Source organism: Lepisma saccharinum, chromosome 9, assembly GCF_977018435.1.
Source record: "Lepisma saccharinum chromosome 9, izLepSacc3.1, whole genome shotgun sequence".
Taxonomy (NCBI): domain Eukaryota; kingdom Metazoa; phylum Arthropoda; class Insecta; order Zygentoma; family Lepismatidae; genus Lepisma; species Lepisma saccharinum.
Genome location: NC_139237.1, coordinates 76,731,150 through 76,875,328, shown reverse-complemented (window position 1 = coordinate 76,875,328; position 144,179 = coordinate 76,731,150). Strand labels below are relative to the sequence as shown.

The window sequence follows — 144,179 nt, the reverse complement described above, 5'->3', positions numbered from 1 at the left end:
TAGTAAGCGAGTTTATTTAATAGTGTACGACATCACTTGAGAAATCTTCGCCGCAATTCTGATGCAAATGGCATACGTTGATGCGCTGAAACTACCTAAGTGAACATTACATATATATTTTTCTTCCTTCGTCTTACCAATGAAACAAATGAAGTGTTGCAATGAATGTAGTGACGTGAAGCAATTGTAGTTTACCTTTACTAGTGCTTATAACCTTTTAAAAGTGACAGTATGCTGCAATCTTGCAGTTTCTGGGACTAGATACATCACAACCAGTGAAGTTATTCTCCATATTACCGTATATACCGCCCGTAAACCAACTTTGCTCACATATCTTTATACATTTAGCTTTACCAGGATTGCTACTATTTTTTAATTATGAAATTCTCTGACATTTTCCAGTCCAAAAATGAAAATTTTCCAGACATGTTTACCCGACCCTGTGGCCGAGTGGTTAGCACATCGCGCTGCGACGCCAAGGGTCCCGGGTTCGAATCCCGGTCGGGCTTGGTTGTTTGTGAATCTCCATTCATCAATTTCATCATTTCATCACTCATCCCCATCTTCGCAAATTAGCCAAGACGCACAAAACGCGAAGTAAAATAAACTAAATCAAATCAAATCAAAAATCCAGACATGTTTATCATCGTGATTTTTGCTCTTGAACCTTGTGTTTTAAATTAAATATATAATCCATTAATTATTACGAATATTTACTTTCACAACTTCTTTTTAGCAAATTTCAATCTACACAGGCAAGCACACGTGAAAATTCGAAGAGTAAAATGTAAAATTACAATCAGTGGCGTGCCCAGGATTTTCGAAAGAGAGGGGTTATGTATACTTTTCCTTGGTAGTCGGCCCTCATTTTGTCATATTTTTCTACCTTTGACGTTCTTTTTTTTTAGGAATACTGGGCCAAAGGGGGGGGGGGTTATAACCCCCATCAACCCCCTCTTGGGCACGCCACTGATTACAATCTGCATCAAATGTATTGGGTGCTACAATCACGTGCATCTAGCTTTCAGGCTGCAGTAACAGAGGTACATTATTTCACCATAACAGATCTCCACAATATAAAAGCAACAGAAAAAGTTCATAAACCATATAGAATTTTTCATTTTCTGGCAGATTTATAGTGTCGTAGAAAACGCTGCTTTTTTGCTTACATTTATAAGTACACGGCATCTGGAGAAATTTTTGTTGCATAAATTCTATAGGAAATGCCAAGACTAAGATCTATAAAATAATAGAAGCTAACCTCATCTTCACAACCTTTGCGATAGTTATGATCATATTGTCAATATACTTTAGTTATCAATCAGATATATGGACTGCAAGTTTTACTTTGATATTATTTCTAGTATTATAAAAGTGAAAATTTATTACGGAAATTCCAAGGAACCATAATATTGCACAAGACTGAGAATCATTAGAACGAAACACACAAGTTTCTAAACTGAATCTTTTTTGGGAGTTGAATCACAAGAACCGAATCCAGAAGTGGAAGTGAACTTCTTGTTCATTTTGCAACTTTTTCTCTTGCAGACTCCAAAATGCACGTAAATTCCAGACGATCTGCAAAATTCCCTGACATTTCTCTGTTTTCCAGGATTTCCAGATGCGTAGCGACCCTGTTTAGGGTATTTGCTCGTTGTATATTATGCAGTTTATTAAACCAAGTTTCTAAACCAGGATTTAAGTCAATTATGTAAAGAATTTAAAGACTGATTTATGCACAAAGCCACTGACCGTTCTCCATCCACCCCGGAATGGCTGTTTAAAAGCACGCGACTTGAGGGGTGAGTTCGATCGCTGCAAACTGCGTTGGTAGGAGAAAACTACTTGTTCCTTCCTGCATTCATGTTGGCAGAGGCAGTGCTGCTACATGAACGGAAATTTTCCTTGGTGCAGGGAAATGTAATTCCAATTTTAGGTAAAAAGGTAGATTTGATGAAAAGTATAGGAATTACCTAAAAATTTGAAGTTGTCGAACTTCTGTGTTTGTTGAACTGAAGTGGTGTTTTATTTCCATTACATCTAATTAATCTTGATGGGGTGTAAAATAAATATATACAGGGTGAGTCAAAAGTCAGGTTACATAGGAAGTTTCTGACTGTGAAGATGCTGACAAAAGAAGAAAGGGTCGAGGTGATTTTCCTGAGAGGCCACCGCGGTCACCAGACCTAACACCAATGCATTTTGTTCTCTGGGGTCATTTAAAGGCGCTCGTCTACTCAGTTAAGATTCAGATCATCCAACATCTGAAGAAACGCATTGTGTAATGTACAGACATGATTATGCCGGACTTTCTGCAAAAGATTCTGGACAACTGGAAAGGTCGAGTGCACAAAAGCATTGATGTTCAATAATGCATACATTGAAGATGCGTATGAAGTCCTTATGTAACCGGACTTTTTGACTCACTCTGTACAGTAAATTAGAATTCTTGCGGTAAACCAGGTCAAATTTTCAGGATACGCCACTGGTCACACTGTTGAGCAAGAATCATTAATTTTAGAGTTCTCGTCAGTAGCTATATAGCCTGGGAAGAACTACGTTTTCCCCTCAAAACCAATGAATAAACGAGCATGATGAATAACTGTTTACAACTAAACTGTGCGACATTCCATGGCTCAGCGTACATGAATGATTGCAGCTGTTCCTATTTTCGGAAACACAGAAGATAAATCCAATGTTTCCCAAGCGGAAATGTCCATTGTGGTGATAGGCAAGTGCTGAAAGCACTGTTAAACCATGTTTTATTTGTTCGTTGACTCTCTGTGCCGGGAAAATATGGAAAGTTTATTTTTCCGATTTCCCCTGTCACTTTTACATGGATGAAAAGTACTCTATAGAGAAGGTGACGGAAATGAATGAATGTGAAATTATGCGAATTACAGATTCCCATTTACCCTCATGGGAAGGTGCATGTTATTTTTTTCTTATTACAAAAATCATCATTGTTAACGCAAATGCTATTATGATATCTGAGATTAAATCGTCGGCGGTATACCGCAGGGGTTACACGCAGTGTTCGAATCAAATGGGGGAGAGGTCGCCCCACCGATTTTGATATTCATATCCTATGTTCTACATTCTACCAGCAAATATAACGCCCATTCTAAAAAAAATATATGTACTGTCATTTGTTCGTGTGTGTGAACCTAATTTTAATATGAGAAAAAGGACAATTGTACGAGTACTATTTGGATGCAGGGCTGGAATTAAAAAGTCGCCCCCTCAAAGTAAAAAGCCCCCTTCAACTCCCACGACTGTGAATGAGTTGTGCTACATGCTGCGCTTCCCCGATGGCGTAGTTGTAACATCGTCGCCTGCTTGTAATCAAGGGGTCTCGGGTTGGATACCTGATGGAAGCACATTGCACAGGCGTTCGAATCCCACTTTAAACTGTAGGCCCAGTCTCGATTAGCCTATATGTGCATAAAATGGACTTAAAACTAAAATTCAAACAATATTAGAGCAGTACATCTCTCACTCTGAGGTACGTATCTAGATAAGTCAATATCTACTTTTAAGTTAATAAATCATAAGGTAGAAACCATTGCGGCAATTCTTGCTCGCTCTTCTGTGCTAAGCGCGTTGGTGACATGTTCCGTTACTTGCAACAGAAATGGTACAGAAATAGTTTCCATTCCCTGTGATAGTTACCATTATACCGGGTGTCCCAGAAGTCTTTCCTCATTACAAACTTTATTCATATCCGCTATATGCAATGTAGAGATGTGAAAGTGGTGCCAAAATGGACAACTAACCAAGTTTATTTGTTGCAGGTTTCAGTAATGTGGCTGTAGTGTAGCAGTGTCAGTGCCAAGGAATCCGGAATTAATGCTCTTGACATCGGGTGGCATCTTTCCATACAATGTTTCTTGGACTTGACAGGATTTGGGAATGAAGATAAATTCCAATTCTTAAATACTAACTTATTGATGGCAGACATTCTAGACGAAAGAATTCTGTACATTTGAAAGTTCCACTGCACTGTTATTGGTGACCGGGTCTCGTGATACCAGAGGACATGCTGAGCTTTTTCCTGATTTGTGAACATTTCCAGTTTTCTGGGCACTGACACTGCTACACTACAGCCACGTTACTCAAACCTGCAACAAAAAGCTTGGTTAGTTTTCCAACAATTTGGCACCACTTTCACATCTCTACCTTGCATATAGCGGATATGAATAAAGTTTGTAATCAGGGAAAGACTTCTGGGACACCTAGTACTATAATTGTTTCTACCTGATGATTTACCAACTTAAAAATAAGTACTGACTTCTCAGACAACCTGTATATTCTGTATCTGAATCAAGCGAACTACAGGAGGCCGGGGGGCGTCCCGATGGCGTAATGGTAACGTCGCTGTTTTGCAATTAGTAGTTCCGGGGTCGATACCCGGTGGAGGCACACAGCGGTTAGGATGCCACTTTAAACTGTAGGTCTGGTCCAGATTAGACTGTGCCAAAAGTGGACTTAACACAAAATAGCACAGTGGTAACGTTGCCGCCTTGTAATCAAGAGGTCCAGGGTTCGACACCCGGTAGAGGCACATATCGGTTCGAATTCCACTTCAAATCGTAGGTCTAGTCCCGATCTGTGCATAAAGTGGACTTACAACAAAACATCAAAACTCAAAAGTACTGGGGGCAGAGAGGCAAAGGCCCACGATTTAGGACACAATCCCAAAGATAAACACATTTCTATTTAAAGAGCGGGAAAGGGGCTTTAGAATCCAAAACGCTTCGGGGACGGTGAGAAAAAACATATACAACTGCGTACCTCTTTCTTACCGCATCATCCCAGATCGGTGACCAAAAATTCCAGACATGCGTACCTTAGCCGAATGGGCGTGTAACGATTGCGGGTGACTCCGGGACTCCAGAACCTGTTCAGTGCAGCCGCGGGACAGTGAGACGGGAACAGGGAAGCCGCCAGAACCGAAAAAGGGGAATCGGTTGGCTGGAAACTCCAGAGAACCTCTCGAGAGGGTGACGGCGTTGCTTTGATCTTTGTGTTTGGCGGTCGGGAAGGACAACAACCCTGTCAAGTTGGAAGGGAAAATATTCTCGTTCGTCGGGAACCTCTTCTCGTCCTCCACCCTGGTCAACCAATTCAGGGACCTCATGGTGAGTTCGTTCTTCTTACTTACACGTACCCGCGTACGGTCGGGAGCAAAAGTGATTTGTTTATTTACTACGAGTGGGAAGGTTTGACCTGGTTCGGCTCCAGCCATAAACTTCTCTGTCGTCTGCAGGGACGTTTTTTTGGCGGGAGCCAAACCTATAAACGGTTGCGAAGTAATGTTTCGCTTGTGGTGATATCGAGATTAGGGATAAGCCGGAAAATCCGGATAACGGATATCCGTATTTCAAATTATCCGATAACAGTTTCGGATGCAACGGATAACTCTGATATCTGGATAGTACGGATATCCGGAGATTTATAGAAAATCCGTACAGTGGAATACGCACATGAATAAATAGGGTGACCATAATATTTTGACCCAAAAACGGGACATCCTAAGGAGGTCAGTTTACCTTCTCCTGAAAAATCGGTTACACCTAATTATAAAATTATTATTATTATTAATTATAGTATGGGTCACATAAATTATGCATCATAAACAATAAATGAAATATGATCCTGCAGTCAAAAGTATTAATTGTTATTATCTCGGTATAGTGTTTCTGGTAGCTTTTGATCAACCTTTGACGTTAGTCCTACGCTGAAGTTTAGGAATGTCAGAAGCGCATTTGTCAGAAGAAGCTATCTTCTTCAGAACAACTTTATTTTTTGTATAACCGTTCATAAAGCTCCCCATATATCTGACACAAAACACAATTTGTCTTTTGAGTTTCTATCAAGATGCAGGAATGAATTGAAACTGTTGTCGCATGTCCGTATTGAAACTACATGTCCGCTTCTTGCCCATGCTTTTTCATTCAGAAAGCATTACAACTCGCGACGCATCTAACTTAAACAGCGAACTGCTGTCTGTTCGAACATTGTCGACGACAATGGAACATTTTCATTGTTATAAAGTGCTTGAAACGAAGTCCAGTTGTTTTGCTAGGGTGTTGCCATGACGCTAGAAGTGCGCGTCAAATCTCCTGCATATGGCGATAGCCAATAGCAGCACACTGCAGCGGTGCCATGTCGTAATTTCAAACGGAAAAGATACAGCGTGGTTGAGCGAGACGCCTTGTCACTGAACTAGGCAACGCCGCACGTCTGTGATTCGCTGGTGCAGTTCGGCCGTTCAAGGTCATATGCAATAGATTTGACGCGCACTCTAGTTTAACAATTCCTTCAATATTTTTTTAGCATGAAATATCTCAATTTTAGATTTGGTTTTCAAGCTAACTCTTTAGACTTTTATAAAACGGGACAAATATTGTTTTTTAAGTCATACGGACGGGACGGCCGGGACAAGCCTCCGAAACGGGACTGTCCCGGTCAAAATAGGACGTATTGTTACCCTACGAATAAAATAATATATGGACAGCCCTTAAAAAGGATAAATGAAAAAAAACTGTCCGGATAATGCACATATCCGGGTATCGGATATCCTGACTGATAAATTGGATAATCCGATAATTCGGATATCCGGTCCGGATAGAAAATTTTATCAGAATTTGGCCATCCCTAATCGAGATAAGTCAAGACTTGGAGGAGATGTGGAGTGTACTTTTTTTTAGTAGTCCGTTCTCATTTTGTCACGTTTCCTGCCTTACCGTTCTTTTCTTTTAGGAATTCTGACCCAAAGGGGGGGGGGGTTATGATCCCCACCAAGTTCCCTACCCCTTGTGCATGCCTGCTCCGATCTGGGCCCTACCGCCATTTGTAAACATTGATACGTATCTTTCGGTACGTTTAAATGTCCTGTGCAATGGCGGCGATTGGGTTCCAAAACCGTGGGGGGGGGGGGGGGGCAAGGTGCCAAAACTGTGGAGCAAGGACAATATATTTCCCTTTTTAGATATGATTTAGCATAGTGCGGGGGCAAAAGTGGAAAAAAGGTGGGGGTAACTGGTCCTGTGGGTGAGTTTTTAAGTCTACTTTATGCACGGAAAGGCTAATCGGGACTGGACCTACAGTGTAATCCGAACCACTATGTGCTTCCACCGGGTATCGAACCCAGGACCTCTTGATTTTAATGCATAAGGGAGGTCCGGTTAAAGGGCCTGTGGATTCTAATAGCTTATGCCACTCCCCTTAATCGGACTTCCGACTACGTTTTCAAGCAAACTCTTAGACTTATATAACGGGACAAATAGTGGATTCTTAACAATACCGGCGGGACGACCGGGACAAGCCTCTGAAACAAGCAAACTCTTAGAGTTATAAAACGGGACAAATAATGGATTCTTAAGAATACCGGCGTGACGACCGGGACACGCCTCTGAAACGGGACTCATGTTGAAACTCTGCATAGATACGCAAGTGATCATACCATCGTCTTGTTTATGAATGTCACATTCTCCGTAGACAGTTATAATGTGCGTTAATGTCATTTATGTTGACGTAACTGCTAAACGCTCATGTTTGAAGTTTTGTGGAAATGGAAGTTTGGAGTTGCCTACACTGCTCCAGAACTCTCCTGCAGTGGTTAGCGATAAGCCATCCATGTTTACCACTGCGGGATTGATAAGCAAAGCTTTACACAGGTTCATATTGCACTTTGTGACGTAATTAACCTCAGTTTTCCACTCTTATGAACCCTGCCTACGTGGTTCTCGGGTATTGTAGGCAAGGTAATCAGTTATGGGCGCCCGCAGGGGAGGGTCACGGGGGGCACTTGACCTCCCACAGATTTCTGGAAAGAGTTAATGGAATTCAAATGGTGAAATTTTAGAGGTATTTTATAACAAAAAGTATTGTTTTCAGTGACTTACAGGCCGTAAGCTACAGCAACTATTATTATTATTATTATTATTATTTGAAATAGGTTTACATTTAGGCTTACAACCTATTTTACACTGACCATCTACCTATATCTAACTCGCTTTTTGTCCTACATGAATTAATGTTAAGTATACAGTTATGTAAATTGTATATAGATATATAGAATATGAAAATTACAAATATATGTAACTTAAAAAAAACATATGTACTAGTAGTAATGTAATAATAAAAATAACAACAATAACAAGAAAAACAAAAACAATAATAGCAGTAATAATAGCAATAATAATAATAAAGTTTCTGTGACCCTGGCCACCGAGAAAAAATCGTGAGGGTGTCCTTGCAATCAGTCAAATGCATTTGCACTGGCTGTGTATCGCGTTGCATTCGTCCAGCTTAAATAACGGCGTTTGTGACGGATTGGAGTGGAAATATTCACTGAAGAACTAACCTTTTAGGTTAATAATCTGCACATACTTGTGGAAACTAAAGACAAAAAATTGCAACACTGCAAAAAAGAAAAAATCAAATATCTCTACTCCAACATGAAATAGCAAGCATCCCACTTGTCAGTGTAAAATCTTGAATTTATTGAGTGACATCATTAAGATGTGCGTTGTAGATGCGTTACGGTGTATTTCGATTGTGGTGAAATTTGGTACAGAGGCTAGATCATGGGACAGCGAATGCTAATGGGGAAAAAAAATAGTTTAAAATTTCCCCACCAGGTGGAAATGTGGCGCTGAAATAACAACCAGAAATCGGACAGGCAAAACTTTATTTTTAGTTTATGCCAGTACATAAGTGCTTAATATGCGAACGTGAATGGCCCTTTTGAAACATAAGACAGCGTGATCAATGATTCAACAGGTGGATGTTGTTCACCCTGCATCAGATTTCAGCGCCACATTTCCATCAGGTGGTAAAAATTTGAACTAACCTTTTTTTCTTAGGATTCGCTTCCGCATGGTTTATATAGCCCCCGTAGAGAGTTTCACCGCAATCCGATGGTTCGAAAGGGCTCCAGAGGGCTCTGGGCAGGGAAACTTGAATTCTGACCACCTGATATGTTTTTTCAATCCACCAGACCCTGTCTCCATTGCTTCAATAGCGCATGAATAGGTTCAGGACTAGATTTACAGAGTCAATAGGAAATTGCCTTTAAATCAGTGGTTCTCAACCTTCGCCAGTCAGGGTGCCGCCAGAATTACTTGCAGGGGTGTGCACCCAATTTATAATCATATTTTTGGTAACGTCGAGTACTTTAAGAAGCACTCTTTTACTCTTGCTTAACCCTTAGTACGCCGCGCGGTCTGACGAAAGTAAGCCCAGTGTCGCCGAGGCTTTGAGCGCGAAATTTGAATTCGTATACATAATGGAGAAAAATCGTAATAACTCTGGCACTATGGGACCAATCTACTTCGGATAACTTTTGTTTTGCAGGTAATACATCGATGCATGCAACCATGTAAAATTTGGATGCCCCAACCGCGGGGGGCTTACGGGCGGGGGCTGCATCCCCCGAATTTCAATGAAAAAATCATAAAAATGTGGAGTTTGCCCCCTCTTCTCCAGCTACTTTGGGGAGAAAACCCGAACTTTTGTTTTTTTTCGTTCGCACTTGCATCTTGTGTAGCTACTGTCAATCTATTTCTTCCCTGTTGACTCGGCTCTTTGTGGAAATATGTCCGGAAGGAAACGATTAGGAAACGATTGTGCAACGATTGTGCGTTAGGGAAATTGATGAGCTGTTATATGATACGAACTGTTTTTCCTAACAGAGGAGGGAAGGAAGCCTTTGCAATCGTTTGTTTTGTCTCTACTTCTGGATAGACTCACGCTTCTGGCGCCTCTGGCTATCGTCAAGCTTCATTGCATTTCTAACATAGAGGCGACAGAAAGCTGACACCGCCAAACCTCATCATATCCCCTCTCTCCTTGCCTCCCCCCGCCACTACTTCAGCTGGATCACCAGGTCGAAACACAAAGAAGAATGTGTGCCTTATCAGTACTAAATCACAGCGTTGGAAGCTTGGAGGAAAACAGCATCGTAAATACCAAGCATTCATTGTGTCTGTCAACTGAACAGCGAACACGTGAGCCCAAAGCCCAAACACGTGACATATTCCGAGAAAGGAGGGGGGATTTGGAATTTTCGTAAACACGATTGCAGAACCTGTTCCCGACCGAACTTCCAGTGTTTCAACCTCAATATACAAATATAAGTGTGGCAAACCCTCGATAATTGTATCTAAAGCTGTTAGTTGCATATGTGCAACAGCGGCTACAAGGGACATACTTTTTTCGTTGCACAGGTGCAACGGCGGGGGACTAAAGGAACAAATTACACATACATCATTTTAGAAAAGTAAATATGGAATTTAAAAGACTAATTTACTGTAGTCTACATGCTGAAATTGAAAACTTTTTTTTACTCGCCGAGTTAATGTGCAATGGTATACAGCACGAATAACAGAAATATAGAGTTTAGACTACGTGCAATTGAATTGAAATTAAATTGTAAAACCAATATATCTTAGTAATTTAAATGTAATAGGTTTATAAGACTCAGTAAATACATTTTCGAGCTCGATTTTGCGACCTACCAAACGCCGCTATATCAATATTATGCAAATGATATTGGCAATTAGAAATTAAACTTTGTTATCTTCCTGCATGTGGTTTATCTTCTCAATCTCAAATAAAATTCTAATTCTGTAAAAAAGATCAAGATATTAACTCATTTCCACCACAGTAAAACATTCAGAAACAATAAAGAAAATTGTTAGAAAAATACTCATAAGTTCAGAGCCATCTATTGTTCACCATAGCAAACCATACCCCAACATAGTAGCAATTTTTTTAAACCTATTTCATTTCAAATTATTCAATAATAAGTTAAAATCAGACAATATTGAAAAAACTATTCAAATTTGTTAATGTAAAACTATGTAAAAATTATGTCAGCCTGTATTGATTCTGGAAAGAAAATATCAATAAAGAACGAGGTGAAAAAATTATCATGAGCACTACTAGAAAAAGATGGCTGAAGCCTGAAATCGAAAAATTGTAAGTAGTTTCTTATTTCTTTATCCCAGGTTGCGTTTGTGTTTTACTGAAGCAATGAGACGTGTCATATTCGTATATTACGCCTAGAGTGCTTGAAAAACGTCATACCCCCTTAGCGCAGTACGTCGCGCTCTAAATCCTTTGATATGAAATGTACTTGACAGGCGCAAGAATCTCGTATTTAGTAGCTAAAAGGGAAAATAGATTATTTTGTCGACATTATCTCTCTATCCAAAAGAAACAAAGAAACCGTCAGCCTATAATACTACATTGCAGTATTAGTTACCTCTATCGATGCTATCGGAAAAGTGTACAAGTAAATTTTTTTTTAAGGGGATGCAGAACAATGGAATGAAGGTTTGGTTTTCAATGCATTGCGACATCTACCGCTGTGGGTTGCAAGTTTGTAACATTAAGTAAGACTATTCTTTCGTTTGAGTTTCATGATACCTGAATTCAGATAAATATATAACACACTGCCGTAAAATCTTTCGTGTATTTAAATTTTTAGTAACCCTATGTGTGTGTGTTTCAAATTCTTTCGTCAAGCTTAAACCAAGCATACCGTCCGTTTCCAACACTTCTTCCAAGTGCATAAAACGAATGAATAATAGACAGAGAATTGATAAAACGGAAAATTCTTTTATTCTTAGTTTGTTTATACAGACGTAGCTTCTCAAATGCTAAACATGTAACGTATTCAGTACATTATTGCCGGGCAAACAATATAAGTTTTTCACATATTTTTCTCACTTCTAATTATTATATATTTTTACGTATAAACCTGGGAGCGCGAGGGCCTTTCAGGCGCGAGGCCCTGGGCGGTCGCCCACCTCGCCCACCCCTTGCTACGCCTCTAATTATTTATTCTTGCTCCTGGAGGTGAAACTAAAAATGTTGTTTATAATCAAGTTTTGAGTTAAATTAATATTATAGTGAATTTGTAAAATATTTTATAATTTGTATACTGTACCTATACTTTTAAATACCTGTAAACAAAATTAGTTACATTTTACATTATAGTTAGAATTCATGATTTTCCTGTCTAATAGAAGATTGGGATAAATAAATACCCGGGCAACGCAACTTTAGTTAGTGAGTATTTGAACAGAATAACCAAAGTACAGTAAAAGCTGCGTTAGATAAAAAAAAAATAGTGTAAAATACAAAGAACCATGTTATATTTCCATATTCTGCCATTTAATTCAACGGGTAAATTGTTTCACATTTTTCAAAATTCCAAAAATTAGAGTTCTATGTGACAGAGCACCCAACATAAACTTTATGACTAAAATTTCCCCCTAACTTTTGTGTGTAAATGTTAGAAAGCACTGCATGAAATTTTTAAAACAGTTGTGCTAGATATTTGCTCATCTGATGGATCGAGTATACGAGTCTTACCAGGGATATAATAATACATAATAAATTAGAATAAAATAGTTTTATTAATTCTATTAGTTTATATTAGTTATTATTGTATAATAACAATAATTATTATTATTATTGTTTCTATTATTCAACTTTTATCAATGGCCTGATCCCGACTCTCTACAAAAAATTCTGGCAATGCCTATACTGTTACGGAATTGTACGAGGGCCATTTTCTTTTCAACCTCCGATGGAGCCGCTAGGTGGCCCGTGAAGCGCTAGGAAGCGGGGCGGTCACGCAGCGTGTTTGGCGTCCTCCCTGCTACTGCCAAGGCCAACGCTTCAGTTGAAGCTGAGCTACGGGCGCGTAGAGATGTCTGCTACAATCGACTCTCCCGCCAAGTGCGAGTGTGTTACAGGTTGAATTTATGGAGCCGGGCACAACAATCAATGCGGCTGCATACTGTGAGACATTGCGTGCATACTACGCAGAGCCATCGAGAACAAACGCAGAGGTACGCTGTCTTCAGGCACTGTCTTGCTTCATGACAATGCCTGACCGAATGTTGCTGCGTCAACCCAAGACCTTGTTCAACGATTCCACTGGGAAGTGTTTGATCACCTTCCCTACATCACAGACCTGGCGCCACGTGACTTCCCGGCGATAAAGAAGTGGTTGGGAGGACGGCGCTTCCACACCAATGAGGAGCTTCAGAACACCGTGCAGACCTGACTCAACAGACAGACAGGGGGTATTGGAAAGCTGGTGCATCGGTTTCACTGTGGTTTAGATTTCATGCCCTATCGGAGCTTGAAAAAAAAAACAGCCCTCGTACGTACGTACACACACACAGGTATAAATAACTTTGTACCCCTCAAAGACAGAAACGTTCGGATGTCACAGAATCAAAACAGGCATTTAGGACAAAACACCGGCCTCGGTCATAACATTTTAGTAAAAAATACACACCAACTCTAAATCCATGCATGAAGAAAGGATGTGAAAAAGAAATTAGCATCTGTGACATTCAGGCGCGGCTCGTGCATAATTTTCCTGGGGGTTCACCAAAATTATGCAAAGTGGACTTATCTAAACCTTTTGAGACACTACACGCTTTTGTTCGTAGAGATAGTACTGGGAAAATTATCAAATTTTGGCCGGTAGATTACTGACAAAGTTAATTTGCTTTATGTTCAGATAACAGTGACAGCACCAAGGAGTGTGTGTGTAGGGGGCGATCATTTTAATTTAAGATTTTCGTATGGTATTGTATTTAGGGGTATCTCAGAATTCAGAAAATATTCTCGCCTCAATTTTGCCTCTTCCACTCTTGCCAACTCTTTTCTGGTCCCACCACTGTCAAATAGACTATATTATTGGAACTGGATCCTGAACCTACAGTTAAAAAATACAAATCTCTGCCTGCTAAAATGAGTATGTATCAGTAATCGAACCCAAGACCCCTTGATTACAAGATAATTCTTATATAACTATTCGCGACGCCAAGGGTCCCGGGTTCGAATCCCGGTCGGGCTTGGTTGTTTGTGAATGTCCATTCATCAATTTCATCATTTCATCACTCATCCCCATCTTCGCAAATTAGCCAAGAGGCACAAAACGCGAAGTAAAATAAACTAAATCAATCAATCAATCAATTATATAACTATTCGAAAGTATATCGCTAAATCAAAGCGATTAGATTCTATTCTATGCAATATGTTAACTTCTCGCACAGCAACAACTACACTCCTTCCAATACACAATCCACCTCACTTCACTCAACGTATCACTATGCCATATATATATTTCAATCACCAGCCATGCACTTCAAAACAAACTAACAAGTATGGAGACAATGACACGTAACAAAGTTAAATGCGCGCGTCCCTTCGAACACCCTCTCGCGCTAGAGTATAACTGATCGCACGAAACCCAAACAACTTTCTGGTCGTCTTCTGACGTAAGTGCGAAATGCCTTCATTGTTAGGTTAGGCTTGAATAAATAGCAAATATTACGTTTTTGTTCAAGCACGGTAAGCCCCGAAAATTGAGTGTATATATTCTAAGACAACTAAACCTAAAAAGCCTAACATGTCAACGAAAGCATTTAGTCTGACGTAAGAAGACCAAAAGGTTGTTTAAGTCTTGTCCGATAAGCAACCCCTCGCCCTCGCGCTATTTTTGACTTTTCGGCTCCTTCCACCTGAAGTGTTTCCATCTTAAAGATGAAAACTCTGAATGTGTAGGCAAGTTATTTTCTATCATATTTATCTTATTTGTCTCATCATCTTTACTTTTAGCTTTCGTTTGGGGTCACCTCTACATTTATATTACACCCTCTTCATTAATCTAATAAGTCTTATAAAATATAAAAATACAAAGAGAATGCCAAATGAATTCAAATTGAAACACATAGTGCAACACTGGAAGAGAGAGGAGCGTGGTTGACTCCAGCTCGCTGGTGATCCTACGAACTGCGCATGTCCGTTTTGCCGAGACGACCTTCCTGGAGTAGCCGACTGCATGTATTTTGCCATATGTACGCGTCGAGCTTCTGCTAGCCGCCCTAAGCTTTTAGCATGGTAGGGGTTGGCTTGCGGAGGTTCAGCGGAGGCTTTGCACGAAACGGAACTAGAGGGGAGCTGAGTGGCTCTGGCCCGCGGTTTCTCTTTCTCACTAAGAGAATTTGCCACTCTACGCTTATGAACTTCTCAGTTATTGTTTATTTTGTATATTACTGGGGGTTCACTGCACATTTGCGCTATACAGCCAACCGCGCCTGGTGACATTAGTGTTTGCGAAGCATCGTCAACAAGAAACAGCAAACCACAGGAGAACCATAAAAATTCGTTTTATATGTGATTTATGCTGTTAACCCTTTCCGACAAACATACCGTCCTTAGTAAATTTTGTCATGCGACTGTTTCTTCTCCACTATATACTTTTCTTTCAATTCGCGATTAAAATTACCACCTGAGCGCTATTGTCGCTTCCAATATGGCCGCTCTATGTAGGATAAATCTTTGTTTACATTCAGCAGTAATACGAAACAGCAGCGTGTTGTCATGGCTGGTATGGTAAAAATGTTTAAATTACGCGATATTTTTAAATATTGCGAATGCGCTGTGAATTCCGGGAACTATAACGAAGGTGACGCTGTGATGAGAACGAAGCATTTAATTATGATAGGCAAAAATAACACGGAAAAACGCAGACGAAACTAATGTCTACGCACTGGTTCTTCAAAGCAGTGCTGTATCATCTGCACCTCATGTTGTAACTGGGGTTCCCGGAAATTATTTGAAAATAAAGAAAAGACCTATACTTGAAAAGCTGGCAGGAAAAAATTGCGAACATATCGTTGCAGTTCTTTCTCGATAATATCCACGATTTCATGACCAGGCTATCTATCTATCCTCACTGAAAAAGGCCATCGTACTGAATGAAACAGCAACATTAGCATGTCCATTTTCATTTTCTGGTTACATTTGACATTAATCCATTCTCAAACTATTTTCATCTTCTCTCGACTTACACGTGTTCCAAATTTCACACATACATAATACGTACATGGATGCATTGGGTAAAACGCTTCATGACTTTTCGAAAAAGAAAAAAAACCCCTACAATTTAAAACTTTACTTTCATGGCAATATATATTTATCTCTCGAAAAATAAAGTGAGCAGACTCGTGCATTCTTCGTAATTTCCTTGCCGAATTACACTGTTATTCTCCATGCCAATCTTCTGTCAATCAATTACGTTTTCCCTGATTTATTTATAAATTTCAATGAATTGATTCCACGGAGCGGAAACGCATAAAAACTTTTAATTTGTTCTGACCCATAAAACGATTTACAGCACAAAAATAACAACAACTGAACAGTAGACCATACGCTTTCGCATATTCCCCATGCTTTAAACGACTTCAACACAACGTATCCTACATAGACTAGTTCCTGAAAGTCCCACCAGATGGCAAATCGGTTAAGATTAATTGCGAATAGCTAGCAGCAGTGGCGTTACTAGGATATTCGAAAGGAGGGGGTTACGTATGCTTCTTTTTGGTAGTCTTTTCCTGCCTTTAACGTTCATTTTTTAGGAACACTGGACCAAAAGGGGAGGAAGGATATGTCCTCCACCAACCGCCCCCTTGGACACGCCACTGGCTAGCAGTTTCCGAGTTGTCTGTCTTGTCACGCAGGCAGCGTTTCAAATTCATTTTTCCTGACTTCCACAGACGGCGCTTGTAGAGCTTCCCTACCTCCCTCAAAAATAGAAACAGGGGGAGACGGAACCTCGAACAGCACTGAAAAGGGGGGGGGGCATTGCATCAGCTATTCCATGCACACAATTGTTATACTAGCTACTTCCTAAACATTTGTTGGCAAGCAGGAGTTCTAAAACAGTGGTTCTCGACCTTCCTGAGCCTGGGGTCAGGTAAGTTCGTTTTTTTTAACAGCCGATGCCCCGATTCCAACATTTTTACTCGTAAATAGTTTTAATTAATATGTACAGTCACTGCCAAGAAAAATGGGACACCTAAATCTGAAATGCTCGCTTCGCTGCAAGGCGTAATGTGCGTTGCCTAACTCTAAGTGAATTTCAATAGCAAGTTTTCAATGGCACCCTGTAGAGTTAGGCAACACACATAACACCTTGCAGTGAAGCAAGCATTTCAGGATCTAGGTGTCCCAGTTTTATTGCCGGTGACCGTACATATTAATTATCTTTGAAATTTGCAATACATACATTCAAACCATAAATATAAAAAAGAATCATCGATTGTATTGTATCTTAAATCTGACAATATTCATTTAATAAGGTACGGTACCAATATATACTTTCACAAGTGTCATGATGTTAATTCTTTTCCGAGATATTTAAAAGTTGAGTTGAGTTTTTGTTTTAAGTTTACTTTATGTTCAGGTACAGTCATGGAAAAAAGTTCTTCCCCATAAGGCTTTAATAGGAGCAAGTAATGCAGGAGGGTAGGCAACACATATTGCACCCTTCGATGATCGGGTGATTTTGCCTGTCTTAACACCGAGAAATGTGTTCCACGCGAAGGTCAACATGACAGGAAAGCAAAGAGGGTCACGTGACTATTGGTTACGTGGAGTGTTGTGCTTCTCCACGTCCCCAGTTCTTGATCCACATTGCAGAAAAAGTAGAGCTGCATGCAATATATGAAAATAGGTTGTTTTCAACTACACGCTTAATTATGATTTTCCCAATTCTAAATCTATCAGACGTGTCTCCCGATTTAGTCGGGACAGTCTTTTACTTTGAATTCCTGTTTGTCATAGGCGTAACTTGACGGGAGCAGAAAGGGCATTTGTAACCCCCCCGCAAAAAAAAAATCAGGTTTCTTAAAGCTGCTAAAACAGGAATTAAATACTATGATTTGACGCGTCCAAAAAAAGTATTATATTGAAAGATTTTTCCCAAATACGTAGATAGCAATTTAATACTTTGAAAGTGTCTCAGATTTGTTTATTGTCACAACTTAGTGTGGCACAGGTCTACTACAAAAGTGGAATTTCGTAACAGAAATATGAACCCACTCCTTTTATTTCGTAGCCGATTTCATCTTGAAACTGAAATTAAGAATATTAGTTAACAATGTCATTGGTAAACAATAAAAAAATGTGTTAGACCCAATTCTTTAATACCTTATCATAATCTTTATCGCAAGTTTAAATTTTGTTGTAAGTCCACTTTATGCAAAAAAAAAAAAAAAAAAAAGGTAAAGTTCTCACCTGTGCTTGGCGCTACGCCATGAAGGCGTATAGGGGGTGTGGGGGTAACGCCCCACACTTTCTTGATTCGTTCGTGAGTGGGGGTGATGTGATCAGCATCACGCCCCTGACCGCCTTTACCCCCAGGGTTTCCCCCAGGTAACCATGTCATTCGACGCTGGGTGGGCGCTGGGGCCGCTTCCAACGTTAGAAAAGTTCCCGGGCTTGAACCGGCCGGGAATCGAACCCGGGGCCTATAGCATGGTAGTCAGACGCGTTACCGACTGAGTCACCGGCACAGATAGACTAATCTGAAGTGCATACAGTTTAAAGTGGGATCCGAACCACTATGTGCGATCACCTGGTATCGTACCCCAGACCCCTTGATTACAAGGCCTTACCACTACGCCATCAATGAGGCGCACACAATCTTTGTATTTCGACCTTTTTATACCTATATGTATCATATAAGAGGTTGTTTAACGTTGCTATGCCTCTATGGATTATATTTAGCCAGTATTCGAGCACATAGCGTCAGGTTTCATAGATATAAGCTTCTCTTCCATGTTTATGGTTTCCTGTCTGCAGTAGAAAAACTGGCAGGTTCCCATAGCTTTTCTTTCAATAGTCTTCCAATGGTTGCATATCATATCACTCAAATTTGATTCATTCGTTTCGAACACAATCCCCGATGGCGCAGTGGGATCGTGGGCGCCTTGTAATTAAGGGATCCCGGGTTCGATACTCGGTGGAGGAACATAGTGGTTCGGATCCCCCTTTAAACTATAGGTCCATTCACGATTAGCCTAACAGGACATAAAGTGGACTTAAGACACCAATCAACCAACCAACACAATCCCGTTATTGTCCAGATTATCGAATCCAGAACCTTCGTCACGAATAACAAGCAGGAAGACAACGTGAAATAACCGAACAGAAACAGAACCTAAAACCTACATCGGATAGATTGAATTAAGTCGACGATACAGCACGGGTTCTGAAATGAAAAAGAATACGAAAGTTGAAGGACCTCTATACGCACCCACTTTTCCTCCACTCAATGGGGAAGATATCCTTCTAGCTGAGAAGCCTTTACGTAGGAGTGCCCTGAGGGAACTTCAAGGCCACGACGATAAAGTGTTCTACGTGCAATGACGGGACCAAAACATACGTCAGATAGCTGTGTTCCTCCTTATTTCGTACGCCATTGATAACTGGAACACGTGACCTCGTCTTTGGTAGAGCAGAAGCCTGCTTGCTTGCCACCACCCTTTAGTTCAGTGACCTTCGCCCGTAGTCAGCAAGAGTGAATGACTCACCATATACTTGTTGTCTGTGAGGCTACACAAGAATAGATATTTCGTTAGTGGCTGTAAGTATTGTTTCATCTGCAGTTATATCAGTTAACATTTCAATAGTTTCCTTCCTAATGGTTACGTTAGTGATAAACATGTAAATTAGTTCTCGAGAGTGAACGTTTTATCTATTTAAACGGGGGATTTTTATACAGCCTGCATGTATTCTTTTTTCTTGAAACAAGAAGAAATTCGAAGACGCAAAAAGAGTTGTATAAGAGTAGTTAACAACAGGAAAAAAGAAGAAGAAAATGTAAATGCTGAAATAAATTATGGTAGAGATCGAGTGAATAACATTTTGTCATGGGGCCTCCTCGATGGCGTAGTGATAACGTCGTCGCCTTGTAATCAGTGGATCCCGGGTTTGATACACGGTGGATGCACATAGTGGATAGTATCCCACTTTAAACTGAAGGTCGAGTCCAGATTAGCATATCTGTGCACCAAACCAAAACTAAGAAAGAAATTGTCACAGTGTAAGAAAATTTCATGTTCAACCAGATACGAAACAAAAGGGAATAATATATTGCAGGTTGGAGTTCACATCTGTAGCATCTAACCAGCACAATTATGAATCGCAACATATCGTATCAGATCCATTTTTATTATACATTTATGATAATATAAGAGAAGTAGAGGAAAGAGAAAACCAAGCGAAACACGGACGCCTTCTCCAGAATTTCAAATCTCGTTACATAAGGTTCTGGGTTGGAGTCCCGAACAGACATGACTTTCTTGTTCTTGCCCTTTTATCTGCTTCATTTCATCATAATTCATCGTTATGGTTTACCTGCAGGGGAAGAATAATGACAATAATTGCCAATACAAAGCCAATGACAAACAGAACAACTCGATTACGGAGGTGCCAAGAAGAAACGAGACTTGACAGTTTCTCCGTCTCTCGGTTTGTCGAATTGAAAATTGCTCTCCCGTTCTCGGTCTCGATTAGTTAAATATAGAAATCGAAAATGTATGTGAATGAATATACATGTATTTTATATATTCCGGTTTTGTAGGAGATTTCGTGAGAGATGAAATAAGTACTCTTCCATCGTATTTATTAGGGCCTCCCCGATGGCGCAGTGGTAGCGTCGTCGCCTTGTAATCAAGGGGTCCCGTGTTCGATACCTGGTGAAGGCACAAGTGGTTCGGATCCCACTTGAAACTGTAGGTCCAGTCCCGATTAGCCTTACTGTGCATAAAGTGGACTTAAAAAACACCAACTCAACAACCATCGTATTTATTTTTATAATTTTTATTCCCTGTTCGATGATCGCGACGATAAGGACGAGTGACCATTACATGAAATTGATGACGAAATAGTCAAACACCCTCGACAAGGACGGTACTCAAACCCGGGAACTTTGGCGACGATATCGAATGTCAATCACTTAATGAGCTTGACCACCGAGCCTGCTTAATGTTGTTTCTGTCAGGTAATTCGTAATAATATCCCACATTCACTATCATTTGCTTCATAATTTATCTTATTGTTGTGATTAACCTGAATTCAAAGAATTAGTTGAAAGGCAAAAATGCAAGATTGAATGTCTCTGATGTTACTTCGTGCCGAATAATATGACGTGGTATTATGATATGAATTTATTAATCATATAATATGCCTATTCATTCCATTGATTGATCCCAATCGAGCACACAAAATATGCTATAATGTCCACTCCATGGAGGAGTGGTTAGCACAGCGCGCTACGATGCCATGGGTCCCTGGTTAGAATCTCGACTTGGGCGTGGGTGTCCTTGGTAAGTGTCCCTTCATCAATTTCATCACAGCATCACTCATCTTCATCGTCGCTATTTGCCAAAAGTGAAAGAATAGCAAATCTAAATAACAAACATCCAATCAAATCGAACATCTCTACCGATTTAATTCTATACGGTACCGAATTCCCACTTTATTACTGCATCTTAAGTCATTTTACAGCATCTCAATTGTTTTCCGATTCGAAAACATTTGGAATGTTGTTTTGTGCAGTTGATTGTGCATTGTTTCGTTGTTTGGATTGTTTAATTAACGTCGCATTAATTAGTTTTAGACCAATCGTGACGGGGGAAGCAAGAGCACAAAGGAAGCGAAAAAGACAAGGAAGAGACCACGGCTTTCTTTAAAGATAGCATCCCGTGAATACAACTCAAGTGACTGCAGAATATTATGAATAAAATTTATTTAGCTTTTTCCTTTTATTTCTATTTCAGTTATTTTACTTCGCTTTTCTTCTACCACTCGCGTTACTCGTGTCGGTGAGGAAGAATTATAAACTCGTGAAATGGACGATGGTACAAAAAAATATATGCCTCTCCCACGGTTCGAAACTGTCAGTACAAAATATTGTCTTATTTTTAAAATTTACGGGCAAATATGGTTTGTCACGTAGCAATTTTCGCTTATCTATTTCTCAAGGGGTTCTATTGCCTCTCTGATGTCGTAGTGGTAACGTCTTCGGCATGTAATGAAAGCCTTCCGAATTCAATACCAAATAGAGAGGATTTGGTTCGGATCCCATTTTAATCTGTAGGTCCAGTGCATGAACTGGACTTAAACAATTAACGTGTGGCATGTGGTCTGTGATGAGAACCATAATTTCAGCGAACCTTCTTGACAATGACTCTAATATCACTTGAAAGAATAGTATTTCCTTACGAGTAGCTTCGTCAAGAAACCAGTTCCTGAAATTTTCTTCTGGAGGCATCGTAGCACCCAGCTGTTTGTTGTGACTGGGGCACGAGTCATGTGACTCATGCTATCAAAGCTCAATCCTTCCCGAGAACTCAGAATCACCAGGCAAACTTAAGCGAATATTTTGTTATTTGGGTTGCATAAACAACAGGCTTTAAGACGTTACGAAATTCTACGTCCCGTGGCCCAGGTATTTTTTTTCTAAGACTGTACACTAATCGGGACGACGTACAATTTAAAGTGGGGTCCGTACCACTATGCGCCTCCACTGGGTATCGAACCCGGGAACCCTTGATTACATGGCTTCGATGTTACCACAACACCATCGGGGAGGCCCAGAGATATTTATAATAATAATAATTATTATTATTCAGTAATTCGCACAGGTCCCGGCGTTTTGGACCCAACTGACTCCCCCCCCCCATGTGGAGGCCTTGCCTCTGGGACTCGAACCTGGCTGGCTAATATCAATTTCATTCGCACTTAACATAACATATCCGTAAACTATACTTTATACATGTAAAAACTCATAATATAACAATTTTCATCTGTTCCTAGGCGTGGCTCTATTATTTTCATTCATATCCAAACCCAAATTTAATCAACTAGGACAAAAGAAATCGTGAGATGGAACTGTGGACCAGATTCATTGGAAGGTGAGATCCATATTTCGCTAACGATGTTGCCCGCTGCTGCCACCTAGCAGAAACAGGTGGAAGCTTTTAAAAAAACCGGAGTGGTGCTAAAATGCCCATGCGATAATCAACTTACATCTCGACTCGCCAGGCACGGCCAAGCAAATTGAGATTTGCGCTGCATCGTGCATCTGGTTATCCAATACGGTTCTGTTACAGCGAGAACTGTTTCATCCCGACTGAGGTCCGTTTGAAAAGCCAATCCGTAGGTGAGTGAAAGTTTTTTTTGGTTTCTTGTTAATACTTGCTGTTCGAATTTGCATTTTGCATCACTACCTGCATTTCGGTTGCCCGTTTATCTGTCCGTCTGTCTAAACTTCATCTCCGAACTTAAAGTGTATAGAAATTTGAAACTTGTCCAGAGACCAAAGCCGTATAGAAAACTCAGTTTTTCTTTCGATCAATTCGGACATCCTATGTCCTAATTTTGCAAATATCTCGATTATGTGTAAATAAAAAATTCAAATGCAAATTCACTGAGATATGCTACATTTGTAACGAAAGCAATTTATGTCTTGAAAAAAATTAAAATTTCTGTCAATCAAATTTATGTCGAAGGAAATTATATACGGTCAGTCCAGTGCGCTTTTCTTTTATTGAATAACGCAAGATTCATTTATATATATATATATATATATATATATATATATATATATATATATATATATATATATATATATAAACAATGTTCAGTAATAGTACAAAGTAGAGTCAAAGATACAAATTTTGTATTGTTTTTATTTTTATGAAGTGCTTAACGCAAATTATGCTTGGTCATCGGTCTGGAGTGAGTAAAAGGTCTTGCATTTCGACTACCATGCTAAAGGTCCCGGGTTAGATCCCCGGCCGGTTCAAATCCGGGAACTTTTCTAACGATGGAAGCGGCCCCGGCGCCCACCCAGCGTCGAATAGCATGGGTACCTGGGGGAAACCCTTGGGGAAGGGGGGGTAAAGGCGGTCAGGGGCGTGATGCTGATCACATCACCCCCACTCACGACCGGATCAAGAAAGTGTGGGGCGTTACCCCCACACCCCCTATACGCCTTCATGGCGTGGTTCTAAGCGCAGGGGAGCACTTTACCTTTACCTTTTTTATTTCGAATTAAGAATTCAATTAGCTCAAGTTGCATTTTTGTAAATTTTAGGAGACAGATATTAAATTATTATAATTACGAGTATAAGAGTATCTAATTAATTCGTATCTAATCTGATGCGTGTGGAAAAAGGGGGGGGATAAAAAACAGCGTCGATTTAAGACTGAAACATTTGCCAATCCTCAAATGTAGAAATAACAAAACTTGACCCTAGTATATTTAGTACATATCATTTGCAAGGAATAAATAATGTTCTAATGTGGTCATAGCAGATTCAGTATTGTTATGGACTGACTAACGCCTGCTCTATAATTTATATGCTGGAAATGACCCAAATAACGGTAAAAATTAAAGGTTAATATTCCACGTAAGATTGCTTTTCTGAATTTCAGCCTGATTCAGTAATTTCATAACAATGCTAAAATCGTCTTGGCTATACACATGCGTGTTCTGTATTTAAACACAAACAAAATGCGCTTCATTTACTGATAATATACAGTATTACCCAATAAGAATTGTAGAAAGCCAGAGTCAATTGAAAATTTGTAAAATCCTAAAGTGTCATTTGTTCACAAGGAGTTACATCAGGGGTGTAGGGAGTTAAACTTTCTGAAGACACCCAAATGAGAACACAACGGTAACTGCACCGTTGTAGGCCAACGAGGCCCTGGCGTATAATATTAATATTTTTATATTATTATACAGGGTGGCTCATAAGTCAGTTGGTACTAGCAGTTACACAATACATTGCAAATTTGCCAACTGACTTATGAGCCAGTCGTTATATTATATATAGTATAATAAATTAATAATAATTATTATTATATTCGGAGCCAGTATACTCCTCTATGGGACTCTTGTTGTATCGTCCACAAGCGTTTGTGATTGCCCTTTCACCAATTTCATCACACAACCGTTCAATCTCTCGCGATTAGCGAAAAGTGGCAGAAAAGATATGTAAAATAAATAAAGCAAATCAACTAATCAATCAGTTATACCAGGAAGGAAATGTCACGTAATTGACAATACCAAATGAAAAAAATGTGTGCAAGAGATCCACCCCGAGCACAGGTCTCCACTGTGAAGGAAAAGGTGCTTTGAAAGGTATCCCAAAATGAAAAGGAATAATTAGCCATTTGCCACAACTGGGCCCGACAGTCATAGTGTACTGCATGTATACATAATTATGAACATTAACAGGTGCTGGTGATTTCAAATATAAAACCTAATAACTAAAGAAATATATTATTATTTACGTCAGCATGGACGTCACCAGGATTTTTTTAGGTGGGCCAGGGATCGATAAAACTTAAAAAGTAGAATTAATAACAATAATAATTATTATTATCATGCTTATAATTATTGATATTATTATAAACTAATAAAATTTTAAAAATTATTCCAAATTTATTACATTTTTAGGTGGGCCAGAGATCGATAAAACTTTAAAAGTAGAATTAATAACAATAATAATATTTATTATAATGCTTATAATTATTGCTATTATTATAAACTAATAAAATTTTAAAAACTATTCCAAATTTATTACATTTTTAGGTGGGCCAGGGATCGATAAAACTTAAAAAGTAGAATTAATATTTATTATTATGCTTATAATTATTGCTATTATTATAAACTAATAAAATTTTAAAAATTATTCCAAATTTATTATATTTTTAGGTGGGCCAGGGATCGATAAAACTTAAAAAGTAGAATTAATAACAATAATAATTATTATTATCATGCTTATAATTATTGCTACTATTATAAACTAATAAAATTTTAAAAATTATTCCAAATTTATTATTTTTTTAGGTGGGCCAGGGATCGGTAAAACTTAAAAAGTAGAATTAATAACAATAATAATTATTATTATCATGCTTATAATTATTGCTACTATTATAAACTAATAAAATAAAAAATAAAATCCAAATTTATTATTATATCCTTGGAGAGACTTCTATTCGATCCACCAGATGAGTGAATATATTGCACAACTGTTTTTCATGATATTTCATACAGTTAGTGTTCTGAAGTGCATCGTTATTGTATTTTATTATTAACTTTTACACACTTCTTAGGTATAAATTTTAGTCATATTTTTATGGTGTGTGACCGCTCTCATAAAACTCGAATCACAGACGAATCGAATTCTTGAAATTTTGAAAACTGTGAAACTATTTATTCTTTGGTTTAAATGGTAAAATATGAAAATATAAACGGGTTCCTGTATTCAATATTTTCGATTTAACGAATTTTTAACTTTTGTTCTTTTGTTCGAATATCAACTTATTGAACCTTATCTCTGTTATTAACAATAAAAATAACAAACTTTCTGTATTTTTAAAACTGTAAATTAACGATGTCAAGTTCGAGGGGGGTTGGTTGATGGACCCGTTTGACCCCCCTTCCCGACGCCCATGCACGTCAGTTACATTTCAGACTTATAGCAGACATTTTACTTTGGAAATAGATGCATTCACATGTACAGAATACTATTTGAAGATACATTCCGGCTCTTAAAAACTTTATCGCTCACATTGTGCTTTATTATAACCTTGAGGTATTCATCGAAGTCAGTCTTCAACTATGCAATAATTATCAACAATGAGAACTTAAATGTTAACATCTTGAAAAGCTTTGGTTTATTTCGGCACGCAGATAAGCAGAATCTGGAGATAAGGCCAGACAATTCCACGGTGGCAGCGCCGACGACGTTGCAAAATGTAAGACGTGACAGATATGACATCTTGAATTAGTGCACAAATGTCATGAAATATGCTTCAAGTACGTGCCGTTAGGTGGCAGCTTGTTTGGAAGGCATCACGAATTGCTACCTTGTTCATAAAAACAAATACAGGCCTACTTTATTCTAGTTAGAAATTTGCTTCTACGAGTAGATTGCAGAAGAATGATTATATCCCCTCCCCCATGTATAATAGTGCATTTGAAACACAAGTAATTTACAAATATAAACTTGTTCATGAAGTGAGCATCTTTATCGTGCTTTCAAACAATTACTGGCATTGAAACGAACTACGTATTCTGAAACTCACAGGGTAAAGTATTATCAAGAAACACAAAATATTTTATTTGTTTGTTCGTTATGCAAATATTGGATTACTTTAACAGCAAGAACTATTTTAGAAAGTTCTGATGGTTGAGTAAATATTCAAAAACAATTATTTTTTTCTTGTTTAACGAGACTTGTACACTAAGTTTTCAAAACGCAATGTGAAAAATAAAAATTCTGAAATAGTAGTGGAACAGCGAATGCTCCGAAAGATATTAATGTGAAAAATCGAATCATTTATTACATAGTTAATAAATGTTTTAAAGTATTTCTCTAGTCATTGTTACTAATACTAATAATACTATAGTATGAATTTATTTGCTCCAAAAGGAAAGCAGATTCCCTAACCCTCCCCCAAACCAAAAAAGTTTAAATCACACACTGATGTCACGCATTTCCCCCTAAATAGACCCACACTCTGTCTCTGGAATATGTGGAGCAAGAAGGGGGAGAGTGGGCGGAGCAAAGCAGTGCGCGCTGCTGCAAACGGCTGGTAGCTGCGGTCGCGCTGCTCCTCCATGCACTCAGTTCTCCTCAAGCGTTCATTGGTCGAGTCCTCTGGAGTCGCTACTTGCGCAGAGGCAGAGGACTTCTTTTCGTTCTCTTGCGCCAGAGATTACCCGGGACAGAGTTAAAAAGTATTCCTGGTAGTGGAGATAGAAGCCGCCACTAGGTGATCTGTAGTCTGCTGGAAGACCTGGACAGCATGAGCGTCGCCAGAAAGTTTTGTAGGTGGGTCAGGCAAGTGATAAAACTTGAATATTAGAAATAAGTGATTTGATAACAGTATATGGTGGATAACATGAAGGAAAGAAACTCTGGTTCTCAAGCCGACATATTTCAAATTTTCTTATTTATGGAAAGTCTACACTCAGAGAACTAAATGCATCATATCGATTGATGCACTAAAGTGTGTTTTATGGCTTCTTCAAAGAATGATATTCGCATTTGATGCATTTGGGTGCATTTTTGTATGTCGTGAAATAAGCACCAAAGTGCATCATTTGACGCAAGTGAGGATTTCTTTCAGTCGAGATGCACTTCAATGCATCAGTTGATGCGTTTTGATGCACCAGAATGCATCTTTATCGATGATGCACTTAAACGTTTCGTCTGAGCTACATAAACTCTATAGCTCAGACCAAACGTTTAAGTGCATCATAAAAAAAAGATGCAGGAAAGTGCACCAAAGAACATCAACTGATGCATTGAAGTGCATTTCGACTGAAAGGAATCCTCACTTGAATCAAATGATGCACAAAAACGTGTTTCTTTCACGACATACAAAAATTCACCCAAATACATCATATGTGAATCTGATTCTTTGAAGAAGCCATAAACCACATTTTAGTGCATCAATCGATATGATGCATTTAGTTTTTTGTGTGTATGCTTCCATAACTGGGCTAAAATGATTTTTAAACATGTCCAATGTTTAATTGAACTGAAAAAATCCGTCATCTCAGCGGAAAATTCTCCAAAAAATGTTATAACGAAAACAAAAAATCTAAAAAAAAAAATCACAAATTGCAGTCACAATTACAAAATGTACTGGAATTCAAAACAATTTTTTTCAACACCTGCATAAATACTCTATGGTTTCTATCGATGAAATGCACCAGCATAATTGAATTTCTTCGCTGTGAGCAACCAAGAACCCACTCAGTTATATATATGTGTGTATGCAACAAAGAAACAGGCCATAGACGAATGGAAACTTTGTCATCGTAAGCGGATTTCCTTTCGACAAGGAAAATATTACAAATATTTAAGTCATCTTCATATATGAATAGGAAAACTTCCCCGTATCCTAGTGTTATCATATCACACACCCTGTTGACGTCTTAGCGAAGGGAGCGTATTCAATAAAACCCACGTGGTATCATCAACAAAGCATGTAGCTTGAATAAGTCTACTACCGTTTATACGTCGTTGGAGTCACTCCCGATACGGTATGTAACTGCAAAAAAGTTATAATCTTTAGCTGCTCGTTGTCAAAAACTTAATTGGATTTTGTTTTAGGGGTAGCGAAAATATAGCTCCTTGGAATCTATTTCTCTTGGTGGCGTTACCAAAGTCTGACAGTGCAAATTTTTAAAGTTAGTTCTTTTGGCTCTATTTTATCGTACAGCAGTTAACTACTGCATCATAACTCGCTTGCATTCATTTATTATTTACAGGTTACACGTAAGCTTTTTTACTTTCTATTTAACAAGCCATTTACGCTTCAAATCGAAAACACGCTTTTAAAAAGTGCATATTTTGGTGTATCAAGTGAATAATTTGCCTCCTTTTGCTCAAGGGAATTTCGAGATGGAGGCTTAATCCCGTTAGGCTTTTAAATACGTCTTTACCGACATTTATAGAGACAGTGGCGTGCCTAAGGGAGGGGTTGACGGGGCCCATATCATAACTCCTTCTTCGGTCCAAATGCAGAAAAGATGGCAAAATATAGAACTAACTACTAAAAAACAAGACTTAATACCAATTTTTTTCACAAAAATCCCCTTTATACGTCACTGAATAGAGAGCAATCACTTCTTTCGAGTTTTTCTACTGGGCAAACTTAAACTTCACATTCTCAAAAATTTCGTTTAGCTGGAAGATCCGACGGTGGCCACCCCTAGCGGCCGAAGTGGGAAATTCTCCTCAGGAGATGATTATTCCGCAACCGTGTGAGAGAATCTGCATTCGCGATTATTGGATTTCTCTCAAGAAATCTTCATTAGGATTCTTCTTGTCATTCGGCTGACAGTCCAGGGGATGGAAATTGGTCCCCGTCATGGCGGATAATGGTAATTGACGTCACGTAGCAGGGATGAAACGGATCTTTTGCTACGCACCACGAAAGAGAAGTAGAACATGGTATGGATTGGGGCTTATTTTTAGCCTCCCTTGTATGTGGCAAAGGAGATAGTTCCGTGGCAGTCTTCGGAAAGTTACTTTCTAAAAGTAAACGAGTTACAGCTACTTGGTTCAAAAAGTAAAAGTAAGTGAGTTACTTTCTCACTTTAACAAGTAACCCTGTTACATTATTGGTAAATGAAAAGTAACTCTAAGTTACTTTCACAGTCACTATTTACTGGAATTTTTTTACAAACAAATTACACACAATGAATAATCATTGTTTGCAATAAAATAAATATATGAAAGACTTGTGTGTTTTATTTATGTTTCTGGTACATAATATAAATCTTCATATATTTATATTATTGCAACAAATAAACCATGGAACAAGGGTTAGTCTTGCTTCATTCCTTGGAATGCCGGCCACGGGATTTGGCATGTGGTGGCATCAATACCACTTTCACCTGCTTCTTTCTCTTCCATTCTAAGTTCAACAATATCCACGAATGCTAGCTTCCTTGCCTTAGGTGATTCAATGAAATCATTTCACCTTAGCATCCAGAGAAGACATAGTTTGAAACAGAGTTGTCAAATTTAGTTCTTCTCCCATGTTACAAATTTTGAAGTTAACAATTAATGTGCCATAAAGTAACTGCTGATAGCATTTACTCTATTGCAAAATAGTACCTCTATTACAATTACTACTTACATTTAAAAGTAGCTAGTGACAGTTAAAATTCCTTTAAAATGTAGCTGGCACCTTTAATTGCGTTACAAGTAACTAGTTACTCCCAAACAGTGACAGTTACTTTGCTCAAAAAGAAAGTCAGTTATAGTTATCGTAACTGTAGAAAGTAACTACTCCCTCTGTCCCATAATTATAGTCCAGTATGCCAAAATGGTAACTTTTTATTTACGTCCTTTTGGTTACTTGATCGGCCAATTTGTACTTATCCTTGAGTAATAACGTTGTATGACTCATTCCCGTGTTTCATTTTCTTCTTCTGTATACACAAGTGTCACAGTTTGAATATCGGACAAGTATTTTGTGACAACAAACAAAAGTGTACTGGACAATAATTATGGGACAGAGGGAGTATACTCTTACTTGGAAAACATTAGGCTAGGTAAAATATTTTCATTTTTTTAAAATCAAATCATTACTATGGAAAAGAAACGGTTAATTTCGTGGCGCAGTTGTTAGTGCACCAGATTTGTAGTAAAGATCACAAGTCTAGTCTGTCGTAGGTTCGATTCCCACCACCTCCAAAAAAGAAATTTGTTCACCTGAAGACGAGAGAAGAAGCACACTCTAGAAAAGTAGTGCTAGAATAAATATAGGTACAAGCACTATGGCCAATTACATTGCATGCTAACAAAGAAGTCAGTAACATTCAGAGGATGTTTCTATATCTTTTGCAGACACGACAGAACAACTCGATATCTACGGATAGAAGCGAGATGAATAGTTCGAACCACACGACTTCCCAAACAGAAGAACGTCAACGACCATCAGACATAAACTCTACGAGCAGGGAGAGGCACTCCAGACCAAGTCACAACATATCTAAATCTCAAATGAAGGGTAAGTTCAAAGGTTCACAGTTTCTTTATAATAAACGGCATAAATGAAATACAGGGTGAGCCATAAGTCACGAAGTGATTTCACGAGTTAATAATGTCTTTGTTAATAGGGTAAAAGAAGGGATGTTCGCCACGCTGGGAATTTCGCCGTACTTGTGATTTTTGTAATCGTAGATAGAAACTATAGGTTGGAAACACTCACTGATGCCTGTAAAAAATCAAGTAACATGTGCCTTGTTTCCACTGAAAACTGCAGTGTGGTGAGCGTACTATCAAGCAAGCAGTACAGTTTGGAATGCGAAGTTGCGTCTACACAGAAGACAAAGAAAGGTGCCGAATTTCAACACTACGTTGGAAATTGTCATTTCGTGGCAGATAAGAATTATTTTTCCTTTTAATTATTGATATCGTTAACCTCAAACTGTAAGAATGTCGTGAAAAGATTTGCTTTGGAAAGCATGCATGTATAAGTAAACATAAGTTGTTTCCTTTCGACTATGCATTTGCTGGTAAATTCGCCTGATGTAACAAAAAATGTGTCGAATTTCCCTTCTTACAGGCGATCTTTCACACACAGCTTGTTCACAATGCATATGAACATTTATGCCTATGTTTCTTAAACATGTTTTTATTGTATCTTTTTAAGCAGTTTTGTATTGTCATTTGTAGGTCTTTTACACTTTGTTGTCTGACCTATTGACAACAACTTCGTATTCCATACACTTAAACTGACGATAAAATGATAAATAAGTTATATGGTGAATTTCCCAGCATGTGGCGGAAATTTCGCCACTTTTTCTCATTTTAGTATTTTTAATATTACGTCATAAGTATTCACAGTATTCCTCATAATCCACAATGACTACTTTTTGTATCGTACAAATTTTGTCCTTCTCCCCTAATTCGTTTAGAAGGAAAAAAATGAAAAGCATTTTGGTGGCGAACTTCCCTTCCTTTACCCTAATTGTCGACATTTACGTGAAACTACTTTTCACACATAAGTGTAAAGAAATTTCCCTGTGTAATGCGCATAAGAACAAACGATGAATATATTAAAACAATACATACAAAAGTTATGAACTGTTCAAACCCTTTCGTGACTTATGGCCCACCCTGTACAAAAATAACACTAGTACTTAATACTTAAGAGTCTATGAAACTTCCGTGGTGTAATGGCTAATATTTCATTTCGGGAAGCACTTCCATCAATTTGTCCCTTCTTTCAAGAACTTTTCCTTTCACATTTCCAAATTTCTAATTTGAAAAACATAGTTTTGAGGTACGTAGCGTGAAACTGATCTCTTGTTGAAGAAAGTTGAGTCCGAAGTCTTGCCTAACTATTTAATAGCGGCATAAAATAGTTAGGCAAGATCTCGCATTCAAATTGCTTCAGCTACGAGACCGCTTCAAGCACTCTAGTCTTTTTCCTCGTTGTATAGAACATAAAATTTTAGTTATTGTCAGTAGCGGCAGTTACGGCTTGTGTATATATAACAACCAGTGGCCTGTGGTTTTAGGATATGGAAACTCAGCCGAACTTTCTGTAGAAACCTTGGTGTGGCTGGCTGTTGTTGGAGTCCGGTAACAACCACCTCTGTAGTCATTGCTATTCTGCGAGATCTTGCTTGCTTTTCTTAAACACATCGCGATTGCATCACTTTCCTCACGTTACTGCACTACAAAATAAGTATCTATGCACATTTGAAAGCAATTAATTGATTGAGTTGATTTATTTTAATTCGCTTTTCTGCCACTTTTGGCTAATCGCGAAGATGAGTGATGATATGATGAAACTGATGAAGGCACACTCATAAAGAATATCCATGACCAGGCAAGGATTCGAACCCGGGACCCCTGTGCTAACCACTCTGCCACAGAGATCGGCTTAAAAGCGATTAAGAAACACTTTAGAAGACACAATAACCAAATGAAAGTTCACTTTATGCGCAGATAGGCTGATCGAGACTGAATCTACAGTTTAAACTGGGATCCGAATCAGTGTGGAATGTGATTCCACCGGATCCGAATATATAAACCCGGGACCCCTTCATTCCAAGGCGACAACGTTACCACTTCGCCATCGGGGAGGCCAACATCTGGTTGTTGTGCAACACTGTAACAATATCAGCAGTTTGTGGCTTTTACCTGCACTATGCGGCGTAAAAAATAAAAATGAAAATTTTCGTTTTCAGACAGAAAAAATACATGTAAGTGGCAACCATGAATCCATGGTTGCATGCATAACGATAAAATGCAAATTTCTCCCGAAAAATGCCTCGGCGAGTAAAAGATTGCAAAAAGTTTTTCGTCTTGAAGTTCTCTACAAGATCTGCGAAAGTTGGTTGATGTTGCATATTGTACATTTTTCAAGAAAATGAAAATAGAATCGAGCAGTGAAGCAGTTTGCAAAAATGTTCCTTGCCGTCAAGCGCCACACAATTGTTTTATCACAGAAGGGACACACTTCCCGGACAGAGTTGAAACACTGCTTATCGTGCCGCAGTGAAACGATTCACTTGGCGCTGCCTTCACTATCTACGGAAAACAAGTTCGTCCAAGCAAGAAAGAGTGCAATTAAATCACCACCAGCATGGAGCTTATCTATAATTGAATATTTTGGAACATGCTGCAGCATATAGTTCGTAATGACGGTTGTTTTTGTTAGCGACTTTCAAGCTCGTATATGATGGGTTTCCAAAGGCGCCCGCAGGAGTTTTTCTCAGGGTGGACAAAGTCATAAAAACTACTACTATTATTATTGCTAGTATTACTGTTATTATTATTATTGGTGTTATTTTCTTCTTCTACTTTGCAAATCATAAAATTCAAATTGTATTGAAAATACTTTGTCGTTGTATACTATCGTATCATGCCGAAGGCATGACTCGAATCCGGGACCAGGGGTGCCATAGTCCGATAGTCTAATCATTTAATAAAAATGAGTATGAAAGAAGCTGGAGAGACACCTGCGATCTTCAGCGGATGTAAAAATCCGCTGATACGAATTCTTCCGGAATCGCAGGAAAGATGCTGCAAATACAGCTTTACGCTGAAAGCACCGTTATTGAGAGACGCGGTCTCTCAACGGCCGAAGTTCGAATTTCGTTTCAATAGCTCAAGAGAATATTTCTTCCCACAGTCGGTATCTGAAATCTATCGCGTGCACAGTCGTATCCTCGGAATTATACAAACGGTTGTACAAAGAAAGTTATGGCGTGAACAGTTGTTAACTCCGACTTAAAGTCGGATTACCGAACGTTACCAAAGGAGTTACAGCGAGGAGTAGTACGCTATCGGAAAGGAGCTTTATTTCAGGAGAGTTCATCAGAGTTTCATCAACGACCCAGCGAGTCGACCGTCACTTCGAGATCTACAGGTAACGAACGAAAAACTCAATATGCTGACCAAGGAAGAAATTTATTTAGTTAAAAACATAAACTAAACGTAACGTTTCAACCTTCTAGCAAGGTCTTCTTCAGACTTTGCACCAAGTACAAATGTAACAAGGTACAAAACAGGAAGATATACACAAAAATTACTCCCCTCCAGACTATTAGAAAGTTGTTCTGGAACATTCTAGCAGGTGGCTTTCCCTTGTCAATTGTACTTTCACCTGAAAGGCTAACATTTATTTTCTTTCATCTGGAATGTGGTTGGACTCTATCTCACGCTCTCCTTCTTTCTTCTCTCCTCTTTCTCTCTTGTCCTTTCCACTCTTTCTAACACCTTCTTCCATTCTTTGTTTATCTTCAGTCCCCCATTCCAGTTCATTGTGTCTTCTTCACCTTTCTTCTCTATTTCCTTGGCCTCCTTCCATTTTCTCACTAGCATTCTCTTCTCCCTTCCTATCTGCTTAGCCTCATCCCACTCTATGTCATGTCCTGTTTCTCTCGTGTGTTTAAATATTGCATTTCTCTCTCTCTTAAGTCGTACATCATCCCTATGTTGTTTCAACCTGTCTTTCATCCTCTTTTTCATTTCTCCTATGTACACACTCTGACATTCTTTACATTTCCCTTCGTAGATAATCCCTTCCTCTTCCTCCGTTTTCCTTTTTCTTGTTTGCATTCTTCGCTGTAAGTTTTAATGCCCGCTTTCCTAAGCATTTTGCATATCTTTTCTGTGGTCTTCCCCATACTCCTTATTCTAAACCTCCTCTATCTTTTTTCTTTCTCTTTTTCTTTAGTTTAGTTTAGTTTATGTTTTAAATAAAATAAATTTCTGCCTTGGTCAGCATATTGAGTTTTTCGTATCATGGAAACAAGGCTTAATGGTGTTATAATAGGCAACGAACGTTCCTAAATCCTCGTCTATCATTTCCTCACACCCGTGCCAGACCAGTCAATTTAAGTGTTTAAATTTAATCGTGAGTGTTGTTCTTATTTCACGGGGCTAGTCCCCTTGCAGTTTGAGTGTAGACGTAGCTCCTCAGGGCTACCCCCCTTTCTTACAACGTTCCTCTCGCTTAGCAAGCGAGTGGCCAAAAGCTGCCACATACGAGGGTCACTATTTATATTTTGAGCCTAACAATGAAAAAACAAGAATTTGGCATTGAAAACTGCTTTATTGTTTTTCGAAGTATTCTCCTTTATGGTCAATACACTTTTACATTCGTTCGAACCATTTGTCAAAGCAGTTTTTCCAATCTTCTTGAGACACCTCCATAATATGGATTTTGAACGCATCAACGGCGTCTTCCGCCGACGAAAATCGCTGTCCACGCAATTTATTCTTGACATTCGGGAACAAGAGGAAGTCATTGGGTGCCAAATCAGGACTGTACGGCGGATGACCCATCAATTCGATTTTTTGACTGTTCATAAAGTCGGTTGTTAGACGAGATGTGTGACAGCTGGCATTGTCTTGATGAAGAATGATGCGACGGCGTTTGTTTGTTTTCCGTATTTGACCGAAGACCTCTGGCAAAGAAATTGTTGTGTACCATTCAGAGTTAACCGTTCTACGTTCCTCTAAAGCCACAGTTGCCACATGACCAGTTTTCCCGAAAAAACAGGCGACCATTTGTTTCGATGTGCTTCGAACGCGAACAACTTTTGTTGGATTGGGTTCATCTTGAAACACCCATACAGTCGACTGCTGTTTACGTTCAGGCTCACATGCATATATCCATGATTCGTCACCTGTTACAATCTTATATACGTCTTTTGAAGCACCACGATTGTATTTATTGAGCATTTGTTTGCACCAATTGACGCGAGCGTCTTTTTGAGTTTTTGTCAAATTGTGTGGGATCCAACGAGAACATACCTTTCTCACAGCTAAATGATCATGTAATATTTTATATATGCTGGTGGAACTAATGCCTATGGTTGTCTCAATCTCACAGTATGTTCACATCACGATCTTGCAGTATTAGGTTTTGCACAGCATCAATGTTTTCTTGAACAACAACTGATTTTGGACGACCTTCGCGAATCTCGTCGGTGAGCGAATGGCGGTCACGATTAAATTCGTTATACCAGCGTTTCACAGTGGCAAAGGATGGGGCTTCATCGCCAAATGTGGAAGTAAGTTGATCGATGCACTCTTGTCTTGATAATCCACGTCGAAAATCGTACAAAAGCATCGCACGAAAATGTTCCCGAGTTAATGCCATTTTATTGTTGTCGCGCAATTTCCAAGGCAACATAAACAACACAAATCAAGCTATTGACAAAACATTTGAAGTACGTTATGGTCAATAATGCCAGACGATTCCGTGCAAACGTCAAATCGCGCCTAACTTCAATCAGTGTTGTCAAGGCTCAAAATATAAATAGTGGTCCTCGTAATAGGTAACGAACGTTCCTAAATCCTTTTCTATCATTCTCTCACACCCCTGCCAGACCAGTCAATTGAAGTGTTTAAATTTAATCGTGAGTGTTGTTCTTATTTCACGGGGCTAGTCCCCTTGCAGTTTGAGTGTAGACGTAGCTCCTCAGGGCTACCCCCCTTTCTTACAACGTTCCTCTCGCTTAGCAAGCGAGTGGCCAAAAGCTGCCACATACGAGGGTCACTATTTATATTTTGAGCCTAACAATGAAAAAACAAGAATTTGGCATTGAAAACTGCTTTATTGTTTTTCGAAGTATTCTCCTTTATGGTCAATACACTTTTACATTCGTTCGAACCATTTGTCAAAGCAGTTTTTCCAATCTTCTTGAGACACCTCCATAATATGGATTTTGAACGCATCAACGGCGTCTTCCGCCGACGAAAATCGCTGTCCACGCAATTTATTCTTGACATTCGGGAACAAGAGGAAGTCATTGGGTGCCAAATCAGGACTGTACGGCGGATGACCCATCAATTCGATTTTTTGACTGTTCATAAAGTCGGTTGTTAGACGAGATGTGTGACAGCTGGCATTGTCTTGATGAAGAATGATGCGACGGCGTTTGTTTGTTTTCCGTATTTGACCGAAGACCTCTGGCAAAGAAATTGTTGTGTACCATTCAGAGTTAACCGTTCTACGTTCCTCTAAAGCCACAGTTGCCACATGACCAGTTTTCCCGAAAAAACAGGCGACCATTTGTTTCGATGTGCTTCGAACGCGAACAACTTTTGTTGGATTGGGTTCATCTTGAAACACCCATACAGTCGACTGCTGTTTACGTTCAGGCTCACATGCATATATCCATGATTCGTCACCTGTTACAATCTTATATACGTCTTTTGAAGCACCACGATTGTATTTATTGAGCATTTGTTTGCACCAATTGACGCGAGCGTCTTTTTGAGTTTTTGTCAAATTGTGTGGGATCCAACGAGAACATACCTTTCTCACAGCTAAATGATCATGTAATATTTTATATATGCTGGTGGAACTAATGCCTATGGTTGTCTCAATCTCACAGTATGTTCACATCACGATCTTGCAGTATTAGGTTTTGCACAGCATCAATGTTTTCTTGAACAACAACTGATTTTGGACGACCTTCGCGAATCTCGTCGGTGAGCGAATGGCGGTCACGATTAAATTCGTTATACCAGCGTTTCACAGTGGCAAAGGATGGGGCTTCATCGCCAAATGTGGAAGTAAGTTGATCGATGCACTCTTGTCTTGATAATCCACGTCGAAAATCGTACAAAAGCATCGCACGAAAATGTTCCCGAGTTAATGCCATTTTATTGTTGTCGCGCAATTTCCAAGGCAACATAAACAACACAAATCAAGCTATTGACAAAACATTTGAAGTACGTTATGGTCAATAATGCCAGACGATTCCGTGCAAACGTCAAATCGCGCCTAACTTCAATCAGTGTTGTCAAGGCTCAAAATATAAATAGTGGTCCTCGTAATAGGTAACGAACGTTCCTAAATCCTTTTCTATCATTCTCTCACACCCCTGCCAGACCAGTCAATTGAAGTGTTTAAATTTAATCGTGAGTGTTGTTCTTATTTCACGGGGCTAGTCCCCTTGCAGTTTGAGTGTAGACGTAGCTCCTCAGGGCTACCCCCCTTTCTTACAACGTTCCTCTCGCTTAGCAAGTGAGTTGCCAAAAGCTGCCACATAGCCTATTTTCGATCCCTTAAGATAAACAAACTATTGTTTATACGCTATTTAGTTAGAAACTGGATTCGCCTTGCTTCCTTTCAATAAACATCGAACAGTTCGTTGTCTTTGTGTACTTTTTCACAATGCACAAATATCAACCTCTAATCCATGTTTTACGTGCCGAAGTATACTGTAATATAATAATAATAATAATAGTTGCTGTAACTTACAGCTTTAAGTCACACAACAGAAAACAATATTTTTTTGTTATAAAACATAGCTACAATTTTACCATTCGAATTACATTAACTCTTTCCGGAAATCTCAGGGGGTCAGCTTTGCGGGTTTTCCCTATACCCCATCAACAAAACTGGCTGAACAGAATGGCCGTATAACCTTCAATGTATTTATATTTTTCTTATTAAGCGTAGCTTTTCTGTCACTTCCAGTCTTTTCTCCTCAACTATCGACAAGAAGTAGCCGTTCATTTCTACGTTTCATGCGAATATACGAACCCTGAGATTGCAATTCAAGGCGGAAGTAGCAACACACACACACATGCGCGCGCGTGTGTATATACTTGTCGCTTTTCTGCCATTTTGACTAATCCCGATGATCAGGATGATTGATGAATTGAATTAAATTGTCTTAAGTCCACTTTATGCACAGATAGGCTAATCGGGACTGGACCTACAGTTTAAAGTGACATCCGAACCACTATGTGCCTCCACCGGGTATCGAACCCGGGACCACTTGATTCCAAGGCGACGACGTTACCACTACGCCATCGGGGAGGCCCTATGATTTGATGAAATTGATGGAGGAACACAAAGAACAGCCATGTCCTGACCGGAATTCGAGCCAGGAAACTTGGATGGCAACACTTAACTGGCTCGGAATACGATATTTACATTCTCTTCCGTGTACGCATTCGGTATAAACTATTGTCATATTCATGACTAATTTTTATGCTATTTAGTATGTAGTATTTTTTGTTTACACTTTAATTATGTCTTGAAGATAGACACTGCCTGATGTAGTGGAACGATATCGATTTCCGCGGGTACCGATGCTTGAAAATTGTAACAATCAACAGTTCTTCAAAATATCAATTAATATTAGTGGGCGAATATTACACTCCAAACATAATCATCAATTTACCAAAGTTTTGCCTTAAATATACTAAAAATTACATCAGAATATAAGAATACCTGTTATTCAATCACGAAATACAGTGTGTCCACATAATAATGGTAGAAAATCAAGAGAAGCTTCGAATATTGCATAACTTCCAGGATAAATTAGACTCCGCGCAAGCATCGCCGGTGGCCGGCAAAATTCAACCGATACTTTCCAATAAATCGGAATGAGAATCGACTCAGCCCAAATTTTTATTGCACACATGTATCTAGCACTACATAACATCATTACTAAATTATTACTATTATTATCATTACAGAGTTCCGTGAGGCATTCCGCCTTTTTGACAAGGACGGCGACGGGAGCATCACACAGGAGGAACTTGGCCGAGTGATGCGCAGTCTGGGGCAATTCGCACGAGAAGAGGAGCTCCAAGAGATGCTAAAGGAGGTCGATATCAACGGTGAGTGTGGGAGGATATCCTTTGAAGGGGAGGGGGAGGGGGATCAATAAATCTCAATTCCCCCTTCCACCGGATCTCTCTTTCAGCGAGGATGTCAATGTCGGTGCCTTTGAAATCTCCCAGCCTCGGGAAGGTTTTGGAGAAGACAAGAAAGAAAGAAATAAAGAAATCGAGGAACAAGTCGATCAGAAATGACCGAGTGAAATCTTTGGAGATCAGGCCCTTTCCGTTCCTCTCATGCAAACATATAGGATTTTCCCTGTACTTGCTCCTCGATGGTTTTCCGTATGTTGCAATCTTGGTTGAATGTCTCCCTTCAGAAGAATTCAGGAGAAAAGCTTCGTCCACGATGTAGCCATTCGCATGTGGAAAAGCGAAGGTCCTTCAGAGATTGGATTTAGGATGTTTTAAGAACCTTGGAGAAACTATCCTTTGTAACCATATGCTTTAATCAATTTCAGAGCAGAGTTTCACTGGTTTTGTTTCTATGACATCCCACCAGCTTGTTCCAACTCTAAAACACAGATTAGCATGCCAGTCTTCATCTTATGACTTTAATTAGGATTCGATTCCCAGCCTTGGCATGGGTGGTTTCTTTTTTTGAGTCCGTATCGCTTGCGCCGAGTCATTTGCGCCGAGGGTTCTTATCGGTTCAATGTCAAGACCTTCCTTGGTGAGTTTTCCCACAATCCAGTGTGTCATCACCGCCGCGCGCACGTGTGTTTATGAGCTGCAGCTGTGTTTATCTTTGATTGAAAAAGAAGGTGATTAGTAAATGAATGTAAGATGAAAGTATATATGAGGGATCTACATTGGGAAATTAGTATTTATGTAAAACTGAGACTTGTAAGAGACGACAAGATGGCTGAGAATATGAAAATATCAATACATCGAAATGGACAAATGTGTCGAGTGTGTTCTTTCGAAGTACAGAAGCTCAGCCGATTTTCGAGAATGCCTTCGAGAATTTGCATACCTACAAGAATTCAAATAACGTTTGTACTGTTATTGTGCAAATGTATCGAAATATTGTGTTTATATATACGTAGCTATTACTTATATAATGTTTGCCGAAAATAACATATAAAGTGTACATTTACGTAGTACTTGTAGAATGCTTGCAATATTTTAACGATACTGTATTTACGTACAATGCTTTTTTGACGATTAACGATAAATGATTAATAGTTTATAGGCTGATGCTGATTTATGTATTTTGTGTTGTGGAATAAAATTGAAACAAGTAATCCTTTGTAACGTCTTTTGAAATAAGTAAATAAAAGTCATATTTGACTCTGTGGATAGGTTTAACATTTCAGTGTAAACACAGCAGTGCAACGTCATAAACATACGTTTGATTTTATGTTTTAAGTCCACTTTATGCACTATGCACCATGTTGCCATAAACACACGTGCGCGCGGCGGTGATGACACTCTGGATTGTAGGAAAACCAGCCAAGGATGGTCTTGACATATGTCACGGCGGAAATGAACCGATAAGAACCCTCGGCGCAAACGACACGACACCGTTTCTTTGTGTCCCTTCATCAATTTCATCAAATCATCACCCATCCTCATCTTCGCGATTAGCCAAAAGTGGCAGAAATGAGAAGTGAAATAAACCAAACCAATCAATCCAATTTAATCCGATTTTTTTTCTCCCATATGGTCTACGGTAAAGTCAGTATGCCAGTAGGGTTACAAAGAAATACATTTCGTTATAGGGTTCTCCTACACGCAAACAAGAGGTTTAAGGAAATAAATAATAATTTCGTGCAATGGACGACATAAATACAAAGTACATTTGCAGAGAAATTCATCAAGTGCCAGTGACTTAATTCACAGATAAATTAATCTGTTTCCAATGATTCCACACATTCGTACGAACTTTACACAGAAATGTATTTCGTAGAAGGGATTTCACTTATACAGACGAGGTTTAAAGATAAATTTATTTCGTGCCAAGGATCAGTGATTTAACCTCATACACCCCAATAGGCCCTCCCCAAATTTCCTCAACATCCCCTGAAATTTTTCACAAATGCCCAATTTATGGCCATTTTGGCTCTAAATTTACCCTTATACCCCCTCAGATGGAAAATTTTAGATAAACCCCTGCCAGGGATCTCACACATCCTTGCGAGGCTTACAGATAAATGATCCCCTCCGTGGCCATGTGTTCTAAGGCGCTGTGCTTTGGACTCTGACTGCGGGACGGCATGGGTTCGAGTCCGCCTGGGTTTTTGACCGGTGGCAACCCACCATCGTGAGGAAATTGGGGAGCTAAGAGTGATTAGCATAATCCGGTCTCAGAAATCTCCTATAACGGCTGAGGGTTCGACGTGCTGACCTCACGTCACCCCATTACTAGTTGAAGATCTCCACACCTCTAGGTAGGATTGTGGGAGGAAGACTGGCACTCGGGAGATAGGCCAAGGCCCTTTCAGGACTGTGGAGCCATGGATATTATTATTATTATATACAGAGATAGGCCAAGGCCCTTTCAGGACCGTGGAGCCATGGATATTATTATTATTATATACAGATAAATCAATCTCATGCCAGGAACCTCATACACACACATCACTAGGTTTTAGGGGAAATTAATCTCGTGTCCAGACCCTCACAAGTGCGCACGAGATTTGGAGAGAATTTATTATTTTGCCACGGATCACGAGGTTTACTGAGAAAAGGGGGGTGGGGTGGATCAATCCACTAGTTGACTTTCCTTTCTCGTGGTCCCTATGGAAATACCGACACACATTTTCAAGATTAGGACAAGCCAGTGAAATAGCGGCACGTCAGCGTATGTATTAGCGCATAGTAATTGCCAGCATAAAGGAAGGAACAGTCATTAGGAAATCATTTGTCATTGTTCCGAGTTCTGTCGGTGGATTTTTCTTGCTTTCTTAACTGCATGAATAAGAAATCAGTTTTTTGTTGATGACGTCATACATGATTGATGGCTGCGGCTGTAAAGATGGCATTCGCTCACCACAAGACTAAAGATTAAATTTCTAACACGGAACTCAAAAGCCATAGTACTTAATACTGAACTAACTCCCAAACTGTTACAATAAAGCCTGAATCACACGGAACTGGATTTCCAGTACGAATGCTCTAGTTGACGCTGGACTGGCTATCCATTTGCTAGTTTTCGCCTCACACGGTACTTGTTACGCCGTGCTTGTCGGTAGATGTAAACAACGTATCACTTCACAAATCAAATACGATAACTATTCAACCGAGAGGAATATCGCTTCGTATTAAATGGTTTTAGGTAGAGAAGAATGGCGCTGATAAAATACATACTTTACAACGTTTATTATAGACGTATGGAAGAATATTTTTGCTTTTTCTATTGTAAACACCGTGCACTCACCATAGACGGTGTAACTCGACGTGCCTTTCGTGCTGTATGTATTATACATTGTAATTGGAACAGCTAACCGAAATGCTTTGCTGTAAAACTATCTGTTATAAGATATTTGGAAGCATTTACGTAACATTTATGCTAGCAAAAATGTTAAAGGAAATGCTTTCGTCTAAAGCCGGCTTAAAGGTGGACGAGCAATTTGAAGAATGTTGTAGGAGAATTACTGCTTTGCTTTTATTAAAAAATGAAAAGTATGAACTAGAGATTGGCTCGAAGAAAAATATGGTAATCAATGCGTACCGAAAAAGCTTTTTAACTCGGGTTTGCATTATTCATACATCACAAAGAAAAAATCAAACATTTATTAATACACTTGTAAAAATACGGATTTTCATTTTCAGCTAATCATATTTGTCACGTACACATCTCATCGCTTTGCATTAATACCTAAATATTAATGAACTGAACACGAATGCACTGCACGCCATCTTTTTACTTTTTTTTATCGAGAAACGGAGAAACTGTAACATAAACAGCTAGCACTCGGAAACCACAGACAAAAAACGCTCCTTTGCAAACTCACAGATTATCTTCACATGGCCAAACTTTGCTCTGATTGGCTGTTCCAAAGAATCCAGTCGAGAAAACTTAGTAGCAATTAGAACATGTCCTATTCCTCCAAATCAGTCAAGCAGTCAGCCAGGCGGCCATGATTCCTACCTAGAAAGTTAGTTCAGCGCCAACTAGGGCATTCCAACTAGAAATCCAGTTCCGTGTGATAGGGGCTGAACTGTTCGTTAAACGTACTAGTTTGTATACACGTAGTGACAACAAGTTTGGAAAAACATATTGGGTAGGCTCAATTGAAAGACACGTGTTTTATAACTTGTATAGCCCTTACCATCCTTTACATGGGCCTCCTGGATGGCGTAATGGTAACATCGTCGGCTTGTGATGAAGGGATTCCGGGTTCGAAACCCGGTGGAGGCACTTACTGGTTCAGATCTCACTTAAAAGTGTAACGCCGGTCCCGATTAGCCTATCTGTGCATAAAATGCACATAAAACAAAAACACAAAAATTCAGCCATTTTAGTCTTTCAGATGGAGAAACAAATTCATAGGGAATATTTACTAGTCTACTACAATTTTCTCACCGATTCTGTAAAAAAGTTATAGAGCGACCACAAGGAAAAGAACCTTCGGCCAAAAGTCTCCGCGCATCTTCCCTTCCATCGGGTGAACTCGGACCATAAGTAAGCATGTTCCACTCTGCCCCTCCCCTCCATGCGGAAGTATGATGCACGGGAGTCGCGGGTCGCGCAGGCTCTTTTGCCTTCAAGTATGTTTGTAAATAGAGATAGATGATAATGTTTTTGATTATAAGTTTGGAAATTCTGTAAAAAAATATTATTTTTGAACTGAAAATGTATACGGTCATGAATTAATTGCAAAACATTTACTGACAGTGAAATTCCTGTTTCTTGATTAGGTGATGGGAACTTCAGCTTCGATGAGTTTGTGGAGATCGTATCCAATATGGGGGCCACGACAGACCGTACAGCAGATCAGGAAGAAAAAGAACTGAGAGATGCCTTTCGCGTAAGTGAACACAATGTTTCTTTTGGGGGGGGGGGGTCATAATAAATGTATAACAGCACCAAACGTACCATAAATTTGATCGTGGTACAAATATTTTGGAAGGACGTTAGGAATAAATTAATCCATTACAATTTTTGGACGCATCGGCACATATGGCCATTTTGTACCCTTCATTGTATAGGGGGATATATCCTCTTATATAAAATCCTTACCTGAGAGTTAAAAAGAGGAAGTAAAAAGCCCCTCGAGAAAGGTTAAAAGTGCAAGGTTGTAAAAGGATTTGCACAGTATAAAGACAACACATTAAAAAGGTAAGGATACACTAAAAAAAAAGTTACTCAGACACAGTGGAAGAAACCTGCTGTTCTCAAAAAGCTAAAACATTACTTAAAACACTGTCGTCATGGGATGATAAACAGCGTCGCTTGTCGCTTAGGTCTGAAAGCTCCTTAAGAACCGAACAAACGCCAGCCTTGTGACCAAGGAGTCCCGAGTTTCTACCCGGCGGAGGCACACAGTGGTTCGGATCGCACTCCAAACCGCAAGTTCAGCCCAAACTATAGCGTGTATAAAGCGGATTTGAAAAACTAAACACTCAAACCCGAAGAAATTCCACACCGCCTTCCCAGGGAGGGTGGAAGAAAAAATTACGTTTTGTTGTTTATATGATCATTAGGGAGCGGAAGTTGGTGATATGTCTGACATCTCGGACATCTCGGACATTTCTGACATCTCGGACACGATGCCTATTAAATATACACAATATTACACTTCGTCTAGAACCCAAAAAAGGTAATTCTAAAGTGCATTTTTTTGCATTTTTTAGGTTTTAGGTCATTTTCCCCGATTTTCGGCATTTTCCCGTCGTTTTTCGCAATATTCGGTGTATTGTTTCGTCATATGTTATCACTTCTTTAATTTTGGTAATATTCTTGAGTCTTTTCACCAAGGTGAACATAGACTATTGTATATCTCGCAGGATTGCAATTTAGGAGCAAAAGAAATGCTGAACTGGTGACAGCCTTTGTTGTGTCGGTTTTTTTTGTTCAATTTCCTTTTCATTTCAATTTTCAACCTGAAACTAACAAATTTAATGGTCATTTTTTGCATTTTTACGTCATTTTCCCCCATTTTTTAGGACATTCTATAGGTCATATACCTACAGATTTTTTAGGTCATCAACTTCCGCTCCCCAATGATCATGAACTGTGGATGTACCATATTTGCTCGTGTATAAGTAGCATTTCACAAAAAATTGAACGAAATAAGTAAGGTTCGGCGTATACTCGGGATAACTAACGCACATATTAAATTTAAAGTCAATTTATTCTTGTCTACATAGCTTGTAAATACTACCGGCATAACTAATGAATGTTGTCATTTGTGTACTAACGATACTTACTGTTCCTCATTTTCTTGAGCATAATGCACCACTTTGAACCTAAATTCGAGGTGTAACTTGATCGTACTCTACCACTGATTAGTCAAGTCGAGTAATTATGGAGTGATTACTAGTTTAGCACCTTTCTACTGCCCGGCACTGTTATCTTGGCAAGATACAAGCTTAAGATTTTTCGCTACTGTAATATTTCTCAGATATAATCCTCAAGCAAGTTTCAAAACTACTTTTTTTTACAGGCACTATCTCAGAAAAGGAGGTAGTGCAGCTGTGCGACCTATGCATGCGCAAATACTTTAAACCCCTTCACTTCACTTACTTTTACTTGGCACAATCTGAGCAGAAACAACATCGCGGATTGGCCGAGAAACGTAGCTCGTGTGTAGTCACATGGTGTAGCGAATACAGGGGCGCGTTGAGTATCTGAGAGCTCAGCTAGGACTGCTCATTGCTCGCTGAGCGAACTTGAACCTTGTTCGCCATATCGTTTTGGTATTTTGATCTCGTGAGGCAAAGAGCAAAAAGAGGAAAATTGTGTGAAGGTAGCCGCTAATATAGCGTAATTACAGAGGAAATACAAGTAAACAGAAGGTAATATAATTTTCCACTTTTTTGTAATTGTATTAAAATGAAAGTGTTGTTTATTCCAAACGTACACCGTAGTTTTGGAAAGTTGTACAAGTGTATGAAATAGAACATTTCAACAGCTTTACCCACATCAACTATTTTCACAATTAACAGCTTTTCAAAATCACAGAAACCTTGTACACTCGACGCTGCCATACTCGAAGGTACTGATGTTTTGATCAATGAGATACACACCGTCAAGTAAATGATCTGTCTGCTCAACGAGCGAAAATCTTGCTCGGTGAGCATCGATCAGATACTCGACGCGTCCCATGATAATGCTGTGTGTCGTGGGAACCAAGGATGATATAGAGACGGGACGTCTCTTGGCAATCTTTTGTCTTACATGAGACAGCTCAGACCGAAGCGACAAGAGTAATAGAAAATAAACAGAAGAGAGAGAGAGAACGGGAGGGAAGACAAAGTGTTACTCAATTACAGTTGCTCAGCTTTTTGAGGGAAATTTTTGCGACTCAATTGCGACAGAACAGCATTATTGTATTCAAAACCAAACTATCTTATTATTTTTTCAGGTTTTCGACAAGCACAATAGAGGATTCATCAGTGCATCGGATCTCCGAGCCGTTCTCCAATGTCTCGGTGAAGATTTGTCGGAAGAAGAGAGTGAGTATATTACGCGCAAGTTGAAGTCACTAGAGACTGCGCACTATTCAGAACTTAAACACGAGAAATTGTAATAATTTTTATCATAAGTAAGTTTGCATATGCACACTCTGGTATGTTGTTTACATCCAGTAAACAATTTTCCGATCGTTTTGACACGTTTCATAAAATAATGTCCCGTGCAGTGGTTAGCGTAGTTCGCTATGAAAAACTCAATATGCTGACCAAGGCAGAAATTTATTTTATTATAAAACATAAACTAAACTTAATGTTTCAACCTTCTAGCAAGGTCTTCTTCAGACTCTGTACCAAGTACAAATGTAACCAGGTACACAACAGGATGATATATATACACAAAAATACTCCCCAACAGACTATTATTTGAATTTGAATTTAAAATTTTGGGAGCGTCAGCACTTAGGCTATTTTGCTCCCGTCACATTATACGGGGTCCAGCCCCTTATCATTACAAATAACAACTCTAACGTTGCATAACTAAAAAACATAAAATCTTCTGACTTCTGTTAAAAGCTGAGGCTGTAAATGGGCACTCAGCACACACAAGGACAAAAAACAGGACAACACACACAAAATTATACTGGCCAGTGCCAGTCGCCAGAGCCTCGTTCGTCGGCAAAACGCAGTCCAGGGTGTACTAACGTGGAAGTGAGGTTGACAGTTGGGTGTACTACGTGGAAAATCACCCCTTACACCCCCCAACAGACTATTAGAAAGTTGTTTCTAGGGAAAGCCACCTGCTAGAATGTTCCAGAACAACTTTCTAATAGTCAGGAGGGGAGTATTTTTGTGTATAGCCTATATATCGTCCTGTTTTTTGTACGTTGAAACGTTACGTTTAGTTTATGTTTTATAATAAAATTAATTTCTGCCTTGGTCACCATTTTGAGTTTTTCATATCATGGAAACAAGGCTTAATGGTGTTATAATTCGCTATGAAGGTAGGAGTTGCGGGTTCGAATCCTGGCCAAGGGATAGATGCTTTGTTTCACTTAGTAGGGCAGAACGAATTTAGAAGAGGGGGCAGACTGACAACAAAGTACACGAAAACTATAATAAGTTCGATAGTTAATCACGTTGCCATTGTATAGAGGAAAAAAGTTGTTTGGAATGTCGTGGAATAATTGGTTAGCGCAGCATATTTGAAGTAAAATCACTTATCTGTCGTAGGATCGATACCCATCACTGTCAAAAAGAAATTTGTTCATTTGAAGGCGAGAGAAGAGGTGTTCTCTTGAAATGCAGTGTTATATTTTTTCTTTATTTTTTCGCCATGAAGGCGTATAGATGCTAAAAAACTGAAAAAGATTTATTTTTATGTTCTACAAATAGTGGAAATATGTGACTAAAAGTTTAAAAAAATGTCATTCAAAATTCTGTCAAAGAAATTAATACTCGCCAGTGACAATAGGACGTTAGTTGCTTGTCGCATTCTGTTGAGTGCAATGTACAGCAAAGCACATTTCCAGACTGTCATTGAAAATATACGCCGATTATTTATGAACATGGAACAAGTTACCATCAACAACGATGGAAAATAGATGGAGAATTAAATACAAGAATACAAAACACAAACTAATCAAGAGGTCCCGGGTTCGATACCCGATCGAGGAACATAGTGGTTCGGATCCCACTTTAAACTGTAGGTCCAGTCCCAATTAGCTTTACTGTGCATAAAGTGAACTTGAAGCACCAACTCAATCAAGCAATCAAAGGTTTCTAGGAAAGAAAGAAATCAGTCAGAAAACAAAAATGGCTACATATAAATCAACATATTTACCAACTATGTTATATGGGAGTGAATCGTGGGTACTGACAAGTAGGCAGATGCAGACAGTGGAAATGAAATATTTAAGAAGAGTAGTAGGGAAAAACAAAAAAAGATAGAATTAGGAATCAAACGATCAGGATAACACTGAACTCCAAATGAGTGGAACAAAATGACATAGAGCCACAACTGAGATGGTATGACCATCTAAATAGAAGGAAGGATGAAATAATACCGAAGGAAATATGGAAGGCAAGAGGAATTGGAAAGAAGAGGTCCCAAGGAAGACAACGGCAAAAAACGAACAAGTACATTGATCAGACCCTGACCAGAAGAAACAGTATTCGGATAGTTCTGAGTTTCGTAAATTAATTTTCTTTTCAATTCTCCTTTTATTTTCTTATATCAGAACCATTGAACAGCCACGATAATTCTATGTTTAGGAAAAAAATATATTTATGAATTAAATTATATGCATTAGCAATTATTATTATACATCCCCTATGGCGTAGTGGTAGCGTCATTGCCTTGTAATCAAGGGGTCCCGGGTTCGATACCCGGTGGAGGCACAAGTGGTTCGGATCCCACTTTAAACTGTAGGTCCAGTCCCGATTAGCCTTACTGTGCAAAAGTGGACTTAAAACAACAACTCAAACCAAACCAAACCAAACCAATTATTATTACAATAAAGAATTCTAAATGTGGGTTAACCCATAGCCCGCTACGATTGGTTAACCAAAGAAAAAGAGAGACATTTTCACCTGGTAGCCAGTAGCGGCGATTGGGTGCCCAAACTGGGGCGGCAAGGACAATTTACTTTCTCTTAGTAGAAAAGTTTAAGTTTTGAGATTTTATTTTAGGTCCACTTTTATGCACAGATAGACTAATTGCGACTGGACCTACAGTTTAAAGTGGGATCCGAACCACTATGTGCTCCACCGGGTCTGGGTAAGGCTTAGCATTAAGAGGCTATATGCAGGAGCAAGTGGTCATAAGACTAAAAGTACCCGATATCGCAGACTACAGACTTCTGGAGACTGCCTCTCCACACAACAAATACATTCATTTATGCAAGCACAAAATTATTTTTTTTAGAAAAATCGTGGATGTTATTTTCCTAGCTTTTATACGTCCACATTTAAAAAATTCATGGTTCGAAAGGGGGGGCATGGCTCCTATGGCCCCTCCTCTGGGTACGGTGAAGTAAGGAAGATAGCAATGGACCGTAACAAGTGAAGAACTCTCTGCAAAACCTCGACACTTTTGGGTAGAAGAGGATATGAGTAAGTATTTCTGAACAATGGCTTGTGTTGTGAAAACGACCCTTTCCTATCATACGTAGTCAGACATGTATATTTGAAGTGCAGGATGGCATGCATGCTTACACCATCAATTTCGCCTACACGCTCATTCTCCACAACCTGAGCAATACAGTTCTTGGTACCCCGTATTGTTTTCAGACTTCGGAATTTGTCCTTAAGCACCCGCAACCGTGTCCCTGATGGAGAGTTCAATTTCCTGTTTCGCAAAACAGTTGTGTGGAAGTTTCCAGTCTATCTATCATGGCATACAAAAGCTTAGATTTGCATGTAGGAACTCCAAATCGTTTTGTAAAACATCTATATTTCAATAAATCTTGAAGTATCGTGCCCCCGCGCTCCGAGGGGCACGTCCCGCAGACTCGAGTACCGCAAGAGGAGGGTTGCGTGTTGAAAACCGACAGCAGCGCTACAAACGGAAAATCCTCGAACTTTCAGAAGGCGTGGGAACTAAATACCTGTATAAATTATATAATTTTTAGTGAAAATATTGTGCAAACGCTTGGAATTATCTATATAAATTCACGATACTAAGATCCACAATATTGAACCTAAACGGTATAGAATTTTAAAACTCTTCAAACGCCCCATTTAAAGCTGCTTTTCAGATCCCATTAATGCTGCTTCACTATTTTCTGTATGCCAAACTAGAACCAACCCCAAATTGTTTTCTAAGAATCTACATCACTTCGTGTATCCTACTAGAAAAGCCTTGCAGAGTATCACCGAAATTGGAAGCATATTATAGGAGATTTTGTCACTAGAAGGAGAAGCAGTTTTCAGCTGTTGAGAGAAACATCCAGTAGAGGTTTAACTGCAAAATATGCGATTACACAGAGAATTCGGAAATTTATTTTGTCTTGAATGTCTAAAATATGTACATTTTATGTTAATTCCCTAGAAGTATGTGTTTTATGTACTAAATGGAAAATTATGCATTTTTATGTGAAATAAGACTTCGCAGATTACATTGCAGCCTTGTGGTCGGCACTCCTACTGAGTATGGCCGACTTCTGAAGCACGAGAAAAAATATGTTTTTACCTAAAAACTCGCTCCCTAGTTATAATGAGTAAAGTTAACAGGACTAGACAATGGATAATGTCCGATTAACATTGCCTGCTAACGTTCTTATTCGACTGGGAAATCTTATTCATTTCGTCTTTTTTTCAGTTGAAGACATGATTAAAGAAGTCGATGTGGACGGAGACGGCAGGATTGATTTTTATGGTAAGTCACTTAAAAAAAATAAAAAATAAACAAATACCAAAATGCCACCAAAAGTGACGTCACCGTTATATCCATGGGGAGACTTCTGCATAATTCACCAGCTGCACAACTATTATTCATTATTTTTTCACATATCATTCCGTTACTACACTGTAATGCATATTTATTCCATTTTCTTCAAATTATATATCTTTGAAAGTTAGGGAGAAATTTATGTTATGTGCATGGCCGTATATAAGGGAACCGTTATTGTTGTGTCAGAATGTGTTATGATTCGAATTTATATGTATTGCTGGTAATCGAAATGCAGCATTAAGCCTCCAGACGCTAGAATCTTTAGTGGTGACGTCGCCGCCTTGTAATCAAGGGAACTTGGGTTCGATACCCAGTGAAGCATTTCAAACTGTTGGTCCAGTACCAATTAGCCTATCTGCAAGTAAAGTTGACAAACATACTTCCAACATACAGCAACATGAACAATAAGTACACTTAACTTGGTTTCAATGTTCTGTCCTTGTAGCTAAGTTTATTCTTTGTACTTATGAAACGATAATTTTATCTAACTTTCAGACTATTTCCATGTGATAGTCATTATTTCAGTAAATGGATGATATTCAACTTGACATCATCAGTTCATCACGCAGTGTGCTCTTAGAAGAAATTCACATGTTTTAAGGAAAGCGTATGATAATCCTTCTTACCAGTGAGGAAATTTGCATTTAACCACTTTACATACTTTTCACGGTTTCTGTAGGTATACGGAAAAAGTAAAAAGCACATACGAGGGCCACTATTTATATTTTGAGCATTGGCAACACTGATTGAAGTTAGGCGCGATTTGACGTTTGCACGGAATCGTCTGGCATTATTGACCATAACGTACTTCAAATGTTTTGTCAATAGCTTGATTTGTGTTGTTTATGTTGCCTTGGAGATTGCGCGACAACAATAAAATGGAATTAACTCGTGAACATTTTCGTGCGATGATTTTTTACGATTTTCGACGTGGATTATCAAGACAAGAGTGCATCGATCAACTTACTTCCACATTTGGCGATGAAGCCCCATCCTTTGCCACTGTGAAACGCTGGTATAACGAATTTAATCGTGGCCGCCATTCGCTCACCGACGAGATTCGCGAAGGTCGTCCAAAATCAGTTGTTGTTCAAGAAAACATTGATGCTGTGCAAAACCTAATACTGCAAGATCGTCATGTGACATACTGTGAGATTGAGGCAACCATAGGCATTAGTTCCACCAGCATATATAAAATATTACATGATCATTTAGCTGTGAGAAAGGTATGTTCTCGTTGGATCCCACACAATTTGACAAAAAACTCAAAAAGACGCTCGCGTCAATTGGTGCAAACAAATGCTCAATAAATACAATCGTGGTGCTTCAAAACACGTATATAAGATTGTAACAGGTGACGAATCATGGATATATGCATATGAGCCGGAACGTAAACAGCAGCCGACTGTATGGGTGTTTCAAGATGAACCCAATCCAACAAAAGTTGTTCGCGCTCGAAGCACATCGAAACAAATGGTCGCCTGTTTTTTCGGGAAAACTGGTCATGTGACAACTGTGCCTTTAGAGGAACGTAGAACGGTCAACTCTGAATGGTACACAACAATTTGTTTGCCAGAGGTCTTCGGTCAAATACGGAAAACAAACAAACGCCGTCGGATCATTCTTCATCAAGACAATGCCAGCTGTCACACATCTCGTCTAACAACCGACTTTATGAACAGTCAAAAAATCGAATTGATGGGTCATCCGCCGTACAGTCCTGATTTGGCACCCAATGACTTCTTCTTGTTCCCGAATGTCAAGAAAAAATTGCGTGGACAACGATTTTCGTCGGCGGAAGACGCCGTGGATGCGTTCAAAAACCATATTATGGAGGTGTCTCAAGAAGATTGGAAAAACTGCTTTGACAAATGGTTCGAACGAATGCAAAAGTGTATTGACCATAAAGGAGAATACTTCGAAAAACAATAAAGCAGTTTTCAATGCCAATTTCCTGTTTTTTCATTGTTAGGCTCAAAATATAAATAGTACCCTCGTATCATATACATACACTAAAGTAAAGATGTGATGAGTACCGAAGCTAAATTGTTTATTGGTTTGGTACTGATCACAGTTAATATTTTATAGATATCATAAACTGAAATTAGTAAGTTAAAAGTTGTACCTTTCTGTTTTCTATCAAGTAATGGAAAATATAAAATATGCTCACCGAGTGACCATCTTATACTGGACATTTTTATAATAATTGTCACTCCTAGTATGGTATGGAGGTCCAATCTCTTTAAAGGTAAATGATTCTACTACAATCTCTCGTTACAGAATTTGTTCATGCATTGGGCGAACCAGGAGATGAAGATGAAGAATGCGATGATGATGAAGACGACAAAGAATTGAGCGCATTGGACCTTTGAGCTTTTTCCCACGGGGAACAAGACTTGATTCTACATTCACGGAGAAGCATATCACAACGCATATATGTGAGATTCACCTGGTCTTGCAACATTCAAAGAATATTTCTATCTCTGTGTAATTTACTGTATCGAAGTAGCTTTTTAGATGTTATGAAGAATTCTCTATTTTCTGAATATTTTATTATTACTTTTAATATTTGGTTTCGTATCAAAATATCAACACATGAATGCAATCTTTAATTATTTTGTTCTTATAACCAAGAACTATTGTTGTTGTCATCACTGTAATTATAATATAAACGATAATCTATACATGTAAATATTGAAAAACTTTTATCGAATTTAAACTACAGGTTGGATTATGGCTACGTTGAATTCAACAGGAATCTAAGATGGTTTCTATATTCTGGGGCATAATGTTTACACGTATTATGTGGTATTGTAATATTCACACTTTTACTCAATAAATCCTAATTATATTTAAAGCGTCTTTGAGTTTGCAAAAACATCGCAAGGAAGAAAAACTGCAAAAATTCAAATAAATACATTTTGAACTGTTTTCCATCCCGAGTCATCTGTGTACAACTTTATATATAAAGCACGTTTTGGCCTGTATTGCTTGCAGCCAATGCACATCAAACAATGAAACTACAAAAATGGAGGTATGTCTCAGGTAAGGGTACAAGGTAAAACTACCTCCTGGCAACATCCCTTGAAGGCATATGGGCCGATGTGGACACAGGGCACCACAGATTCACAATTTCGGTGGAGATGATGTGACCAGCACCACGCTCCGGTCACCTTTACCCCGCACATACCCATTTACAAGAGGCTCGGTGAACACCAGAGCACAGTGGTTTTCGCAACTTTTGCCCCTGCGCTATGCTAAATCTTATCTACAAAAGGAAATATACTGTCTTTGCCCCCCCCCCGGTTTTGGAACCCAATCGCCGCCACTGAGAGCAGCTAAACGTACGGACATTGTTGGAAAAATTCTCCGCGCGTCAGTCAGACGCTCTACTCATTCGACCACCGCGACTTTTTGAGGTGTCTCTTACTTACTTCCTCTAGTCCCCTTCTGCCATCATAGCGTAGGGTTGGTTGCCTCGATCCATCTCCTCCATTCTTGTCTGTTTCTCATCATTCTCTCCATCATATTTATTGTCTTATTCCTTCTCTTCCAATCTTTTCCACTCTGTCTTCAAACATTATCCTTGGCCTTCCTTTACCTCTCCTACCTTGCACCTTTACTTCTAGAATTTGCTTTACCTTTTTGTCTTCATTCATTCTGAATACATGTCCCCACCACTTTAGCTGTCTCTTTTCAATTATTTTCTCTAGCGACTCCTGTTCCACTTCTCTTCTTATTCTTTCATTCCTCACTTTATCTCTCCTAGTCTTATTAACAGCTCTTCTCAGGTATTTCATTTCACTAGCCTGAATTTTACTCAGATGTTTATCTTGAAGTGGTAAACTTTCCATTCCATATGTTCATGTAGGGACCAATACTGATTTGTATAACTGCATTTTTGTCTTTACTGCCACTTCTTTCTTTCCCATTATTGTTTTACTGAACTGATAATATACTGTATTTGCTTTTCTTTTCCTATTTAGGATTTCTTCATCACACCTACCATCACTTGTTATGATGGTTCCTAAATATTCTAATACTTCTTCCAAGTTCTCGTTTCCATATCTAATTGCTATTTCATGATCTTTTTCTCCTTTTGCCACCTGCATAACTTTACTTTTCTTAATATTAATCTTCATCCCTTTTCTCGCAAGTTCTTCTCCCCATTCTATTACGCTCCTCTGTAAATTCTCTTCACTGCTAGCAATTAAGACTATATCATCAGCATATAGCAGTACTTGCAGTTGTACTACTCTCATATTCCAATATCCTAAAAATCATAGAGGGAAAACTTGAAGAGGAACAAGCTTGATTTAGACCTGGGAGACAGACTCAAGATCACATTGTTATATTAAGAACAATGATGGGGAAAATGCTGGACAAAAATAAAAGAATATACTTAGCATTTCTAGACATGAAAGCGGCATTTGACTCGGTACCTAGAAAATATCTATGGGAGGCATTAGAAAGTAAGGAAGTACCTAAGGAACTTATTAAAGCAATAAGAAGTGTATATAAGGATGTAAAAGGAATAGTAAGAATAGAAGGAAACGAGTCTAAGGAATTTCAAATAGAAAAAGGAATTAAACAGGGAGATAGTCTCAGTCCTTTACTTTTCATTAATGTAATGGATAAAATAACTAAAATTTGCAAAAGAACCCCAAGAGTACAAATAGGAATAGGAGGTGTCTATCACGAATGGAATATATGACATGCATATGAAATGGAAAATATTCAGTAGGTTTTTCTAAGAGAATTCACACCGAAGAAACACGCAACACGCGACATGCGACACGAAACACGTGTCGCTTGGAAGCCAACACTCAGTAATCAATGCAACCTTTCGAACCGAAGAGACACGGCAAGATGCACGTGTCGCTTACGTGCCTCTCGGACTGTGCCGTTTCCTCAATACCTTGCATCGTGTTGCTTCACTTTGTTGTTCTCGCATGCGCAGCGAATGCTTCATTCCAACGAGCTGTATTTAGACTCTAGAAGAGAGCCCAACCGGCATTATGTTTGAACCTCTCATTTGTTGATATAATAAAGTATCGATATGTACAATGTTTTAACAATGTTTTAAGATTTAAACACAACGTTCATTTCGCTTTATCAAGTTTTTTGATGCAGTTATCTATCGGCTGTAATTTGCCTTCAACATCGTGAAAAGAGGCCGTGTTTTGGCCTTTTACCTGACTGCTTTTATTTGAAAAAGTCAGCTCATGAGGCACTTTAGTCCAAAATATATTGGTCAATATGGTAGAGTACTCTAGTGCATTGTTTTTCAACCGCCGGGCCGCGACCCGATACCGTACCCTCGTATCAACTATACTGAGCACCGAAATGTTCTGCTGAAACTGGTTGACAACTACCATAATCCCAATATCATATTTGAGTTGTGAGTTTTCGTTTTTTAAGTCAATTTTATGCACAAATAGACTAATCAGAACTGGATCTGCCCGGTCCCTCCCTGGTTATCGAACCCGGGATCACTTAATTCCAAGGAGACGACGTTACCACTTTGTCTTTCATTTTTTAATATTTGTCAACAATCCTACACACGTAATCAAACTATTATTACTCTTATGATTATGTTAGAATTTATTTATCAATATTTAATTTCATAGGCACATGTTAATTCATGCATAAAATCTTCAATACTGTAAAGATTTACGAAGAAAATTCTTCGGCTAAGGGCATTGACTTTAAAAAAAAATACCGTGACATAGTTTCACGAAGGTTGAGAACCATTTCTCTAGTGTTTAGGTATTTGCTTTATTCAGGCTGAAAAGTCTAGCGTATACAGTTTGAGGTCAGTGCATATTATTTCTCAGTTTTCTCATGCACAACATGCCTCTCCCAAGTTTCAATAACTTGCACACATTTTACAACGCAATTTACATGTAACAATGTCTCTTGTTACGTTATTTTCGGGTGACTAATAAACTGATTAATGCAATTATATCGGTATCGTCATGCAAACTGAGCAAAGAAACCATTGTCGCTTGCCGCGTGCATCTTGTCTCTTCGGTGTGAAACACTCGTGTCGCATGTTGCATGTCGCGTGTCGGTGTGAATTCTCCCTAATATTTAACTGAAAGCATCTGAACAACGCCGTGTGGAAATAGATGGCAATGGATGATGAAAACACTGCAGCTACACAATTATGTTGAAATCAATATTAATCATGGAAATAATGACAGTATTATAATAATACCAATACAGTGGCGGCGATTAGTGGGGGCGAGGGGGGTAGTTGCCTACTTTTCGTCACTTTTGCCCCCGCACTATGCTAAACCTTATCTGCAAAGGTAAATATACTGTCTTTGCTCACTATTTTTGGCACCTTGCCCCCCCTGGTTTTGGAACCCAAACGCCGCCACTGTACCAATATATTTGTAAAAATAAAGCAAAATAAAACCTTAGTCCATCTAAAAGTAAATCAATATCGAATCATCACATTACAAAAAAAAATATTGATTTATGTTATTTAGCGTCGCTTTTCCTGCTATTTTTGGCTAATCGCGACGACGAGGATGAGTGATGGAGGGACAGTCACGAAGAACACCCATGCCCAGGCTGGGATTCGAATCCGGGACCCCTGGTGCCGTAGCGCGCTGTCCTAACCACTCCGCCACGGGGATCGGCACACGACAAAAGACTAATAAAAATATCAGCGTACAGTTGCTCAGATGAGTCACTAACTTAAATATCTACACGAAGTCTAATTTTCCCTTTATAGGATTAAAAACATAAAACCCCATACGGACGATCATTAACGACAATACAAATAATTTCCTTATCAATGTGAATATCAAGTACCGTGTCTCTCCAAAGTTTTAGGACAACGACATTTTAAATTAGGTAACCCAACTTACGTTAGGCGCTGGTGGGTTGCGTGGAGCGTCAGGCGCAATTTCAGGGTTGCCATATGCACAATAGATATTTATGAAATACGCGAAAGGAATAAAACCAAGTATTATTGCATAAAACTCTAAAAAAAAATATCAGTATTACAATTGTCGCAAATAAGAAATACTTTCTGAAAGAAAGAAAATGGATTTTGTCGTATTTCATCGCTGATGAGTCTACACAAAGGAAAAGAGGAGAGAGGAAACGAAAAGGGACAACAAATGAGAGGAGAAAAGAGAGAGCGAAAAGGGAAGAGGAAAAGTAAAGGAGGGAAGAAAAGATAGGACAGATGTGGATAGGAGAGGTAATGAGGAGAAAGGGAAAAGATGCTAGGAGAGATGAGGGAAATGGAGCAAAGAGGAGAAGAGAGGAGGGAAAGAGATGAGAGGAGAGGAGAATAGGAGGTTTGAGAGGAGAGGAGGAGACTAGAAGAGGGGAGTTGAGAGTAGAGTAAAAGAGAGAACATGAGAAGAACGAAAAGAAGAGGAGAAGAGTGCAGTGAAGTCGGAAATCTAAGAGAGGAGAGGAGATAAGAGGAGTGGATAAGAATTTGGATGGAGACAAGAGGCGAGAACAGGAGGGAAGGCGATATGACATATAAGCAGTGAAGAAGAAGGGGAGAGAAGAAGGAGAAAAGAGATAGGAGACGAGAGGAGAGATGAGGTATTTGTAGGAAATATCGTCTCAGCGTCAAGAATTGATGCATTGATCAAAATATCGACATGAAACATTCAATAATATTTTAAAATGAATTGGAGAATGTATTAGATCTGCGTGAAATGCCATTTGGCTGAGTTCAGAGTGAGATAAAATCTGCCACGTAAGATCTTTCATTCTACCTGCGATTGTACCACTAAAAACATGAATGTAATTTTCATATATATATGAATTATCCAATTTTCTCCACTTCTCAGTTCGTTGAAATGAAGGTTTTGTTATTTAACATTTCTCCTCCCCCCATCGTTAATTCCAAACAGAATCATTCCGTTTCACACTGCGTGGACAATGAACAGAATGGGATATGTCTAAAACGTGCGAAGATTTTCTGCCACCGGAGGGGTTTGAACCTACGACCATCAGGTTGGCAATCTACAACGGTAACCACTACCCTACAAACTTTGATTCCTGAATAGCTAGGAGGAGCTGACCAGTGTGAAATGCAGATGAAATTCTCCTCTCCTCTAAGCACTAAGTCTAAGTTCTCGACTGGGCATCTAGCGGTCCCAGTTTCGAGTCACCTTTCTACGTGTTCTTTTTTTAAAATTATTTTATTAAACAAGAGCATTGTAACATTATTTTTAATAGCAGTGTAGAGTGGCTACATTGTTCTGCGTGTGGAATTTACTAAAACAAAGAAATGAATTGACACATGTTCAAAAGAATATTTTTACGTATAAGATCGTGAATTATGATACTCTAACGATAATTGTGTACTGCTTCAAAGAGATTGACAAATATTAATGACATAATTATTTATATTTGTGGTAATTCAGTACATACTAATTTTACCCCTTTACCCACTCGAGTTCAATGCAAGGATACCTCCGCAAATATCGAATGAAAAGTTTTCATCATGTGCAATTCTCCATTAAATGTTTGCGCCGATTCGTACTACCTTCGTTTTCTTTGTTACAAACAAGTATTCTTTGCACATTACATGTAGGAGGAGAGTTGCATCTACATTTTACACTGGTCAGCTCCTCCTAGCTATTCAGGAATCAAAGTTTGTAGGGTAGTTTCATGCCTGAAAGTTAGTGACTGCCAAATAACCGCTTCGTCATGGAAATATGTTGCAAAACTCTTTAGTGTAATCTGTCGTACAAATGAGAGGAATATTTCAATTGAGTATCTACTGTTTCCAAACTTTAAATATTATCCACGACAAAAACAGAACTGTACAGTGGATACTGGGGCACTATGCTTGGTTTGCCTCCACTTATCAGAACTCTGATTTTCACGAACAATTTGTGCATTACTTACGGCAAACTTCTCAAATGATGTCAGTAAACAAAAAGAACAATTTCTATGCTAATTTCTTAAATGTGCTGTATTCGCCGAGTTAGTATGTAATAACTTATAATGTAATCATGAAAGAATAATAAAAAAGAAAAAGTGGTTACCGTTGTAGATTGTCAACCTGATAGTCGTAGGTTCAAACCCCTCCGGTGGCAGAAAATCTTCGTACGTTTTAGACATATCCCATTGTGTTCATTATCCGCGCAGTAAAGTAAAGTGCTCCCCTGACCATGCCATGAAGGCGTATAGGGGTATGGGGGTAACGCCCCACACTTTCTTGATCCGGTCGTGAGTGGGGGTGATGTGATCAGCATCACCCCCCTGACAGCCTTTACCCCCCCCCTCCCCCAGGGTTTCCCTCAGGTACCCATGTCATTCGACGCTGGGTGGGTGGCCGGGGCCGCTTCCAACGTTAGAAAAGTTCCCGGATTTGAACCGGCCGGGTATCGAACCCGGGACCTTTAGCATGGTAGTCAGACGCGTTACCGACTGAGCCACCGCGGCCACTCAGTGTGAAACGGAATGATTCTGTTTGGAATTAACGATGAAAAATGTTAAATAACAAAACCTCCATTTCAAGGAACAGAGAAGTGGAGAAAAATTGGATAATTCTTATAAATATGAAAATTACATTCATGTTTTTAGTGGTATAATCGCACGTAGAATCAAAGATCTTACGTGGCAGATTTTATCTCGCTCTGAACTCAGCCAAATGGCATTTCGCGCAGATCTATAGCTCGACCACAAGGAAAAAAACATTCCGTGAAAAACGTTCGCGCATCTTCCCTGTCGTTATCGGTATTCGGGGAAGTGTTGCCAGGTCAGACTTGAAAAATCGGGAGATTGTTCCTTGGGAAACCAGAAGGTTTGCTACAAAATCCGATGATCTAATAGCAGTGGATGAACGACGTTCTAGGGGGAGGGGGCGGCATAGGCATGCGCACTGGGGAGCAAGGGGACGTCCACAGGTTTTTGCCAGCGAGGGGGAAAGAATGTATTTTTAACAGGCGGGGAAACGAGGCATATTACCCCGTTATAATGTTGCCCTCTCAGAAAACACCACTTGTGTTTGAAATTATCACGTGACTACATTCCTATTATAATAATGGATGTTAATTACTGTGACTGAAATCAACTCATACGTCTGAAATAATAAGTACTTTTATGTCAACATTAATTTTCCAGAAGAGGAGGGGGTGGCGACCATCCTTGCACTTCCTTCTGGACGTCCATGCCGGTATATAATTTTATAGATAATTAAGTATTTAAGTATATAAAGTATATTAAGGATGGAAAATTAAGTATTTTCAAGCCGATGAAAGTTCCAAGCAACTACGGGGGAGGGGGTGCATTATTTCCTTTGTAATTTAACTATGCCGCTTCGTTCTCTAGCAAATTTCTTGTTATTAACACTCACATGCTTTATTCGTCAGTTATGCTGCCTCTATGTTGCTACATTTAATATATACAGGGTGATTGGTAATTCGACCTATTCCTGGAAAGGGGTAATACTAGAGCACATTTGCAACAAATTTAACCCTATGCACCGGGGGTCGGAAATCAATGGTTTTCGAGTTATTGCAGTTTGTAGATTTTCGTGATATATTCCGACTTGCGACCAAAAACGTACTAATTGTGAAAAAACTACTACACACTGGACACTTAATCGACACGATGCAAACAGCTGACGAATGAGTGACTACTGGGGAAAAAATTCATGCCCAAAATTTCCATACCCACAGAAAGAAACTGTCATTGGAGCACACGTCATGAAGAAATTTGGAAATTATCGTTTAAATCGAATAGGATTACTCAAAAAATTGGTAACACACTTAGCGTAAAAATTACGGAAAAAACTTCCTCGTTTCATAAGCTCTCCAAAAAGATACAAATGTTGTCAACTGGTACACGGGTTGGGGGAAAAATCTGAATAAAAAGCGGAGAAGGCGCGTTGTAGACCTCTTTGTAAAGTGAAAAGAAGTTGTCGGTTGTGAGAAATAAAGGAACGAAAATGAGTGAAATAATAATGTTATTTACCATTCTCATGATTCCAGGTTGTCAGAATTAACTGTTACAAAAACTACAAATCCTGTTAAAATTTCCTCCCCCCGGTTACGTATGCAAGCACGCAGCCTGCGGCGTACTTCAGACACAGTCACTCGCGTTGACACTCTGTCTCTTATGTATTGGGCGGCTGTCACAATTATCTCTCTCAACTCTTCTTGGGATCCACTGGTGTACTGTAGACAAACTCTTTCATTTGACTCCAAATGCAAAAGTCGCATGGCGTCAAATCCGGACTCCTCGCCGGCCAGGGTTTCGGCCCGCCTCGACCAATCCATTGCATGGGATAATTGTCGTCCAGCCACTGTCGCACACCCCGGAAATAGTGGGCTGGGCAGCCATCATGTTGGTAAATCATACCCCATCTTGTGGCGAGCGGCACATCCTCCAGCAGCATCGTCAATTCTTCCCTTAGGAAGTTTTCGCAGGTAATGCCGTTTAAGTTTTGTGGCAGAAAGAATGGCCCGATCACTTCATTAATTTCATCAGTTTTTCATTCATCCATATTGTCGTACTTACCCGTAGAGGCACAAAAGCGACGTAAAATAACTAAAATAGAAATAGATTTTCGGGTGGGATAAAATACAACCATCTAAAAATAGTAATGTAGTAATAGTAATAAAATAATAATAATAATAATAATGTGCTAGCACAATTGAGTATCGTTTGGCATAATTTCACAGTTCAAAGAGCACTTTTCATGGCTGAGTATAGTTTCACTCTACCTCACCCCTCCATGTCAAGTAAGATGAGCAGGAAACGTGTTTTTGAGCAGGCCGTTGGAGGTTCCATAGCAATAGTTTATTAAGGAATTCTCTCGAGAAATCTATAGGTCTGGCAACACTGACGTGAGCCGCGCTGAAGGCTCATACCTCCCTGTCCTTTCTCCCACCCGCCAGCGTGATCAGGTTCTGCGCAGGTTTCTTTCCTCGTGGTTTGACTATAATACATTCTCCAATTCCTTTCAAAATATTATTGAATGTTTCATGTCGATATTTTGATCAATGCATCAATTCTTGACGCAGAGACGATATTTCATACAAATACCTCATCTCTCCTCTCGTCTCCTATCTCTTCTCCTATATGAAGAAATTAGAATGTAGAAATACTCAGGAATGTCGTCGCAGAGGAAGCTGTCATTTTTCCCACAATTGACGCATGCGCAGCATGCACCGCATACGTTCACGAGAAGCCTCTGGCACGATACCATAGTAGTGTAATTTATACTATAACTGGGACGATAAATGAGGAGGTGTTTTGACTGAATAGAAATACTTAAAACTAAGGCAAAATATCTATACAATTTTATTGTTACTGTGTAAAACCTACGATTTTTTTTAAAAAAAGCTTCCGAGAAAAGAGGACCCCCTCAAATTGATGTGACAAAACCTGAATTTGCTAAAATTGCTGTTTATAAATTTGTTAAAAATATAGCTTTTTTTGATATTGTTTTGGCATCACTTAAAACTAATCCAAGATGCTCACACACTGCCACACCTACATACCCACCTACACCTATACCTATACCTACATATATTTACCTACACATATTTACTTCCAGTCTACTTCCGGTTTACTTCCAGTCCACTTCCGGTTTAAGTTCAGAGAATTAATATGTTGACTTGTAACATTCTAAATATTTTAATTCAAGACCAGGTACAACTTGTTTATCTAATACTAAGACAATGTAATATGCAGAGGTTTTCTAAAATTGCTCTGTGACTCTCTCATTTCTTACATCATAAACATATGATTTTTCACCTATAAGAATAACACTACATATGGTGTCATCAGGAAGTGTATCATGTCAATTCACAGATAATTTTAATGTTTGTCCTGTCATTAACTACAACTTGTTTTCTTTTTGAGGTGTTGATGACAAACATGGGTCTCTGTGTTTTGAATTCATCTGGTGAGTAATACATGTCAGTATTCCCAATTGTAACTCTTTTGTATGCTGTAAATGTATGACCCCCCTCAGATTGATGTGGCTACACCTAAATTTGCTAAATTGTTGTTTATAAGTTTGTTAAAAATATGCCTCTCTTGATATTTCTCATACTGCCGTATTTTGTTAGGTATAAGTTGTATTCATACTTTTACTTATCACCAAGTAAATATTAGAAAACGGTAAACAAAATTTGCCTGTCTTAGAGATATTCCAAATATATTTGATAAGCGACAACAACAGAGCCATCTATGTGCAAATGTCTGAACTCGGTGAATACTTGGGAACAAGTCAACTTTTTTCAATACCACATCATTTTTAACTCTCTTTGCCAGCAATAGGGATTGGTAGTAAGCGTTAGACAAAGTACTTTGGAGCCGAATATACCTTTCTTAAGACGTCGTATATTGCTAAAATATCTTTAATTCACATATTTCTCATACCGCCGTATCTTGCCCTATTAGACCTCGTCAAAAAATTGCCAATTAGTGAAAACTAATTGAGCAACAACAGGTGCTAATAGGGCAAGCATATAGTGATATGGGGATATGTGAATTGTCGGTTTCTTCGGTTCAGATAAATGGATCGAATTGAAACTGGGATATTTTGCATTTTTTTTAAATATGATAGCTACAAAAACAAAGATTTTGATTGGCTAATAATTTATACCTGATTGGTTTAAGTAAGCAAGATTTCTATTGGATCTATAAATCTATATAAGTCAGAGTACAGTGCTGATTTCTCAGAGGAACCTATATTGCGAGAGATAGAACTTTTCGCCAAATTATAGGAGACTAGAAGCAGAAAAACCCAAGTAAGGTCATAGAATTTTTCACAGGTTGAATTTACATATCAGTTAGTGGGACATGTTGTTGCAGTATTTCTCATACAGGTCTGTAAAGGACATCAAACTTATTTATTGTAATTTATTCATATTTAGAGTTCGTTAGATATCTGTCCTAGCTTGCTATACATAATCGATACCGGCATTAGGTCATTGCTTTTCTATGCACATTACAACATGCCTGAGCAGACATGCAATTGTGGTAGGTCAGTGCTTCTGAAGATCAATATTTATTCTACCTTCGTGTATGAAAGCTATTGGCATTACAATTTGTCATAGTTTTATTAAGTATAGAATTTTGATTTAAACCCCAAGATTTGTATTTGTATTGAATTTTGAATTTTTTCCCGAGAAAATTTATATATAAATACCAGAGCTGAAAAAAATATTATAATTATAACTATTGTTTTTAAGTTACATTTTATCAATTATTATAAGTTTAAAAGTGTTTTTTTTCTAATAAATAGAATCTTATTAAATTTTGAGTTAATTGGGAGTTTTGTGTTTTTCCCCGAGAAAATTTATATATAAATACCGAGAAACTTTTATTTAAATAACATCTTGTAAAAATGACAACTTGTATAACTAACTTACCACTTGAACTGCTGTACAAGATTTTTGAGTACACAGGTGAGGATGTTGCGAGGCTAGTTGAGTTAAGCAAAATAGCGCCTAAATTTTATCCACCGTGCGAGATGATTTTATGGATAATCTTCGCAAAATAAGTGGTATTAAAAAGTTGCAGAATCCTGAGTCTCTTTTTCGGGCTGCAAGCAAAAAATTGGCCGATAGGATGGACGAGCTTTATGAGGCGAGGGAAGGAAGGAGACGATATACGGATGATTGGTATAAGTCAAATGCTGAAACAGATAACATTATTACACAACTTATCGCTTTGACTGAGGCACGAACTTTTTTTCTAACCTGACATGATATATAAATAAAATACTATTACTAAAAAAGAGATAAACGGATTAATTTTTGCAGGCAACCAAATCTCATGAAACATCGATAAAGGATGCGCTTTCTATGGAAAATATAATTACTTATAAACGTGCAATGCGTGATATTCTCGAAAAACTCAACTTCTTCAAGAATTCGAATCCAAGCGTATTTTAAACACATGGAAGAACTACTTAAATGTTCATGTAGGAGATAAATCGGAAGTAAATGAAGTACATACAGCAGAACCTAATTTGATTGAAGTTAAAGATGTTATTAAAAGACTAAAAAAAATAAGAAAGCGCATGCCAGCTGAGTTAATTAAATATGTTGAGAATTCATTAATATGTCAAATTCATAAATTAATTTGTTTAATATGGAATTAAAAAGAAATCCCTCAACAGTGGAAAGAATTCATAATTGTTCCTGTGATAAAATGAACTGCAGTAATTACCGTGGAATTTCTCTACTCTCAACAACATATAAAATATTATATAACATTATTTTAACAAGACTAACCCCATATACTAATGAAATAATATATGTGATTATTGATGTGGATATAAACGTAACAGGTCAACAGCAGATCAAATTTTTCACATCGAACAGACACTTGAGAAAAGTGGGAATATAATCAAAATATCTCATCAGCTATTCACTTTTTTTAAAAAAAAAAATGCATATGATTCGGTCAAAAGAGATTTAAAATACCTAAAAATCTTGTTAATGTGTCTGACAAAATGTACAATTTATGATATATTATAAAACAAAGATGCATCATATCTACTGCTCGTTAATTTTGCCTTAGAATATGCTATTAGGAAGGTAAAATAAACTAACGAAGTACTGTGACTCAACTGTTAGCATATGCAGATGATGTAAATACAATTAAGAATAATGCTAAAATATTTTTCAAAGCAGCAAAGAGAAAATTACAGGCCGAAACCAAGTGATAATTATTCGATTTTGAACCAGTTTACAAATTCAAGTACTTAGGAGTAATACTAACAAATAAAAAGTAGGATTAATTCGGAAAATGCATGTTATTTTTCTCTTCATAAATTTTTGTATTTTTATTTAATATCTAAGAAACGAAAAGTTGAAATATACAAAACAGTAATTTTGCCTGTGGATGTGAAAACTTGATCCCTTGAAGATAAATTGAGAGTATTTGAAAATAAGATCCTTAGGAAAATATTTCAGCTTAAAAGGGATAAAGAAACAAGTGAATGGTGAAAGCTACATAATTTAGAAATACATAATTTATATTTGTTTCCAAAATATTATTAGATTGATGATTAAATCATGAAGACCTAGGAGGGCACGAATGAGAAAAGAATAAAGAAGAGTTTACAGGAGTCTTGTTGGGGAAAACCTGATGGTAAGAGACCAAAACGAAGATTGAGGCGGACCTAAAAAGAAATCGGTAAAGATGGAATGGAATATATAAATCTTGCTCAGGATAAGGACAAATTGAAAACTGCAGCTATGAACTTTCGGATTCAAGAAGGCTAGAGAGTTAGTTAGTTAATTGATATTCAATGTAATATAATTTAACATATTTCAGAAATCAAAAGGCAGCAACATGGTATTCATATTGACAAGGGAATTCCTACAAAACTTATTTTTTTTCCTCGTAAGTTTACTAATAGCACTTACTTACTAATTGTGAAGATGAGGATGACAATACGTTCTATCGTTCCTATATAAACGTTTCAACGTTTCGGTAAACGTTTTGGTAATGTTTCAACGTTTCGATAAACGTTTTGGTAATATTAACGTTAAAACGTTTCGGTAAACGTTCTTATACGTTCTTAAACGTTTCAACGTTTATATAAGAACGATAAAACGTACTGTTCAATGTTCCTATATAAACATTTCAACATACGTTGATTCGCAATTATTCAAACATATCAAATATAACTGCTATTAGTAAACGTACGAGGAAAATAAGTTTTGTAGAAATTCTCTTCTCAATAAGAATACTATATTACTACCTTTATTACATTAAATATTAATTAATTAATTAATTCTCTAGCCCTCTTGATTCTGAAAATTCGTGGTTACAGTTCAATTTGTACTTAACCTGAACAAAATTTATATATATTCTATTCCAATCTTTACAAATTTCTGTTAGGTCCATCTCCATCTTCGTTTTGGTCCTTTACCATCAGGTTTCTTAACAAGATTCCTGTAAAATCTCCTTTATTCCTTTCTCATTCGTGTTCACCTAGGTCTTTATGATTTAATCATCAATCTAATAATACTTGGAAACTAACATAAATTATGTAACCTTCACCATTCAATTGTTTCTTCATCCCTTTTAGGCTAAAATATTTTCCTAAGAATCTTATTTTCAAATACACCTCAATTTATCTTCAAGGGATCAAGTTTTCGCATCCACAGGCATAATTACTGTTATTGTATATTTTAAAATTTAGTATCTTAGATATTAAACAAGAAGACAGAGAAAAATAACATGCATTAAGCTTTCTTTTTTCATTTCTTCTTTAATATCATTTTCATTTGTAAGTATTACTTAAATTTAAAAACTAGATTAAACAAGTTAGTTTCGACCTGTACTTTTCTCTTTACTAACTTTCTTACTTGCTTTGAAAAAATTTTTAGCATTATTCTTAATTGTATTTACATCATCTGCATATGCTAACAGTTGAGTCACAGTACTTCGTTAGTTTCTTTTACCTTCCTAATAGCATATTCTAAGGCAAAATTAAAGAGCAGTAGATATGATACATATTTTTTTATAATATATCATGAATTGTACATTTTGTCATACATATTAACAAGATTTATAAGTATTTTAAATCTCTTTTCACCGAATCATATGCATTTTTTTAAAAAAATAAGTGAATAGCTGATGGGACATTTTGATTATATTCTCACTTTTCTCAAGTGTCTGTCTGATGTGAAAAATTTGATCTGCTGTTGACCTGTTACGTTTAAATCCATATCGATAATCATATATATTATTTCATTAGTATATGGGGGTTAGTCTTGTTAAAAAAAATGGTATATAATATTTTATATGTTGTTGAGAGTAGAGAAATTCTACGATAATTATTGCAGTTCATTTTATCACAGGAACAATTATGGATTCTTTCCACTGTTGAGGGATTTCTTCTTTATTCCATATTAAACAAATTAATTTATGAATTTAACACATTATTGAATTCCCATCATATTTAATTAACTCAGCTGGTATGCACTTTCTTATTTTTTTTAATCTTTTAATAGCATCTTTAATTTCAATCAAATTAGGTTCTGCTGTATGTACTTCATTTACTTCCGATTTATCTCCTACATGAACATTTAAGTAGTTCTTCCATCTGTTTAAAATATCATTTGGATTCGAATTCTTGAAGAGATTGAGTTTTTCGAGAATATCACGCATTGCTCGTTTATAAGTAATTATATTTTAGATAGAAAGCGCATCCTTTATCGATGTTTCATGAGATTTGGTTGCCTGCAAAAATTAATCCGTTTATCTCCTTGTCCTATCACGATAAGAAACTCAAAATATAGAATTTTCCTTATCCTCTGCTTACACATTTTCTCTTTTCACACAATTTTTATCTTGGTCAATTATCTCCTTATTTCTTAAAAATATGTTCCCTATTTTCTTTAAATATATAATAGTCGCAGCAAGAAATAAAAAAGTGAAGTAAAATGAAGCAATTTAATCAATAGAACACTACAAAAATAAATTTATGCTGTGTGTGTTACCTTCTTTGGAAAAATGATTGCAATTAAGAAATTATTAGCTCCGTCTAGTTCGCTGCACTTTTAGAAATATAGTGGAGTGCAGGTACATCCCAGCACTAAGCAAGTACAGCAGAACTATATTTAACTAAATAGACGAATAGCTGTATTTAAGTTCAAAAAATTCAACAATTGCCTCTGCTTTAAACATTCATTTGTTTAGTTAACTCACACCATTGATTGATTGATTGATTTGTTGTTTTAAGTCCACTTTATGCACAGTAAGGCTAATCGAGACTGGACCTACAGTTTAAAGTGGGATCCGAACCACTTGTGCCTCCACCGGGTATCGAACCCGGGACCCCTTGCTTACAAGGCGACGACGCTACCACTGCGCCATCGGGGAGGCCACACACCATACACCACACCGCTCCAGAACATAGTACTACACATACTAACACAAAATACACTACTTAACACCAAATCAATAAAATAGACGAATTAATGTTGCACTGTGTAACCGTTTATCTGTGGTGTAAGAAACTGGACGCACATCAGTAGTAAGAATGTATTATATTTATAATCTCAATTTACTAATCAGGGAATTCCCAATCAACACAGTTCACGTAACTTTGTTACAGGCGACATTCCCAAGCCAGTATTATTGATGTAATATTCTTAACAGGTCAATGCCTTAATGTTTACACACATACAAAAGCGCATCAATCTTTACACACACACTCACACACATAGGAATATTTTAGAATATAAAGAATTTCCCTTATCCAAGCAAACAACCAGTCCGCCTATGGGCGACACCTTTAAGTTTCATAGTAATAGTATTTTATTTATATATTATGTTAGGTTAGAAAAGAAGTTCGCGCCTCAATCAATGCGATAAGTTGTGTAATAATATTGTCTGTTTCAGCGTTTGACTTATACCAATCGTACGTATATCGTCTCCTTCCTTCCCTCGCCTCATGAAGCTCGTCCATCCTATCGGCCATTTTTTTGCTTGCAGCCCGAAAAAGAGACTCGGGATTCTGCAACTTTTTAATACCGCTTATTTTGCGAAGATTATCCATAAAAATCATCTCGCACGGTGGACGAAATTCAGGCACTATCTTGCTTAACTCAACAAGTCTCGCAACATCCTCATCTGTATACTCAAAAATCTTGTACAGCAGTTCAAGTGGTAAGTCGGTTATACAAGTTGTCATTTTTACAAAATATTATTTAAATAGAAGTTTCTCGGTATTTATATATAAATTTTCTCGGGGAAAAATACAAAACTCACAATCAACTCAAAATTTAATAAGATTCTATTTACTAGAAAAAACAACACTTTCAAACTTATGATAATTGATAAAATATAACTTAAAAAACAATAATTATAATTATAATTTTTTTATTTCAGCTCTGGTATTTATATATAAATTTTCTCGGGAAAAAATTCAAAATTCAAGTGTGTACATGACCCAAAGAATACAATTTAAAATCACATTTTCAGAACCTTTTTTTCCCTTTTCCCTATACTTATCAATATCTAAAACTAACACATAGGCCTACATCTGATGGCAAATTTCCTATAACTATTTTATAATAAAAACTAAGCTGTATTAGAATCCCCACAAATAATTACTCCCCAACTAATCGGCGCCAGAGCTTCGTATAGTGCGTGGAATTGTATTAGACCCTTTCTTGAGAGTAATCCTCGAAAACTACATGTTACGCATTGCATCTCTTCTTATTATTATATCTTCTTGTTTGTAATTTTGTTATTTTACGTCGCCTTTCTTTCGATTTTGGCTAATCGCAACGATGAAATTGGATAAAAACCACTTATAAAAATCTCCCATGCAGGGATTCGAACCCGGAAACTTCAGTTGTGAGACCTAAAGTCGACCCTTCAGCACTAAGCCGGTGGAATAAGTATTGATCCACAGAAAACAGCGACCTACAGAGTTACTAACCTACCCCAATTGCGTGTGCAGACATGCATAGAAAAGCAATGACCTAATACGTATTGATCTTGTATAACACACGGAAACAGGCCAAAACTCTAAATATAAACTAATTACAACTGGATATAACAAATATCAGACTTTTTTATACAAAATATAAGATGCTTGTTCAGTATACTAGAAATATGTTTAATATAAATAATAAGAAAATCACTATATCATACCAGAGCTATAATATGAGGAGCACTGAAATAACACCTCTATACTCTTCAACTATTCTCACAATATTAACTAATCTGTAATGCAAGAACTCTTTAAATAGCATAAGCGCGGACCATATCTGAAACAGTGAGCCAATGAGAAGACACCACAGTAACCCACAGGTGTCTGTCAAGTAGACCGGAAGTAGACCGGAAGTGGACCGGAAGTAAATATGTATAGGTAAATATATGTAGGTATAGGTATAGGTGTAGGTGGGTATGTGTGGGTGTATGTAGGTGTGGCAGTGTGTGAGCATCTTGGATTAGTTTTAAGTGATGCCAAAACAATATCAAAAAAAGCTATATTTTTTTATAAACAGCAATTTTAGCAAATTCAGGTTTCGTCACATCAATTTGAGGGGGTCCTCTTTTCTCGGAAGCTTTTTTTTAAAAAAAATCGTAGGTTTTACACAGTAACAATAAAATTGTATAGATATTTTGCCTTAGTTTTAAGTATTTCTATTCAGTCAAAACACCTCCTCATTTATCGTCCCAGTATTAGTATATTTTACACTACTTACCATTGTGCATAAATGTGTAGGCACCAGATGGTGGCTCAATTAAAAATAGCGCAAGAATAAACTACGCATATCTCAGGCGTAATCCTCACCATATCAGTTCAATTAATAATACGTTTCTGATCGACGCTGTGTACATTTGTACTCCATTTCCATTTCAGGCCATAACACCAGATGGCGCACCTGAACACGAATTCTTCTTTATTGACTGGAGACGACCATCTGCACAAGATCTGTCAGATGGGGGAGCACTTGAAAGAAATCTATAGCAACGATGTCACAAAGAAAAGCGTTGGCTCATCTCAAATTGAATTGCTTTTTGTATTTTTTTAATATTTGTTATTTAGCGTCACTTTTCTACCACGTTTGGCTACGATGAGAAGTAATGATATGAAATTGACGAATTGGCACTCACAAAGAACAGTAAATCTCCAGGCCGGGATTCGAACCCGGGACCACTGGCATCGTAGCGCCACGGAGGTCGACTAGTTTTGCTTTTCAAATATAAAATAAATTCGCATTGCACTTTTAGATATCAAATCCAAGGTGCTATCACAAAGAAGTGTCACTTTTACAGGGGCGGCGCGTGCCTTTTCAGTCAGGCAGGGCACATTTTTCTTTTGGGTGGGGGGGGGGGGGGGGCAGTTTACCTCTATATTCCTCTTTAAGGTTTTTGAGGGGAGTTCCTTGATATGGAGTAAGTAAATGGTTCGAACAATTTGGAATAAAATTAACATTCTGATCAAGATATCTCTCCAAAGAGCATTAAATACTCACTACGTAGGAATACGAAAAATCAGCAACATATGGAACAAATTACATGAATAAAAAAAAAAACTCGAATACTGACGTCGGAACCCTATACGCTTGCAGTAACTAAACTTTGGGTAGATACTGGAATGATTAGAAAAATGTTACACTGCAGTTTCTCTTCCATTGTCAATGAATTGAAAGGCGTAGATATTAAAGTTTCTACATGATTCAATGTCATATTCACCAAGTATCCACTAATACGTATCAATGACTAACTAGGAAGATGATGCACCGTTAAGTTCAGTTACAACACTTTACATTGGCCATGTACCCCCAAAAAGTTCGTTTATACTTACGAAGATATTCTGCATGTCAAATTGCTGGAACACAGACACAATTACACAAATAAATAAGCACGTACAGTAACTATAAAATCGCGAAAAACTAATTATTTCATAAGCGACCAATACGCACAGACGGAACGCAACGCAAACTCACACACTAACTCAAATCCAAATCCGTATTACAATGGGAAGAAAGGAGGATCTTTTTAAAAATACGAGGGACTAGTTTGTGCAATAAAAAGTGTTGTCAACTTTTCAGGTCGCCGGAACAAGCGCGAAGAAAAGCATTCGAGGGATTTTTTTTCTATCTTATTGCTGAGAGCTGGAAGAACAAATGAACTACCTGCCAAGCGTTGGAAACACTGAACGGTGAAAGAGGCAAACATGAATGGGCAGGGCACCTCGTTCCATGCCCAGAGACGGCTACGAATTTTTTCGCTTTTCCATTGTGAGGGGACCGTCCCTTGCCTATGCTGTAAATGTTTGGATCAGTCAGTGACGTCACGTCTACGGGGCAGAGCCGAGATTGAACTCTCTCCAACAGGACGGAGAAATATATTAACCTCGCACAGGGTGCATACCCTGTAAGTCTGGTTGCAGCAACGTAGGGGTTGAGGGAAAAACCAAAAAAAATATTTACGCGTATATACCGATCGCAGTGACGTGCACTCAGGACTAGCTAGTCTAGCAGAGATAGATTAATCAATCTCAAATCTCTAATTATTTTCAAATCACAATATTTATTGTTTTGTTGAAGCCACAGTTCATATGCGACACCTTTTTTTCACGCGCTTCTCGTCCCTCGGTGCGTTCAGCGGCCTAGCTCGCTCTTTCTCTGCCTCACAGTTCCAGGTAGAAACGGGTTTTCGAAGGGAAAGGGAAGATTTCTGCCTCTACCTCTCTTGCTCCCTCACCCCCGCTCCAATGGTTGAAATCCCGTGCTTTCAGGTCCTCCAGTCTATCTCCTATAGGACAGATAGGGGATTGGATTCCCTTCGCTTCCTTTGTAAATCCTCTAAAGAACTAGGAATTTTTTCTGCAGTACTTCTGTTCTCTGTATTTACACTACTTTTTACACGTTGTACAATATGTATGTATAACATGGGATGTACTTTTATTATTTATGCAATTGGAACGTCTTATGTGCAGACAAAAATTTTATGCTTTTTTTAAAAAAATATGGAATATATAATGATTAAATAGCAAACATTTGCTCACGCTCTCTCTTGCTCTCGTTTTAGTAGTGTTTTATTTAAATATACTAATCTCTTGGCCTCCAATAAAAATATGGATAAGCTAAACAATCATAAATACGGATGTATTTATTTGGGCAAGTGAACGCGCGTTCTAATTCTTGTTGTTGGTTTGGTTTATTTTACTTCGCTTTTCTGCCACATTTGGTTATCGCGAAAATGAGGATGAGTGATGATATAATGAAATTGATGAAGGTACCTCGCAAAGAACAATTCAGGCTGGGATTCGTGACGAGCGTGCATTCTTGTTCTTATGTGTTGTACTCTGCCTGCAGTGAATAATGAGAAAATTAGAAATGAAAAATGTATCCCAGAACTCAAAAAGCCAAATGAATATCATTGAAGAAAGTAGAAAAATTGTTTGTTTAAAGTTGTGTTTTGTTACCCATCGCTTTTTCTAGCTGTATGGATTTAATCGGAATAAGTAGCTAAGAGTTGGAAAGTCGTGAGCACAATCATAAACAGAGAATTCTAGGCTCCTGATTTCACAGTGCCCTGCAGATGCACTGGGAGGAAATTATTTGTATTTTCTTCTCTCTTCCATCGCTTTACCTAATTTCTGCCATGACGATGAACGTTGATTAAATGAACGGGTGAAGAGTGGTTGCAAATAAACACTCATGCAAAGGCCAGGGCTCGAGCCCCTATCCTTCAGTAACGAGATCGTGAGATGGGGAAATTAGGGAAATAAAGCATTGCAGAATTTGAAAAAACGTTAATCATATATAAAGATTGCATTTAAAAAAATCAATTGAAAATTACTACTCAGGAGAAATGCAGTTTGCTTTACCGATACCCACGTATCCGAATGGTTAGCGCCTTCCTCACATGTTTGTTGTCGGCCGATCTCCGTGGGGGAGTGGAAGTGGTCCCGGATCTGTACCCGATGGAGGAATATAGTGGTTTGGATCCCACATTAAACTATAGATCTAGTCCCGATTAGCCTTTCTGTATATAAAGTGGACTTAAAACGTCAAATCAACCATCAGATCAACCAACCGTGGGGGAGTGGTTACCACAGCGCGCTACAACACCAGGAGTTCCTGGTTCGAACCCCTACCTGGACATGGGTGTTCTTTGTGTTTGTCCCTTCATTAATTTTGTCGCATCATCTTCGCGATTAACCAAATGTATAAAATAGCGAATCAAATCAAATCATTCATTGATTGATTGTTTGATTTGGTTTATTTTACTTCGCTTTCCGCCATATTTGGCTAATCGCGAAGACGATATGATAAAATTGATGAAGGGCAAGGGACACACAAAGATCACCCATTGCCAAGCCGAGATTCAAACCCGGCATCTCTGGCTCGGTAGTAAAATCAAATCGTTTTAGATTTTCGAAATTGGGTGGAAGTTATGTGTACAGTTTTTTGTAGTCAATCCTAACTTTGCAATTTTTCCTGTATTTGACGTTCTTCTTTTAGGAATACTGGGCCCTAAAGGAGGGGGGGGTATTATGACCCGTTGGGCACGCCACTCATTGCTAACCCAAGTGTCGACGTCACCGCACGTCACTGACCGATCGTCTCTTCAGATGAACTTTTTATGTTAAAATTGTTGTGGGGCAGTGCCCTAGTTGCCCTTTATGTAGCATCGCCACTGCACTTTTATCATTTAAATATTTTGTACGAAAATACTGTATTTTTAATAGAAAATCTAGTCCAAGCAAAATTTGCAATAAACATACAAATTTTAAAGTTAGAGAAATATAATTTAGTAATAGTAAATGTAATTAGTAGCGCCTATTGAGCAAAAGCAAACTAATTGATCATCGAAATGATTGATTGATTGATTGATTGATTTGGTGTTTTAAGTCCACTTTATGCACAGTAAGGCTAATCGGGACTGGACCTACAGTTTAAAGTGGGATCTGAACCACCAAGTATCGAATCCAGGACCCCTTGATTACAAGGCGACGACGCTACCACTGCGCCTTCTGGGAGGCACGATCTTCGAAATGAAGCCTCGAATTGTAAACTGATATTTTAAGTTGCACTTTTTTCTTTTAAACCAAATCTGCCTCATCTTGATGTTTAAATGATGATTTGTAAATAGAAGTTGTAAAATTTTAGTCGGACTTGCTCATATTTCGTAAAATATTGCAGTTACCGATTGGCAAAAATCGGTAATTGCAGTTTGTAGTTTGTAGAAAGTCGGAACAGAGATTAAAGAGAATGGACTTATTCGACTAAATCGAGACGTCTGGTAGCTTTGCAACAATGGTTATAAAACTAAAATTACTAAATCATGCTGACTGCAGACTTCTGGAGCCTGCCTCTCACGAACAATCCATTTATGTATGCCAGGACAAAATCTAAATTCTTGCAAAACCTGAAAAATCGTCAATGCTATTTTCGTATGTTTTTGTAGGTTCACATTAAAATATTTCATAGTTCTGTGAGGGCCATGTTCCCGTTTGGGTACGGACCTGATCAGATATATTCTAATCTGAAAAACTTTCTGACAGAAATCAGTAGCATGAACATGATTAGGCCATTCTAAATTCGATGTGGGCAAACAAAATGATAAAAACCAAGTAATCTATCAACGGAATTATTACTTTATTGATTCTTCATGAGTGATTGATAAGGTCGCTACTCTTTGACAGCTTATATATGGTTGGCAGACTTCGATGTTTTTAGTATTCGAAGTAGGCAAGTGAAAACTCCCCATTGCACTGTGAAGAAAATAAACCGAAGATGTCAGATAATTTTGTGAAACTGAATAATGGCCGATTCATGCCTTTGATTGGACTGGGCACAGGTGGTGTAAGTATAATAACAAAATCTGTAAAATATGTTTTCTCCACCACATGCAAAGTACACTCACCGGCAATAAAACGGACACCCAGGTCGCTTCCCTGCAAGGCGTTATGTGTGCTGCCCTACTCTAAGCGGATTTTAATAGCAAATTTTCAATGGCAACTTGTACCACCGCCGTAGATTTAGGCAACACACATAATGCCTTGTAGAGAAGCGAGAATTTCAGGATCTAGTTATTCCATCATTATTGCCGCTGACTGTACCTCCTTGACTCTTACTAGATTTTTTTTCTGTTCTGGCATTTCCTTTAAGTCTCCGATGTTATATTGAAATGGCGTGAACGATAAGTAGCTCGGGCCATGATGACGTCAGATACAAATGAGGGGAAGATGGTTGATTTCAATGATTTGGTTTATTTTACTTCACTTTTCTGCCCCTTTTGGCTTATCGTGATGATGAGGATGAGTGATGATATGATGAAGGAACACTTACAAAGAACACCCAGGAAGGCTAACTTGAACTGGACAAAGTTGGGTCCAAACCACTTGCGTCTCCATCGGGTATAGAACTCGGGAGTAGTGTTGCCCACGAGACGAGACTTTGGCCTGTCTCGTCTCGTGGAAATGCTGTGAAATACTGTCTCGTCTCGAAAATATTAGTTTGTCTCAGGACACATGATCAATCTCGTCTCGTCTCGAATTTTTAAAAGCCTGTCCCGTCTCGTCCCGTGGGCTACACTACTCGGGAGAGTCCGATGTAGCCAAAATCTATTATCCCGATTGACTCTGGTGTGGGACGGTTTAGCTACAAGGAATTATTGTTCCATTCATATTTACTTTTGCAGCACTTGCGTCCGTAAGACGTTATTACTTTTCCGGTGCTTGCGTCAGTAACACGTTACTCTGACTTCCTAGGATGTAATGATTTTGCTGATTTAATTTTACAGCTTGATCCTGACACACAGTACAACTCACTGATGGTGGCTCTGAGATCTGGCTACAGACTCATTGACACTGCGTACATGTACAAGAATGAAGACATCGTTGGACGAGCAGTGAAGGACTGGATAAGCTCCGGAGGAAAGAGAGAGGAACTCTTCATAACAACAAAGGTAAATCCAGAGTTTGGACACATTTTCTATGAGTCGCAGTGGTGCAGACGGTAGGGTACCTAATTGCCACGTGGGAGACCTGAGTTCAATCTAAGTGGGTGGTTGATTTCAAGTGAGAATTTCTCAATCAATGTCCTTGTATGGAACATTGTGGCTCTGATAAGTGACGGGCACGGGGCAACCCTGTAAAGGTGGCCAGAGTGTGGTACTGATCACATCACATCCACAAATAGCCAATATCGTGAATGGGTTGGCCCTACCTCCATATGCAATGCATGTAGGGAGTAAGCCTTACCTGTACTTTTACCAGAATTTGCTATGTTTACGTTATAATTACGAAAGTTTTTTTTTTTTTTACTTAAATGGTATTCTCTGTGCCTGACATAAACATCAAGCATAATGCTACTAATCAAACATATTGTGAAAATCAGTTATCCAATGTAATTATGATGAAAGGTGAATAAACATCTATCCTAATTTAATCACCCCATTAGAAACCATAGTTCTAATTCTGTGGCAGGGGCGGCGCCCGAGTGTTGCGATGCCCTTCATTTTCTTCCGCAACCCCTTCAGCGCCCCTCTTCAAAACTTATTTTCAACCTAATGAAATGTTATACTACGTTATGCTATTAAAACAATGTCGTCACTGTGAGCGTAGAATTTTAGGTATTGAAGTGATACCGCTATTATTGTATTCAACAAGCAATCCATTGGTCTTGAAAAAAAAACTATATAATTTGCTTTAATTTACTTCGCCTTTTGTGCCACTTTTGGCTAATTTGCGAAGATGGGGATCAGTGATGATAGAATGAAATTCATGAATGGACACTCGTAAACATCCATGCCCGGGCCCGAGGCCGGGATTCGAACCCGGGACCCCTGGCGTTGTAGCGCGAGGTTCTGAAAGAGTTGAGTTGGTGTTTTTAAGTTCACTTTATGCACAGTAAGGCTAATCGGGACTGGACCTACAGTTTATAGTGGGATCCGAACTATTATGTGCCTTCGCCGGGAATCGAACCCTGGGCCCCTTGATTACAAAGCTACGACGCTGAGATTCTGAAAGACAAATCGCATTTACTTTCCTGTAGTGGCGGCGATCTATGCAAATATCAGCGGCTGTTGTATCTCTTTCATCACCATTGTTGTTAAGAATTGTTTGTACTTTTGTTCATTCCGGTAGCGTTTACGATAATTGCCTTAAGCTCAGTGTGAGTTGTTTCATGTTTTTAAACATTTTTCTTTAGCATTATTGCATTATTGATAAAAAACAGTTTTATTTTTCGCCTACTTGTTCATCCTCTATTCTCAAAATCGCACAGCAACAAAAAATTTAGTTGCTTTCAGTAGATCATCGGGTTGTGTCAGCGAAATTATTTAACATGAATTGTATGGTGATGGATGTTTTATTTTCAGTTGTTGTTGTTGTTGTTGTTTATGCACACTTCTATGTTAGGGAAGCGGTCTGATAATTACATGAGACTGACTACTGATTTCGTATTTTTCGTACGTGTTATTTTATTTGCAAATAGTAGAACAGGTTGCATAGCGATTTTCTTTTACCCAACGCACACTGAACACTCAGCAGTGGTCCCTCATATCTGTGCATCGTAAAAAATTACAGACAAGCAAAGAACTGTTTATCAACAAAATGTTAGATGTTTATGGAAATGATTGAATGACAGAATCCAGTTTCTATTTAAATAGTGGGCTCAAGCCTGAACTTAGCACCAACGCCAAAGTACAGGGCTAGCATAAATGATTCATTCGTTTTGAAAAGGCTATATTTTCAAAAGTATTACACGTACACACATGAAAGATATATGAAAAGAACCACAAACTCACCAAGTTTATGCACCCTCTACAAATGTTCGATATGTGCCCCTTTGGTTACACGACACACGCCCAGACGATACTCGAGCTCATTCCATACATTTTGTAGAATAGTCCTGTCAATGGTCTGCACTGCAGCTCTGATGCGTTCTTTGAGCTCGACTAAGGATTGCGATAGTGGGGGTACGTAAACAAGGTCCTTAACGTACCCCCACAGGAAGAAGTCGCAGGGCGTTAAATCAGGAGATCTGGGAGGCAGAGGAACAAAGCTAGGTCATCCTCACAAATACGCCCAATCCAGCGATGCGGAAGTTCATCGTTTAGGTAGTCACGAACTGGGATGTTCCAATGAGGGTGTGCCCCGTCTTGTTGGAAGACAAAATCCCTGAAGTCAGCACTGAGTTGGGGGAATAACCACAACTGCAACATATCCAGGTAACATTTACCGGTCACAGTTTGCTCAGCTAAGAAAAACGGCCCATACATCTTCCTTTGTGACGCTGCACAGAAAACGTTCACCTTTAGCGAATCTCTTTCAATTGTCACGACATCTTCCTGTGGGGGGTACGTTAAGGACCTTGTTTACGTACCCCCACTACCGCAATCCTTAGTCGAGCTCAAAGAACGCATCAGTGCTGCAGTGCAGACCATTGACAGGACTATTCTACAAAATGTATGGAATCAGCTCGAGTATCGTCTGGACGTGTGTCGTGTAACCAAAGGGGCACATATCGAACATTTGTAGAGGGTGTATAAACTTGGTGAGTTTGTGGTTCTTTTCATATATCTTTCATGTGTGTACGTGTAATACTTTTGAAAATATAGCCTTTTCAAAACGAATGAATCATTTATGCTAGCCCTGTATTTTCAATTCAATTTCAATTTTAAGATTTGTGTAACAACAGCAACAATAATAAGGGTAAAATATAAGTTCCTGGAAAGATATGAAATGTTACTCTGCCCCCCCGCCCCAACACCCCTCCGTAGAAAAAATCCTGCGGGAGGCTTTGCACTCATGTTTGATGTTCTCTATATTTTGAACATCGCACCCCCTAAATTTCATTCTGCACCGCCAGATGATTAATTCTGGCGCCGATGCTGTAATCTGTGGTTAAGGAACCACAGTTCCACAAGTTGAATCTTTTCCTACACTGTCAGGTCAGGAAAGGTTAGAGAGTGACAGAAAAATACACTTTCCACGTGTCTCCCTAAATGGAGAGGGAAGCTATGCAGTGGCGAAGCCTCTTAAGAGGCCCGCAGGCGAATTTTCTTTTTCCAGTCAACTTGTGAATGCGGTTTCATTTCTTGCTCTCTGATTGGCTGTTGGAAAGTTACGGTGCTGTGATTGTGAGAATGTCTTATTTCCTATTTTTAGCGTAAATTTTCTGCTTTCTAATGTAATCTAACCTAACCTAACGTACAGCGCAAACAAGAAATTCTCACAACAGCCAATCAGAGAGGAAGAAATGAAACCGGATTCACAAGTTGACTGGAAAAAGAAAATGCGCGGCCCGGAGGCCTGATATATTCGACTATTACAGATTATTTTATTACTTATAATTTCATTAAACGACGCCTTAGTACAAGAAAACTGAAATTCTAGGCGTTACGATAATTTCCACAAACTTCCACCCCTGCCAGAGGTTCTATCGTCACATGTCGAGCCACTTCATCGAGGACCCTAGCTGGTCTTATAACATTCTATGTGATTCATGCGGGAAAGCATAATTTCAGGGGCGCATTTGCCCGAAATGGACACAGTGAGTCCGGCCTCACGCAGTGATGCCAACCCTAGCATAATTGTGCTACACGTAGTACAATTTGAACTTTCTTCGCACCTAGCACCCTGTTTTTGAGATAATGGTAAAATATAACATCATCTATAAACATGCGCCCCTGGGAGACAGATAAATTGAATTCAGAGGAATACATTTTGAAAAAAATAAATTTAAAGAAAATCCCAGATCTTGTTTGTTTCAAACAAGAGGTAGCATGCCGATCCAGCCACATCTGGTGCACCGTCTTCTTTTCATCTTTTCTTTATATTTCCTCACTTAGCTCACGAGGAACATTTGATTGAAGGAAATTGCTAGAAAGTTGGGGTCACAGATAAAACAAGCCGCCGCCTTTTGTAGTCGTCGAATTTTCTCAAACTTTTTCAAGCGTTATATTGAACCAATTATATTGGTTAAACCATTGTAATTAATTTAATGAGGGAAATTACCAATATTGTTTAATTAATCAACAACGCATGTTCACATCACAACTGCCCCCTCAAAATAGATGCATAAAATGTACTTAAGACCTAAGTCATCCGAGCACAATTTAGTTGCATTTAGCAAAATTTAAGAGATTAATCAGCACACTTTTTTCTGATTGGGAGGTTGGCAACGCTGGACACACGGTACAAACTGGGCTTCACATCAGTTTCTTGTCCAGCGCGGACTGTCCAACGAGGGGAGGGGGAAGGTGATGGTAGAAAGGCAAAGACAACTTGTTCCGAGAGCGAAAAAAATTTTCACACTGTTCTGCGTTTTCGTTAGTTTCTCGATTTACTCCTGTTGCGTTGTTGTTTTATTGTTATATTTTGTCTTGTTCTTTTATGTTCTTGGCTTATTGTGCCACTTTTGACTAATTTGCGAAGATGGGGAAGAGTGTTGATATGATGAAATTGATGAATGGACACTCAGAAACATCCATGTCCAGGACGAGATTCGAACCCAGGGCCCCTGGCGTCGTAGCGCGATGTGCTAACCACTCCGCCACGGGGGTCGGCTTTAATTGTTGTGAGCGTGAAGTGAGCAAGGGGAATAATGACTTGTATTAATCTGGAATGCTACAAAAACAAGCATAAAAGCCTATTATCGGGCATAGGAAGAAAGATGGGGCATCGGAACATTGAGGACTGCCACTCGAATGACATCTAAAGCACCAATTTACAATAAAATCAAGAAATACGATTTACTAACTAACTAACTCCCTAGCCTTCTTAAACCCGAAGGTTCATGGCTGCAGCAACACAGGCCTTCCATCTTTCCCTATCTTGAGCAAGTTCTATATACTCTTTTCCATCCCTACCGATTTCCCTTAGGTCCATCTCAACGTTGTCCCTCCATCTTCGTCTTGGCCTTCCTACAGGTCTCTTACCATCAGGTTTCCCAACAAGAAACCTGTAAGCTCCTCTTTCGTCTACCATTAGTGCCACATGGCCTGCCCACCTAAGTCTTCTTGATTTAATTATTCTAATAATATCTGGACATGAATACAAATTATGTAGTTCTAAATTATGTAACCTTCTCCACTCACCTGTCTCCTCATCCCTTTTAGGTCCAAAGATTTTCCTAAGGATCTTATTTTCAAATACTCTCAATTTATGTTCCTCTTTCAATGTAAGGGACCAAGTTTCACATCCATATAATACTACAGGCAAAATTACTGTTTTACGATTTAGGAGTTACTCTTCAGGTACGTTGATAGATGCAAGAATATGTTGTTACATTTTCAAAAATAACTTTAAAGGTTTATATTTTAAAAAAGTTACACCCATAACAACACGAGCTCACACGCCTGTTCCTACCCTTCCAGCGACACCAAGGTTCGCCACTGGAGTATGAAAAAAAGAGCCTGTTCGCCTTGAAATTTGACAAGTATGAAACAATGCTTTCAAATGCTAAGTTGACCGAATGCATCCTCATGATTTACCCTTCAGATAAACTATGCAAATGCACCTGTTCTCTAGCTGAACATAAATGTGAATGTAGAAATAACAAATAAGTAAAAAAATAAGAATGAATGAGTTAAAAATCTTTGGGTGCTTCACCACATATGGCCATTTTGCACCCTTCAATGTACGAGGCGCATCCAGAAAGTAAGTTTCCCTATTTTTTCCCGTGAAAGTAAACATAATGAGCCGTTTAAATTGCGCATGCGCAGCAGAGCTAAGACGTATCAATCATATGCCAGGCGGACAGATCCCGCCCGGCGCCAGTAGCGAGGCAGCACTGGTCCGAAGTGGAAGCTCGTATTCCTTCTCCCGCTGCATACCAGTAGCGAGGCAGCAATGGTCCGAAATGGAAGCTCGTATTCCTTCTCCCGCCGCATGCGAGGTTCGGTCGGTGATAAAGTTCCTGAATGCACAAAGCATTGCGCCAATTGACATTCATCGTCAGCTCTGTGAGGTCTATGGGTCGAACATTATGAGTAAGCAGATGGTGTGTCGTTGGTGTCGGCAGTTTTCGGAAGGTCGTCAAAGTGTCCATGATGAAGAGCGCAGTGGGCGTCTGTCCCTCATCACTGATGATCTGGTTGAGCTGGTGCGGCAGTGCATCGTAGAGAACAGTCGCTTCACGATTACGGAGTTGAGTAGCTTTTTTCCGATTGTCACGCAGCGCCTGCTGTTCAAAAAATTGTGGCAGGTGGGTGCCGAAAAACCTGACACCCGAACACAAAATGAAACGTTCAGGAGCAGCACTGACATTCCTGCAATGGTACCATGATGAGAGCGATGATTTCCTCGACAGGATCGTCACGGGCGATGAGACGTGGATTTCGCACTTCACCCCGGAAACCAAGCAGCAGTCAATGCATTGGCGGCATAGTGGATCTCCGGTCAAGAAGAAATTCAAACAGACGCTGTCGGTACAGAAAGTGATGTGCACCGTGTTTTGGGACAGGAAGGGCATTTTGCTCATTGACTTCCTCCCCAGAGATGAAACGGTGAACGCTGACCATTACTGTGAAACACTAAGGAAATTGCGACGTGCCATTCAAAACAAGAGGCGTGGCATGCTTACTGTAGGTGTTGTGCTCCTCCATGACAATGCTCGTCCACATACGGCTCGGCGCACAGCAGCTGTTTTGACGGAATTTGGCTGGGAGTTGTTTGATCATCCACCTTACAGTCCTGATCTGGCTCCCAGCGATTTTCACGTTTTCTTGCACCTCAAGAAATTCCTGTCCTCCGGTGAGCGTTTTGGCAACGTCGAAGAGCTGAAGACGTCTGTCACACGCTGGTTCCATTCACAGGCGGCAGAGTTCTACGACAGTGGGATCCAAAAGTAGATACCACGATACGACAAGTGTCTCAATTCTGGTGGTTGCTATGTTGAAAAATAGCTGAACCTTTGCTGTACCTGTTTGCCAATAAATGGTTTCCTGAAACTGCGTGGTTTTTTTTTAAAAAAAATAGGGAAACTTACTTTCTGGATGCGCCTCGTATACGGGGGGAAATCTTCTTATCTAAAATCCTTACCTAAGAGTTAGAAAAGGGGTGTTGTAAAGGTACCTGAACTGGAGATACACAACACATTAAAATGGTAAGATACACAAAAAATTTCCTCAGAGACAATGGAAAAGGCCCACTCTTCTCAGAAAGCTAAAAACATTAGTTAAAACTATCATCATCTCCCAACATTGATGATAAAACACTTGGAAGGTCAAAGCTCTGTCTGTGGAAACTAAAATCGGTATATCCGAGAAGGATGTACCAACCTTTTAGAACATTACACACGGCACAGCAGAGGATCCAGCACTTGCAGCAAATAATGATGCATGAGACGGCTGTGTCCAATTCGAAGCTGAGTTAAAATGACCTCTTCTCAACAGGAGGGGCTTGATAGCGCAAAGCTAAAAATACAGTTTTTTTTCATTTTGGATATATACTTGGATATGGAGTATACGAGTATCTCGTATATGTAGGAAACTCTAGTCGAAGTGAAATATCTCATTAGGAGGGGAGGTAAGAGATACTCAGAGATAGACAGTCCAGCAAATGAACCAAGATAATTTGTCCAATTCAAAATTAGTCAATAACCTGCCAAAAACCCATCGCTTGTAAAATAGTGACTTGGTAACATTTGTTCTGACAGTTCACTAATTTTGACCCCTGTAGCATTTGAAAACTAACATTTTTTTCCTTGCAGTTGCCACAGATTGGCAATAGAGCAAGCGATGTGGAGAAGTTTCTGAAAATATCTCTGAAGAACCTTCAAGTGGACTATGTTGATCTCTACCTCATCCACTGGCCATTCGGTTTCCAGAATATGGACGACAGCAACATCATGCCCCTGAATGAAGACGGATCTGCAAAATTAGATAAGGACACTGATCTCGAGTCACTGTGGAAGGTACGTTATTATCCTCATGCAAAAAAATATTCTCGAATAGAAAACTGTATACTTTAATTCTAGATTTAAGAAATGAAAATTCTAAAATTCCTTGCATTTTTAATTCACTTCTTAAAAAATTGTATAATTCAAATTTATAAGTTTTATAAAGAAAAACATTATGTTCAGAAATTGTGAACTTTAAACTATTTCAGAAGAAAAATTAATATTGCCATTTAACATCATAAGATAATGACAACAGGGAAAAATACATCTGTATCTTATTAATATATTTCAACTTATGCTTAATAGAGACACAAATCTAATAATAGTAATTAATTCTTCTCTATAAGCATTTGCATTTTCCATTCTGTTATTTTACATCACTTTTCTGCCATTTCTGACTAATCACGACGATGGGGATGAGTGATGATTTGAAGAAACTGATGAAGGGCCACTCACAAAGAACAAACTTGCCCAGACCAGAGCCTGAACTAGGAACTTCAGTGGTGAGATCGAAGGTCAATCACTTACCATGCCCAGTTGGCTCTTTGTAAACAGATGGATTACTCTGTTTTACCTATTCCAATGCATTTATCTATTAGTATGAGCACATATCTATTTCCAGGGGATGGAAAAGCAGGTGGATGCACGAAGAGCCAAATCCATTGGAATATCAAACTTCAACCCGGAGCAAGTGGAAAGAATAATGAAAATTGCCAGGATCCCTCCAGTTACTAACCAAGTGGAATACCACATTTACTTCCAGCAAAAAGAACTGGTTCCAGTGTGTGCAAAACATAACATTGTCATTACTGCATATTCCCCTCTTGGATCTCCAGGAGCCAAGGAATTAATCAAAAAAATAAATGGCCAGTGAGTAAAGCATTTTCATAATTTTAATAACAATAATGACAAAAACTTAAATTGCTAATGACTTATGTAGGATGTCCACTTTTCCTTACTGAAGTGAAAAGAGTTTCCTGAAACAAGGTATCACAGAAATTCATTTCATAAGTGAAAAAATAATAATTGGTGTTTTCAATACTTACAGACCAGTGCCATGGACCCTGCCCAACTTGATGGAGAATGAGGTGGCGAAGCAAATTGCAAAGACTCATGGGAAAACGTCATCGCAGATCCTTCTACGTTTTATCATTCAAAATGGCATCATAGCTATTCCCAGAAGTAGCAATCCTGAAAGGATTAAATCAAACTTGCAGGTAAGAATTGCTTAGATATGAGATTCATTTGTATTTAAATTTGTAACTTCAAAAATCATATTGCTACGTAATGAATGCTATGAACACAAACTCAAAATGCGAATGTAGTTATGTGAAACTGGACTCATTCAAATATTAAGTTTACAAAATGCAACCTGACAGTAATTGTGAACTGAAAATGGACAGATGTGATCATAGTGTTACTGGAGGGTAAAAATGGAAATGGGACATGCAAGTACAGCTGAGATAAATCTAATGGTGAAAATTAGCTCCTTATACACTGAGGTTATTGTTCATAATTGTAAGTAACTAAAAGTTGTTGTTTTTTATGATGTTAAAATAATAGATATTCTGGAAGTAACATTGTGCAACTGCATAAAGCTGTACCATGGATGGATTAAGGGAGGGGGTGGAGGGGGGGGGGGTCATTGCTGATCCGCAAGACATCTAAAACTAGCAATAAATTATAATTAACAAGAGCATAATTATTAATCTGCCCATCTTTTAATAAATATTAATAATACTCTGTGGTGCAACAGCCCTTGAGGACCAAGGCATACCAACCGACTGCCTCACTCCTACATGCGTCAGCAGAGGTGGGAGATCATCCAACAGGTTACGGGGTGACATGCAGTCAGCACGATGATCCTCCAGTTGTTGTTATAGGTTTCCGCTGACTGGCTTACACTAACTCCCCAATTCACTCACGATAATGGGTAGCCACTGGTCCAATACACTGAACGAAATCTCAGGAGAAAAGTTGGTAAGATCCCCCCCCATCCCCTGAGACTCAAACAAGCATGCATCCTGGAGCCTGAGCCCCAAGCCTGATGCCTTAGACCAGGCATGTCCAACGCGTCGATCGCAGGGCATTTTTTGGTCGATCGCAGTTATCTATTGTAATTATTATACGAATATACATTATTTGAATTCATCTTCTATAATGTATAATGGCTGAGTAGGTACAAATTTTTGCGAAGATTAACGATTAATAGTAGCTCACTGCCTGTTGTGACAATAAAAATAGATCACTACTTGATTGAAGTTGGACATGCCTGCCTTAGACCACATGGCCACAGTGCATGAGTTACGTCATCACTAGAGCCCAGATTTTAGGCAAAATGCCTATTCGTTTCCGACGCTGGTAGACAAAAATTGAACACAAAAGTACACCGATCCGAAGGTTCTTAACATTCTGAACAATACTTTATGTTGCCTTTTTTTGCCTATTTGACCTTATGCTGCCTTTTTCAAACATTTTTGCCTCTTTTGTCATTCCAACAAGGCATTATGTTGCCTTTTTTGCCTATTTCACCTTACGCTGCCTTTTTTGTCATTCCAACAAGGCATTATGTTGCCTTTTTGCCTATTTCACCTTATGCCGCTTTTTTCAAACATTTTTGCCTTTTTTGCCATTCCGACAAGGCATTATGTTGCCTTTTTTTTGCCTATTTCACCTTACGCTGCCTTTTTCAAACATTTTTGCCTCTTTTGTCATTCCAACATGGAATTTTATAAAATTATATTTCTCTTCTTCTATTTGATTTCGTTTTTCAATAACCCTTGTTATTCAAATTATTATATGTAAATACATTTTTAAAGATTTAAGAAGAATTTAAGTCCTTCTCTTCAATTTTTAATGCCTCTTCTTCAATTTTCACTGCCTCTTTCTGAAACTTGACTGCCTTTTTTTCAATTTTTCGTTGCCTTTTTGCCTGCCATTTTTAATACTTTTCAGTGCCTGAACATCCGGGCTCTAGTCATCACCCACATGAATGTATAAAAGTACATTTAAATCACCACTTAACATAAAAGCAAAGGCTGTTGTATGAACTGAGGTTCTTATAGGTAACCTTAGGTTATCAATAGGGCTCGGAAGTTGAGGAAAAATCCTTTTTTTCCCCTAGTGTCCGAAGACGAGGCCCAACATAATATATGTTCATTTTGGGTCATTGTTGGCCAGAAAAAGGTGGGTGTTATTTGTCCTTTTTTGCCTTTTTCGGCTTTTTTGAGTTACTGGTCCTTTTTTTAGCATGTTTTTTAGGTCTTAACGGCTTTCTTTTGCAACTTCACCTTCTTTCAACTACATTTTTACTGCCCATTCTCAATTCGAATCATCATCAGTTCATCACCTCTTAAACATCCTTTCTGTAGTAAAGAAATAAAAGAAACAAAGATTTTTGAACCATCCCTGAAACAAGAGAAAAACATTTTTGGACAACTGAAGCAGGTAAGGTACAAGGTCCTTTAACCGTAACTTGTCTCGAAAGTCGCGCTGTAAGTGGCAACGTTCTCTTGTTTTGAACCTTTCAGTTTTTTCGCACTGTGTGTTCCATACCACCAGAATTTTGTATCTTTTTTTATTCATTAAATATGTAATTAAAACTGAATTTATTAATTAATTTGGATCACATTTATACGTCCTTTTTTCCGTTTTTAGGTCCTTTTTTAAAAATATTTTTAGGTCTTTTTTTTGGAATTTACAGGTCTTCAACTTCCGAGCCCTAGTTATCATGCTTCAAAAGGTAAAAGAGTATTTTTATCCATTTATCGTCTGACTATTTCAACACTTCTTTTTAATTCTTTAATTCCTGGGATTCTATGATGAAGGATCCAGAAAAGGGCCCAAAATGCTGATTAAATGAGTTGAAACTGGGCACTGGTAGTACAAGGTTTTCTTGTTTTTAGATATTTTATATTAGTTAAATTATCTCCAGTGGTTATCGGACAATTCAAGAACTGTGTAAGAACCATTGAACCAATACCGATGTAGATGTATCAACATGGACCAATACCAGTGGTATCGGCATCAGAATGTATCAGTTGGATAATATTTTACTTGCACCAGTTTAGCCCTAGTAAAAACATCATCCTATCTCCATGAGAAAAGGTTGAGAGATCGCACTGAGCTGAATTTATTATTAAATCATCAACTATACTCGATAGTATTTGTTAAAATACACTTTTTTCTTCTTCAGATATTTGATTTCTCATTAACGTCTGCAGAAATGGATAAATTAAGAGCCCTCGATGTGAACACACGGCATATTCAAGTGACGGATTTCATGCCCGGGTAAGTTCCTTGATTCAACAAAGTTTCATTATACTTGGGTCGATTAGATAAGAATGAGACTCACCTGATTTGGACATGCAGATCCCATAGCAGAAGCCTGAGATGTTTCTGGCATGCTGAATGTATTCTTCTCTTACCTCAATACATCGATGCCATTTGTCTGCAAAATTCGTAAGTGCCCCGTGGAACTTGTTTTTTGGGGTGGACAGCCTGCTGTAAGGACTCAGCATCGGTGAATTTCTTTCATGATATCGAACACGGTGTAATTAGAGTGCAAGGTCTGGTAAGTATGAAGGATGTTTGAGAATGGTATACCTGAGTTCCTGTAGGTTTTTTTCCTAATCTGTGCAGACATATGGAGCCTGGCATTATCATGTAAAAAAATGGGTTTGGTCCATTTCCCTAGCTAATGTGTTTGGTCCATTTGCTAAATTCTCTAAGAAAGACAACGGAGCTGGTCACAGTATCTGCAACTGTAGATCTTTTTGTCATGCGGGAGCCATTCCAGCAACAGGATGCCACCAGCATACAGATGCCAGCCGTCTCCCACATGCGAAACCTGGTTTGAGTATTTTTTGCTGCTGGCTGTTGTGCTTCCATTGAACTGATTGCTGCTTCATAAGGGGTGTCGAATAGCTGAAGAAAAACTCAGCCTACATGTCCAAATGATTGCAAAAACCCTCTGGATCTCAGTCATGGAGTTCCAGGAGCCTACTGGACTCGTCAACACTTTTGTTGCTCAGTGATCTCTTGTGGCACCCATTGAGCACAGACCTTTCTCATTTTCAAATCTTTCATGATGATGTCATGCTTCCCCACCCCGTTACATACTGCAACTGTTCGAGTGTAACCAGCGGAAAACATGAAACACACATGCAACCTTTCAAAACTGGGGAAGCACGGTGCCAAAACTGGGGAAGGGAGGCAAGGACTGTTTACTTTCCCTTGGTAGATAAGGTTTAGCATAGTACGGGGGCAAAAATAGCAAAAAGCGGGGAGCAACTACACCCTGATCGCTGCCTCTGATTAACATAAATTACTGACTGAAATGAAATTATATGTGAAGTATATAACTTTAGATTGACATCCATTTTTCAGGGAGACTGTCCCCCCTTGCCCTCCCCTTAGACGTCCATGATGATATGTATTAAGTCTTATACTCCAAGATCGTGGTCATACAGTGCAAACATTCAGATACAGGTTACAGTTTTATTGAACTATGTAGTGAAATACAAAATGAAATTACCCTTGTCTTTCAAAACAATTTTTGAACCTTTTCAATGTAACCAATGGAGGTACTACAAAATACATAGTCCCTTCCGTCTGCTACTTCAGGACAAAACGCAAAGTGCACAGCAACTTCATCTTCGTTAAAATCCTTTCTACCGCACTATCCCCAACAACGAACTATAAAATTTCTTGGTGAACATTGGGCATCTTCCTAACAGTTTTTTTTTTTTAAAAAAAAAAGCCTGGAATGGTACGTATACTAGACATGTTACGTGGAACAAATACATAGAACGTGTTAACAAGAAAACTACCCTTCACGTTACAACTCGCATTAACTACAATTTCCTGATACCTTACCTTTGAAAGCAGCTGAAATTTTTTATTCAGTGCGATGAACAACAAGCAGGAGGAAAATAAACAACTCACATTCAGCTATAGGCAATTATCGAAAACCAAACCGACCACTTGAAGAAACAAACTAAGAAATATTCATAACAACAATGCTGACAAAATTAAAAATGGCCGCTGCTCTTTATAGAGGCTGCTGCCAGTACAGGAAAGTATGTGTATTGGCATCTCTTTCAGTGCTTGCCTGTTGCAATAATAAGGGTTTAGTGTTTTTAGTGGAACGTAGAGGGTGCTGAAGGAGGTGCAGAAGAAAATTAAGGGGTGTGCAAGCACCCCCTTGTGCCCCCTTGGCGCCGCTCCTGAGTGTAACATGTCTATCATGTTGAATGATGTCGGAAAGTTTCTCGATGATGGACAGAATTCGAGATTTTTTTTGGATGTCCTGGACTGACTTCCTTTGTCACACACTCACCCCTATCCTTGAAAACCTGCACCCAACAAAATACAGCTGCATGATTACGAGCATCATTTCCACACAGTGACATTTCACAATCTTTGTATGTTGTTATATCCTCTTTTCACAAAACAGGTTGTTCACTGTTGTCTGTGATTGGGAGTTTATCCAGAAACTTCCATTTTGGGAGGGGGGGGGGGTGTAAGTCCAAACTTATGCATGTAAGGGTAAATTTTAAGCTAAAATGACCTTAAATTGGGCCTCTGAAAAAAAAAAAATCATGGGGATGTTGATGATTTAGGGGGGGGACATGTGGATAAATTACTGTCTGTGATAGTCTTGTTCCATGATGACAGAACAGCAAGAAAGTACCTGACTTGTCCACGTTACACCCAACACTTCGGCAGAATACCAACCTCCCCACGGTGCCAACTCATGTGAAAACTTTATACTTCCGTTTTGCAACAGGCGAAGGTTCACTAGTTATGTGAACTACAGCCACTTTTACTCTAACATGAAACATGTTCCATTCACACTGTCAGTCTCATTCTTTTCTGACCCAGTTGAATATATCTTGTTGAAATTCATTTCTTGCCCAATGATGAGTTTAGAAATGAACCATGACATGTGCTGCATGGAAACATTAAGTGAAAATCAGCAATCAATGCATAGCGTAACTAGGAGTTAATTTTGCAGGGGGTCCAAGTTGATAGATTCTTATGTAAAATTATTTACTTATAAATGAAATTAAGAATTCCAATGTTTAATGGGAATTTCCATTGGGGAGGGAGGTTAGTTGTGAATCGATAAGCACAATTAACACGGAATTGTTTATAATTTTAAAAACAAAGTAGCTTGTAACTAACCTAGGAACTTTTCTCTCAATTTAGTTGTTTAGTGAGAGTTGTTTATGATATATGGGTCAGCAAAATCGACAATATATAAATTTGCACATTTTGATTGCTGAACAAGTTACGTCGGTGAATATCTAAAAGGATGGATTTATATTTTAGTTTAGTTCTTCATATGAGGAAGACCCTGATAATTTTTTTTAATAAACTGCCTTGGTCAGCAAATTTACTTCATTTAATATGGAAACAAGGCTTAATTGTGTTACCATATTTTAGCAGTTCAAAGTTCAAACCTGCAATTGTGAGGAAGTGCTCAATGATATTTCGTTTAGGGCTGATCTGATACCACTTTGAACCGGTACCCACCAATACTGATACGGATGCTTGAAAATTATAATAAGTAAAAGTTGTCCAAAATTTTGATTAATATTAGCATACAAACATTCCACTCCAATTACATGCATCAATTTACAAACATCTTTCCTTTAAAATATTCAAGAATTACATTAAAATATTAAAAAACATTTTACATAATTACAAAATCCAGTTTTTCGCATGATACTGGTGCATAATAAAGAGGTGCTTCAGATTTTGCATAACTTCTAGGATAATTGGACTCTGCAAGAATGTTGCATGAAATTTGTGTGGACCCAGTGAAAGACCAAAATGCAGGAAAAGTATCAGTTGATATTTGTAAATAAATTCCGATATTAATTCAGGTTTCAGCTCATCCCTTATGCCATTCATCATTGTGTGATGATAGCTTTAACAAAAGCCATAGGCATCTCCTTACATTTCCAAACTTTCAACCTTTCCTCAAATTATCGCAATGGCTACACTTTGAGAATGTTTAATATACTGTTGTTTTTAATTGATCATGAAACCAAAAATCAATTATGAAAATTGCAGCAAGTGAAAAGTTGTAGCGCAGTCTACGATTACAGCATTTTGCAAATTACTTCTATTTTTCAAAGCACTAGTTTTTAATTTAAAGCATAGTTAAAAGGTCAATGGAGGTCTAGTGCCGATGCCTTTTCTTCATAACAAAGCAGTTGATGTAACTACCAAAAGATGGCATTAAAAGCAATGCAGAGGAAGAAAGAAATTGCTTGCATTAACATTCTATATTTTATGTTACAATATATTCTTCTCTCTCTTTCAGATGTGAAAATCACCCAGAATATCCCTTCAAATAAATTATGAGGTACACAGTATGTTGACACAAAGAATGTTAAATATTTGGTATTTTTGTGTGGCTGCAAACTGTAGAATTTTATGTAATAAATGATTGAGCCTAGAGCAGTAAACTGATGTTTTGTCCAACAATTTTCCCTCCCCTTCTCTCTCATGTGTGTACACACACACACATACACATACACCAGTGGCATATTCTGAAAATTTGTCCTGGCTTACAATTATTTTTTATTGTACATATTTATTACATATTAATTAGACACAATTGAAAACATACCAATGCAGGCATGCAAGTAAAACAAAAATAGAAGCCTGACAACTTCAAATTTTCCGGCAATTTCTATACACATGACAAAACGTTGGTTTACAGGCGGTAAACCAGATAACATGGGAGAATACGCCACTGATACACATGCAGATAATACAAGAAGACAGAAACTAAAAAAAACACCATCATGATAATGTAAAGAAGGAACGAGTTACACACTACTAAAAAAATGCATCACAAATATCTAAGGATTAAAATATGTGCTAAGTTTTTATGAATATAAAAGAGAAGGAAGTAGATTACATACAAGACAAGAAAGAAATTACCGTATATTTGACCAAAACGTAAGAATAGTATAGGAAAGTGTGAATATAAACATGTACAGAAAGAATTTAAAGCATGAATGTAATAATAATAACTAGGTCCCGGGACTTTTATGTCCTATGAAACTGTAAAATATGTATGTAATTATGTCATATAAATTGGAAAATATGTCATGACTAATTACAAATATGTCAGAAAAATGCAGAAATATTCCCAGTCAAGTCAAAAATATGTACAACAGTACTCTCGAATTTCTCCCATACCCGATAGAGTAGAGTAGGGGCTGTAATGTACCGAATGTTATTTTTACTTTTGACTGATTTTTGTGAAAAGCGAAAAAGGCAAAGAAATGAGAACAAAACTTCTTTACTTCTCGTGCCACAATGAGAGAGAACATTTTTCCTCAATAATGTTTGCATAGCTATCAATTGTCAGTGGGATAAAAAAAAGTGCGGTATTATTTTTTCTGCACTAAGAATAACTTACATATCCTGCCATCGACAATATGAACTATCCGATGTGCTAAAGCTACAAAGAAAACAATATGAAATAACCGATTATGTGCGAGAGAATTACAAAATTATACAGAAGTATGTCTTATTACAAGAAAATTGAAGAAATATGTTGTAAAAACGCGAAATTGGTGAAATATGATTTGTCAAGTTTGTCTATTTCGGCTGATTTTCATCAGATATGTAAAGATCTCACCCAAGTATTAGATCCAAAGCTAAATGCAAAATATGTTATGATATAAAGTCCTGGGCCCTAATAATAACCCATGGTGCAACAGCCTGTGAGCCCAGAGCCTGTCTACCAACTACCGGCCTCACTCCCACATGCCGAGGTGGATCATCCAACCAGCTGTGGGGTGACATATGGTCGTCACAGCTAACCCCCAGTCGTTGTTGTAGGTTTCCGTGACCGGGCTACGCTACTCATTTGTAGATCCCCAACTTTCTCACGACGGTGGGTCGCCACTGGTCCCATACACAGACTGAAATCTCAGGAGAAAAGTTGTTAGCTTCCCCCAGGAGACTCGAACCCACATGCATCCTATCAGTGTTGCCCCAATCTGAGGGCCAAATTTCCCTTTCTCGCCCAATTTTTCGTTTCATATAAAGAAATCGTGTAATAATAATAATAATAATAATAATAATAATAATAATAACAAATAACAAAAGTTATGATAATAATTAGTAGCAGTAATGGTTGTAGTATTTTTCCCGTTGACCTCTGCTTGTGTGTGTGAAAACCCTAAATTTATTACATCACCCATTTCATAAGTTCATTATTCATCCTTATCGTTGCTATTAAGTAGAAGAGCGACGTAAAATAATACAAAATAGAAATGCAAACATTTATAATAGGCTTATATTCAAATGAATAGAAATTAGAAGTGACCTGAAAAAATGTGAATACGAAACTGAGACCTAACTTAATCTGTATTAATATTGAGTCCCTAATTTTTAAAACATTTTTATCCAATCTACCTCTTCCCTTTTGGCTTAAAATTCGGTCCAATTTTCCCTGCAAGAAGGGAAATTTCCCTTCATATGGCAACACTGCATCCTATACCCAAGAGCACTACCAAAAAATATATATTTTTAATTAATGCTCTTACTCCCAACTACATGCTTTCTTATTCATAATCTGTTTGCAGGGAGGGTTTTGTGATGAATTCCCTTGTCACTTGTAGAAATGTTATGATGACAGAAAATATACTTCCAAATCGATGCTGCTGCTTAGTAATAATACATTTCTTCATATTTGTCAAACTGGCAACGAATAAGGCCTTACACCAAGAAAATTGTGACATATAATCAATTATAACTTATATGTATTATTTGCCATACACAAATTTTAAGTATTATATTAGATAGCTTAATTAGTACCAGCCGATATAGGCATATTAGTGTATTGGTATATTTGTAAAATTGTCAAAAATTTACTTACCTGATATTTCTTTAAATTGCTTGTAATTTAGTGCAAAATTCTGATATTTTATTATTTTTAAATGAATAAAAGGTTATGTGCATTGGTATTGTAAAGTGAATGCCTATATGTGCAGCTCTTTTTGCTAAGGCAGTCAGTTGGTTACATATATTAAGGCTCGACTGGACCTTTAACACCCGTAAGGGCAATTTTTTTTAAATCTTCCTCTCCAACCGAAAAACCTCTATGATATTCCAAAATATGAAAACTTACATAAGCTTAGAATTCCTTATAGAGCATTGACGTGAATTTTTGTGTAGTTTGCTTTCGCTCTTATTTAGATATTATCAAAGTTTTGCGATTATGTCAAGTCTTTTAAATTATTGATAATATGTAGATAACAGTGAAAGCAAACTACACGAAAATTCACTTCAATGCTCTATAATTCTAACCGTATGTAATTTTTCATATTTTGGAATATCAAAGAGGTTTTTCGAATGAAGAGGAAAATTTGAAAAAAATCGCCCATTTGGCTGCCAAAGGTCCAGCTGAGCCTTAAGATGATGAACATGTTCTTTGTGGAACATTTGCAATTTTATATGAGATCTGTAGAATATTGGTTATCTGTATTAGTAAATTTTACATCAAAATTTATCTACGAGGGTCATCCAGAAAATAAAGACAGTTTGGTTATACAAAATGAAAAACACAATATTTATTGGAAAACACAATTCTGTTACATACCTGAAGCTTCCTTCACTTCTCTACATAATCACCTCCTACATTTAAACATTTGTCGTACCTGGGCACGAGCTTCATAATTCCCATGTTATACTCTTCTACCGCCAGTTCATTAAGCCAGGTGGTCACTGCATTCAAACAAAAGACCGCCCGCACATTTCCACCACGCAGCTCACTCCTCTTTCTCTTTTCAGGGTCAACTGGCTTCCGTAACAGCTGTGCACATAACACTGTGAGTGGAGATTGCAAGAAGTCGTCAGTTGCCAGTAAATTTCTGCCGGTTTCACCTTTTGAGCATTCAGAAATCGAATAACACTCTTTACCTCACAGTCGGTGGGATTTTCCATCACACAGTTCATTTTGACCACCCCAACTGCACAAGGACGACTTCTTGCAACCTCCACTGACAGTGTTATGAGCACAGCTGTTATGGAAGCCAGTTGACCCTGAAAAGAGAAAGAGGAGTGAGCTGCGTGGCGAAAATGCACAAGCGCACCTGGCTTAATGAACTGGTGGCAGAAGAGTATAACATGGGAATTCTGAAGCTTGTGCCTAGATACGACAAATGTTTAAATGTAGGAAGTGATTATGTACAGAAGTGAAGGAAGCTTCAGGTATGTAACAGAATTATTTTTTCCAATAAATATTGTGTTTTTCATTTTGTATAACCAAACTGTCTTTATTTTCTGGATGACCCTCGTATATTTGCAATAATTTTGTTACAAAAGACTCATCGAATGTACATACTGTTTGCATAGTAAAATTTATCTTCTATTCTTCTAATGTATGGTATATTCTTCTAATCTATGGTCTATTCTTCTAATGTATGGTTGTTCCATGATATTTGGGATTCTATATTTAAAATCTAACACGATTTTCAGTTGATAACTTTGGACTTACAAAGCACATAAAAATCACTTCTCATTTCACGATTAATGTTGTTGTAAGGCCCCAACAATGTGATGACAACAATGTTGTCTAGATCCACTGTATAACTTTTGTTCTTCTGTTATATTACTTCTATTTTGTAATTGTAACATTGATCAAATTACAAATAAATGTCTGCGTTCATCTGGAACCTTACATCAAAAAACATGCTCACTTTCTTGAACCAAATGTAAATTAGAAGAAAAAGACTCACATAACTATTGAAAATTACATACGGCACACAATGGAACTGTAATCACTTCATAAAAAGTTGGTGAAAGTTATGGATTGTTCCATTCTGAACTAAATTTACTAAAATTTCTCAAGAAGTTAAACCAAAACTTTTTAAATAAATCCACGATATTAATCCCTTGCAACTGTCCATGTAACACAAAAGCATGAATTTTTATTTCAAAATTAAGAATGCACTTTATTTTGGTAAAATATACATGTTGTTAAATACATGATACATCATTTTTTGTCTATGCATAAGGTACTCCTTTTCACTTATAAGTAGCTATGTTCTTTTTACATTTCATATTGTTTTACCTTATATTTATATTGGTCTGATTTTCTTGTGATCATATCCTTCGGTAAGTGTCCAACATTTCCCACAGATCTCAGGATTACATTTCCATTAGGTAGAATGCTAAGCCAAGTTATGCTTGTATGGCAAACAAGGAATCGTCGATATCCTTCAGGAGGAAATTGCAATGCCCTGCAAGACATGAATAATACGCATTGTAAATTGTGATTTTGACATCAAATTAAGAACATTCAAACTACACAATTAGATTCTCTGTAAAAACATTTCGTCAACTGAATGCTGTTTTGTCGTATCTCCACTTTTCGTCAGAGATGAGTTGAAGATGTTATCCTGTTCTTACATGCTAATGCATCATGCTCTGAAGAGACATATCGGGCGGTCAACTGGTTTGAATTATCAACATAAATAAAATTTTTGCCCAAATCTTGTAGCGTATTCAAAATCCACATATGACAATCAGTTCCCCTGAAAAGTTAGTCCAAATGGACATACAACAACATAGTATACAGTCAGCAATCTCTGCTTGACTTTCTTGCTGCAAAGTATTTACTTAGATTCTCCAAATGTACTACTAAACAAGAACAAAAAAATTGCAATCAAACATATGAACCTCCTGCAATTAAAATCTGTGGCACAACAGCCCTCTGAGACTCACGGCCTGTCAACCGGTTAACATAAAAAATAGAGAGACTGAACATGGAATCAATGTGCTAAATGCTAGTCATTCAGTCACATGGAAGCTATTACAACATACGCATATGTAACATATTTATTGAATTGCGAAAACCCAGATGAAATTACACTCTTGTTGACTCAAAGTCAAGTGTTGGTATATGGAGTATTCTTTTATTGTTGTTTCGCTTTTCCAAACAGCTTGTTGATATCCAACCAGGAACAGCAATAAAGTCTATATCCTGAAACTACATTGCCACACTGCAGTCTTTTGTTGAACAACATTGTTCAAAACAATGAACATTTTTTCTTCTTTCAAAATCTTGTAGTCTACGAGAGATTTGCATTTTGCACATTGTTTCAGATGTTTTAAATTAGAACAAATAGTCTTATAGCCAACCTCTGTGAGCTTTCTCTGTAATTTTCCTAAATAAGACCAGGTAAAACGTTGGGATGATATCTTTACCAAAGGTTCTTGCCTTTCGTAAAAGCACTCTCAGGTTAGATTACAGCTGGGAGCTCCAAAATTTTGGCACTGATCCAGTCAGGAGGATAATCAATTGATTTTTGGTTTATTTTACTTTTCTGATACTTTTGGCTAATCATGAAGATGAGTGATGATACAATGAAATCGAAGTAGGGACACTCACAATAAACACCCATGCCCAGACTAGGATTCGATCCTAGGACCCCTGGCATCATAATAACCAGTAAAATACTAAAAATACCACACAATAACCACCAAAATGAGGACAGTTGGAAAGCTACTTCAAAACAATAGCAACGGATTCTTGTTTTATAGCTAGACACACTAGGATTCAACACGCTGACTGTCCAGTGTGTTGGCATGAATAACGTCTCGTGGAGTTCTCAATGCACTTATCAAGACATTACTCTTCGAGCACACTATTTAGCATAGTGCTAACCTGCACCCGCAGTTTATCATGCAGAGGTCCCTGCACATACGATGCTTACTCTCAATGTGTCTCAATGCATCCATAAAACTGTCTTAATCCATTGAGGGACGGCCGGCCATTTTCTGAGAACTGAGAGCCTGTAACAAGTCAGAATCCGGTATTTATACCTCCGACAAACAGTCCACCCCAAACCACAGGGGTAAGACCCTATTGTTACCTTTCAAACAGGAAAGCCGTTGAGGGAAAACGACCGTTGGCTTCCCTGGCTAATGGGCAAAAAGCAACCTAGGCCTGAGCATTTACAAATATCGAAACTTTTACACATATACTTTCCATTTCCCAGCTGTGTGTGTAAAAACCAGACAGCAAGTGTCATGGGTGGAACCAGAGATTATATTTTTGACTTTCAAGTACCTGTTCTACTAACAGTTAAACAACTTTTTGTTACAGAATGTGTACAATAAATTATATGAGTTTGAGTTTTATCCACAAATATGCTAATCGGGACTGGACCTACACTTCAAATAGTAGTATAGTGGGATCCGAACCACTGCAATGTGTCTCCACCAGGTATCGAACAATGAATTATTTGACTACATTGTTGATTTAAACATAACTACACTTAGAATACTTCTCCATACTAATGTGAACAATTTTTGTCATGGGTGGGACAGATAAAACACTACTAATAGACCTGATAATAACTTTATCTTAATTTCTGTGAATTTTGAAATTATAAGAAAAGTTAATGACTTAACACTAAAATGCAAAGGAGGAAAAGTAAATTGCACTTTGTTCAGTGTCACAGATAGAACAGTAAGGTGTCATTACATGGAAGCAATTAAAAATTCTTCTCGTGTGTAGATATTGCTTACGTTGTAGATTTTTTTTTCATATAAATTTTCTAATTTAATTTATACTTTGTTACAACCAAGTCAACATTTTTCTCATGACATTTCAGGAGAACACACAATCCCTTCATCAGATATGTACCTGTAAGTTGAGCAATGTTCCAGTTATAACAATAAGAGAAATTTGTCAAAAAAAGTAGTTTTTTCTCTCTTTCGTCATGTGCTTCTCCATGATGCAATCTGACAAATCTGTTCTTGGGTCTGAAATAGTAATATGTAAATCATGTTCACATCATCTCTTTTATCTTCTTTACGTTTGAGCATGATTGGTGATAAGATGAAATTGCCGAAAAGACAATCACAAACACACATGGAAAGCACACAAGTACGACAGATGATTATACTGGCTGAGTCTACAAGGGTTGGAAAAAAAATAATGGCAACACTGCTGTCCCATAAAAGGGGTGAGTCACAGCGCCACAAGCATTTCGTGGCTGATAAGGGAAGTGTAGTGAGTGGGAATGATTGTATGTTATTCAGTCAAAAACAGCAGTGCTCTGAAGCAGAGGACGAGAGTGCAAGCACCCTAACAATATGTTTAGGCAAGAAGAACAATGTCTCCCAGGCAGACAGTCAACGCAGCCTACTACTGCAACTTCTTGCAACACCAGCTTCATCCCGCATTAAGGAGGAAGCGACAGCACGTTCTGGCATGGTCTCCCTTCATCCTACATGACAATGCAAGGTATCATACTGCGAACACTGTGACGGCGCCCCTGCATAACTGGAACATCCAACGAATTCACCGGTATGAGACCGTGTGATTACGACCTTTTTGCCAAAATGAAGGAACCACTGCGCAGGAAGCACTACGACACTCGTGAAGCCATCATTTGTGCTATAGGGTGGTCACTGGGAGACATAGACAGAGATGGATGAGCCGACAGTGCACTACGCTTTCCATACATGTGGCAGAAGATCGTAGAGATGGGGAGCGATTATATTGAAGGAATGTAACACGTGATCCTCTGCTAATACAGTCAAGTACCAATTATACCAGTGTTGCCATTACTTTTTATCCAACCCTTGTAGATGCCAAACCCTTGCTAGTCTGCAAAATGCAGTCCAGGGTGTACTACGTTGAAGGAAGGTTGACATTTCTCTCTCTTCAGAAATTGTCACCCCCCCCCCCTTACACCCCTAAACTCAAGATGAGCTGAGAGAAGGGGACAAGGAAAAAATGCTACAATAATGTAGGTGTTCTTACGTACCATTTGAGGGGATATTGGAGTATTAAGTTTTGTGTTCTTCAGATAAAGCTTGGTTCCACCTGGGCACTTCATGCTTACAACTCTCAATCGTTTATGAAAATGTAACTGCAGCCCCACCCCCACTCTCGAAAAAAAAAAAAAAAAAAAAGGTTGTATGTCTAGATGCAGCATAACTGAACCACTGTTAAGGCCCTGTGAATGCAAATGCCTTTCAATAATTACAAGGGTTATTCAAGGTTGACCAAGACTTTCGTGCATAAAATATTAATGAATCAATGTAGCGCTGCATTACTTCGGCAGGACAGACCACGATTCCTTGCGAGTAACCATGATCCTTTGCGATGCATTTGGTGCATGCGCAGTAGTGTAAACAAAGATGGCAGCAAGTAGTGTATCTCTTGCTGTGGAACAGCGGTGTATAATGAATTTTCTCGTGAAGGAGGTGAAACCTGCTGAAATTTGGCTTAGACTGCAGGCACAGTATGGTGAACAAACACTGTCAAGGGCAAGAGTGTACGAATGGTGTAAACAGTTCAGTGAAGGGCGGGAGTCTGCCATATGCTGGTAAGATTTTGAGAACTGTCTTCCGGGACATGAAAGGTGTTATCCATGTGGATTTTTTGGAGAAGGGTGCCACAATTAATGCCCAGTATTACTCAACACTGCTTCACGGTGCTGTACACACAAATTCGAAAGAAACGCCCTCCCTTACGGTTATGCAACCCGTAATTTTATATCATCTAGTTTCGCCTGGTAGAGTAGTTCCCGAGAAGAGCAGTGTTTCCAAACCTATAACTGTAGTGTTTCCAACCCTGTATTGGTAGGTTGGTTGTTGATTTGGTGTTTTAAGTCCACAATACACAGTATGACTAATCGGGACTGGACCTACAGTTTAAAGTGGGATCCGAACCCCTTTGTGCCTCCACCGGGACTCCTTGATTACAAGGCGACGACGGTACCATTGCGCCATCCAAGCCTGTATTGCTTCGTAGAAGACGAAACCTTAACGTAAACTTCTTCATTCGTGAGTTACATTTGGTTTACAGACTCACATTACAGGACACTCTTTTCCTGTATTGCATGTGTTCTGGAGCATTTATTTTTCCTTCTGCGGAGAAAATTCTGTTATTATTTTACATCTTATTTTTCGCAGCTTCTCTACCATTTATTGGCTAATCGCAACAATGAGGATGAATGATGACTCGATGAAATTGATAAGAGGACAGCCATAAAGAAACCATGGGGGCTAGATTCATATTATTATTATTACTAGTATTATCTTTCTTTTTTTACTTTACTTTTAGCTAATCGCAACGATGAGGATTAATGTATGATAAAATGCATGAAGGAACACTCATAAACAATCATACCCAGGCCGGGACTACAACCCGGGAATTTCGGCAGCGAGATCAAAAGCCGACGGCTTACCACGCTCGGGCACAGAGGCGGCCAATTATTATTAGTGATATTGTCTTAAGTAGTGTATTTTTCCACCATATTCTTTCATACAATCATGCAACTGATGAAAATTAAAATGTTAAAATACCTGCCTACGTTTTTTTTAAAAAAGCTTGCAATATAAACCCCTGCTGCACGAAGCCAAATTGTGGGAATACGAAACAGAACCAAGTTAACATATCTTGACCGTGGAAAGTGTTAATACAAAATCTAGAAAAGAGCCATTTAACAGTTGCCTGATTGCTTTTCCATTTGTTGGATGGGAAGAATTGTCTGAAATGTGTGTGTAGTGGCAGGCAAAGGAGAATACAAAGATCGAATAGAGAGGTAACACTGTCACTGTTCTGCACTGCACAGACAACGCGTCTCGTCGAGTGGGCGGGGCACTGTGGGTGCGAGCGAGCTGCTGTTGCTTCTGCAAAAAAGAACACTGACAGACAACTGAATGACGCTCCGCTTAAAATCTAGTCAATCGAGAAAGGATTTGTTGAGGAAGTGAATTGAAATATAAACGCCAGAATTTGGTCTAAGCCTATAATGGTTACTCGCAATAAGAGCTGATCAATTTTTACATGTGGAATTCCGTAATGAAGGAGGCAACAGGCCGCACTCCACACCTTTAGCCTGGTAACACTAATAAATCATCTCATTATATGCGTTCGGTTATGCTGATAGTCATGTTTAATATATTACCTTCAAACATAAACAATATCATGGACTCACTCAGAGACAGAATTCAATTTTACGCTTTACTTTCCTGAAGATATTTTAGCAATATAATCATTCCGCTCCATTTTCGTATTCTCAATTGAACTCGCACTATTTTTTCCAGAAGTTGAGTCCCACCTCCCTTCTCCCACCTTAAAAATTCTTGGGTGAGAGGCTAAAAACTATACTAAAACTGAATTACAGACAATACTTTACGACTCAAAGTGACGTGACCTAGAACGTAGTGAAAAATCACTGGTGCAAAATTCAACGTAATGATGATAAAATGAAGGTAGGAAAATGGATGTGCTAGAAAGTTTTACATACATACACACACATAGTTAGTTCCTTGTAGAAGACATTTCTTCACATTTTTCTCACCTTGGCTTCCTTCAATTCACGAAACTGTAAAGCCATGAACTCGTTAACCCCCTATAATCACGGAGTCCCAGGTTCGATTCCTGGTGGAGACACAACTGCCTAGTGGTTCAGATCTCACTTTCAACTGTAGGTCCCACTTCGGGTAGCCTTTCTGAGCATGAAATGGAATTAAAACACGGTAACCCATCACAACACACGCGCAGAGGGCGTTGAACGTCATGACTGACAATTATTACATACATCGAACTTTCAGCGAAGCTGGAATAAGGTCTATTTGCCATGCCAAATAGTGTGAATTTTCAGTCTTCTATATGAAGTGCATGCAAGTTATCTAAAAAAATGCAAATGTGAGGGTGAGTCGAGCTATGTTTCATTCAATAAAATCTTCACTTCAAACATATTTTGCTTTATAGCTGTCGATTTCGAATGGGCATCTAAGACTGGTTGCTTAGCGGACCGGATTTGGAGCAAAATCATGGACTGTGATAGTTCCAATCACACTACAGACATAGCAAAAATTGTTCACCTGAAGATGAGAGAAGAGGTGATCTCTTGAAATGTCTCGAAATATATAGATAGAATATATGTTCAATCAAAAGGAAAAACAATGGATAATGTCCAATTAAGTAGAAACGTTGTTAGAACCGGTGTTCATTCACAGAGCAAAAGGGTTATTGTGACAAAATCCTATTTCCCTGCTGGCTGCTTCGGAGAAGAGGGCTTTGTGAAGTTATCGTTTCTTGCCCAAGCGGTAGGCCTAATTGGTTGATTGACCACGAGTTCCTTCGTAGGTAAACGCGGCAACAGAGGATCACTGCCATAAAGGTGGTTCCCGCATCGGCTGAAAGATCTACAGGTATTTAAAGAACCATTGTCACTAACTTCAGACAAACATCTAATAATTTCCTTGGGTTTCGAAGCTGATCCGAAGGGACAACAAATACCAAAAAAACAACATGAATTAAATGATCGATTGGTCCGTCCTTCTGTTAATGGATGGCAATTTATATTAACAATAATAATCGTAAGCTTATCATTCAAGAGTCAACAATCAAAGCTAATACGCATTTATAGATCAGAAATTACTAGAGTGTTAAAGTTGTTTTTGTACCTTTTGTTATTTTAAGTCGCTCTTCTGCCACTTTCGGCTAATGAGGATGAGTGACGATTAGATTAAATTGATGCCATGATACCAATACTGAAGCCGTGGCTCAAACCCGGAAATTTCGTGGTATCGGAAGTGGACCACTTAACGCGCTTGGCCACCAAAGAGAACCGGCTCTGCAGCCAAGCGGGGTTAGTGGTGGACTAACGATCCAGACACCGAATGTTTCGGGTTCGAGTCCCGCCCGAATCTTTGTCAATTTCTTAATCGTCAGAAATCCATTCACAATCTAAGACATACCATTTTATCAAAACTTCATTCCCCTTCCCTCCACCTCAAATTTAATACTCAATCTTCCCAACAAAATTTCCATGCCAATTTTAGACTTCCTGCTGATATTGCTCCCTCCAAAAAAGCAATCTAAGACGTAATAGTAATACACAAGACTTGGGATTCCCTGCCCCCCCCCAAATAATTATCAATCCCGCTACCTTAATATCTCACTAACTTCATTAATCGCCCACCATAATTTCCCTATCAATCTAAGGCCTAATATGTAAGAGTTGGATATCGCCCCCCCCCCCCCCACCAATATTACTTATTACCCGTAACAATTCCCCTGACAATCTACAAATGACTATTTGTATAACAACAATGGCTAATTGATGACGTAATTCAACTTGTGCCCTGTTTACTCAGTCAAATTTCCATCACAGTCTGCGCCATAATGCCCATCCCCCTGGACACCCCTGATTTAGAACTGTGGCAACGTGATAGGTGTAATGTAACTAACAGTTAAGTGTTAGGAATGGGTGCATGTGTGCTGCGCATTTGAATTTCATGTGAATCAAATCTGTCAATAATGTGAATATTAATATTATAGAATATAATATAATGGTTCAGGTGTGCGAAAAAGTAACCAAGAGCACCAAGGTATCAATAAGAAAGAATTGGAAAGATAAGTTGCATATGGAGATGTGTGTAATTATTAGTTTTGTTCTGGGATGTAACAAAGAACATCGGTTAAACAGTGCGGAGTTTCAATACTGTGTTCACCCGCCGTTGGATTCAAGCACATCATCTAGTCGACGAGGCAAGGATTCCACGAGCAGATGTTTGGTCTTCTCCTTAAACTCTCCGAAACATCAAACACGTGAGCCAGTAGAGCTTCCGTTGTTCTCAGTTGTCTAGGTTCCCACTCTCTCACCATCAACTCCCAAATGTTTTCGATTGGAAGACTTCGTTGGCCAATCTACTCTTGAAAGCAGATCCGCCGCACAAGAACATGCGGACTATCTCCTCTCTTGGAAATTCCGAAGTGTAAGGCATGATGAAATGATATCGTAAAGGAACATTCGGACCGAAGGGACATGCTGCACTTGGCACATGCCTCTTGAAAACAGCTTATCATTGGTGCATGTAGAGTTTCACGCCCATTCCGGTGCAGAAAGTTCCATTTTATTGGTTCCGTTGCAAGTGACATGCTCAAGGCATAGATACGAGTAAAACTGCTGCAGGATCTCGAACGAAGCACCTACCGGGGCTCGAATTAAAGCCAAAGCGTGGTGGCAAAGGCAACCGTGAATTTACTGCATCTGAGATTTACGTCAAGCAGGGCCTGTGTGGTGTGTGCAAAGAAACTCACGCTTGCTTTAGGAAATAAGGATACTATTGAATCAATGCAATATAAAAGAGTATATACCGTAAAATATACATTATTATTGACTCATGCATTCCATTAAAAAAATGCATTGTTTTCTCGCACATTTCTGCCCGCAATGAATATAAATGTATAATCTATTAAATTAAGCAGGTGCATGCAGATTTAAAAATATTGATAAGACGATTCAATTGATTTGAATTGAATTGTTGTTTTTTAAGTCCACTTGTGCACAGAAAGGCTAATTGGGACTGGACCTACAGTTTATAGTGGGTTCCGAACCACTATGTTCCTCCACCGGGTATCGAACCCGGGACCCCTTGATTAAAGGTGACGACTCTACGATTGCGCCATAGGGGAGGCCCTAGTCCTCTTACGGAGATAATTCGTTCGGAGCAATAGAAATGCCCTATCAAAACAATTGGGGAATATTATTTTCAATGTGGATATTCTTCGGAAAATATGTTTCTAACAACAGTTTACCTAAATAGTGGGGACTTGGAGTGAGAGAGAGGGACGGAGTTGGAAGAGAGAGAGAGAGAGAGAGAGAGGAAAAGCACACAATTTTCTGTTCAGTGCGAACCTTTGGGATTGCTTTTTCCTAGCGCACCAAAAACACAATACGTATAACCCAAATACAACCCAAACCTTCAATGGCAAAATTGTGAGTCAATCACTCAACTGGAATAAAAAGTACGGATTTAAATCTAGGCCAGAAGATAGTTATTGCGCTACCATGTGCCAAAAAAAATCCACTTTGCCCGCGAGAATTGTCATGCCTGAGTGATATGTAGTTTACGTTAGTTGTGAGAGTTGCTTCAATTCCATTGCCTGCCAAGAATAATGATAACGCTGAAAGCATAAAATACAGAAATGTGCATGTTTGGCGAGCTATGAGAAAAGCAGATCCTTGTGTTTTCTTTTCAAAATTTACTAATTTTATGTCAACTTTTACATATAGTCAATGGCGACAGAGGATGAATGATGCTTCTGGGAAATTGATGAAGATTGAAGAAACAACGAAAAAGAAAAACTCATTATCAGAGGCTAGGACCCAAGAACCCTGGCTATGCAGCATGTTATGATATTTAAGTATATCACGGATTGCTGCTAAATCCATTCCTAGATATTTGTAATGAATGAACCCCCGCCCCCGCTACGAGATAAAGAAAGACTATAGGATGTGAAACATTCACAATGTAATTGCATTGCTTTACATCGCTCTTGGCTGTATTCCAAATGTAGTAAGAGATCAGCGATAAGTTAGATTTTTTTGTGTGTGTGTTTTTTTTTTATCGCAAGGGCTACCTATTTCATCATTTATAAAGAGTTAACTTCGTCGTTACACTAGCACCAGGCACAAATGCATCAATTTCTATTTCGGTTATTTTACATCACTCTTCTGCCTCTTGAGTTAATCGCGATAATACGGATGAATTATCAATTTATAAAATTGTGACGGGACAAACTCAGTGATACATTCATGCCTGACCAGAGTTCGAATCTGGAACATATGACCTCGCTTCGCTAGAAAGGCTGGCAGAAATCTATCGGAAAAGTCTAGGAGCACCAAGAACCGGTTTCACCCAGCACAGACAATGAAATCATTTACAGCGACTCGCTGTGGCAGTGTTGCTCGTCACCCCCTCCCCCCTCACTCGCAGATAGCATAGCCTTCTCAGCACCCACATGCTGATGGAAGAGTGGAACCACAAGCAAAACAACCTGCGCAGACCCACGACTCCTGTGCACCGTACTCCCGCGAGGAGGGGCGGGGGAGAGTGGACCATGCTTCCTTATGGCCCGAACTGAAGGGAAGAAGGGAGATCTGCGCGGGTACTTTTCGTCCCAAGGATTTTTTTCGTTGTGGTCGATCTATACTTTTCGTTTCAGGCATATTCCGACTGGAAGCTTTCTGGCACCCCTCCGCACCCCCCCCCCTTCCCACCATGGTTAATAAATGAGACCCTTGCACTTTCAAAACCCTTATCGCAAGAAAAAGCCGGCATCAATTTTACACCACCATACAATAAGATTTACACGGGAAACATTTCCTAACATATTTTCTTGATTCGGACTAAGGGAAATTAAAAATAGTCAAAGAATTAAATTACTGAAAATATGGAAAAGCGCGATACCGAAATCTGTAATGAGTGCGAAGGGAAAATCGAGAAAAGGAAAAAAAAATTAAGTATAAAAGTATTCGAATAACCAGATTAAGAGAGAAAGTTATCACGGCTCGAACATTGCAAATGAAAAAAAACCAGGAATACGAATTGAAATATACGACAATCGGAAGTAGGCTGAAGGAAGCAAATTTTAATAAACGTGGAAAGAAAACATAATGAAAGGAGCGCTGGTTCGATTCGCGACGGAAGCTCATATTTGTTGTTCGAATCCCACTCTACACTGTATGTCCAGATGCATTTACACTTAAAACAAACTTTGTAGAACTTTTTCCAAATCAGATGTCGCCAAAAATTTAAAAACAAAAAGAATAACTGAAGGAAAAATGCCGAAAGCGTTATTGCAAAATGAAAAAAAAAAAAATCTTCACATATTCGTTCGGAAGTGGTAAAAGAATAATAAAAAACTCAAGCATAAATGTTAATAACACTTGTTATTATTACCAGAGACATTCTCAAAATAAACTTCTTGTCCGTTAAAATCAAATCAAGAGGAAAGCAAGATCTCCACCAGGTCGCGTGAATCTGTGGCTAGATTCAAGAGTTGGAAACACTACGCTTCTCGCGAGCTGCTATTCCTGGCGAAACTAGATGATATAAAATTCCGGGTTGCATAACCGTAAGGGGGGGGCGTTTCATTCGATTTCGAGTGTACATGGGGCCATTTGGAAGAAAAGATCTGGAATGTTGTCGAATCATGTCATTCTTCTCCATGACAATGCTATGCCACACACGGCCCATTTGACTCAAACAACACTGACCAACTTGCACTGGGAAGTTTTACCACACAGCCCTTACAGTCCAGAGTTAGCCCCCAGTGATTTCCACTTGTTTTGGGGCTCTTAAAGAGCATTTGGGCAGGATGTACTTTCAGACAGATGAGGAACTCAAGAACGCTGTCCTGAGTGGTTACGACACCAACCAACTTCTTTCTACACCAAAGGCATCAAGGAACTTCCACAACGATGACAATGGTGTCTGGATGTTCAGGGGGAATACTCTCAAAAACTGACATAGTTTGGTGCTTCTATGTATGTATATTTCCCATCTAGAAATAAAAGTCTTGGTCAACCTTGAACGACCCTTGTAGTCACTCAGTTTGAATCACAATTGAAAGAAGATGAGCATGAATGCTGGTATCAGAACAATAGTGCAACTTGCATTTTTGCTACTACAACCACTATAGTCTTGCCTTCTGGCACACACAGGAGATGTAGAAATTTCAGTGAACAATGTGGGCTTAACCGGGAATCGAACCTGGGTCTCTTCTGTACCACGTTTAGCAAAATATTTTTGGCTGAAATTTCTACATAGTACATCTCCTGTGTGTGCCAAAGAGAAATATAACTTACTTCTTTATGCTGGGAAAAACTAGGTACCATTGACGTCAAGTGCTTCAAAAGACAAGAGATTCCATTGCAGTAGCACTGACAGACAATTCCACACAGGTACAACACCAACAAGGTCCCCGAAGCTAACAAACAATGCAGTTATCTTAAGAAGTATTAGAGCTGAGCTGATGCCGATACTGATCAGTATCAACCGATACCAACGGTATCGGTATCGGTTGAAATTCTTCAATTGATACCATTGTTTTTGAGTCGCTCTAACCATGACCATGAGTAACATTAGTCCTTTTTAAGTTCAGTCACCTTTCCTGGTGACAGGTTCGAAAGCCAGCACAAGAAGTTCCGCATGTAGTTTTTCCAAGAAATGCTGGAGAAACCCCAAGCAGATGATTGACAAGATCAAAGGTATGGGCAAAGTGAAAGCTGCACCCAAACTTCTAGAAGCCATGTAACCACCTGGTAAAAGTTATGTGGAAATAAAACAGATCATTCATCTCTTAATTCCTGCTCACAAACTCGTGGGACTATGAATATGGAACATTTTAAAAACCCATTACCATCATGCTGGGCTGTTTCCGGGCCAGATGTTTCCGGAGTTCTTGGGAAAGACAGATGAAGGTCGCTATGGAATACAATTTATCTATTTGGTCTAGGAATTAATTCGTGCGGTTGTTACGCACATATTGAAGCTGTAGTTCAAACACAAAATATATAAATACCTTAAGAAAAATATTGTCCATCGCGAGCCACCACTTTCGCCCATCTGTCAGGCAAGTTATGGATTCCGTGGCGAAAGAAGTCCTCATCCTTTGAAGCGATCCAGTCAGAGACCCATTTTTCGATATCTTCTGAAGAAGTGAACCGCTGTCCAATCAAATCGTTATCCATGCAATCGAACAAGTAGTAGTCCGAAGGAACATCTGGTGAATACGGCGGGTGGGGTAAAACTTCCCATCTGACATTTTCTAAATAGCTTTTGACCCGTTTTGCGACATGTGGGCGAGCGTTATCATGTTGAAAAATAAGTTTATCATGTCTGTTCTCCCATTCTGGTCGTTTCCTGGCCAGAGCTTGCTTCAAACGCATTAATTGTCGTCGATAATGTTCTCCATTAATAGTTTCACCCGGTTGCAGCAGCTCATAGTACACCACACCTTTCATATCCCACCATATGCACAGCATAACCTTTGCACAGTGAATATCTCGTTTCGGTTGTGATGGACCTGGTTCACCTGGCTTCACCCAGGCCTTTTTCCGTTTCGGGTTCTCGTAATGGATCCACTTCTCATCGCCAGTAACACTGCGATGCAAAAACCCCTTTCTTTTCTGTCTTTGAAGCAGCAATTCACAAATGGTTTTTCGTCTTTCAACGTCTCTGTCTTTCAATTCATGTGGAACCCAATGTGACATCTTTTGAATCATTCCCATGGCTTTGAGGCATTTGGAAACTGTTGTTTGATCAATGCCTAATGCTTCTGCAAGTTCTTCCTGCGTTTGACACGAATCCTGATTGAGCAATGCTCTCAATTCTTAGTCTTCAAATTTTTTTGGCTGTACAGGTCGCTCTTGGTCTTCCAGGCTGAAATCACCACTTCTAAACCGTGCAAACCATTTCTGACACGTTCGCTCAGCTAGCGAATGGTCACCATACACTTCCACCAAAATACGATGACTTTAGGTAGCACTTTTCTGCATGTTAAAGTAATGAAGCAGAACACCCCGCAAAAACACTTTATCTGGCACGAACTGCGCCATGTTCAGTTGACTACAAAATGCTGTTGTTGACGCATCAATCAACTGCCCTATACTACGAACGATGCGCGCTGACAGGAGTTTTCAACGCATGTGTGGCTACACGGAACTGTGGGACGATATGCTCGTTACGCCATCTCTTGTCCAGGCACACGAATTAATTCCTAGACCAAATACATTCAAGCAGAGAGAGGGTTGTGGATTCAACAATTTCTTCTTGTACTTTTCCCTTCTGTGTAAGTCTTTCATGTGACTGCAGCGGCCTCTTTTTATTACAAATGACAAGAGAATGACAAACAGCATAGTATAAACAGAACTGGCCAGATGAGCGTTATTGTAATACCTGTATTTGCATATATTTTTATGTGACTTTTTCCCTCTCCAGGTTACCCGCAACGGCAAGAATGAAGAATAATATTTTCACAAAATTAAAGAAGAGAGACAATCCTCCAATTCTTTGGAGTAACTGCAACACTTAAAATATTTTGCAACATTTCAAAATCCTCTTTCTTTACATCCTCTGGGTCTAGAGAGAAGTTTATACAAAAAATTACCCAATGTCACACAACATTTTAAAGTGTTATTTATAATGCTACATGTAAATATTTTGGGAGTTATTTAATGTCATTAAAGGAATGCGATGTGATGAGTTAGTATGACTCAGTAACTAGCCTTCGTTATTTTAAATTTGAATCTGTGGTAATCAGTGAGAGCATCGGCATCAGTTCAAAGTGGTATCAGTCAACAGACATTCAATTCTGAAATTACACAATAATAATAATAATAAACGAGATAACTATCATCGTATAATTATAGAGGGGGACACACCATTGCCCTTGGAGGATGGAAAGCCCTGGATGGACCCCCCCCCCCCCAAAAAAAAAACTTTCTTTCTGGATACGTCCCTGTTTAACTCCCCTTCATGGGATTGTTATGAGTAAGGTACCACTCCTGGGACCATGTTAACAGTAGGGCTGGACCAATACCAATGCCGCTGTTAACATTATCAGCCAATACGAGTGATATCGGTTGGAATTTATTTGCAGATACATTTCCAGCATTTTGGTCTTGGCCACATGGCACTTCAGTGGATTTTATCCAGGAAATTATGCAAAATTCAACCTTTCTTTATATTTTGCGCCAATCCTGCATGAAAACTGGATTTTTTATGACATAACATGTATCTTAATATTCTGATGTAATTATTGAATATTTTAAAACAAAATTATTGATTCATATAATTGGAGTAAAATGCCTACACACTAATATTGACCAATATTTCGAACAACTTTTAATTATTACAATTTTCAAGCATCAGTATCGATATCGGTACAGAGTGGTATCGACTTGAGCCTAGTTAACAGTGCTAGTGTATTCAATGGAAAATTGTTTATTTCAATTTGCAAAATGAAAGTAACAAAGATTACAATGCATTATAATAAACTTGAAAGTATTTTCACAAAATTTGCATTTCTATTGCAGCATAAAATTTTTACCAAAACATTTAGTAATAGTCGTGTTTTATAGTGTACAAGTCAGCTGTCAAATGTCAAGTAACTGCAGGAAAACATTTCCATCAGGACATATTCTTAACCAGATTATTCTTATATGGAAAAGATGAAAGTGCTGATATCCTTCAGGGGACAACTGCAATGCTCTAGAAAGAAAGTGCTTACTTTGGCCCATGTGCTACACATACATGGTGGCCATATATTTTAAACATACACGGTGAACCAAAAGTTAGTATGATAATATTATGATGCAAGAAAAAGTGATCATCAATGCAGAAATTGTATTGAACAAGATGTTACCCAGTGAATGTGAATGATGGTTCAGATCACACTTGAAACTCTAGGTCCAGTACCGATTAGCCCATCTGTGCATAAAGTGTACTTCAAACAAAAACTCAAACAAGAAAGATTTGATTTGACTATTCTTATTTAGTGTTGCTTTTCTGACACTTTTAATCAATCACAACGATGAGAATTGGTGATATGATGAAGCGACACTCACAAAAAACACCCATGCAGAGGTGGGGGGGATTTGAACTCCAGACCCCTGGCATCGTATCATGTTGTGCTAACCACTCCACCACGAAGTCAGGTTACAGTAAACAGACAGATACATAAAGAATACCTGTAATACCTCACAACATGGATTTTAACTGCAGCTTTCAGAAGGACCTCTATTGGAAAACACATGAATTATTACCACACAACCTACATGAGGAGGATGCACATTCCTCTCAGCCTGCGACATTTTTTCATGTCAATTTCACTTGTAAATAACACGTTCTTGCACTATAAATAGTACCCAATCATCAACTTTAACCCTACAGTGTACAATTCCTATACAGTGGAAGCTTGATAACTCGAACCTCAACATCTCGAATTCCTTAAGTCGAATTTTTTGTAATCCCATTGAATTGTCCATAACACTCAATACTAATTTTACCTCAACTCGAATATAACCTTGACAAGACGAATTTTTGTAGTTTACGGGATGCCGTTCGAGCTCAATAACTCGAAGGTAACTATGAAAAACCTCTATGAGTCGAAGTTAAATTCTAATCACCTCTATTAACTCGAAGTTTTAGTTGCATGGACCTCAATAAGTCGAAGTGTGGGGTGCGTACGTACAATGTCGGGTGATCAACAATCGTGTCAGGATTGAACTCTCCCACCCTGCCATGTATGTAGGTGTTAATGTGCTTAGTGTGCATTGTAGAAGTGTTGATTCGTACATAAAAGTTGCAGGCTATGATGACGGTGAAACGAAGTTGTAAGACATTTAGTGTTGAAGAGAAGCGGAAGCTTTTAAAAGTGGTTGACGAAGGCATTAAGAGAAAGAGTGAAATTGTGAAAGATTTTAAAATTCGTAGTGCCTACGTTCAGAAGGGTCAGTAAACTTTAGACCTCTATAACTCGAAATCAGTGATTTTGGCCCTCAATAACTTGAACTTTGGTAAGTCGAAATCTTTGATACCTCGATTTTTTTTTCCCCCTGAAGTTCGAGTTATCAAGGTTTGACTGTACCTCAATTCTGTAAAATAACTGTGAGTTTCTTTTTCAAAGGCAAAACCTATTGCAGTCACCTGGTTGCATCAATTAAAGAGGTAAGGGAACATTCAGGGTTTTCATTGGATTGGTGGAATATTGATTATTTATAATGGTAGTTTATCAACAAAGTTTCACCTTGGTCCATCCCCAATTCATTGATGCCTATGAAATAACCAGAAAATTCAAAATTCCTTGGCCTGCAGCAAAAAGTTGTTTTTGAAAATTTTTCTCCTTTAGAAAAACTTATGCCATTTTAAATTTGAAAAGGTACATTTGTTTTTTTAAAATTCTATAGCATTCAAATAAATGTTCACGTTGTTTACTTTTGTTGCTGTTTAGATGTCTGTAATAGCTCTGTGGCACTGTAAGACTATTTTGTATCACAAATGTTTGTATTTGTATTTGTGTTTTTGTTGTTAGGTAAGTTTTAGTTTTTAAGTCCACTTTATGCACAGCAAATCAAGACTGGACTTACAGTTTAAAGTGGGATCTGAACCCATGTGCAATGTACCTCCACTTGGTATCAAACTCAGGACCTCTTGATTACAAAGCAACATTACAACTACTCCATTGGGGAGGCTTGGTTCAGCTTTATTTGTAAATGCCACTACTACATCAAAGATAGCTCTTGTCTACCAAACAAGAATAAAGGAATTCATGTTGAGGGGAATAAACAACGCGGTTGATAAGACGTAAGCGAGTTACTCAAGATATATCCGCGAAACTTACTTGCAAATGTTCTATTAATTTTGGTGGCCTCTGCCACCATCCACTTGGGAACTTGATGCTTCTCGCCCTGTTCAAGTGAAGAAGATTTGAAGGAAGTTGCGCGGTGGCTCAGTCGGTAACGCGTCTGACTACCATGCTCAAGGTCCCGGGTTTGATCCCCGGCCGGTTCAAATCCGGGAATTTTTCTAACGGTGGAAGCGGCCCCGGCGCCTACCCAGCATCGAATAACATGGGTACCTGGGGGAAACCCTGGGGGGTAAAGGCGGTCAGGGGCGTGATGCTGATCACATCACCCCCACTCACGACCGGATCAAGAAAGTGTGGGGCGTTACCCCCACACCCCCTATACGCCTTCATGGCGTGGTGCTATGCACAGGGGAACACTTTACCTTTTTTAGTTACCATAGTGACGGACATAGGACTTCAAAATGGATACACAGTACATCAACTCTCCACATGGTGCAGCAAAGCAGAAATGCAAGTACGACAAACTAACCTACTCCACCCAGCCAGCAGTGATAAAGCTAAATGATTGCCTTCCCTTACCACCAGACTACATCCAACCGCCTAGCCAAGACCTTGAAACAATATGACATCAAACTCGCAAACAAAATAGCAAGTGCCCTAAGCAAACACAAGATATCATTCCTTTCTCCACTAGACAACCCAGGTGTACATGATGCCCAGTGTGAGTGCAACTCACACTACATTGACAGATCCATCAGATCCGTCAACGAGCGTATACAACAGCACTTGGCGAACGCAAAAAAATCCCAACCCACTACAGGACTAGCAAGGCACCTCAAGTTCAACAAACACAGGATCTAAAAAGTTTCAGTTAGGCACACATCACACACCCTCATCAACACCAAAATCAAAGAGACGAATGCAATTATGCACTTTCTGCACAAGCTGAATATCGACAGCGGTCAGGCTTATCATCTTTGGCTCCCGTTATTACAACAGCTCAAACCCATCGTGCGCAGCAGACAAAATGGCTACACCAGCACACCTCTAGCAGTAGTCGAGGAAACAACAACAGGAACCGGAAGTAACGAAGAAACAACAACAGGAACCGGAAGTCAACCTAACAGTGAAGCATCGAGTTCCCAAGTGGATGGTGGCAGAGGCAACCAAAATTAATAGAACATTTGCAAGTAAGTTTTGTGAATATATCTTTAGTAACTTGCTTACATCTCATAAGAAGAAAGGAGTTGGGTGAAAACATTAAAAATAATAAATCTCTGTTTGATAAGTATTGTTTTAATAACATTATAAACATTCCTATGACTAAATTCCTTATAACCACATATTACAATTTTACTGTTAGGTTTTTATGATGAAAACAATCAAACAAGACTACAAAGACTATACATAAGGGAAGTACATTGATGTTTATATCACAGTTGAGATAATGATTACACAAGGTTTATGTTACATATGCTCAGTCTGTGTGTAATCATGTCTGCTACTTTTCATTCATTCGGGTAAACAGACAAATCATGAATAGAAAAAGGAACTAGTACAAAGTTTATCCCATTCTCATTGTTATTAAATACACATACACCAACACTCAATAGTGATTAACAAATACTATAGTTGTTCAACTCTTAACATCAAGTTAGGTTAAAAATAAAATAATCATCATCATAACTGGAAGTCATTTAGAAATATTTTGTATTCCATTTTTGACAGTGTTTGGAAGATTATGCATTTAGTCCATAGCAATAACATTTATGAATAATATACATGATCCAAAGGAGATACACTTTTAGAAGGCCAATAAATAAAAAAAGGAATTTCTCATTTACAAAACTGTATGCAAACAGCGTAGCAAAACTAAAAAGCGAGACTTGATAACATACAGGTGATTCTGTTTAGCAATTGTTTCTGCAGTGAAGTGCACTGGTACTGGTAGCAGGAAATGAACCATTCAAAATGCATAAGAAAGCATGGCCAAGTGCGAAAATAGACTTTAATATTCAACTAGGTCCATTTAAACATTAAATAAATGTATTAAAGAAAACATTATTTCTCAATACAGGTGTTTTATTATTTTGTGGTATAGTTCTTCTTTGACAACATAATTTTATAAATTTCAGTTATCCCTCATCCCTTCATGTCCCCCAGGGCATAAAATATGTGGCCCTATACAACACCTATAGTACTTTTGCTTACTCTTTTCATGACACAGGGTAGGATTTAAAATGCCTCCACCCCTCGGTCAATGTAAAAATGCCATAATTATTTTCTGTTAACATGTTGTGTTACTGTATTAGTTAAGAGAAGTGATTTTACCTTTTGACGTAACTTCAAAAAACATGATGGAATGGGAAGCTTTATGAAACAATGGAAAGCTTTTTATTATGGCTTTTGGTATTTTAGCGTGCTGTGCAATGCAAGACTTAAACAATAAAATCTTACAAATTTGCTTTTGCAGATTTCAGTTGTAACACTCGTTTGATTAAACAAGAGTTACGTTGAGTATGTGCATTATGATCAAGTGTTACAGAAAGGTCGAGAATGCGAAATGCTGGTCTAGCAGAAGATTCTACTTCACATTATGACTATGACTGATATTCAACCCACAAAAAATGATGTCACAATACTCTGTGTCAAGAGACAAGGGCTGCCAATTATGTGTTCACTTCTTTAAAAACTACTACTTCGTTCCACCCCCAAAAAGAACCACAGAAACAACCTGTTCAACATAGAAACCCCAAACTAAATCTTTCCTCCAGCTAACACAACAATCACCCCAGAAACCCAGCACTGTATACATTCAGATAACAAATATATCTACATGAAATACCTTCAATCGAAAAATAAACTCTAAAGCATTGTTTTAAAACAATCTAGAAAAACATGTAACTTCATTTTCCACACTGGTGTTCCATTTTTAAACAATTTGAAGCAATGAAGAAGAAATAAACCTCATTTGGACACCACTGTTTCAACATTCTTTTCAAGCACAGTATTTCGTTTGCACTTTAGTAACCATATTTCTGCCTTTCTACACTTAAAATTAATATCTCCAACACTTCTGAATGAAAACAAAGTCTGCCCTAAGTATATTTAAAAAAATCAAGTCACTTGTTTTTACTTCAGCACCTTATCTGAATGTAAAAAATATATATATTCAAAGCAATGTGTAGTTGAAAGAGAAAAAACATACCATGGGCAAGAGATTACTTTTGAATTATACACCAGAAGACTAAAAGTTTAGTGATACACTGTCATGAAAACTTATGTTTTTAAGTTTCTATTAGATATAATTCTCAGTCACTCTTTATAACAAAACTATTGAGTAATTAGTGTTAAAGAATACAGGTGAGGTCTGACAAACAATACATGTGATTCAATTCATTCACCAGTAATAACGAATCATTCACAAAGTACAATTACATAAAAAAAACTACATCATTTTATTAGAAAAATCATCATCAAACTGATATGTAAAAAACACTTTGGTTAAGTTCACACTGTCAGCTACTTGTACTCAAATACAATTGTTAAAAAAAAATCAAGAATGGTTGCTATGAGCCTGAACTGCACAAGGCCTTCGCTTGACGATGTCAGCTGGCTGTGATCATATCTGGCGGCATGTGGCCAGTGTCGCCCAGCGCTTTGAGGGTCACTCGCCCATTGGGTCGGATAATCAGCCACGTAATGCTCGCATGGTGGAGAGACAGACGCAGCCATGCTTCTGGAGGGAACTGCAATGCCCTGGAACACATGTTCTTTTTCACAATCTTCGTTTCTTTACCGGGGAGGAGGATAACATATGCAACTCATCTGATACCAGAGCTTCACTAAACTTCTGCTCAATCATGAAATACCTATTTGCAGTATTATTCACCATAGATATGCAGGCCTCCCCGATGGCATAGTGGTAACGTCGTTGCCTTGTAATCAATGGCATCTGGGTTCGATACCTGGTGGAGGCCCATAGTGGTTCGAATCACACTTTAACCTCTACGTCCAGTCCCGATTAGCCTACCTGTTCACTAAGTGGACTTAGAACAAAAACATTTAGGTACACATCAATGAACCATATTAGTGTGATGTCATGCTGTGATGTCATGCTGTAAGATTGAATCCAAACAAAGTAGTCACGTGGTTTTAGAATTGTGATGGCAGTTATGAAAGAAAATTGTGATGTGTATCGTACATCAATGTAAAGATGAGATTTCAGATAATACATCTACATCTAACACATATCTTACAGAGCATAAGGTAAAGAATACATGGAGTAGGAAATTAAGTAAAGTGAATGGTCCTAACAGCATCCGATCCGGAATCGCAGCGAATGTGTGGCCCCGCTACAGTCACGTGAGGCTGCTGGTTTCCAATCAGCCAAAGCCGCAGTGTGACTGCACTTGAGATTGGCTGAGCTTTGGCTGTACTCAGAAGTAGAATGACTAACTTTCTTTTAAAAATGCATGATTTTCTTACTCCCAGTTATTCTTTACTTTATTATCTGTAAGTTATGTGTCGTATATAGACATATTCTCTGAAATCTCATGTCTTCTATGGATGTACTGCATATATCACAATTTTCGTTTCATAACTGCTATCACAAACATTAAAGCTACCCTTCTGATGGAAAATTCAGTGCTTTTAAATAGGAGAAAAACCCATGTCACATTTGTTTGAGCTCAAATCATGCTCTGTCGCCTGATGTGATGTCACCATTAATATGGTCCCTTTACACCCTCTAGAAGAAACTGGTGTACAGTGGAATCAGCAATTGTTATATTTGAGAGAAAATGGTGAAACAGAATTGAAGAATCAGGGATGGGTGTGGATATTGTTGCACCCACTTAATTTTTTTTGTTGCGTTAGAAGAAACGATACATTTCACAATCATGTCTTGCACATAAGGATTACGCTACTGATGCAATATTCTCGAATTTGCATTCTTAGGAATGGACCAAAATGAATTTACTATTAACAACAAAAGTGTACCAGTTCAATGCAAAAGAGCAGATACTTAATACACTACTTAAATGACAGATTGTAAAGCTAAGCTGAATCGTTTTAGAATCAGTACAGGCATGAATATTTCATTTTTGACGAAAACACAAAATTTGAAATAACACATTATAATGTTAATTTTTCATGTTTCTGAAAGGTGCGAGGTGCATTTTCCCACTCTGTTTCATCACGAAATAATGCGAAATAGAATCTTAAACACGAAATTTGGGGTTTATTTACCGACACGACACTTTCTGAAGTCAGATTTATCCTGAGAGTTATGCCATTCACGGAAAATTAATTAATTCTGCTGTAAATATTTGAGAAGAAAAAATGGACCCCTTTATACAGGAATAAACTTAATATTCTGGTAATGACACATGTGCTATTAGAAGGGATATGTTTATTTTGTGTAGTAAGAGGAGTTTTTAAATCAAATTTGGGATTATATTCACATTTTTAAAACAAAAATGTAATTTTATACACTGCTTTTTCACCGCAATAACAGCAAAATTTTATTTCATTTACCACTTTTGAACCCAAAATTGACTTTTTATACCGAAATTTTGCTTTTTTATTTACCAAAAATATGTGCCCCTAGGAATCAGTATCAATAGTCATACCTCTTCCTGTCGATAATTATATTTGAACATCTCCCCCACTGTACAATTACTTGAATAAATATTACACCGAAACTTTATCATGTATCTCTACTAGAATATTTTCTTAAAAACTTCTGTTGATTCTTACAGGCAATTAAAATAGTCAAAATCTAGTAAATGAACTAATTTCATTATAGAATTCTAAAAAATTATGAAATCTGCATACTTCACAGAACATTTGCACTACAGGAGTTCCTTTGCAATTGCAATAACACTGAATTGTTGCCAGAAAGTGGTTAAGATAAAATTATATGCTAAACATATTTTGTATGCCTGGTAAGTCTTGAACTTATGTGCATGTAGGGAAAAATACAGGGTGTTTCAAAAGGCACACAACCGAAACTTTAATTACTTCTAACCCCTTCAAAAAATGAGAAATATATACACCGGGTTTTCTGAATTATGAAGGAAATTGTTAACATCTTTGATTGCTAGTTTACTCCACACAGGATATTCTAGTTTTCCTTTAAAATATTCAGAATATTAAAATACCTGTTATGTAATCACAAAATACGGTTTCTTGATATACTATTGGTGCAAAATCAATGCAAACCTGGGCTTGTTCGGTAGCTGTTATGGCATTGTGTACCAGAAACCTTGAATTTTGCATAAGTTCCAAACTAATTAAAACCTGCGAAAGTGGCGCAGAGCATTTTTGTGTACCCTGTGAATGATCCAACTGCCGGGACGTATTGGCCAGTATAAGTAAATAAAATACAACTGATACTTTCTGATACCGATGTCACATATAAATAATGTTATATTACAAGAAAATATCTGATGAAGAGTGTGTTTTCTCCAGTTCGTGTAAAAAAGTGTTTATATGTATGTAACAACTGTAAACAATCATTTTATAGTACATGGTTATACTGCATAAGTCAAGAAGACTTAGGTGGGCAGGCCATGTGGCACGAATGGGAGAGGAAAGAGGAGTTTACAGGATTCTTGTTGGGAAACCTGATGGTAAGAGACCTGTAGGAAGGCCAAGACGAAGATGGAGGGACAACGTTGAGATGGACCTAAGGGAAATCGGTAGGGATGGAAAAGAGTATATAGAACTTGCTCAAGATAGGGAAAGATGGAAGGCCTGTGTTGCTGCAGCCATGAACCTTCGGGTTTAAGAAGGCTAGGGAGTTAGTTAGTTAGTTAGGTTATACTGCATATTCTGAACAATTTTAAATAAAGGTGGCATGTCAATTATACATTTATAATGAGACATTGGTTAACCCTCTGTTGGTATATGTGTTCCAGAGTAACACGAATGGTATTATGTGAGCATGGCACTCAACTCGCATATGAATTTTATTGTTTTTTTGTTATTTCTCGAATACCTTTTTATGCTAATCATATTGAAGATGGTTCATAAATATGTATTGCCTAATATATATATCACTTATAGGTTAAAATTTTGCTTATTATCTAATCTAAAATAACAAAATTATATTATTGTATTGCAATGTTACTGATTACCTATTATGATACCATGCTCGGAACTGCTTCATTCGTGACGAATATTATATTCCAAAGTTCATTTAACTAGAAATAGTGGCAGTAATATGTGATTGGAGTCAAATAAAATAACTACTGAAGAATCAAAACAGAAAACAGTGACAGAACATGATTTAGTGCGCACAGAAATAAAATATGTTTTCAGAAAATGATTACATACATGTGAGAGTGGCGCTCGCAAAACAGGGGCTGTCATCAAAATGGCACATCTGCTCAGACTGAGAGTAATGCCACGACATATAACTGGTATCATCTGGCCATAGATATTCCAAATTACAACTACACAAGACTATAAAGTAATATCATTAGTTGGTCCTGAGAAACTTACAATTATATCACAGGGTGAGTGCCATGCTAACACATATGAAGAGAAACTGGAATCCGCGGATTACCGATGTAGTTACGGCTTGTGCCGCTAGGTGTCATTAGTATGGGATATCTGGCATCAATCTGTGCCCAGCGGTTCATTCGTAGTGTTGCATTGTTTGTGGTCTTGCGATTTTTGAGTGATTGTTGAGATGGCGGACCACAAGGAGCAAAGGACCTGTGTTAAATTTTGTTTCTTGTTGGGAAAAATGGCTGCTGAGACCGTTGTTATGCTTCGCCAAGCTTTTTATGAAGCTGCTTTGGGAAAGACACAAGTCTACGAGTGGTTTTCCCGGTTCAAAGATGGCGACATGTGAACTGATGACTTGCCAAGGCACGGCCGTCCTTCGACAGGCAAAAATGAAGAAAACATTGGAAAAGTTCGAGATGCCATTAATGAAGATCGTCGAAAGGCCATAGAGCAAATTTCTGAAGAAGTGGAGTTGTCCTGGAGTACCTGCCAGCGCATTTTAACTGACGATTTGAAGATGAGACGGGTGTCTGCTAAATTTGTGCCTCGCTTGCTGTCAGAGGAGCAGAGAAAGAATCGAGTGAATGTTTGTCGCGACTTGAAGGCTGAACTGCACAAGACCCAAATTTTCTCAAACGAATTGTGACTGGGGATGAGTCCTGGTGCTATGGGTACGATCCTGAATCAAAACAAGTATCCAGCCAGTGGAAGACTCCAAATTCACCACATCCCAAGAAAGCACATCAAGTTCGATCCAATGTGAAAACAATGTTGATTTATTTCCTTGATGTGAATGGGATTGTCCACAGGGAATTTGTTCCCCAAGGACAAGCAGTGAACCAGAAATTTTACCTGAATGTCTTGAGAAGATTGTGTGAAAGTGTGCGACGGAAGCGTCCAGAACTGTGGAGAAGTGGAATGTGGTTACTGCACCATGACAACACCCCAGCCCACATGGCCATGTCAGTGCGACAGTTCTTGGCAAAGAACAACATGCTGCTTGTGCCCCATCCCCCGTACACACCTGATTTAGCACCCTGTGACTTTTTTTTGTTCCCGCGGATGAAGAGGAATGTGAAAGGGAAGCGATTCCATGATGTCAATGAGGTCAAATACATTACGGAGAAAACCTTGAAGAGTATTGCGCCAGAGAAGTTTCGAAACTGTAATCAACAGTGGGAAAAACGTTGGGACAATTACATTCAAGCACATGGGCAATACTTTGATGTTGACTAGAGTAGACATGCTTACCTGAAAGTACCTACAACATGTACATGTACGGTCAAAATAAAACAAGGTGACAAAATTCCAGATTTTTTTTGGGTACCTCCTCATATACCAACAGAGGGTTAAAAAAACCGACTTCTAATGCAGGAAAAGTACATCTGGAAAATTTTCCATTTTGCTTCACTGGGAGCAAAAAGATAAAATGTAAAATCTGGAAACCTAAAAGAGGGTTTCCATAAGAATAAAAGAGACAGAGCAAGTATGTGGATTCATGCACATCAGTGAAAGAAATAAAAAATTAAACCAAGGCATGGCACCAGTACTTACCTACATACAAAATACCGGATGACATTTGCATGGCAAACTATAATCTCGTAGCTGTCCTTCTCCTGCTTTGCATCGGCCCGATGGAAGTATCTCCTGAAAGCTGCTTCGATTCTCGCTCCATCCTCAAAGAACTGCTACCATCCAGGGATAAGAAATGTTATTAGTGGCTGCTCATTAGCCTTTCAGAAATCATGTACTCACTAATGATACAGTAAAACCTCGTAAATCTGGACTAATGGGGGAGGACAAGTTGACCGGTTTAACAAAAGTCCGGATTAACTGAAATAACCTAAAAGAACAGTGAAAGTGCATTAAAACACAGTTTATAGCAACAAAACATGTTTATTATGGTGTATTTAAAGGGCATAGGCTTAAATACACTATACAGTACAGTACAGCACACAGTCTGCAGGAAACAGAATTTCATTAGTGGTTGACTGCCTTTCTTTGGAAAGTTCTCTTGTTTAATTCACTGTTGTTTTTTTTGTCTGTCCGGATTAAGCTAAGTCCGGCTTATCAGAGTCTGGATTAATGAGGTTTTACTGTATAATGTGCTATGTGCTATGATGCCAGGGGTGTCAGATTCGAATCCTGGCCTGGGTATGGGTGTTCTGCATGAGTGTCCCTTCATCACAATACCCAAGAAAGGCACTCTAATATGAATTAAAAATTTTAAAAGTCACACCATATAGTTATCACTCATCCTCATTGTTGAAATTAACTAAAGTGGCAGAAAAGTGACACTAAATAACAAAAATCAAAATCCAATTGAGATATTTTATATCAAAAACTACCATGTGCTTCAAAGGTATTAATACTGTTTGTTTTTCACTTTTATTTATACAATTTATTATTCACGGTTAAAAATATGAAATGCAGGGCAAAATACAAAATGGAAGAAGAACTATTGTTTTACATTTTGTACATTAACAATGCTTACGATACCCACGAAGGGCACTCTAGTATCAATGAAAGTTTTAAAGTCAAAACTAGAGTTTACAAATTTGAAAAATATATAGTTTTCAAAAATTAGTTACAGTCAACTCTCGATTCAACGACCTTTCACAGTTCCCGGGAAAAGGGTCGTTATTTCGAAGGGGTCGTTATTGGAATTTGCACCAATTTTCAGCTTAAAGGGAGCTGAAACGGACAGAAAGATGCCTAGGAGATGGTAACACCATTTATCCTGGTAGTTATACAACCTGTTATGCACAGGATGCGTGTTGTGAGAAGGAAAATAGAACATGAAAAAGTTTTCACAAACTAGAATTTATAATAATGTTACTTTGTTTCAATTGTTGCTTTTCCAGTAAATTCTTACAATTCTAGTTCCTGAGAAACCAGTTTGCACTGAGACCAATGGAAAGGAAAACAATCTCTCGCTTATTGCAAGCGAAACTCGAAGAATCTTGACACCAGTCAGACTGGTGCCAGCAAAAGTCGGGAGATAATCGGGCAGAATGAATGTTGGATTTTATACAGGTTCACTGGAGCATTGTCTGTTACAAGATTAACTGGTAAGATTAGATCTCTCGGGAGAAACAACACAGGTTGTCTCTAGGTACCAGACAAAAAAAAAATAAAGGCAGGGCTGTAATTTTCGTTCTGATTCGGCTGTGTAAAATACATCGTAAAAAAAGTCACTTTTCTTTGCTTCAACCAACTTCATTCACCCTCCTTCCCCATTCAAGGGAGCAGTCCAAACTCCTTCCTTGACTTGCATTGTAATCCAGCGTAAAAAAGGAAACGCGGCAACTTGCGATCTGTTTTCACCCAATGCGTATTCTAGGACACGTCATTAAACAGCGTGGCAGTCGATAATCATTCGGGTTTGGAATTGAATTTCACTTTAAACTGTATATTTAGTCCCGATTAGCCCATCAGCATAAAATGAACTGAAAACAAGCTTTATGAAATTGCGCATTTTCACATATCAAAATGGTAGATCGTTATTTACTCTCATGTTAATCGACGATTGAATGTTGGATTTAGGAGTATTCTCGATGTCAAACACCCACCCCTCCAAACGTTTTCCCCTTGAATAATGTCTTTTTAATCGGTCTCAGCGACCTTTCCTACATTGAACTCTTTTTTTTTTTCCCCTCCACATGAATGGTTCTGAAAAAAAGCGGATGCAAATTAAATTAAAGATTTGCTTATCAGAAGGCACAGAACATGAAGTTATTTTAACTCTTGTTTTCCTTTCTGGAGATCGAATTTCGTTATCGTCAAATCAAAACAGCTTTGCGAGATTCAAAACAATAACCTTTTCCTTCACGCTGGATGAGTCATCGCTGTTATCGGCAAGGGACAGCTTTGCAGATGCTAGACAAAACACTGGCGCCAGCTGCATCGTAAAAACAAGGAGACCAGCTGGAAGTTCGAGCAACAGGTGGCGGAAGAGAATAATCCCAGCATTTTAAAGATAACGCAACTGTCAAAGACGGAACTTTTAACAGCAGTGTAAGGAAGAAAGAAATGACCCTTGCTTTACGTTTTACCATGAAACAGACAATAATAGGGGCAATATTTCCTATGCAGACAACAGCATTAAAAAAACAACAAAAAAACAATTCTGCAATTATCAACATTGCCGTGCACACCAGTGGCGGAGAATGAGCTGGGGAAAGGGAGTTGGGTCACGTTTTTTTATTACTTGTTCTATGGTTTTTGTTCGTTTCAAGAATATATCCAGAACTTGTTGCCCCATTTTAGACGTCAAAGGAAAGGAAGAGGGGTGGGTGATTTTCCACCCTCGCCTGTAATCAGCCCGCATCAGCAAGAAAATCGGGGCTGAAACAATCTGCATCGCCCCCCCCCCCCCCCGGTTTGCTGACAGGAAAAGTGGGAGAAGTCAGTCAGCCAACGGAACACTTTTTTGGCAGATATTACGACATCAACACAATTAGGAAAACGTATGAAGTGGGATTATGATGCACGTAAGATCGAAGTAAACTTTTATGGAAACCTGGATGACAACGCATTAAGCGGCTTGACGATCTTTAGTTCACCAATGTGGTTTTGATTATCTAAAAGTTTCGCTTTTTTATGAAATGTTGCAGGGAACAAAGAACACTTTTTGAATGAAAGCTGTTACCGGAAGTTGTCGTCTACAAGGCCGAGAGTTGCTCACTCACGGGAACCTGCTGAACTCTAGGTCAGAGCTGGACAGATTGGCCAGACTTCCAGGCGCCAAGCATCTGTATTTTCGAACATTCCTGCGATCTTATATCTCAAGGTGGTGTATTTATCGATGAAAGAGCTTGACCTGCCATACACATTGGCAAAGTCTGCAAGTCCAGCAGTCATTTCAGGCTGCTCCACCCCCCCCCCCCCCTCCGCGAGTTTTAAGCAGCTCTTAGGACAAGGAAACAAGTCAAGTCGATTTAAAGTAACATCCAAGCACATTCGATTTTCTTTTCTCGCGTATCCAAGAGCAAGCCTGGCTCGTTGGGTAACGGCCGTCGGGTAACATTGGTGCGCTTGAGGGAGGGGAGGGCAGAGGTCAAGTGCTATTGGATATCACTCAAGCATGGTGTGGTGGTGTCTATTTTTAGTTCAGACCTAATTGTGAGCGGTAGACCGCTCGTAAAGGGAATGAGTGGAGGAAAAAACAACGCATTTTTCGGCCGATTTCCTTCAATTTTTCAACTTTTTTTTTCCAAATGTTTCTAATTTTTTCTAAATTTTTCACGGTTCCCGGGAAAAGGGTCGTTACTTCGAGAGGGTCGTTATACCCGGGGTCGTAGAATCGAGAGTTGACTGTACTAACTTTTCATTAATAAACAATAACAGAATGTTCGAATATTGTGTGTTTCATTAAAAATAAGAATTGCAGAAAAGGTTAGTAACTTGTTTATGTGCAAAATTTTAATGTTCTTTGGTTTAGGAGATTCAGGGCTGTAAAGTTTGCCGAAACACAGTTAATCTGAAAAGCTTGATTTGAGGTATGAATAAAATATTTTCACTGTTTTTGAAAGCTTATGTTATGTAATTTTCAGATCCGATTGATGCCACTTTGTCATCCTTGAGTGATTTGAGTAATTCAAGATGGCGTCCAATACGATGAACTTTCCAGTTAATGACCCATATCTCAGTAACCAATGATTAAACATTTTTATTTTTTTTAGTTTTGATCCTCATTAGATGGTCTACGAAAAAGATTCTGTTTAGTTTCTTGCTAATATCAGTGGTTTTACTGTAATTTAAAAAAAATAATCTTTAAAATATGTAATTTTTCTAGCACTTTTTGCCTTGTATTTTGTCTAGGAATTAATTTGTGCGGTTGTTACGCACACATTGAAGCTGTAGTTCAAACACAAAATACATAAATACCTTAAGAAAAATATTGTCCATCGCGAGCCACCACTTTCGCCCATCTGTCAGGCAAGTTACGGATTCCGTGGCGAAAGAAGTCCTCATCCATTGAAGCGATCCAGTCAGAGACCCATTTTTCGATATCTTCTGAAGAAGTGAACTGCTGTCCAATCAAATCATTATTCATGCAATCGAACAAGTAGTAGTCCGAAGGAGCAACGTCTGGTGAATACGGCGGGTGGGGTAAAACTTCCCATCCGACATTTTCTAAATAGGTTTTGACCGGTTTTGCGACATGTGGGCGAGCGTTAGCATGTTGAAAAATAAGTTTATCATGAAAAAATATAAATATGCTGACCAAGGCAGTAATTTATTTTATTAAAAACATAAACTAAACGTAACGTTTCAACCTTCTAGCAAGGTCTTCATCAGACTCTGTATCAATTACAAATACTTGTACTTGTACTTGATACAGAGTCTGATGAAGACCTTGCTAGAAGGTTGAAACATTACGTTTAGTTTATGTTTTTAATAAAATAAATTACTGCCTTGGTCAGCATATTTATATTTTTTCATAATCATGGAAACAAGGCTTAATGGTGTTATAATTGGACATTTTCCAAGGCTGATGAGGAAAGTTTATCATGTCTGTTCTCCCATTCTGGTCGTTTCCTGGCCAGAGCTTGCTTCAAATGCATTAATTGTCGTCGATAACGTTCTCCATTAATAGTTTCACCCGGTTGCAGCAGCTCATAGTACACCACACCTTTCATATCCCACCATATGCACAGCATAACCTTTTCACAGTGAATATCTCGTTTCAGTTGTGATGGACCTGGTTCACCTGGCTTCACCCAGGCCTTTTTTCGTTTCGGGTTCTCGTAATGGATCCACTTCTCATCGCCAGTAACAATGCGATGCAAAAACCCCTTTCTTTTCTATCTTTGAAGCAGCAATTCGCAAATGGTTTTTAGTCTTTCAACGTCTCTGTCTTTCAATTCATGTGGAACCCAATGTGACATCTTTTGAATCATTCCCATGGCTTTGAGGCATTTGGAAACTGTTGTTTGATCAATGCCTAATGCTTCTGCAAGTTCTTCCTGCATTTGACACGAATCCTGATCAAGCAATGCTCTCAATTCTTAGTCTTCAAATTTTTTTGGCTGTCCAGGTCGCTCTTGGTCTTCCAGGCCGAAATCACCAGTTCTAAACCGTGCAAACCACTTCTGACACGTTCGCTCAGCTAGCGCATGGTCACCATACACTTCCACCAAAATACGATGACTTTCGGTAGCACTTTTCTGCATGTTAAAGTAATGAAGCAGAACACCCCACAAAAACACGAATTAATTCCTAGACCAAATAACTTTTGAATTTTATTTTTTAAATTACGGTAAAACCACTGATATTAGTGAATAACTAAAAACTAAACAGAATCTTTTATGTAGACCATCTAATGAGGATCTAAGATTAAAAAAAAATAATTATGTTTACGACCATTGGTTACTGAGATATAGGTCATTAACTGGAAAGTCCGCCATCTTGAATTACTCAAATTGCTCAAGGTTGACAGAGTGGCATCAATTGGATCTGAAATCATATAACGTAAGCTTTCAAAAATAGTCAAAACATTTTATTCATACCTCAAAACAAGGTTATGCCACTTTTAGGCATTTGGCACCTGGACTAAGTAGCAGGCAACCAGATTGTCAGAATAGAATTATTTTCTTGCTTTTCACACGGAAAGACAAAAGGGATGGAGCTAGTGGTAACCGGAAAGGCTATGACTGCACTTACATGGATCTCCGGTTTCCAGAATCCGACTGGAGGCTCTGGAGGAATAGGTGCTCCTTCTCGCAGCAGTGGACATCTATCGAAGTCAACGTCTGGCAAATGGTCTTGGATGATGTTGCCAGTTTGCGTCGCCCTTACCATGGTCGAACACACGATGCGCGAGTATGGGAATCCCAGTTCTTTCAGTCGTTTCCCAGTCAGGTCAGCCTGCCTTTTACCTGTTGAGAGGATACGGGTTATAAGCACATGATGGACCAGGGCAGGATAATACCACAACTGAAAACAAGTCAAAATTTGGGGTTTAAGTTCACTTTATGCTCAGATAGACTAACCTAAACTGAACCTACTTCTTAAGGGCCATCTGAATCATCGTGCATTGTGACTCCATCAGGGATCAAACTCAGGACTTTTGTTTAAAAGGTAATTATGTTACCAGAAAAAAGAGAAAGTGCGTACTTTAAAAATAAGTTGGCAAAATGAATACGTGAATAAATATAAATGTCGTGGATCAATGGTGTGCTTTAAAAATGAACCATATATCTTATTTGGCCTGAAAATATTAGTGGAAAAAATAACGTGGGTTACAAGTTTATAATTGTGCCTATAAACATGTCTTTTCTGCATGATTCAATATAAGTTCATGCCTGAAAACACATACAGTACTGAACAGTCATACTTATTGCCATCTTTTGCGAAGAAAGAATTTTCCAAAGCTTTCCAGAGGGCAACCATTTATTTGGTATTGTCTGGGAAACAGACAGCTGCTGCCATCTATGGAGGATTTTATCGTTGGTATGTAATCCTACTTATATGTGAAATAAATTTGAACTTTTAGGAATTTCACTTGTGGAGTAAATTAAGTTGTTACGTTTGGCTTAGTATTTTATTTTCCTGTCTTAGGAACAGAACAGTGAGAAGTGAACCACTTGGAATTATCTTCAGTGGCAAATTGCAGCTAAAAATTGAGACGCGACCAGGCCTCGAACCTGGATCTCTGGTATACTGTGCCATTGGTCTACCAACTCAGCTCTGACTTCACTTAGTACATATCCTGTGTGTGCGAAATTTTTCTTCTATTTCATGCACAACATGACACAAAACTGGATTATGTGAATGTACATTCATCACTTTAATCAGCTTATTAATTTGTATGTCAATCTATGAATGCCTTAGGGAGAATTTACACCGAAGAAACACGCGACACAAGATATGTGTCACTTGGAAGCAAACCCTCAGTAATCAATGCAACCTTTTGTACTGAACAGACACGGCAAGATGCCTGTGTGGCATGTCGCTTTCGTGTCTCTCTGACTGGGCCGTTTTCTCAATACCGTGCATGGTGTTGGTCGCCTCAGTTTGTTGTTCGCGTATGTACAATGAATGTTTCACTCCAACAAGCTATATTTAGACTCTAGAAGAGAGCCCAACTGGAGGCCTGACAAAGTGTTTGAAGTTCAAATTTGTTGATATAATAAAGGATCGATATGTACAATGTTTTAAGATTTAAACACAACGTCCTTTTCGCTTTATCACGTTTTTTGATGCAGTTAACGGCTGTAATTTGCCTTCAACATCGTGTATAGAGGCCGTGTTTTCGCTATTTGAAAAAGCCAGATTATGGAGGCACTTTAGTTCAAAATAGATCAATCAACATGGTAAAGTACTCTAGTGCACGGTTTCTCAACTGGCGGGATGCGACCCGATACTGTACCCTCGTATCAACTATACTGAGCTGTGAAAGATACTGCTGATAGTGGTTGACAACTAATCATAATTTCAATATCATATTTGAGTTGTGATTTTCTTTTAGGTCCATTTTATGCACAAATATACTTATCAAGACTTGACCTACAGTTTAATTGACTGAATTGTTGATTTAAGTCCACTTTATGCACAGAAAGGCTAATCGGAACTGGACCTACAGTTTAAACTGGTACCCATGCCACTATGTACCTCCACTGGTTATCGAACCCGGGATCACTTAATTACAAGGAGACGACGTTACCACTTCGTCATCCATATTTTTACATTTGTCACCAATCCTATACACATAATCAAACTATTATTACTCTTTATGATTATGCCAGAATTTATTTATCAATATTTAATTTCATAAGTACATGTTAATTCATGCATAAAATGTTAAATACTGTAAAGGTATTTACAAGGGAAATTTGTGGGCTAAGGGTATTGGCTTCAAAAAAATACCAGGACATGGTTTCACGAAGGTTGAGAACCATTTCTCTAGTGTTTAGGTATTCACTTTATTCAGGTTGAAAAGTCTAGGGTATACAGTTTGAGGTCAGTGCATATTATTTCTGTTTTCTCATGCACAACATGCCTCTCCCGAGTTTCTATAAGTTGCACAAATTTTACAATGCAATTTCCATGTAACAATGTCTTGATACGTTTTTTTTTTTTTTTTTTTTTTTTTTCGGGAGACTAATAAACTGATTAATGCAATTATATCGGTACCATCATGCAAACTGAGCAAAGAAACAAGTATCGCTTGCCGCGCGCATCTCGTCTGTTTGGTGTGAATTCTCCCTTAAACCACATTTATAGATTGCTACTGTACAGTTATAATGGAATAGTATTCATAAATATTGTGAAATTATCTAAATTGCTACTATATCCAAGTATAAATAATAGGTATATTTAAGTCCTGGCACTGGTTTAAAGTGGTGCTGGTATTGGATTAAAGTAACATTGATTTATTGTAGAGCAACTCAGCTCAAATTAATATGTTTCTTTCAGGGCCATGAGAGTCATGAGATTTGGGGGGTGGGGGGTCAAACTATTAATAAAGCTTGAATAGTAGAAGTAATAATCTAATTTAAAAAAACACTTTGACTCCAAATTATTATTATCATATCCTTGGGGAGACTTTCTACTTGATCCACCAGATAAGTGAATATCCAGCACAACTCTGTATTTTTCATTATTCTTTTATGTTTCATAAGTTAGTGCAATGCATGGTTCTTCTGTTTTGATATTAACTCTTACATACCTCGCTCAAGAAAAAGGTTCAAAAGTTACATGGCAATTTTAGTCATAAAATCGTGTCTTTTGACCTCTCACATAAAACTCTTAGAATTTTTAGATTTTTGAAAAACGTGGAACCATTTATTCTTGGATTCAATGGTACAGTATGAAATAGTAACTGAATTGTTAGTTCTGTTATTAACAACAAAAGTAACATGCTTTCTGCTTTTCTTATATAACTGCACAAATAAACCAGTTCAACCCCCCTTCCGATGACCATGTTCAGGGCATGGAGAAAACAAACACAGAACACTACAATAAGATTACATACATACCAAGTGATGTGAGCACGTGTTCTTCATCCGATTTGCCCGACAAATCATACTGCCCATGCCTAATAAGGAATATATTCCTAGTTGCAGAAGCAGTTTTCTTCTCCAAATTCTCTTGGTGTTTTTTCTCATTATTTTCTAAGGAAGGTTTCACAAGACTTGTTGGATCCCTCCTGTAAGAAACCAAAAACCACATGTTAATGATATTCATGTTAGTTCCTTGTTTAAAGACATCTTTTATCACACTTCAAAATATGCAAAATTCAGATAAAACAGATTGAGAATAACAGCTAAGTATGAAACATATCTACATCATAATAATAATAACCCATGGCTCGACAGCAATCGAAGGGCCTTGGCCAGTCTCCCTTCCACAATCCTACCTAGAGGTGTGGAGACCTTCAACCGGTAATGAAGGTGACGTGGGGTCAGCATGTTGAACACCCAGCCTTAATAGGAGATTTCTGAGACCGGGTTACACTACTCACTTGTAGCTCCCCAATTTCCTCAAAATGGTGGGTTGCCACCGGTCCTATACACAGCCGAAAACCCAGAGACTGAACCCCACAGACGGAGTCCCAAAGCATATCTACATTGGCGATATTATTAATAAATAAATTTATCAAAAAATTTGCTGTTTGCATTCATATTACTTGCAGTTATATCTGCTGTATTTACCAGAATACAAGACACACCTTTCTTTACTTTTCTGAAAAACAGGGTCCATCATACTCACCGATACTCAGTTTCAGATTATCTTTATTTCTGATCCAAGTTCGACAATTTCTTTCTTTCAGCATGTGACGAAGAAGTTAAAAATGTATTCTTTCCTAGTTAGATTAGGTGAAGTTATTTGGTGAAAGTAGACCTACATACTACTTTGTATTTGAAATACTGTAAATTATAAATCTAGTGATAAAGCTTTTTCCTCAAAAATGTGTACAAAAAAGGGTGTGTGTCTTATACGCAGGCAAATACAGTAATTACATATAATATTTCTACCTCTTAGATGGCAATGATGAATAACAATGTGAAACTGATGAAGGGGTAAAACACAATGAACACACATGAACTGATGACTTTGTGCTATATTTAATGATCCAATTCTAATTTGTGTGAATCCTTACTAACAATATTGTTGAGTCATTCCACACCAAACCAACACATTGTATCTGATAAACCTTCTCAGATTCTAAGGAAATATGCTGTCATATACAGTACTCGAAAAATCTTCTTCAGAGCTAGGTGCCAGCTCTGAAAATCAGGCGCCAGGAAACCACCTACTAGCAATTGTGCATACTGTAAGAAGCTGAGCCTGCCTCCGTGGCAGAGTGGTTAGCACATCGCGCTACGATGCCAGGGGTCCCGGGTTCGAATCCCAGCCTGGGTATGGATGCCTGGGTGTTCATTAATGAATTTCATCATAGCATCACACATTACCATTTTCGCAAATTAACCAAAAGTGACACAAAAAGCGAAGTAAAATAAAGCAAATCAATCAATTTCTAAGAAGCTGAGCATCACCGGATTCAAAACATCGCTAAATCATGTGAGAAAGCGGGAAATGGGGGGTTGGGGGACAAAGCGTACGAAATTGTTACTGATTCCATGGAACGTTTACAAAGTTGATAAAAAAAATAATTTGCTAACTTACGCTGTACTGCAATTTGAACTTAGAATCTTCAAAATTTCGAACATGTAAATCTGAAAAATGGCAATGTCGCCAGGCTGAAATTTTTAGTTGCCATGGCGACCTGGCGACCGGGAGTTTTCGAGCTGAATTGGGACCTCCATTTTGTGAGCACAGTTATAGTAGCCTCTACTGCTACTCTATTCTATCGGACAAGTAACCGACGTCAAACACTACTTCCATCTCCAGGAATGTTGATGGGTAAATGCCACAATGTTGTGGCTGTTGTACAGCACAGAGCTTCAACATTGGCAAATTTGTGAGAATGGAAGATAGCATTGTGAAGATAGATTGAATTTGTCATACAAAACAAGCATACTTAATTTTTTTTTCAGAAGTTTTCAGTAGTCTACACAATGAGACAAACCAAAGCCATCATATCATGTACATTGCAAAATTTCTGCGCTAGAACGTGAATGATAAAAAAGTGAGCGATTTAAATTCCAGGAACCTACCTTCAAAACGATTGAGATGTAATGAAATTAGTGAGAACCAAAGTAAAATGCATCTACTGAAAAAAAAAAGCAGTGAGTTTCTGTATGACTGGTGTTGGTTAATTCATGAAAAGTGTCACTAGTGGAAAATTCAATTATCCTGGCTTGATATATCTAGTGATGGAACTAGGGTTATCTGTAAAACTTCTAGTGAAAGAACATGAATACATGCATGAGAAAGGGTGAGAATTGATTGGGGTTTTTACTGAAAAAAGATGAATGAAAATATATTTGATCATGGTAAGTGTAGACCTAACTTAAAAGGTTTGTCATTGCTAGAAGAGGCTAAAACTATAACAATAGAAAGAGGTATATTTTCCTCAGATCACCTCTGGCAACAACAACAATCAGTAAAAGTAACTGTTACGGCTCGCGAAACATGAATGGCTCACATTGTTTGCAAACATAATTAGAACACATCTCAATTGACACCAACAATGATCAAAACCACTCAAGACATATTTTATTCACTCAAACACTGATATTGAAGGTCTTTGCTTAGTGTTCCCATTAAAGGTGAAGATTGTGGGTGTGTATGAATCTGGGGCATTCCACGAAAAGTTGTCCTACTCATGTAAACAACAAAATGAATTAATCTGAAAATGATTGTTGTTTGCAATTAAATTAAGGTTAAATGTTTGTGAATACATATAAATTACACATTTCACCAACAAAAATGATTGGCATGCGTGTCCTATATGCTTCACAGGCAAATGAAATCATACTTTGCTACGTTTTTAAAGCATCACACATGTAACACATTTTCGTTAATGTTCTTTTCATCATCCTGAAGTTTCTTTTAATTTGTTAGCAGATACCAAAGTACTCTATGAAATCAGTTTGTGGTGAATATTTAAATCCAGTTTCAAGTTTAGACTTTTACATTTTGTGTGTGAAATGCCACACATGTAACGCTAGAATGCCCCTAGAATGCTAGAATCTCTCTATCTGTTGGAGGCAGGGCCGGATTAAGGTGGGTGCTATTGATGCTGCAGCATTAGGCCCATTCCTGAAATAGGCCCAGATGAAAACAGACGAGAATTTTCCGAAAGCTGAACAGTTTTATTTTGCTATTAATCTGAAAATAAATCTTTGAATGAAATTTGGAGCCCCAATTTCGGACGCCTAGACACAGCGTTACTTATTATACAGTTACTATTATTCTTTGCGCTGTGACGTAACTATAACGTCGTTGCGTTTATTGTTCACCGAAGATTCCTAGTTAATGCTATCAATTTTACGTTTAACAGTTTACTTAGTAATTTAGCTGCGTTTTTTGCAATATCTTTGTGATTGTTGCCACTTTATTATTGTTCGGTAAGTCTGACGTAGTCAATTTTTCACCTTGAAAGTTAGTTGAACTTGAGACAGCAGTTATGGCGACTGCCTGAAATGATATCCTTGGCCATCTCAACAGTACGATCATTAGCCTCCAAGATCCTACAGTCAGCCCGAATATGCAACTGGATTGATGGCATCACTGGTCGACACGGTTCAGGTTGCACAGGATAGATCTGACGTGTATTGAGCAGATGGCAACCGAAAAGGTTCAACACAGTGAATACAAAGATGAGCAGCGTCGAGACTGTAAGCGAAAGCGAATGCCTGATGAAGGAGATGCAAACGAAGGAGATCTCAGCCAAAGGGAGACGGTCAAAACTCAAGACGTATCTGGTCATGATCGACAGTCTGTTAGCTGCAATGGAAAAATGGATGAAGGCATATGACGATATTTGTAAAACATTCGGATTTCTCTCGGAGCTAACGTCATTGAGCATTGAGCAGAACCAGGACAAAGAAAAGAATCTGGTTTCCTCGTAGCCTGATGACTTGGAAGACACACTGGTGGCTGAGCTGGTACAGTTTGCTGCATTTATGCGCACTCAGAAACCGGTGACTGTGAACGGATCACCAGAGCTTACCATGTACAGGCTTCTGTCATCGTTGAATCTTTCTCAGACATTTCCAAACGTCGAGATTGTGTTGAGCATCTATTTGTGCATGATGGTGCCCAATGCCTCTGGCGAACAGAGCTTCTCAAAGTTGGGAAGTCAAAGTAGAGCTACGGTCTTTAATGGGACAGGAAAGACTAAGCATTATGGCGCTTATGAACATGAGCTGTTGCGCAGCCTTGACTTCACTGACACGATCGAAGAATTCACACTTGCTAAGGCTCGAAAAACAGCAATATAAGTAAGCAGCACTAGTGCACCTCTCATAATCATTTCATGGTACATTATAATCACAAAAATAATAATAATAAAAGGGTAGACTCTACCTTACGTCCATATTGCTTTTGATGGTAACCGATGGGAGTTAACAACACTGCAGGCTCGTCTTTGTGTCAGCATTGTGAATGCGTGTGCTTTGCTATTTGCGTTCTGCGTGGTGATTGCTTCTTTGCGTTTGTGGTGTGTTGTGTGTGTATGGTGCGTGAATAAGAACAGGTTCCAAAAACTTGTAGATAGTGTAAAATATGTTTATCCCCAGTAATAATTTTGTGCATCGTTCAAAAACGTGCTTGCAGAAAACCAGCATCTTTTTTCTTTTTACACTTTCTGTTCTCGATAGCCCCACTAACCATTCATGATAGCCCCACAAACCATACACGATAGCCCCAAAAACCATTCACGTTAGCTCCAAAAACCATGCACAGGTAGCCCCACAAACCATTCACATTAGCTCCAAAAACCATGCACGGGTAGTACCAACGATTCATTCACAATAGCCCCACGAACGATTCACGGGGATGAGGTATACCTACGAGGTTAGGTTAGGTTTCATTAGCTTATGTGCTTCATCATCAAAAAATTTCCTCAGTACGTTCAATTACTCATATCCGGACAACATCGTTTTTTATTGATTTCCTCCTCCAGGTAATTTTTCCTCGCTTTGGGATTTATGTTGTTGAATTCCTTATACAATTACCTTTCCAACGATATATGACACGTATTCCTTAGGAAAAGGACGTAAAGTAGAGCCTTACCCGTTAATCATAGTATGTAAGTACATCAGGCCCAATTTAGTCTTAATCCGGCCCTGGTTGGAGGTATGGAATATTTATCTCAGGCTGCCACTAGAAACTCCTTTGTAAATTTCTTAAATACCACACTGTGTACACACATGTAGCAAGGTTCCGTGGCAGGGTAGTTACCTCACAGTACTAACAAGCCTGAGGTCCTTGGTTCTAGTGTTGGGGTGTGTTCCCTGGCTATTTCATCAATTCAATCATTCTCGTGATTATCATTAACGTACGGGTGGAAAGCTGCGTACAAGAAGCAACATAACTAATAATACAAGCAGTGGTGTAGACGATTAGAATATGTTACGTTGCAGTAATCAATCGTAATTTAATTACAATAAGCACATGCATATTTATACTCTTTTTTCGCCCTTTACAAACAAATGCTCACCAAGAAACTTGGACCTAAGAAGACAACATTTAATAAAATACGACACTTTGAAAAAATTACTGCCAAGCACTCATCTCACATTTTTGTTCTAATAACTAATTGCTTCTAACCTATCCCAATTAGAATCCCATTTCACACTGGGAGTGAAATTAGATGTCCACGAAGCATGCACCTGCTTCTTTTCTTTTTCCTTTAAACCATAACAGTAAAGTCCTGCTCCTCCCAATGCACTTATTCCGGCAACAAGCCGTGTTATTACTGGCATAGCTGGTTCACAAAAATATAATAAACAAAAGTGTCATTACTAGCAATATCCATAGGATAGATACAGAATATGCGCCGAGTTAATACCGAAGGTTAAAGGTGCAAACACAACCTAGCAAATACCATCACATGTGCTTCCCATTCGGTTCGGACTGTTGAACACGGAGCCAATGCTACTACACTATACATGAATATTCAATCACCATACTTTATATTTCAGAGCACTATTGATGAGATTAACAGCATGAGCATTATTATATGTGAATAGCTTAATAACTAATTTTACAGAATTGTGTTTGAAGGTCTTTGTTCTTATTTCTATTTGAACAAAACGCGCTGTATACAATTTTGGAAGACGTTCGTTCGGTTCGTTCTACAACCGCCCCCCTAAACCGGAAGTAAACACAGTCATGACGTCATGCATGTGACGAAATAATGAGCAATTACACATGATCACCTTCGAATACCATGATGCAAGGCAATCCCATGTCTTTGGCCTTTTTGCACGATGTAAAAAATTTCTGGAATGTAAAGTTTTATCCAGATTTCATATAAATCCGACACCTGAAAGAGAATAAATTGATGATGTTCATATTTTAAATTATTTTTTGAAGATTGTTATTCAAAGTTGAGTGTAGAAATATTGATTTATTTATTGCACCCAGTGCTAAAGATGAAGTAGTCAACGTGATAAAATTGATAAACCATAGGA

At 38.4% G+C, this 144,179-nt stretch overlaps 3 protein-coding genes across 8 annotated transcripts in view; 2 read left to right on the top strand and 1 right to left on the bottom strand.

Annotated features, from left to right (window-relative positions):
* LOC145992163 (neo-calmodulin-like) overlaps positions 1-55,429 on the top strand; it is a 101,010-nt gene extending 45,581 nt beyond the window's left edge. The window contains exons 1-7 of one of the 3 annotated variants that reach the window (XM_083128447.1): positions 4,999-5,141; positions 31,281-31,443; positions 40,401-40,544; positions 45,411-45,520; positions 48,080-48,170; positions 52,447-52,503; positions 54,859-55,429. In XM_083128447.1, coding sequence (XP_082984573.1) covers positions 5,139-5,141; positions 31,281-31,443; positions 40,401-40,544; positions 45,411-45,520; positions 48,080-48,170; positions 52,447-52,503; positions 54,859-54,950 — 660 coding nt within the window. In that variant the 5' untranslated portion in view covers positions 4,999-5,138 and the 3' untranslated portion in view covers positions 54,951-55,429. Of the gene's footprint in view, positions 1-4,998; positions 5,142-22,884; positions 23,054-31,280; positions 31,444-40,400; positions 40,545-45,410; positions 45,521-48,079; positions 48,171-52,446; positions 52,504-54,858 lie in introns of those variants that run through there. The other 2 variants (XM_083128448.1, XM_083128449.1) reach the window with 2 other exon arrangements.
* Positions 55,430-78,761: 23,332 nt separating this feature from the next.
* LOC145992749 (1,5-anhydro-D-fructose reductase-like) lies at positions 78,762-96,404 on the top strand. Its single transcript, XM_083129137.1, has 7 exons — positions 78,762-78,890; positions 79,831-79,995; positions 87,747-87,950; positions 88,558-88,805; positions 88,984-89,152; positions 92,131-92,225; positions 96,271-96,404. Exons 1-7 carry the CDS (start codon positions 78,822-78,824, stop codon positions 96,302-96,304), a joined length of 984 nt encoding a protein of 327 aa, XP_082985263.1. The 5' UTR covers positions 78,762-78,821; the 3' UTR covers positions 96,305-96,404.
* Positions 96,405-100,956: 4,552 nt separating this feature from the next.
* On the bottom strand, positions 100,957-143,841 carry Pgam5 (Phosphoglycerate mutase 5). 4 transcript variants are annotated; one of them, XM_083128444.1, is made up of 5 exons: positions 143,314-143,841; positions 137,610-137,779; positions 134,293-134,507; positions 128,179-128,309; positions 100,957-101,212 (listed from the first exon to the last, which is right to left on the bottom strand). In XM_083128444.1, exons 1-5 carry the CDS (start codon positions 143,466-143,468, stop codon positions 101,023-101,025), a joined length of 861 nt encoding a protein of 286 aa, XP_082984570.1. In that variant the 5' UTR covers positions 143,469-143,841; the 3' UTR covers positions 100,957-101,022. The 4 variants fall into 4 exon arrangements, with proteins under 4 accessions (XP_082984570.1, XP_082984568.1, XP_082984572.1 ...); XM_083128442.1 differs by having other exon boundaries at positions 100,958-101,212; positions 128,179-128,312; XM_083128446.1 differs by lacking the exon at positions 100,957-101,212 and adding an exon at positions 120,399-122,865.
* Positions 143,842-144,179: the final 338 nt, after the last annotated feature.

Coding starts and splice junctions, on each gene's coding strand:
- LOC145992749 (XM_083129137.1), top strand. CDS start 78,822: ATGTCAGATAATTTTGTGAAACTGAATAATGGCCGATTCATGCCTTTG. Junction 78,891..79,830: donor TTGGACTGGGCACAGGTGGT/GTAAGTATAATA, acceptor TTAATTTTACAG/CTTGATCCTGACACACAGTA. Junction 89,153..92,130: donor GGATTAAATCAAACTTGCAG/GTAAGAATTGCT, acceptor TTTCTTCTTCAG/ATATTTGATTTCTCATTAAC.
- Pgam5 (XM_083128442.1), bottom strand. CDS start 143,468: ATGCCAGTAATAACACGGCTTGTTGCCGGAATAAGTGCATTGGGAGGA. Junction 134,508..137,609: donor ACACGTGCTCACATCACTTG/GTATGTATGTAA, acceptor TCCTCTCAACAG/GTAAAAGGCAGGCTGACCTG. Junction 101,213..128,178: donor ATCCGGTATTTTGTATGTAG/GTAAGTACTGGT, acceptor CATGTCTTGCAG/GGCATTGCAATTTCCTCCTG.